The sequence below is a fragment of the Gouania willdenowi genome, chromosome 15 (genome assembly GCF_900634775.1).
Source record: "Gouania willdenowi chromosome 15, fGouWil2.1, whole genome shotgun sequence".
NCBI lineage: Eukaryota > Metazoa > Chordata > Actinopteri > Blenniiformes > Gobiesocidae > Gouania > Gouania willdenowi.
In genome coordinates this window covers 3,885,380-4,029,558 of record NC_041058.1, presented here as the reverse complement: position 1 = coordinate 4,029,558, position 144,179 = coordinate 3,885,380, and the positions used below count along the sequence as shown (strand labels likewise).

General features: G+C 37.2%; 7 protein-coding genes and 1 long non-coding RNA gene across 19 annotated transcripts in view; 4 read left to right on the top strand and 4 right to left on the bottom strand.

Moving 5' to 3' along the window:
• peli1b (pellino E3 ubiquitin protein ligase 1b) overlaps window positions 1-23,134 on the bottom strand; it is a 33,957-nt gene extending 10,823 nt beyond the window's left edge. Inside the window, exons 1-3 of one of the 8 annotated variants that reach the window (XM_028469122.1) lie at window positions 23,114-23,134; window positions 3,063-3,163; window positions 1,995-2,299 (exon numbers count right to left, since the gene is read on the bottom strand). In XM_028469122.1, coding sequence (XP_028324923.1) covers window positions 1,995-2,077 — 83 coding nt within the window. In that variant the 5' untranslated portion in view covers window positions 2,078-2,299; window positions 3,063-3,163; window positions 23,114-23,134. The other 7 variants (XM_028469118.1, XM_028469125.1, XM_028469120.1 and 4 more) reach the window with 7 other exon arrangements.
• Window positions 23,135-26,996: 3,862 nt separating this feature from the next.
• Window positions 26,997-63,813, bottom strand: abch1 (ATP-binding cassette, sub-family H, member 1). Of its 4 annotated transcripts, none has more exons than XM_028469375.1 (21): window positions 63,683-63,813; window positions 54,862-55,010; window positions 51,197-51,356; window positions 49,618-49,772; window positions 45,896-46,003; window positions 45,250-45,343; window positions 40,672-40,746; window positions 39,067-39,235; window positions 38,100-38,196; window positions 37,828-37,996; window positions 36,081-36,181; window positions 35,399-35,469; window positions 34,345-34,394; window positions 34,142-34,198; window positions 33,335-33,405; window positions 32,854-32,942; window positions 30,842-30,945; window positions 29,953-30,112; window positions 29,769-29,873; window positions 28,880-29,020; window positions 26,997-27,682 (listed from the first exon to the last, which is right to left on the bottom strand). In XM_028469375.1, exons 1-20 carry the CDS (start codon window positions 63,803-63,805, stop codon window positions 28,914-28,916), a joined length of 2,214 nt encoding a protein of 737 aa, XP_028325176.1. In that variant the 5' UTR covers window positions 63,806-63,813; the 3' UTR covers window positions 26,997-27,682; window positions 28,880-28,913. The 4 variants fall into 4 exon arrangements, with proteins under 4 accessions (XP_028325176.1, XP_028325179.1, XP_028325178.1 ...); XM_028469378.1 differs by having other exon boundaries at window positions 26,998-27,682; window positions 63,641-63,767; XM_028469377.1 differs by lacking the exon at window positions 63,683-63,813 and adding an exon at window positions 58,835-58,927 and having other exon boundaries at window positions 26,998-27,682.
• LOC114477196 (uncharacterized) lies at window positions 37,235-39,613 on the top strand. Its single transcript, XR_003675677.1, has 2 exons — window positions 37,235-37,450; window positions 39,075-39,613. It is a non-coding gene; the product is annotated as an uncharacterized LOC114477196 (long non-coding RNA).
• Window positions 63,814-78,779: 14,966 nt separating the features above from the next.
• Window positions 78,780-82,506, bottom strand: ciao2b (cytosolic iron-sulfur assembly component 2B). Its single transcript, XM_028468996.1, has 5 exons — window positions 82,280-82,506; window positions 80,962-81,041; window positions 80,750-80,875; window positions 80,043-80,088; window positions 78,780-79,081 (listed from the first exon to the last, which is right to left on the bottom strand). Exons 1-5 carry the CDS (start codon window positions 82,404-82,406, stop codon window positions 78,981-78,983), a joined length of 480 nt encoding a protein of 159 aa, XP_028324797.1. The 5' UTR covers window positions 82,407-82,506; the 3' UTR covers window positions 78,780-78,980.
• A 4,905-nt stretch (window positions 82,507-87,411) lies between these two features.
• lgalslb (lectin, galactoside-binding-like b) lies at window positions 87,412-99,956 on the bottom strand. The gene is made up of 5 exons (XM_028469583.1): window positions 99,896-99,956; window positions 99,137-99,220; window positions 98,969-99,057; window positions 95,252-95,444; window positions 87,412-89,932 (listed from the first exon to the last, which is right to left on the bottom strand). The coding sequence occupies exons 1-5, from the start codon at window positions 99,926-99,928 to the stop codon at window positions 89,789-89,791; spliced, it is 543 nt and encodes a 180-aa protein (XP_028325384.1). The 5' UTR covers window positions 99,929-99,956; the 3' UTR covers window positions 87,412-89,788.
• Window positions 99,957-108,265: 8,309 nt separating this feature from the next.
• LOC114477189 (calcium-binding and coiled-coil domain-containing protein 2-like) lies at window positions 108,266-109,913 on the top strand. Its single transcript, XM_028469359.1, has 2 exons — window positions 108,266-108,765; window positions 108,943-109,913. Exons 1-2 carry the CDS (start codon window positions 108,343-108,345, stop codon window positions 109,498-109,500), a joined length of 981 nt encoding a protein of 326 aa, XP_028325160.1. The 5' UTR covers window positions 108,266-108,342; the 3' UTR covers window positions 109,501-109,913.
• Window positions 109,914-115,256: 5,343 nt separating this feature from the next.
• Window positions 115,257-124,296, top strand: LOC114476836 (girdin-like). Of its 2 annotated transcripts, XM_028468803.1 has the most exons (3): window positions 115,257-116,077; window positions 123,489-124,055; window positions 124,173-124,296. In XM_028468803.1, the coding sequence occupies exons 1-2, from the start codon at window positions 115,334-115,336 to the stop codon at window positions 124,020-124,022; spliced, it is 1,278 nt and encodes a 425-aa protein (XP_028324604.1). In that variant the 5' UTR covers window positions 115,257-115,333; the 3' UTR covers window positions 124,023-124,055; window positions 124,173-124,296. The 2 variants fall into 2 exon arrangements, with proteins under 2 accessions (XP_028324604.1, XP_028324603.1); XM_028468802.1 differs by lacking the exon at window positions 115,257-116,077 and having other exon boundaries at window positions 122,117-124,055.
• Window positions 124,297-137,425: 13,129 nt separating this feature from the next.
• wipf1b (WAS/WASL interacting protein family, member 1b) overlaps window positions 137,426-144,179 on the top strand; it is a 24,517-nt gene continuing 17,763 nt past the window's right edge. Inside the window, exon 1 of the mRNA XM_028469541.1 lies at window positions 137,426-137,591. The gene's annotated coding sequence lies outside the window, so the exon portion shown is untranslated. The remainder of the gene's footprint in view (window positions 137,592-144,179) is intronic.

Below are 144,179 nucleotides of genomic sequence, written 5' to 3'. Positions count from 1 at the left end.
GACTTAAGGAATGAGACAGACTTGTAGTAAAAATATGTTAATGTTTCATTTATTCAGACGACTTTTTTCAAGGAATTTACTTTGAAATTGACTTTGATCTCCTCACATGTTTCGACTGCCAACTGTCAGTCTTCTTCAGAGGCATCTACTGATTGCTTTGATGTATCCTTACGAGGATACATTATAAGGATGGGAAAGAACTCAGCTAAAAAAATGGCTTTTTGACCACAAATTATGTTCACACTGACAGCCTTTTTTTTGAGGCTTCCGTTGATTTTTGCTGTCGTTTTGTCTCTTTTTGGAGGCTTTTCAAGGATTTTTGCTGTTTTGTCAGTTTTTGTGTGTTTTTGCTGATGCTTTTTGTGTTTTTAGAGGCTGTATTTGGTTGTCGTTTCTGCGTGTTTGTCTTTTGCATATTTTTGTTGTTCATTTGTGTGTTTTTGAAATCCTTTTTGTGTAATTTATTGTTTTTTTTTTTGCGTGTTTTTTGTTGACTAACCGATGCCTTTGTGTGTGTTTTGAAAGGGATTTTGTGTATTTGGTTGTCGTTTTGCCTATTTCTGGAGTCAGTATGTGTACTTTTGTTGTGTTTGTGTGTCATGTTGTGTATCTTTTAACCATTCGGTGGTTGTGGTTCCCAAAGCCAGACCAGTTTAAGTAAATGAAAGTCCCTCCCCTCCCTGTGAGAGGTCAAAGGTCAGAGTGTAACATCACTGTCAGGGTTAGAAGCTCTGGCAAAGCCCAGTGGAAAGAAGTGGATCAGTGTGTTCTCCTTTAGAGGCATGGAGCTGCATTTACTGCTTTCTGCTTTTTTCCCACAGGGAAAGATTTCCACGGACTAAACACGACCCAGAACAACAAACTGAGTCAGCTGTGCAACAAGTGTGTGTGTGTGTGTGTGTACATCTGCATTCCTCTGTGGAGCAGGCGGGAATGGGAGTGGAGGGAAACAAGCCTTCAGGGAATAAACAGAGGAAGTCCTTTTTTTCATATGGATTTCAACGTTCTCTCCGTCTTTGTCGTCTATTCTGTCTTTTTCTGCAATACTTTCTTCTATTTCTGAGCATCAGCTCATTGTTTACTGATATATTTACTGTTGAAGTGTCAATGAAAGCAGATGACTGGTTGCGAATATAGGATTTATCTTATCTTATACACCAATATTTGTGTTTTTTAGGTTATTTTGTGTATTTGTGTTGTCATTTTGTATGTTTTTGGAGTTGTTTTATGCATATTTCACTTTTAATATATTTTTGGTCGTTTTGTTATTGGCATTTTTTTCTTTTTTGTTGTTGATTTTTGTATTTTTATGTGTGTATATTTGTTGTTGTTTTGTATTTTTGGAGTAATTGTTTGTACATTATTTGTTTTTATGTATTTTGATGTTTTGTGTATTTTTGTAGTTGTGTTTATTTGTTGTTGTTGTTTTGTGTATATATTTTTTTGACTGTTTCTGTATTAATGTCATAATTTTGTCTTTTTGAAAAGAAAATAAGATGGGTAATATGTTTATTATGTGTAAGTTTTGTGTTTCTTTTTATGTCCACCATTGTATTCCCAACCAAACCAACATTAATAAAATAATTTTGTGCTTTTGTAGTAATTTTTTTGTATATTCCTTGTCGTTTTGGGTGTTGGATGTTGTTGTTTTGTGCATGTTTTTTTTGTCGATCTGTGTATTTATGTGATAATTCTGTATATTTATGTGATGATTCGTGTTTTTAGACTTGTTTTTTTGTACATTCTTGGTTGTTTTGTGTACTCCTATTGTTGTTTTGTGTGTTACCTTAATATTTAATGTGCTCTATACCAGACTAGTCTCACGTGTTTTGGTTATCTTAGCATGAGCAGGGTCAAAGGGTGAAGGGGCGGGGCTATGTTACCAGGTGGACTTTGTGGTTATAGGTCCAATAATTAAAGCTCCTGATTGATTGTTTTTATAAATATGATGAATTGTTGCCAGGTTAAACACAGTGAGCTCTGCTGTTTCTTACCCCAGCACGATGAGCTCTCCGTACTTCACTGGCACTTTGGTGGAGGCGGTGGTGGAGATGTTTTCCTGCTCCGGGGAGTACATCGGATACGTTGGACAGACGGAGGAGGAACAAAGGGTGTGGTGTGACAGGGGGATTGAAGGAAGGAAGGAAAGAAAGGAAGGAAGAGAGGAGGAGGAGGTGATGATGATGGAAGGATCACGGCGGGGGGAAAGGAGGAGAAGGAAAGGGGAAAGGTCAGCCGAGCCTCAGCTCCAGCCTCTCATGCTTTGGTGTCTGTCCGAGGCAGCGACGATTGTTCTGCCCTGAGGAGACAAACAGGGATTAAAACAGATTAGCCTGTTTACTCCTCTGGCAGCACATCGGATTATTAAACGTTTGACATTATTTCACTATGGAGCTCTCATCAGGGCTTTTATGACCTGTCATCTTTTACTGACCACGTGATCAATGAACACTCATGTTTGGTCTGAGAAGGAAGATAACGCCAGATGTTCTGCTTCGTTAGCTTTAGCGGCATGAAACTGCTTTCTATGTACGTCCAAAAGTCATCTGATTCTCACCAACCATGCTGTTACCAGAGCCGTATAAAGAGAAAGTTGCTTCAACTCCGTTCACTCCAATGGTTTGTTTTTTTTTTTTTTTTACAGCAATGGCGGCTCATGGAGCCTCACAATTGTTCCCGGAAGTGACATTTTGGACTTCAGTTGTCGCAACTCTCTCTCTCTACGGCTCTGGCTGATCCCTATATACTATACTAGTATGATTAGGATAATCAGCGTTCCTACTGAAGTATTCTTCCAACTATCCCTAAACCTACAACGACAAAAACCTGAATCACACTGAGGCTAAATATCTCTGTTGATTCTCCACCTTTACTTTGAAAGTTCTGAAATCATTTTAAGTGAGAAAGTGACCAAGTAGAATATCAACATGTGCTCATTTCATCCATAAAACTCACGTAGACACATTTCATGCCGACATTTAAAAGATTTTTGAGACCCTCCATTGTGCTACTCACTAAACTATTCAGTCACATCTTTTCAGGAAATATACTTTGAAATTTACTTTGATCTGCTGACAACTGTCAGTCTTCCTCCTCACCCGGTGGTAGACCATTGGGTGACAGGGGGCGTGGTCACACACATCAGAGCGATCAGCAGACACCTCTGAGGAAGACAGACAGTTGGCAGTCGAAAAATGTCAGAAGATCAAAGTAAATTTCCTGTAAAAATAAACTTTTCTGAATAAATGAAAGCTTAACTGTATTTTTGTCGCCTTTTTGTGTGAATTTGGAGTCGTGGCCCGAGTGGAGTCAACGAAGCTTTAAGCTCGAGTACAAAGACGTTTTCCACTTTGTTCCGTGAACTAAAGACGTGTATTTCAGTCAATGCAAAGCCAGATGTTCTTGACTATTCCCTTTTAATATAAAAGCATCAGTAATTTGTGGTTAGGTAACAGCATGAGGGGGAAACACTAACGAGAACGACAGTATTATGGATTATCCCACACACGGTGAAAAGCTGACGTCTCTCACACACGTGTGAGATGTACGTGTGTGTCTAAGCTTTCCTCCCAGCCTGGCGTGGCCTCTTGCCAGCAGCTGCTTAGCTACGACACACACACACACACACAGTCCTACAACAATGGACACTCGGGGTCAGACTGTGTAAAAGCAGGGATGACAACTTCACACCTTCACAGGGACTTTGTTAAAGTTTACTGTAGCAACACACGGACGACATCTGCCAGCAGTTCATCAGCAAACACACACGTTAGCACGGACAGAAGGAAACAGCTGGGATTCATGCAGCAGGGACAGCTGAGTGAAAGCAGCGCTCCCATAACCATCATTATTAGCTACAAAGGACCATAAATTACAACCAAAATGTTCACTTTTAACCAAAATATAAAGTATTTTTACATGATGAATGAGAAAGTGCATCATTTATAATCTTTAAATGTACAAAATGCAGTTTATACTTGATTTATTGGTCAAATACTTGAATTTCCGACAGGGCTTTAGAAGAGAAACGCTCAGTGAACCTTTCACATAAAACTTTCAAAACAAAGTTTAGTGTCTCTCTTCCAACATTTAGACACGATAAGTCATAATTATTTTATTTTATTAAAAAAAATTGTTTCCAACACCAAAATAAAAAACAAATAAATAATAAGTATTTCCTCTTCATCTGTGTCAGGAAAGCTTTTCTTTGTAAATTATGCGTAATTTATTTTTTTGGTAAGAAAAACTAATTGTTTTTAAACTTATAAAAGATCCTTAAAATTCTTTCCCACTACTTTAAATTAAAAAAAAAAAAAAAACATATAAAATATATATATATATATATATATATATATATATATATATATATATATATATATATATTTAAAAAGAAAAAAAAAAAGATTTCTGCAAAGAAGAAAATGACAATTTAAAAAAGTTACTTTTGTGCGGGAAGTAATTTTGTTTCTTTTTTTTATGTTTTATTGAGAAATTAAATATATTTTTGACACAGATTTATGTATTTATTTTTCAAATGTATAAATGTGTTACTAGCCATGAAGGGACAAAAACTGATTAAAAACAAAATTTTTAAAAAGTTTTAAAAAGAAATGACAATTTCCCAAAATAAAAGTTTCTTAAAAAAAAAGTTCCTGTAAAAAAAACAAGTTTATTCTCAAAATGACCTTCAAAAACAGATAAAAAAGTAATAAAAAATATATTAACATTTATTATTATTATATATTTTTATTTTAAAAATGTAATCCTTAAACAGAAAATACAAAGAAGTATTTATTAAAAAGAAACCAATACATTTTTTTCTTTGTTTTGTTTCTTTTTAACTCAAAGTAACAGTATTTTTGCCAACACAAAAGATACATATTTGACACTTATTTGAAAAAAATACATAAAAACAGTTTACCAAATATAAAAAAAATAGCTTCATTTTTGGCTTCCTTTCTTTCAGGAACTAATTTAATATCTCTTTGTTTATTAAACAAAAATGTATTTTCCTGACACAGGAAAGAAAAGGCAAATATTTGAAGTAATATTATAATAACAATATCCTCGACAAAATGTTTGTGCACGTTGGTCACAAAATGTGTGAGAGCAGGACAAACAAGGACGTGATGAGACACAGAATCCAGCAGGAAACCAAGCCGACCCCGTGAGCAGCGAGGCCTCCTCATTACTGTAAAGTGGTAATAAAAGCCTCCTCCTGCTGAAGTGGGTCAGCCCATCAATAAATGATCCAGCTCAGGAGGAGGCTTTGATTGTGAGGAAACACCGCTCAGCAAAATGATATTCAAGAATCCAGCTTTTGTTTCAGACAAGCGTCAAAAATATCTGTTGCATAAAGGCCAGTGTTTAACGTCAAGACTCAAGTTAGATGATTTAAATGGCTGTAAAACATCCTGAAATCATACCAAACATGCCAATTATGGTTATAAATATGAGTGTAAGTAGGCATAATAAAGCTGTGGAAATGAGACTTTTGAACAATATAAAAAGGTGTGACATTACCTAAAAGCTTAAATGCTAAAAACTGTTTGTCCACATGCAGCTCTCGGTTCTAATTTAGTGGAACCCACAAAACAAACTCCTAAAATCACACCAAAGTGGATCAGAAACTTCCACTTCCCTGATTACTACAGGGAAAGCTGAAGAAGCGGCACGTCCAAACAAACCCAGGAAAGACCGAGTTGGAGCAGATGGATGTAATAACTGACGCCACGTTTTAAAGTCAGCATTTAAATAGGTTTCATTGGCTATAAACAACCTTTTCCACCACTAAATGGTTTGCAGCACTGGGTCAAAGCACTGAAGCTAAACCGGATTAGAAACCAAATGTGAAACATGCTGTCAGCTGATCCCACCATCACTCAGATGCTTCCTAATGTTTTTAACGGCTCGGTTTAACAAAAAGAAATTATACGCAATACAATGTCAACTCTCGTACGTGGCCGTAAGATATGCATGTACATGACATGCTTTGGAACATTACACGCTTTAAAGCAGATATGGGCAACTTGTGGCTCGGGGGCCACATGTGGCCCTCTGTCTATGTGGGTGCGGCCTCCAAAGTAAATGTTCAAAATGACAGGAAAAAAAACACATAATGACATAAAAAAGACAAAAAAAAACAACTAAAATAAAGAAAATCAGAAAAAAATTATATATAAATCACTCCAAAAACACAAAATGATACACAAATTTATTCAAAAATAACAACTATAATACACAAAATGAGAGAAAAATATACAAAAAATACTTTAAATAACAGATGACAGAAAAAAAAATACTCAAAAACACACAAAACAACAACTTAAAGGCACACATCGGACTTTTCCATTAAAAAAAGTTGACCTATATGAGTTATTTTAAATGATTCCTCAGGCCAATATACAGAGGTTGACAGTATCAATACTCTGAGCGGGGCTTTCCTCTTGAAATACCGACTATGTAAGTTTGGAGAAGCTGGACCAGCCCAGCCCGACCGACCCAGCCCTGAGAGCCAATCCTTATCAGGTTAACTACTGTCTGCATACACAATCAAAAGACAAGGGAGGCTGGCTCGACTGACTGTTTGTTGATTTTTGCGACAGTGCTGCGGCGCTTGTGGCAACTAGGGGCGCTAGACTTCACGTCTAGCGCCTAATGGCCAAAAGTTATAGTTTGCCTTTAAATACAAAAAAATAAATAAAAAATCAGAGAAAAAATATACATAAATGACTCCAAAAATCACAAAACGGTAAAAAGAAATATGCAAAAATGACTCCATAAAACACGCAAAGCAACAAAATACACAAGCTGGTTTAAAAGGCACAAAAAACCACAACTCAACAAATGAAAAAAAAATTTTCAAAAATGACTCCAAAAGCACACAAGAACAAAATATTCAAGAATGACCATAAAATATATAAATACATGAATTGACGACATAAACACAACCTTTGTTTTTTCCTGAGTTGACACTCTGATTTGTAATTATTCTAATGCTGACATGAAAGTTTATAATGTGGCCCTCAAATTAGATACAATCACAGTTTTATGGCCCCGCTGTGATCAAAGTTGCCCCATGTCTGCTTTAAAGCAAAAGTGTTAAACTAATCCTAAACGTGTGCTGTTTGCTGGATTAAAAGTGCCAAGAAAATGTGAGCAACTTGCTGGAAGTCCCTCGTATTCTCTCACCACTAGATCCTGAATCCTATTCCTAGATGTGACTTATAAGAAGCTCCAAGTGATTGTGCCCAAGAGAAGACGCTCAAAGTCTCAAAGTTAGTGTGGGTGGGTGTTTTTGTGGGACGTTCAGGTGATCTGAGTGTGTCGTCTGCTGTGTAGATATTGTGTTTGGGCTTCATGCCGAACTACTAGAGCATTTTCCCAAGAGTGTAAGATGTTCAGAATAGCACAAATAAAGCCTTTCTGTGGTTAAAATAGAGTTGTGAAAACAAAAGGGCACATTCTTTATTGTGAGAGTTGTGACTTAAACGCTTTAGTTTAAGTGTTAAAAACCCAAAAATATGTAACTGTAGCTGTAGGTTGTTTTTCCATCAGATTAATTTAGCTTCTTCACAGCTATTTAATCATTTATCATTAATCTATTGCTTTATTTTTCATTTTCAGTTATCATTGACTTAGCAGGTGAAATAAAGTTTAAAATCCTCTGTCTGAACTAAACTCATCTCCACATTCTTGGAATTTGTTTGTAGGTTGGGAACGATTTGTCGTTTTTTCCAAATATATGACTGTATCCACATGAACGTCTTTGAGCCAAGGTTTAACCAAACATTAGATTGTACAGAAACACTGAGACACGCCTGTCTGACCATCTCAGGCCGCTCTGAAGTGATTTACGACGACTCAGCGCCTCAATACACACAGGAAGTCCCAATTCCCCCCGCACTCACACGTCTCATGTTCAACCTTCCCTGGAGCGGCTCTCCAGTCTGCACCTCCCTTAATGTATACACACATACAATATGTTTGTGTATGTGTGTGTGTGGTCTAGCATGGCCACAGACTGTCTGCACTGAGGTCCCATGACGGTCTACATGCTGAAGGGGGTGGGGGGGGGGGGGGGAGGGGGCTGTAACTGAGCAGACGGCATGTACAGATCGCAGATCAGGAAAGATCATATATTCCAACAAAGAATTCTAATTCATACTTTGTGATAGCTTAGTACTTAGTATTTTAAAGGAAAAACACCCCCCAAAAATAGAGCAAATATAAAATATGAGAAATTTGTTTATAATTAACATTAAGTTTTCAAAAATAAATGCAATGGTTTGTAAATGTTCTTTGGTTACTAGTGAAAAACTAAAACAACAAATGATTATAAGACACAGAGGCAAGCTACAATGGCCTCATGTAAAGGAGTTTCAATATTCATGCGTAAAGTAGAGAAATAACCCAAAGTTGGGATCCAAAATAAAAATGAAAAAGTTGCATAAAAGCAAAAATAATAATAATATCCCAAGAAAGAGTAACATTGACAATATAAATCAAAACAGAGATGACATTTTTTCTTACATTCCAGCAATTAAAATAGTTAAAAAAAAAGGTTTTTTCATTTTTATCATTAGTGATGTGAACAGTCTATAGACATAGCTCACAGTTGATCAGATTACAGAAGCTGAGACATATGCTAAGTTGTTTACTGAAGGCCCAAACATGTTCCTACATAACATTTTTCCTATAAACGGGCCGTTGAATGCGTAGCAAAAAGACGGAAATGTCAAATTTTGTTCAAAATCTTGCAAAACTAAATTTTGCAGAATGATATCTTCATCTTGTAAAATGGAAATAGCTATATGACACGACCTTAACACTTACCTACATGGTTTCGGACATTATCACGTGATTACACAATATCTTCCTGCAAAAAATGAGAAACTGAATATCTCGCAAGTGTAGCAAAAGACGAGACATGTCAAAATTTTCGCAAAGCTTCCCGAAATCAAGCCAAATGTGCCTAATAGGAGAAATTGAGTTAAAGCTTGATATACATTTTATACTTACTAGTGCAGTGCCCGTAGGAAGTATGTCTTGCTCTAGAAAAGTGGGAGGTTAGGTAGCTTTTTCATGGATTGTTTACATGGGAGCTTTATTCCTCTTTCATTCAGAATAAAAGTTAAATATTCTTTAAACTTAACTTGTAACTCAATTCCTAATGCAAATGTAATTCTGAATTACATTCTTGAATAACATGATGACTACTCGATCCTTAACATATAGCGAGTTCATCAATGATTCCAGCAAGTGCTTTGTCTTCTTTTTGAATACTATGTTAAGGTTTCATTTAACATGAAGTAGTCTGAATAAACAATAATTATTAAGTGGAAGCCAAGACATTAAGAACTTGCTGGAATTATTACGTGGAAGTCAAGGACACATCAAAGCAACCAGCAGACGCCTCTGAAAAAGACTGGCAGTCAACAGTCGAAACATGTCAGGAGATCGAAGTAAATTTCCTGATAAAAAGTTGTCTGAATAAATGAAACCATAACATATTATGATATAATCAGAAGAATTGAACAGATTTGTGCTTTTATTAAACTTTTTAGACATTATTGTCCCAAAACATGTGTGCAAGGCATTTCCATGAGTAAAAAACCCATCTTAGATTGCTTTGTCTGCGCCAGATTGATTGTTACGTCTCAGAACCTGAATTCCGTTTTTCCAATCCGTTTTCCGTAATATTAGAAAACCAGAGAGCCAAGTTTACCATGCTGCATACGGTGAGTAGATGCTCATGGGAGACGAACGCCAATGGAATCTCATCCTTCAATCAGTAGCTTCCTGTTAGCTTTCACCATTGCTTACTATGAAAGCCCCAGAGTCACGGGACAAGATGAGATAGTTTCCTTCGTTACAGGGTTTGTTTTACAGAACGGGGTCGTTAGCCCCGTGTCCAACCTCCAACCTGGAGGACCAGGGAGCACTCTTAGTCTGTCCTCTACCCTTCGACCTGTCTGGCATGGGTGACCCTACCAGGAGTGGAAGCTCCCGCCAGCATAGCTCTCAGGGTCATGGAGGCACACAAGCCTCAAGACCAACGACAAGGTGGTGCTCCAGCAAGAGGGATACAAAAAACAAAAACAAGAAAGGCAGTTTACGTCTGAGACTACTTATTCCAACTTCTAACAATGCTTTAACAAACAAAAGGTCACATAAAACACAAGGATTAAAGTCAAATTAAACAAAGAGCATTAGTTAATAAAGTGTCTCTCATCATTTGCTAACGTATAAATCACAAGGGTTCAAACTCGAGGCCCAGGGGCCAAATTGGCCCTTTATAGCATCCAATTTGACCCACAGCAGAAAGTAAAAAATGCCAGAGAAACCATGAATCATTGTGTAAATTACCAACTAATTCAGTTGTAAATAGTTCAAATAGATATCTCCAAGCAGGGCTCACATTTTCCTCATGCTTATATCACATGATGGCAGTCTTTTTCTTTATTTTTTTAATTTCTTGTCAAATTGTTAAAAGGTTTCCGAAACCCTGCCATTTTCATCAAATTAAAAATCATAGTGAAAATCCTTATTCATACACGGAAGTGTAAACTAGGGGACTGTAAAAAGAGGGGTTACCCAATTTTCCTTAGAAAATGATTTAAAACAACTATAGTGCATAATGATGGAATAAACGAGTGATAACACATTTTAAAGAATCTCTTTTTGTAAATAGATGGAAAGAAACAGTATTTAGTGCAGTGGTACCCAACATTTTTTGGATCGTGACCCCATTCAAGAAATTTTGGCAACCCCAAAAGACATTTTCTCTTTTTAGAATTAGTTTTTGATCATGTCTGACCAGATAAAAACATTTTTTAAATGTATTTTAGTTGAACTAGATTCATATTTAAAAAAGTGAAAGTATAGAAATACAGTTGTTTCATATTTAATTTTAAAAAATTATTATAATTTAAACATTTTTGAAAATCTATTTAAATTTTTCTGAAACTCAAGGTGACCCCCACATTGGGTCCCGACCCCAAAATACTGATTTAGTGGCTCCTGAATAGATTTATTTCTATAGTTCTTATCATTTCTTTGTTCATTTTCCACTTTCTCTTTCTCTCAAGTAACCTCTGTCGTGCCATCGCATACCCCTAGGGGTACACGTACCCCCATTTGAGAAACACTGTGGTAAAGTAATCTAAACAGGTAAAGATGTCTAAAGTAGCTATGTTTCCATTACCCTTGGAAATGCGGAAAATCTAATAATGGCAATAAATACTGGTAATGGAAACACCAAAATTTCGAAAAAACACTCAAATATCGCTAAAAGGTTTTTAGGCTTTTGATATTGAAATATGTCACAAAAGTGCAATTAAAACACTTTTTTCCGCAAATACGAGTCACAAAACGTGACATACATGGTTACATGACCACTTACCTCCATGAAAACATGACACGGTACGTGTAGACAGAAGAGGAGACTTAACTATTATACTTATAAATGATTAGTGCCACTTTGGACAACAAAGGAAAACAGAGTGTTCTAAGGAGGTTTGGAGCGTCCGTCTTTCTGCAGAGAAGTCTTCACTGGAGTTACGAGGCTCCAAAACAACATTAAATGGAAACACGTTAAAAACGCAATTATACTTTGTCGACATTTAGAAATATCGCCTGGAAACCCAGCTAGAATGTGTAAACTCTGAAATTAAAATTGGAGGCTGTAAATAATGCAGTTGAACATGAGTAAAAGTGGTGACAAGAGGCTGGAGGGATGAAGGTTGTGACCCATGACAGACACTGTAGCTGCCCGTGTGATGCCTCTCGGAGCTGAAACCAGGACGGAAAAAGGAGCCGCTGCTAACGAGGCCGATTAGAATAACCCACTTCAGCTGGGTGCCAAACACTGGTCCACGGGAAGGCGTTGCCACAACACTGTGTGTGTGCAGTGCACTCATCAGCTATGAACAGCCCTGCACCAGATATGTGGGACGGGTCATGAAAAGGACTTGGACATTTGAAACAAGGTGAGGAATGTGAGCCTGAGCTGCGTAGTAGACAGCAGACGTGAACATGTTGAGCAGGAGTGAGAGGGTGGTGGACACAGCCTCCAGCAGAGGTGAAAGTAATGGGTTACAAATACTCACGTTACTGTAATTGAGTTGCTTTTATGGGTACTTGTACTGTTTTGAGTATATTTCTAAATCAGTCATTTTACTTGTACTCAAGTACGTTTTAAAAGAAGTAAAGTAATTCCTTACATTTCTACACCAAACCGTTACTGAGTTAATTATTATTTTTTGTTTCAAAATGATCAACGGACATTATGCAACAAGAAAAAAAATAAATGTCCAGACAACAATCAAATGCATCACATCATAGCCGACTAATCAGATTAAACGTAATGCACCACACCAAAACAGCTTTGAACGGAGGTTATTTCAGCTTGAGAATTTTTTTTAATTGAATTCATTTTTTTTTTTTTTTTTTTATTTAAAAAATAATTGAAAATTTTGACAAACCTTTTATTTTATACAGATGCCTTTGTGGATAATAAATTAAATTCCAATTGTGTAAGATTTGATCATTTGCTTCTGAAGTTTATAAATGAGATGTTTACTGTATGCAAGGGAACCGTGGCAAGATTTATTACCAACAATAAACGTGTTGGGGTGAAAGTAACTAGTAACTTCTACTTTGAGTACTATTTAATTGAGCTACTTCTTACTGTGATCATGTGTATTATTATGTAATTGTGCAAAATAAATAAATAAAATAAAATTAACTATTATGTATTTTATGTATGACTTGTACTTGACTACACTTTCAATCGAGTAACAGTACTTCTACTAGAGTAGGATACATCAGTATTTTACATCATAAAACGTGCATTTTTTTATATTATTAAAAGGTGTTTTATTATATATTGATTTATACATCTTATTCTAAAACAATGAATAAATTAATACTTTACTGCATTTATAGATCATTCAATTACTTTGGAAATATAGAATATAATATACTTGTAAAACAAAAAAAAAATGTAGTTGTATAGTATATATTTGATTTGTATCCTATTTAACGGTTTAGTTTTTACATGTAAATGTTCCCTTTGTTTTCACAGGAGGAAGTTGACTGATGACAGAAGGCAGGGGGAGGAAAAGGAGGACTGGGGTTCACATTACAGCCTCATAAATTATTCAGCATGAGGACCCCGTTCGCTGTGTCCACACAGACAAAAACACAGAAAAAAGCTTCTTGTGGGAGAGATGTGAACACGGATGTCGTACAAGCAACCACGAGCCTTTGGGTGCAGACGACAGATTCTGGGGCGGATTCACTAAATGTTTAGGGGTATTAAAACATGCACAAACATCACTCCATGTGCTAATAAGGAGTACAAACTCCAGGGAATCAGGACTGCGCATCTTCAGCGTGTCACAATCCGCTCGGCCTCAATGCATTTAGCGTGTTTCCCTCTGATGAAATGTAAAGTAGGCGGATCTCATAAGGGGCGCAAAAAAATGGGAGTCGGGCATGCAAATACCTTAATGCAGTGGGCATAATGCAATTCATCAAATCTGGAACAGTTTGTGATGATTGTTTTAGTACCAGAAAATAGTATGACTGACAAGCAGGTGCAAACACACACGCAGAGATCCGCTGCAGTAAATTTTGACACAAAACACAGCGGAGGCTCCAGTGAACCTTTCTAGTATAAGAAAATAATTTAAATAAAACAATAGTCAATATTAACATCCATAGAATGAGAAAATAAAGTGTGAGTAAAGTGTGTGTGAGGGAGAGAAAAAGCTGCACACCCGGTGTGTGTGGAGTCTGGGTGTGTGTGACACGATGTGGTGCAGAGAGGATGCTGTGCACGGAGCTGCATGGATGTCACTATTCAAATTTCTGGATTTTCCAATTATTTTTTTTCTCAATTCATTTTTTATTTATTCTATTCAATTGTAGAATACTGTAGATCTTATGTTGAAGGTTAAAATGTATGCAACCAATTGGTTAATAACAAAAAAGTACGTATGATTCATGCTGATATCGAATCAATATCGGCGATACGCAAGGCTGCAATATCCGTATCATATCAAAAATGAAAAAGTTGTATCGGGACAGCTCTAACAGATGCACCGCTCCAGTGATGTCAAACTCTCGTGTCGCGTTGATGGAAGCAGCATCAGACCAGAATCAGCTGATCAGATGCGTAATTTATGCAGTGATGGACCAATGTTCACATATGAGAGTGTGGTGACACAGCGCTGCTCAGACCTGCTGGATGATGGTCAGTAGATCATCTTCAAATGGTGCAGACTGATTGACAAATTGTGTTGCTGTATTAACTCAGATCAACGGCAGATCAATAGGACGGTTTCTGTCCAAATCTGCCTGTTTTTCATGGACTGATCAAATCAAAGTTACAGGACCTGATGTTGCAGCCACATAAAATTAGGGGAAAAAATATCATTTGGTTTTAAATTTTTATTTTTTTTTAAAACATTTTTCTTCTTTATTTAGTTTTCTACATTATTAGCGGTAAATGTTTGTGCAGCAGACAGAGAAGTCCACCTGCCTCTGCCTTAACTTCCTCAAATGTCATTGTGTGCTTCTGTCCACATTGAACAAGCAAAACGCTCATTTAAATAGGGGTGGTCTCCACCACTTTTGCACGTGCACTAATCATTGGTGCAATGTTAGTGAATTCCTTGCAGCAGGTGAGGAAACTGCATCACCAAAGGATTTAGGGACACAACTGGTTTACCACCCCTTTCGTTCAGATCTTAGTGAATCTGCCCCATGTCGTTACATATAAATACATGAAACCATATCACACCAAATTCGGTGTTGCATGTTCAAGGAGAAAACTATGTGTACTTTGTTTTGATGAGGTTCCTTTCATTGGCCATTGTTTCATCAAGGTATGATCTTTCTCATTGAAAAAATTACGGAATCCATTCTGACAATGGCAATATTGTTATTATCATAAATTTTCTTAAAACAAGCATAAATTGCAAAGTGGCACTAAACATATCCTCACCTTCATGTTTTGGGCTTTCCCCACAATAATTTTGGCTGTATTCCAACATAGATATATTAATTAATAGCAACAGCTAACTCAGTTATTATATTCAGTTATATTACACAGTTATTATATTAAAGCTTGTTTGCCATGGTGTCAGGGAAGTTTAATAGCCAGTAAGCTGATTAAACGAAAACGAAATGGAAATGAGCAAACGGACGAGAGAATGAGAGGGAAATGAGTATATTAGAAAAGACAATTTAGGAATTTTTTAAATGTAAGCCCCGAGATCCTTTGTGGCTTATTTGAGACAGGAAAGTTAGAAACTAAAGCAGGAAATGGAGATCAAGTATGATCAAACTGGAGGGTTGATAATTATAGGCCTCAGTATGGTTATGAAAGTGTGTGTACGCGCTTGTGTGTGTATGTGTGTGTGGTGCCATATTACATCAGGAGTTTGAGCTGCAGTCGCCTGTCAGACACAGAAAGAGGAATGAAACCACAAGAGGCGTCTCCACGATCTCGTAGACTTTGTTTTTGTTACATAATCTCGGCGGCACTTTTGGTTTCTGCTGCGAGAGCTGAAAAAATACGTAGGCCTCAAAAAGAAAGTCAAGACCTTCAAGGCTCCATGGATTCAAGGTGCTTTATTCGTCCTTTCAATTTCAAAGCGCAACATAAAAAAACAAATGTGGAACTTGAGGCTCAGAAACAAGACAAACACAAGAGATAAATAAATAGTGTCAGGGGTGAATGCAGGCAGTGATGGTGGAAATGCTGAGATTGCTATAGTTCATTGTCGTGGACGGATGAAACGTCGACTTCTTAGATCACTTCTGTCAAACTCAAGATTCAGGGGCCAAATCTGGCCCTTTAGAGCATCCAACTCGGCCAAAGGGAGACAGTAAAAATGAGAAATTACCAAATAAGTAGGAATGTGCGATATTCTATTGTTTATGATTTATCGTCAAAAATATTCTCACAGGTAAGAATATGTCATTCCACGATATAAACAATAAATTCCCATGTCTGAAATTAGCGAGGGTCACCTGCCATTTGTCCCTCAATTTAGCCAAGAATGCCCATAAAATCGTTGTTCCACAGGCCAAAACTGCCCGTTTGTTGTCAATGTATTATTTTCTGGAGCAGAACGCTGTTTACGGGAGCTCCACAGCGAAGCCTCCATGGCCGTGGTGTGCACCAAACCCCCCGCCCCCAGCACTCTCACACCCACAGATGGCGGTGCTCGTCACAGCCACATGAAGCTGGCGAGCTGCGATAAATCATAGACCGCAACTTGGTTACGACCAGATAACCATCCAACAAAGTGAACCAATCCCGTCAGGTCCACCCAAAGTTCCACAAACACGGGGACAGAGATGAACCCGTTGCAACGATTATGAACTGGAAACTCAACTAAAGCTAACTATGCTAAGCTAACACACGGACACACTAGCTAACGCTAACCACTCCATATAAGGATAAATACCAGAAATTATTGGGATAATTTTTTTAGTCCATATCGCCCATCCCTACAAATAAGTCAGTTGTAGATATCTCAAACAATACTTTTAGGAGCTCCCAGTTTCCCCATGCTTATATCATTATAAGCATTTTCCCTAAATCTTGCAACAATTTCACCAAATTACACAAAAATTTGTTACAAAATCAAGACGTTTTAAACAGAAGATCCTGCAGGGACTGGTATTGAAAACTACGGCACAACAATGTTAAAATTGCTTTTTCCCCCAATCTAAAATCTGCGGCCAACTTGAGATCAAATTGGTCCATATTTGGCCCCTAAACTAAAATGAGTTTGACACCTCTGTCTTAGATGATTATGTGGGAAAACTGATTGTTCTGACAGCAGGAATTGTCTCTGTTTCCCTGGCAGCTTGTTCAAGGCGCTTTTCAGTCCCCAAATATTAACAATTTGATAGTAATTAATGCGACTGATTCTTCGTTTCTCTCCTGGTGGAGTAAATATTAGGGAGTGGAGAGGAGGAACTCGTTTCTGCAGTGTATTCCTCAGAGAATTGAGGAACAGACTTGCTACAGCCATGGAAAACCGACATTGGTGGTTTCATGCTTGACCTCCTCTTTAAATTCCTACCTTTGCAGAAACAAGTCCATAAATTGTTCCCAATGTTTGACACACTTTTAAGAGGAAGAACAAGCCAAACTGGGCTCCGACAAACATCAGGAGAGGAAATCTTGTCCTTGCTGATCTACTATCACACTATAGGCAAATGTAAAGAAAGATAGTATCAATCTTACCTCGAGGATCAAGTGCGTATTGGTCTGATCTGTTAGAAAGCTTGAGCTCCAAGTGCTGCCTCTGTAATCAGCTTGGAGCTCAATGTGAAAGAATTAGGCTTGTACAAAGGTCACATGAAGTCAACTATCACACTTCTGCTCATCATCTTGATGGCAAAACCAAAGAAATGTTGGTTGAACAAGGAAAAAAAAACCAAGAAGTTCAAGGGTTAGTTTATATGGGAGAGACTAAGGTTGCTTTCACAGCGGGATAGTCCCAGACTCCAGCCAGACGAAGCAGACTTTCAGGGTAAATTAAACGGTTAAAACGCTGCGTTGAACGCGATGTAACAAATGGAAACCCAAGTTTAAGATTCAGGTTTATTGTCATCCCAGTTAGGAAAACACATTCACAATAAACACATACACATTTCAAATTTTACGAAATTCTGTTTTAGAGTATACTCATTTCCTTTTTCCCACGTTTCATCATAAATTTACTCTGTTAAGGTTTAATTTAGGGATGTTCCGATTCAAGTTTTTCATTTCCGATATGATACCGATATCGGCATCATTTTTTTTCTTTCTTTTTTAATGAAAAAATAACAATTACTTATTTTGTAGTGTGGAATGTTAAAAAAGGTTTGATCAAGTGATGTTAGTCAAACAGAGAACATTAGTCAGCAACAGTAGGTATGATAAAAACTGACCCATTCAATATTAACCAATTGGTTACATACATTTTAACCTTCAAAATAATATCTACAGTACTCTACAATTGAGGAAAAATAAAACTGGGGAAAAAAAACAGAAACAAAAAGGAAAATCCGGAATTTTTAATCAGATATCCGATATTCGTTTTGAGGCTAATATCAGACCGATATCCAATATCGATATCAGATCGAGACACTCCCAGTTTCATTTGTTCAGACAACTGTTCTTCAGGAAATTTACTTTGATCTCCTGACACGTTTCGATTGTCCACTGCGGAAGTGAAGGAAACATCAAAGAGATCAGCAAACGCCTCTGAAGAAGACTGGCAGTGGACACTTGAAACATGTCAACTGAAACATGTCTTCTGTTTTTCCTGCATTGCTACTTTCAATTTAATTAGTAAAAAGAACAAACTTGTCGACAAATCCAGACACAGGTTGTCATTTTTGCCAATTTTTTAAATTTTCAATTGCCAAATATGTATTTGCTTTACAAATACAGGTCTTGCCTAGGTATTATATTTTTTTCCACTTCAGACTAAAGTAAGCCTGGAAGGTTTCCCCATTAAGACATCAGAGCTTTTTCAGCTCTACTGTCCGACACCACCAGCTCTGGTTTCCTCCATGAAACCGAGAAGTGGGGCCGATCTGGTCCTCGCACACACACACACACACAAACACACACCCTCTGCAAATGTACAAATGAGTCAAGGCAACACTTGTGCTCTCCTGCCTGTTATGTAACAAACACAGCTGAGCATTCGTAGAGCAGTGAGGAAGCAAATTTTAATACTCAGCAGAATCACAGGCCTACGGTAGGCTAGCCTTAAACACTTCTTTTCCTCATCAAACCCCCAGTGATGCACGTTTATGTCACGTAGAAATAAAAGTCAAGCCTGAGGTAGATGCACTGCTTCATTGTTATTTCTTTCCGTGCACTGCATGTTTGTGCACGTTAAAACCAAAGTGCTGTTGGTTGTTAACAAGCCTATAACAAACTTGTTAAACCCAAATCCTCTTGTACTCAATATTTGTCCCCCGTAAAATGATTATTCAGCTCAGTCGGCGTTGCCTTTACCTGGACTTCACTTTGTGTTGCTAAAGTTCTTCACGCTCTCACAAAAACAAGCATAGACTGCTTTGAAAGGTTTACAGAGGCATGTAAAACTCATTGGGGACTTCCACTGAAGAACAGTCATGTGGAGACAGGACCATCTATAAGGGGGAATAAAGGGGAGAGCTTTTTGGGGTCCATCCATAAAGTCAGCAAAATGATGGTCCATTGTTCTATGAATCTGTGATAACCATAATTATTTATTCATCTGAATAATATCCACTGTTATCCTGGAAGTTCATTATTATTTACAGCATAGTATATAGTCATCTTATAGATGTAGTGAACAAAAATGGTGTTAAAGGTGGTGAAATGGGATTTTAAAAACCACAGAAATTGATTAAAAGTTGCAAACTAGAGTGGCCAAAAACGAACAGCAAAAATTGTTAAAAGTTTTCAAAGTGTCAGTGTTGGAAGAATGAGTAGGAAAAATTAGTTTCAACTGGTAAATATGGGCATGACAAATTATGAATGTGGTTAAATTTGCCCAAATAAGCATGAAATATGGTGAAAAGAGGTTAAAAGTGACAATAAAGGGTTAATATATGCGACATTAGGTGGAAAAAGTTGTGAAAAGGGTTTTTAAGTGTTGAAAATGTCTTGAAAGTGGGAAAAATGTGCAGACAATGCATTGCAATTTGATGACAATGGGAGTAATGTAGCAAAAATGCATTAAAAGGAGCAAAAATATGGCAACAAAAGGTGATGAAAATAGGTTCAAATATGACAAATTTGTAGTTGCAGAAAAAGGGTAAAAATAAGCAAAAATGGGCTCAAAGTCTTTCTTAATGGCATCTGGTGACCCCCTCCCAGTGTCTCGCAATTCCAAATGGTTTGAGAACCAGTGATCTCGCCTTTTGATCCGTTTCACATCGTTTTCTATCTTTCTAGAAAGAAAAAATACTTTTTTCCCTATAACTTGGCCACAAATTGAGATACAGTGCTCGGACTGGTACCATTGAGCAACATCTCGTTTCAATGTGTGACCTTGACCCTCACTCAAGGTGATATTTAACGTCAAAATCAATCTTCTGTTTTCCCTGCATTATTACTTATAATTTAATTTGTAAAAAGAACAAACTTGTCAACAAATCCAGATATAGGTTGTCATTTTTGCCAATTTTTTCCAATGTTCAACAGCCAAATACATATTTGCCTTGTAAATACAGGTCTTGCCTCGTTAACTGTGTAATTTTCTTTAAAAACACTCATCATCAATATTCTCTCCACTTTGGGTGTGGACAGATTATTTATTCTTGTGACTGTTTTAAGGCTGATTTGGACTTTTTTTTCAATAATTTTTTTATTGCACTGAGTATTTGGTTTTTAGTGACTTTAATCTGATATGTCTCCCTCTTGTGGTTCGTTTCTGTTTCCTTTGTCTGTTTTTTGTTGGTGCCTAGATGGTCTGATAGCTGCTTGTTTGTGAGATAAGATCATTTGAAAAGTCACCAAAGAACTTTTAAAGACCAAAACAGGATACTGTGTATTTAACACAGCAAAAAGGCTCAGAAAGACAAAGATATCACCATAAAACAACAACAAAAACCATGAAATGAAGCAGTTGTGAAGGAAAATATAGGCCAGCGAGTGTGTATGTTACTTACATATTAATTGCCATGTCAAATAAATGATAAAGATGTAAACATTGACTTATTACATCCTGTCATACTGTTGATTCCTGGCCCTTTTTTTCTGTCTGCTTTCGCTATTGTGTCTGTCACGCTGCCTCCTTTATCCTCTCATATGATTTATAAAATAAACATTTTCAAACCATTTAAATCCTCCTAAACAATCATAGCAGCAAAAACCAAACCAGGGACGGCGATGGCATACGTTTGCATTTTAAATAGAATATTATTTCAGACATTTCTCTCTGTTTTATGTGTTTATGTCATAGAGACAAAAGGATTTTATATCAGATATAAAACATACATCGTGTGTGTGTGAGAGAGATTTTCTATTAAAGGCTAATTTGCAACCAATGTAAAAACAACTAAAAGGTATGAAATGTTGAGATTACAAAGCATGTTAAAAAGTTTACATTAGAAATAATGATCTAATAATTACATATTTATGTTATTTTTCTGCTTTTATATATCATAAACAAACGTTGAATGAATATATTAGTTTATTAATCCCACACAGTATCTAAAAGTGGTAGTTTAAAGGTTTTTGTTTGAGTTACATTTGCCAAAGTTTTGCGTGTGAGTTGAAAACATTAAATTACTTTAATATTCTCTTGTTAGACATTTTTTTAAAACATTTTTTTTTTTTTTTTTTAAATATTGGCTTTAATTCAAAAAATAATGAGTGTGTGTGTTTTTGCATTTTGCTCTAGTGCAGTGAATGAAATGTACACTGAGAATGTGACTTAGGAACGAAGTGAGATGGAAATGAATAGAAAAGATAGTCATTAGCTTTAAGATTTGAACAGATACAGGACAGACAGGTGTGTGTGTGTGTGTGTGTGTGTGTTTCTCGCTCGGTCCATTACCAAATGAGGTAAAGCAGTGTGAAACTGAGTCAGGTGTCTGTGTGTACTCACTGTGCAAAGGCTGACCAAGTCCTGGCTTTATTGTCCACAAAGTATCCACTCAGTCCGAACCGAAGCTAAATTGCTAAAGCTAACAAATCCTCCACTGAAACGCCAAAAAAAAAAAAAAAAAAAAAATGATGATGATTTTTCCCACCTAATTTCTCCGCGTTTGGAGCCAAAAATTAAGCAAAAAGGCCATTTTGAGATGAAACCACGAGTAAACGCGGAGGTTGTGGAGCTTTGTTGTGAGTCTTTGAGGCAGGAGTTGTGGGTCAGTCGTATCCACTGTGTTTAAATGACAGGCTCCGTCCTTTGTTGTGAGCATCTCAACGTAAACACACGGACGAGCCCCGACCTACAACTCTGCGCATGCTCAGTGAAAGCAGAACGTTAGGACGCCGACGCAACGAGAGGCGGGATTTGTAGTTTTTTTATTCAATTTCACTTCCGCCTTTATTAAACGTGTAGTAATAACAACACTCGGGACAAGATCAACGGTATATATAAATATACTAATAGTAAAAAGCAGAAGCAACATGTATAATAAATTTGTGAAATAAAATTCGTAAAATTAAATAAACATTATTATTATTATTTTTATAATCATACATTTATAGATATTTTTTATTAAAAAATGAAATAAAATAAACCTTAAAAACGTCAGAATATATACATCAGGATAATTCACATTATCTTTTTCAATTTTATTCTATTGTATTTATTTTATATAAATATACATGTTTATGTATTTTTTTTAAATAGCTATAAGTGAAAAATAAGTGAAACAGCAGCTGCACAGACCATGTTTGCTGTCCATGCAATTGTGCAGCGTATTAGGATTTTCACATCAGTTTAACCCAGTGTTTTTCAACCTTGGGTCCGTGACCCTATGTGGGGTCGCATGAAATGTCTAGTAACTGATGAAAATAATTACTGATTAAAAATATATTTTAAAATGTAATTATTTCTAAAGAATCACTACACACAATTTTAAAAGGCACACAGACAGGGGGTCAGATCTGTTGTGTGTTCATCCACATGACATCTCTCCAAATACTTGTTTTTATTTGTTTTTCTATTATTTCATGGTATTTATTTCTACTATATTTTTTACGGGTGCTACCTCTTTATGTTGTTTTAAGTTCACATAAGCATACTTATCTCTGCGACACTGTGATTGTAGTACAGTGACTAACTTTTATTTTTTATTATTTCAAAAAAAGAAGCATATATGCCTTGTGGAGCCTGTATTAATGTTGTTCCATGCTTTCAATAAAAAATACTCAAAACAAAAAGGCACGCAGAGAAGTAGCGTTAAATCAAAGTGAAATAATTCAAAATAAAGCTTATTTCCTGTTCTTATCTGAATAAAATCAGTGATCTCATCAGTGGTTTGACATTTCACAACTCCTCTGCAGTGCATTTCGACTTTGATGAGCATGAAAATCATCTTGCATGACAGAAAAATCACAATTCTGGTGTTTCCTGCTACTTACTTGTGTTTTCTGCTCTCAATTTCCTTGAAAGTATTTTTCATTCTCTGACTTGATGAAGCGTGTTGGATTGAATCCCATTGATTGTGTTACGCCTTTGTTTTCCGTGAGCTGCAAACCCTGTTTCTCTTCTTCCTGATGATGTGTGTGCACAAGTCACTGTCAAGATGGTATGTGGGAACTTTATGGTGCATGGTGATTATGACATAATGCCATGCTTTCCATTACACTAGAATGAGTCAAATATTCAGTTTGATTAGTTAAAGAAATGACAGCATGCTAATTATAAAATGTTACACCTCAGCCTTTTGTGCAGCATTTACACACCTCTATAATCTGCCTGTATTAAAAACAGCCTTTAAACACAAGCCTTATATTGCTCATGGTGATTAGTCAACAGACTAATGCTTAGCTTTGGCTCACAGTCAGTGCCAACGTGGACAGAAAATATTCACAGCTTGAGTAACGAATGCAGAAATGTCTGTTTGTTGAGCAAAATAATGACTCTGAGGAATTTAGTTGGAGGCATTAAAGGATTATTCTTAATTTTGAAACAGTTTAAAAGAAAAACTAAATGTAAAAACAGAATACAAAGTATAAAGATAAATACATAGTGTAGGCCTCAAAGATCAATAGATTAAAAAAATAAATAAAATTTCCACGGTAAACACACACATTTTTACGTGCTACGTGCTACGTGCTATGTGAGCGCAATTTATTTGTTTTTAGAATAAAAAACAGATAAAAAAAATGATTTGGAAATGTTTTGGGTTGATACGATAATGAGGCGATGAAATATCGCCATATATCACCGAATACACCCTCAGTTACTTTGCAGTTCCTCTTTGTTACTTTGCAGAGAGATTGAGCAGTTCCTCCTGCTTCCACTCAGGTGTTCCTCATGCCATTATGACCTTCCCTGCCTTTTCTAAGGGGTGCTCGATCACTCAATGTTTTGCCCCCTTTTTGTGTTTTTTTTTTTTGTTTATTTGGATTTTCAGTTTAATTATGTGTGTCATCTGTTAAATGTTTACATTTATAAATGTGAGCTTTTCTTACACCAATGTGGACAGTCTGTCTGACTCCTGGGCTGAACTGTATTGGTTTAACCTAAAGCGTGTCTCTTGCACTTCACCCCAGTAAAGTGCCTGGATTTTACAGCCGTTCTGGTCGATGTGACCTCGGCCTCTCTACCCTGGGTTACTGCTTTTGTTTTGCACATGTTTAAACAGCAATAAAAAAAACCTGTATATTTGGCTCGAGACGACTCTGTCAGCATGAGAGCAAGTGGAAAAACCAGGTGAAGCCAAGAGCAGATTAAAGCCTTTTCCTCTCAACACATGGAAACAGGCTTATTTTTATGCTGCGGAGACGCTGTAAAACACACACTTCTTCATAGACGTTGGAGTGGTGGGGCTTTTCAAACACACCCTCCCTCCACTTGGCCTTTAAGCTTTTACCTCCAGAAACATAAGAAACCATCTGTGCGTGCCTTAAACCTTGCATAATCTTCGCTCACACTTTAATCAGTGTTTGAAGGCTCCTGTTTACGTTGCCACGGTTACAGCAGTGGGACACGCCTCCCTTTGATTCACTTCCCTCCTCCTGGATGTTTGTTCTCTGCTGTGCAACAGAGGAACAGAGGTACAACGTAGACACAGTTCTTCTTCTTCCTGAGATGTATAAAGTACCTGGAAAAAACAAAAAAAACCAAACAACGACGTAAAAGTACGAATACCAAAACTAAAAAATGTCCTCCATTAGAAAAATCACTTGAGTAAAAGTCTTAAAAAAAGCTCATATAAAATGTACTTAAGTGTCAAAAGTATCTTGTGAAAAAAAATACTCAAGTATCAAAAGTAAAAATATAGTCAAAAGTATTTTTTTCAAAGTAAGTATATGCATAAAAAGACGCAAAACTCTTGCTCTTTTAGTGCTCTTGAACGTTCCCATTCCAGATTAAATATATTCATATTATAAGTTGTAATGAGTAATGAGGTGGGAAAAATGAAGGTAATGAGTAAAAGTATATTTTTTTTAACTTTTAAATGTAGTAGTGTAAAAGTAAAATTAAAGTAGCAAAGTAAAAATAATATTGTTTTAACTTTTTAATGTAGTAGAAGGAAAAGTGGAAGTGCTGATAAAAAAATAAAATAAAATAATGAAAAAAAATAAAACAAACTACAGAAAAATACAGAAGAGGACAACAATAAGAAATAGAATGACTTAATTAACACACAAAACAACAACAATATACAGTTTAACAAGAACAAAAAAAACACAAAATAAGAAAAGTGTACACAAAAGGACAGAAAAATATACAAAAAGTCTCCAAAAGCAAAAAAAAATGAAAGAAAAATAGTCAAAATGACCAAAAATTCACCTTTTATCCCCAAAAAACACCAAGAAAGTAGACAAAAACAGTCATTTTTTCTTGTATTAGAGCTTTGACAGGTCATTATTACATTACACGAGGCATTACAAGTGTAATTACTGTATATTGTTGCATGCTTTGAATAAAAGTTGACATTCTACACTAATTTTAAACATTGTTCTGCTGTCAGCTGTTGAATCATTACCAAGCATTAATATAAATCATGTTCGGTTTTCCCACAGGTTGACACTCCATCCGTTACAGGCCATCCATCCATCATCCTGATGTCAACAGCTTTTCTGCACAAACATCAGCTCTGCACTCATGTGATCGTGTGAGCTTCTGTTTGTAGTTGTTTACGTTGTGCTGAGATAAGATCCAACCTTAGCAACAAGTGCACATGATGTGATAGACAGCGGGCTGCGGACCAATATTGAATAACACGGCCTCTGTTTGAGCGGCTGGCTGGGCTGTTGTCACGCTGCCATGGCAACGGTAACCATGGGAGGGATAATGTTTACAGAATGTTGAGTGTATCACACGGTGAAGTGTGTGTGTGTGTGAGAGAGAGAGAGCATTTACCCTTTTAAACTCAAGCATTTCTTTTTTTACTGACATTTAAAGTGACCTATTTCCACAATTATCTATCTATCTTTGACAACAAAAACACACAGAATTAGAAAAGTGTACTCTTAAGGACAGAAAAACACACGAAGCGTCTTCAAGACATTAAAAAACAAGAACAGAAATACACAAAGTGTGTCCAAAAGTACAATAAATGATGGAAAATTAAACAGAACAACAGAACTATGAAAAAACAAAAATGTACAAAATGTCTCCAAAAACACAAAAAAGGACAGAAAAATACACAAAAGGACAACAATAATAGAGTATGACTCAACAAACACAAAAACCAACAACAAAATAAAAAAGTGTACACAAAAGGATAGAAAAATATAGAAAATGTTGCAAAGACACAAAAAATGTCTCCAAAAACACAAAAATGACCGAAATACACAAGAGCGCAACAATAATAAATGGGAGGAATAATGTCAACAGAATGTTGAGCATTTACCATTTTAAACTCAAGCTTTTTTAAATTATTTTTTTTACTGATATTCAATGTGACCTACTTTCACATTTATCTATCTATCTTTTTCATTTGTTTAATGTATTTCCTGTTCCTTTATTATTTGTATAAAACAAAGAAAAAAAGCCACTTTAAAGCACAAAACCAACCCAGATCTTTGTCTTTTCTATATTTTCTTTATTGTGACAGCATTTGATCAACATAGAGAATAGAGGTAGATTTCCATCTTTATTATTCAAAAGAAATCTTTCCAATAAAAAAAAAAAAATATTTTTAATAGAAAAAAAAGTTTACTTCAATCAAAAATACAGTAAATATTTCCAAGTTAGTGTTTAAATGAAAAAAAATAAATTATTTGAGACCCAAATAATAGCATTTGAACACTTTTTTTTCCCTTTTGATTGAAAACATTTTTTTTTTGATTGGAGTAAACTTTTAAAATTGTAAAGTGTGTGTGTTTTTTTTTTTTAATTGAAAATCTTTTTTTTATTGAATAATAAAGACACAAATCGATCTCCATAATAGAGAACCATTTATAATAAAATGTGCAAAAAAAAAAAACATGTTTATGTCCATAATATTCATACATCTCTATATTTTAAACCCTAAAACAGCAACTTTTACATTTCCTTCAGTGTAAACATTCAAAATAAAAGGTGATTAAAATGTAAATAAAGCTAAAAAATAATAACACTATCCCTACTCTGTCCAGCAAAGTAGAGCCTGATTAAACCATCCGTCACCAAAGGCACCAAACAACGAGATAAGGAGTGAAACCAACAACCCATGAGTGAATAAAAGTGATGTTCAGCACCTGATAAATGATGTGCATCTAAAGCTCTTCCCACGTCAGGCTCTCGTGTGTTTTCCTGCTCACGGAGGAGAAGTTTTGTCGTGTTTATCGGAGGTGGAACAGCTCAGGCTCCGTCGTTTTCTGCTTTCTTGACGGTTTTCTCAGGCTATACTTGGACCTAAAAATCCATCTTCTACGAGCAGAGACGTTGGTTTGAAACAAGATACGGTATAACTTTATCAGGCCGAAGGGTTGAGGGTCACGTCTCCTTCTGCTGTGCACACGACACGGTGTCCAGGTGAGTTTCTGTTTCACCTGTGCATGAAAATAACAAAGAAAACAAAACACACAAATGTCTCAATTCAAGGGTTTTAATGAATGATCACATGATACATTAAAAGAATTAGGTATTTTAATAGGTTACAAAGCGATTTCAGACAACTACCAACAAGGATTAAGGCACACGTGTCAAACTCAAGGCCCGGAGGCCAAATCTCCCCCTTTAAAGGAGTTCTCAACCTTGGGGTCGGGACCCCATTTGGGGTCGGGAGACACCAAGAGGGGATCACCAGTTGCCTTCAAGAAACTAAGAATATTTTCTGAACAATTTGAGCCGGTTTTTGCTTATTTTTATCCTTCTTCTGCAACTACACCAAACTTACCACAAACTTTGCCATATTTTTGCTCCTTTTAATGCATTTTTGCTCATTATTCCCATTTCTGCCACTTCTCCATCAAATTTCAATGCCTTTTCCGCACATGTTCGGCACTTATAAACCCTTTACACCACTTTTACCATCTAATGTCACATATGTTGACCCATTATTGTCACTTTTAACATCTTTTCACCATATTTCATGCTTACTTTTGCCATTTTAACCACATTCATGATTTGTTATGCCCATTATTTGCCAGTTTAAAGTTAAACTATCGGTAATTGTTCCTACTTTTTTCTGCTGATTTTAGGCCAATATTCACACTTTGAACCACTTTTTCACCATTTTTGGTCACTTTAAACCCATTTTATTTCTGATTAAAAAGAAGGATTTACATCTTTAAGATGATTATATACTATGACACAAATAATAATAAACTGTAAATATTAATGTAAATAATAATGAACTTCCAGGATAACAGCAAATATTATTCAGATGAATAAATAAATGTGGTTATCACAGATTCATAGAACAATAGACCATCATTTTACTGACTTTATGAATGGACCCCAAAAATCTCTCCCCTTTATTTCCCCTTATAGATGGTCCTGTCTCCACATGACTGTTCTTCAATGGTCATGTCCACCTTCAGCTACAGTGGGGATCCCTGGTCTATGGAACCTTTATTTTGGGGGTTGATTATTTTCACAAAATTTGAGTGGGATAAAAAGGCAGCAAGGAATTAAAATGAAATGACATCCCTGGAAATAACTTATGCATGAGTCGTCTTACGTATTATTTTCATTATTAATATTGATATTATTTAACATGTAATTAACATGAGTCTCTCTCTCACCTGTGGGGATGATAAAGGATGAAAGGTGAGTCCTTCACGTCCTCAGCTTCAGGATGACCGTGGCCAGGATGAGGAAGAAGGTGTTCCAGCCCAGAGTGACGGCGAAGCCTCTCCACACCATCATCCGAGACAAACCCCAGCCTGACCAGAGCTAAAGACAGTTAGTTATCACTGATACCACCACCAGGCTCCACAAATGCTGACTATTACATATAACAGTACCTTTTTCTTATATCAACATTCATTATATCAATAATTCAATATTTAGCGTTCCCACTGTTCCAGTTAACGATTTGATATGAATCTTATTAATTTATTATCAGACATTGATAGTGATAGTGATGGTCAGAGATGCTAAAATGGTGTGTGTTCTAGACTGGAACATGAGCAATGTGGTCCTAAAAAACAAAATGACTCCAAAGATATAAACAAATGACAACAAAAGGACACAAAGGGACAACAAAAACAGAAAAACACACATATTAACTCCAAAAACCCACACAATGACAACAAAAACACGCAAAATGACAAGAAAACAGAAAAACGCAGGTATTAACTCCAAAAACACACTAAATTGATTTAAAAAAATACACAAAAGTGCACGAAACATACACAAAATGACTCCAAAAACAACAAGAAAAATACACAAAATTACAAAAAAAAAACAGAGAAGCACACATACTAACTCCAAAAACACACCAAATTATTCCAAAAACCAACAAAAGGGCAGCAAAAATACACAAAATGACAATTGTCAACTCATTGGCCATTTCAACTTTATTCTTGATTTGCCCAAAATTATTTCCTCCATCAAAACTGTCCCTAATCTGCTTCCGTACATCTCTCTACATACACAATAATCATAAGGTGCAGTGACTGTGAACCTGACCTCTGTACATGATGCAGCGCAGAGACTCTGAGGCGTACGTCTGAGGCAGAGCCAGACTGAGGTAACGCAGAGGATACGGGATGCACTCCACGGGCCAGATGATACCTAGATATAACAACCATTAACAATGTTAATTATATTAATGAGGAGGTGGGATTAGACTGGTGCCGGTGCTGCTGCTCACCGCTGAGGATGAGGTTTGGGTAGAAGATGCCGAGCGCGGCCTGGTTGGCGTTCTGCTCGTCGTCGATGGCGGAGGAGATGACGAGGCCAAAGGAGATGCCGGTGACGCCCTGGAGCACGATGAGGACCACCACCAGAGCCAGGGAGCCTTCGTTAGGCATCTGTAACCACAACAACAGCTACTTATACACTCAATGACAGAGGTGTAAAGAGTGCACATACATAAAATACTTAATAAATAGTTCATTTATTTGATCTTATTTATTTATTTTGCACAATTACAGAATAACACACATGATCACATAATAGATGGATAAAAGGAGCTTGAAGATCTTATTTGAAGCATTTACCTAAATAGTCATCAGTAATGAACAGACAAAAGCAACATAACATAACAATAAATAAATAAATATGTACTGTTTTAGCAAAAAAAAAAATATATATATATAACCTAAGATAAATCAGAATCAGAAACCAGTCATGAGATAAAATGATCACCAGTCGAACCACAACACCAAGTTGCGAGAGTGTTTAATGGTTTCAGACACGACTCACAAAAAAAAAAAACACGATCTACAGTTTAATCGCAATACAAACTGTTATGAGCCCTCAGTGTGTCAGAAACCAGTCACAAGATACCATGATCACCAGTCGTACTGTAACACTAACTTGTCTGAGCGTTTAATGGTTTCAGACATGACTCACACAAAAACCCACTATCACCAGTTGAACCGTAACAGCAACTGTTATGAGCTCTCAAACGCACATATTAACTCCAAAAAACATACCAAATTTTTCCAAAAATAGTCAAAATGACACAAAAATACATTTTTGATGTATTTTAAAATATTATTCACATAAAAGGTGTTTAAAATGTGTGTGTGTCCCACCTTGAAGACGAGCAGGATGAAGAGCAGCAATAAGATGATCTGAACGCTGATAACAAACAGCTGAGAGAAAAGATGAGCCAGCAACGTCTCCAGAGAGCTCACACCTGTCACACACACACACACACACACACACACACACACACACACACACACACACACACACACACACACACACACACACACACACACAGGATATAAAAAAAAAAAAACATCCATTTATTCATATTCAGATGTTTTATTATTAAACTACTTATTTTTATTCCTGGACAAACAAACTATAAACTATTCTCTCATTGCCATTACGTGTAGAATTAATTCATATATAAATATCTATTAATATTTCATATTAGATGGAATAATATCAAAATATAAATACAATATAATATCACATGAAATAATAACACAAAAAAATGTATAATGATAAATAAACCTTAAATAGCAAGTTAGTAATTATTTTCCATGGCTAGAAAAAGAAGAAAAAAATAATCAAATTACTGTAAAGACGAGAAAAAAAAAGAAAAATCAATAATAAAAATATTTAATTTGTATTTTTAAAGGTTGTTTATTTATTTTAAAAATGAACAAATGTATGATAAACTAAAAATTCAAGAACCAGTGCGTCAAATGTTTTTATTGTGCATGTTTGTATATATACACACTATGTATATACAGTATATATATATTTGTTGCCCTCTGTTTCTAAAGTGATCACACTGCGCTCCCTGCTGGCCAAGAACTGAATCACACTTTAACTTTGTTACCTGTGAGGACACATTTTCTGAAATTTAAAAGCCAAGATAAGATCCCGGAAATAAAAGTTTTTTCCCGTAGCTCTTCACAATAAAAGCGTGCTTTTTGATTGAAAACCATGGGGGTATTTCATCAAAGTAGAGCCAGGCTTATGGTTTAAACCTGGTTTAGCTAAACCGTCTGTGACCATGCTGGATTTTACCATTTCATCTAACTCTTCTCAACTTGAAGCTCCTCAACTGAGCCAATCAGCTGACAGTGTTTAGCTTAAGTACACGCCCTCATAAGACCCACGAGATCGATCACAGATTTAATGATTAGAGAGACAGCCAATAGGAACCAATGCTGAGACCAACAGGATGTGACATCATCTGTTACTGAGCAGTGAAAATAAATGACGGACACATAAAAAAAAATTAAATTAAAAAAAGGACCGACTGTGGTTTGAACATTTTAAAAGTAGTAAAGGGTTAAAGAAGGTGTTATTTAGTCAATTTACCATAGAAAATAACTGAAACATGTGATCACACACTGATCGTGTGCGTTTTAACACTTGTCAGCGTTTAATAAAAGAGATGATGTAACTCACAATTAAATAATATGTAATTTATGAGACTAGTGAGTGTTTGATGAACAGTTTGTATTCACAGCTTTCTCATTATTAATCTCTGATCAATGAATGGACACATTTATATCGTGCGGTAAACGGAGGCGATGGATACGTACGTATCCTTATATATTATTACTGATGGTTTAAACACATGGTACACATTAAACATGTAATAAGACAATGATTCTATCGTCATTTGTATGGATTTCAAAGCAAATTAAAACATTTACTATGATATTCTGTTTAATTTCCTTTTAAAATATCGCATGAAAGCTGTATTTAAAAAAATTAAAATAAATAAAAAATAAATATATATATATATATATATAACAGAAGTCTTTTTTTATTGTAGATCTTTATTGAGTGTTTTAAAGCGTCACTAAATGACTTCTTTGATAATGATGACGTGGTTTCATGAGAGTGCGTTTGCAGCTTAAGCCACGCCTGCTGCTTAAACCTGGTCGAGAGCAAGTTTGACCCACGGACTGTGTTACTATGGCAGCCAAGGTGTTTCCTCTTTATTGAAACCGCCGTTCCAGTTAGAACCCGGCTTAACGGAGCCAGACTCTCAGGTTAAACCTGGACTTAACCCTGAGCTGGGTTTGATGAAATACCCCCCATGTCTAACCATGCTCATGTGTGAACCTCTAACCTGCCACCCAGCAACGGTCCAAAAGTCCCTCCTTCCTCTCCAGGACGAAGGACAGCGCCGTCAACCCAACCGCCAGATAGAAGGTGATACTGGAACACACACACAGACATTTAACATAAACAACAACAACAGCAACAACAGAGGCAGGCTATCAGCTGATGGAGAAAAACAACATGTTGGAAGCAGTCAAAGTGCTGGGTGTATCAGTTCAACTGGTGATCATTATAAATGCTGACTCATCGGATTCATCTGTATAATCAATTTAGTCACAAAATGACGTCTTCACAAGTCGAACCACAACACCCACTTGTCTGAGCTTTCGATGTGTCAGAAACCAGTCACAAAATAAAATGATCACCAGTCAAACTCTAGCACTAACGGGTAGAGCTCAATGTGTCAGAACGGAGTCACACAATAACACCATCACCAGTTGAACCACAACCTCTGTGATTGATAACGATCGTGTGTCCTTCGTACTGACCTGAGAACGGCTCCAGGCGTCACAAACGTTGTGAAGTCGGTGTTCATGTGTCCATAAATGGGCTCCTCAAACTGGAAGGAAGATTATAAATCAATTAAGACAAACAATTTTTGTTTAACAACAAGTTTTTTTTAATGATATTCATTTCAAAGATTTTCTGTATTAAATCTATTTTATAGATTCCATGTAGTTATTATCAGATTTTCTGTATTCTTTAAAAATGGATTCTATGTAGTTTTCATTAAATTTTCTGTTTGTTTTGTTAGTTTTTCTATATTTTATACTATATTTTCTGTAGTTTTTGTCACTTTCTGTAGTTTGTATTAGATTCTATGTAGTTTTTATTAGAAATACTGTAGTTTTTATTAGAATTCCTGCAGATTGTATTAAAAGTTCTGTAGTTTTTACGATATTCAAAGTTGCTTTTCCAAGATTTTCTTTTCTGTATTTATTTTTTTATAGATTCTATGCAGATTTTCTAAGATTTTCTGTTTTTATGGATGCTATATAGTTTTTATCAGGCTTTCTGCAGTTTTTATTAGATTTTCAGTAGTTTTGATCATTTTCTGTAGTTTGTATTAGGTTTCTTGTAGTTTGTTTTTTTTAAATGAGTATTTATGTAGTTTTTATGAGATTCTATGTAGTTTTCTAAGGTTTTCTGTTTTTTATGGATTCTATGTAGTTCTTATCATATTTTCTCTCTCTCTAGCTTTGTTGCTCGCCATATAAAACTTACTAATATGGCAACATTGTTGCGATTATCAGAGATAAGAATCAGCCTTAGCTGAGCTTTACTTGTTTTCTTACCTTTATCGGCAAGGCCACCATGTACGCCATACTGCTCAACTTATTGTCCACGAAGGCCTGCAGACATATAATAAATCAACAAATAATACGATGAAAGCTAGAATGGGAATGATATACTGTATGTAAAGGGCAGGAGTGTCAAACTCATTTTAGTTCAGGGGCCAAATACAGAGCCGTAAATACTTATTGCAACACATTCCCACCTGGAAAGCCTGGTGAAGCTTCTTCTGCAGCATTAAGGCGATTTGTCGATCTGCAGCAGAGGAAGAAAAGGTGATAAGAACAAGTTTAGATTTTTTTCTGATTCTATCCAGCCTATAGAAATATACAGGAGAATGGCCATGACCCACGCCATATTAATATAGACTAACTGGACATGGTAAATGGATAGTGTTTGTTCACATGGACACACTATAGAATATAATCATCTTAAAGATGTTAATCCTTGTTTTAATCAGAAATAAAATGAGTTAAAAGTGACCAAAAATAGTGGAAAAGGAGGTGAAATGGGATTTTAAAAACCACAGAAATTGGTTAAAAGTTGCAAATTAGAGTGGGCAAAAACGGACAGAAAAAGTGATAAAAAAGGGTTCAAAGTGTCCGTATTGGAACAATTAGTTAAAACTGGCAAATAATGGGCATGACAAATCGTGAATATGGGTAAATTGGCAAAAATAAGCATGAAATATGGTGAAAAGAGGTTAAAAGTGACAATAATGGGTCAACATATGCAGAGAAGTAGTAGAAATGGGTTTATAAGTGGTGAAAATGTCTGTAAAGTGGAAAAAATGTGAAGTAAAGGGCGTTGAAATTTGATGGAGAAGTGGAAGAAATGGAGGTAATTTAGCAAAAATGCATTAAAACGAGCAAAAATATGGCAAGAAAAAGTGACAAAAATAGGTTAAAAAATGGCAAGTTTAAAACAAGCAAACATGGGCTCAAATTGTTAAAGAAATATTCTTAGTTTCTTGAAGGCATCTGGCGACCCCCCACCAGTGTCTCGTAAACACAAATCGGGTCCTAATCACAAGGTTGAGAACCCCTGCTCTATGTTACAGACCTATAACGACTAGCTCTGTTCCTAAATAAACAAACATGAAGCAAATCCTCCATGAAGCCGCATTAACATGCAGCTGTTTAACATCTGTTTAACATCTTTTTAACATCTGTTTAATGTCTGTTTAACATCTGTTTAACGTCTGTGCAGAGGCCGTTTCGTATTCCTTCCAAACACGTTGATGCTTGCGTGTAACTCACTGGTCAGGTCGAGCCACACGTGCACTGATCCTCCATCGACCACTTCTCTGGAAACTTGTCTCTGTATCATCCTACGCACGCACGCACACACACACACACACACGCACACGCACACGCACACGCACACGCACACACACACACACACACAGGCACATTTTTTGTTTGTGTTAGGTTCTATGTAGTTTTTTATGAGTATTTATGAGATTCTATGTAGTTTTATTTTATTTTCTGAATCTTTCATAAGAATTATTTTAGTTTTTATTACATTTTCTGTATTTATTAATTAGATTTTCTGTAGTTTTTTTTAATCATTTTTTGTCATTTGTATTAGGTCCTATGTAGTTTTTATGAGATTCTATGTATTTTTTTTTTTTTTTGAGATTTTCAGTTTTTTTATGGATTGAATGTAGTTTTATCAGTTTTCTGCAGTTTTTATTAGATTTTCAGTATCATTTTCTGTAGCTTGTATTACGTTTGATGTAGTTTGTATTAGTATTTACATAGTTTTTTGAGATTCTATATAGTTTTTTGAAGATGTTTTTTTTTTTTTATGGATTCCATGTAGTTCTTATCAGATTTCTTACAGTTTTTATTAGATTTTCCATATTTTTTTATTACATTTTCTGCAGTTTTTCTTAAGATTTTCTGTACTTTTTACCGTTAGTAACTTCCAAACCCTCACCGTTTGGTCAGGTAGCTGGTGAAGTTCTTTCCGAAGCCGACCACTCCCCAGTACTCGCCGTTATAAATCCCCTCAAAGGCTTCAGAGTGAGACAGCGCCACCTAGAGGAAGCAAAGTCCAGGATAAGCCTTCATTACGGTATAAACCTGTGAGAGTAAATGTCAGAGAGGAACATGATTCAGAGATCTGGTTGGATCAGTGTGTTGTAGTGTTAATGTCTTATTTGTGTACTTTCACTTTCTCCTCAAACAGAAACTCCCACAGTGTTTTCACCCCGAGCAGAAGTGAAACTAAAGTGTTTTGTGTTGTTTAAGATCAAGACGATGCCCTGAGACCACGATCACAACTTCACCAACTCACCCACAGTTATTATTGTTAGTGGTACGTTTATTTCTTTTTATTTATTTATTTATCTAAAAAAAAAAAAATAGAAATAGATATAGAAAAAAAATGTCAAATGTAGTTTGACAAAATAAATCCATTAAAATATCAGCGTTATTATAAAATATGATTAATAAAATGTATATATTAAACCCATTTTACATATACACACAATTCAGCTCCCCAACAACAACAATGACAAAAGTTAAGCTTTCCTACCCCCAGCCTCTTCTCCTGAAAATCACATACCCATACCAATGTTTTTCAAGGCTTCTACGTGACCTACATGGTCAATTTTTTTTCAGAGGACCCTTGGTGATTACAGTTGATGTGAAATTTTGGAAATATATGATACTGAGTGACAATAAATCATGTTTTAAATACAGAAATCTGTAGTCCGCCTTAAAAAAAACCCAGGGATTTACAAAAATATAAAGCCAATTCTCAATAAGGAAGGCTACAAAGGCAGAAATAATTGAACTAATGTATGGACATCAACTGCAGCAAGTTTTGTGACAATAATAAACAATAGGCCAAAGTTACACATGTTTTTGAAAATAAAAAAAAGTTGAGGTGGAAGCCCACTTTGCCACAACTGTGCCAAATCCTTCCACACGTTTGGAAACAAGTGTGTAACTGTAATGTGTCAGTCAAATGTTTGACCACTAGATGGTGCAATGTGGCTTGAAAATAAACACATATCTATTTTTATTCAGGTTTCTTCTGTGCAATGTGCATTGCTATTTTTGGTTCCACTCTTCGGTGCAGTTACACATGGGTCTTGTTCAGCAATGCTTTGGCCAACCAGAATGCTTGACACAGTGTTGCAAAGCTGAGCAATTGGTGATATCAAACACTATGGGGGTGGGCTCATAGGATGGATTAGTCGATTGAAAACCGCCTGGATGTCAGTAATGGTAATGACATGATTTCATCAAAATATGAAGATTAATGAACATTACAGCAACTTTTGATAAGAAACAACAAAGGTAAGACACAATTTGTCATCATTGTTGACTTTTGCAGCTGTGTATTGTCTGATTTTCTGGCGTTGTTTTGGTACGTAACATACCTGACCTGTATAACAGTCAGTTCAGCTCGGCCTGTAGTTTCACATAGGCTCTTGTTATAGAGCTCTGTGCATATTTTATGACTCACAACAGCGAGAAAACCCGAGTTTACTGAGTTGTCGACTTTTCCCTCTTTGAACATAATGGCCTGGTGTGTGCGCTGTGGTCTTGTGTTCTGAATGTGGGTTGGCTACACTTTTAGCTGAGTTTCTGAGGATTACGACATACACAATAAAAATCAAAAGAAAAAAGTCAACTGAGTGAAATCACAATAATAATAAAAATAAAATAATAACCTGCGTCACACTGGAGTTGTCTAGGAAGGATAGCAGTGCGTTGCTGTAGGAGGAGGCGGAGCTCTCGTTGTTGACCACAGCGATGTGGATCCCTTCAGGATCTCCTCCCACACACAAACAGATCAAAGAGATCTGGATGACGGGCAGTAGGAACTGGAAACACAACGAGCTGCAACACACAAATACACACTCTCACACACACAATAAAAACCAGCAATAAACCACCGTGTGTGTGTGTGTGTGTGTGTGTGTGTCTGTGTGTGCGTGCGAACCCCGGCATCCTCTTCATCCGCACCAGAGTCTTAATCATCAGAGCCGCGATGTTTCTCCACTTTGGAAGAACGTGTCTCGCTCTCACCTTCCAGTCAGCTACGACACAAACACATTATATATATATATATACATATTTACTGTATATATCATTACATGCTTATATCTATCACATAATAACTAATATTACTCATTGGAGTCAGGCAGCCATTACTTTCTCAGCATTTACCAAAAACAGTGACAGTTTATCTGTACTTATGTAATAATAAAATAATAGTAACAAGAAAAACTAAAATCATCACATATATAACTAGAGCATTTGGATAACGCAGACCTCCGCCAAGTACAGCACGAGTACCGGGTGGGACATAAACACAATGCACTTCCCTACCACTACTACATTACCCATAAGCCCCCATTCTTAAAGGAACAGGCTCAGGCACAGCTCCTATTTTCATGGCTCAGGTGGTAGAGGGTCGTCTTCTGATTGAGAGGTTGGGGGTTTGATCCCAGTACCTGACTATGTGTCGAAGTGTCCTTGGGCAAGACACTGAACCCTAAGTTGCTCCCAGTGGTCGACTAGCGCCTTGCATGGCAGTCCTGTCCCACTGGTGTGTGAATGTGAGAGTGAATGGGTGAATGAGCTGATATGTAAAGCGCTTTGAGACTGTTTCAGTGGTGATAAAGCGCTGTATAAGTCCATTTACCATTTACTACTACGACTACGACTACTACGTCTATGACTACGACTATTACTATTACTACTACTGCTACTACTACTAATAATAGGCTATTGCTGTTGTAAACAGTGCAAAAATGTTCACAAGATGCTCTTATTCTATTGCTATTTTATTTATTTCATGTCAAGGATTATTAAATAATAATAATAATAATAATAATAATAATAATAATAATAATACCAGCTGTGCACCTTGTAAACAGAGTTTGAAATAAAAGCTGTCTAATTACCTGAATAGATGGGGATGTCGTCTGAAGCTGCAGGTCCCACAGAGAGGATGGGCTGACTCTCGTCTTTCCCGCTGAGGAAGGAAGGACTGATTTCCAGAGAGCTGGACTCTCGTTTGGATTCCACCTGATCCGACGTCTCACAGAGCTGCAGGAAGGCTCGCTCCAGAGTCTGCACGACAAGAACACACTCCATCATCAGGGATGTCCACCAGCAGCAGCTTTTACGCACACCACGCAGCCTTTGGTGCAGCTCCAAAAGTGAACGCACACAAAAAACTCACAAAATTACAGAGAAACACACAAAACCCCATTTTTCTTCTTCTTACCAATCTTTTTCCCACAAAACGTGACTCATAGTCAGCACATGTGTTTACGGCTGTTTTAGATTAGCCACATTATTTCCATTATTATTATTTTTATTAAGAATCCCCCTCTGAAAAAGCAAATAAATTACATGAAAATGAAAATCTAGCAATATTATCAAATACATTTTTACAACATATCAATATAATAACCATAATGTTATCAATAAAACACAAAAACCCTTGTTCTGTTTTTTTCTTACCAACCTTTTCCCCTCAAAAACATGACTGTTTTAGGTTAGTAACATTATTATTATTATAACTATTATTATTATTCGAAATTCCCTCTAAAATAGCAAATATATTACATTAAAATGAACATTTTACACTGTAGGAAAGCTTATTAAAATGTATAATCTTTATTAAATAATTTTTACATTGTATCAATATAACAACATTAATGTTATTCATAGTCCAAATATTAATAGGTTTAATCTCTTCAGACAACTTTTTTCAGGAAATTTACTTTGACCTCCTGATGTGTTTGGATTGCCAACTGTCAGTCTTCCTCAGAGGCATCTACTGATCGCATTCATGTTTCTTTCTGGGCGTGGCCAACTTGAAAGTTCTCTCCGGCTGGCCACACCCCCCTGTCGCCCAATGGTCTCTGGAGAAGAGACGTATTAAGGACACAGGCCTCTGATGCCTCTGAGGAAGACTGACAGTTGGCAGTCCAAACATGTCAGGAGATAAAAGTAAATTTCCTGAAAAAAGTGAAACCTTAATATATTACTTCCAAAAAGAAGACAAAAAGAACTTGTATCCATATGTGTGCATGTGTGTTTTAAGATGTTTTTAATCAATAAATAATTGTATTTAATTCATATTTCATAATAATTTTCTATTTATTATTATAAAAACCATTTAGCCCTACAAAGGACTGGTGCCCCTGTCCAGGGTGTACCCCCGCCTAGCGCCCGTAGAAAGCTGGAGATAGACACCAGCAGACCCCCTGCGTTCCTGAAAAAAAAGCAAGCGGGTCAGAAACATGTGGTTTTAGGGATGTTTCTGATTCAGGTCGCAGTACCATGTTTATTTATTTATTTACAAAACGTGACAATTTTTATCATTCAGTTTTGTTTATAAAGAAGTCCATTTTGTAAAAAAGGGGAGACCCAAGAAGCTCAAGCGCTTATGTACAGGGACCCACAGTTAAAATACAAATGCATCCAAAATACAGAATTACAATAGAAAAACGCACACACACACACACGCACATGCACACACACACACACAGACTCACAGTGGCACTGTGCTGCTTCATGACGGCGTCTGGAGGACCTTCAGCCAACAAACGTCCGTTTCTCATGAGACCGACCTGCAAAACACACACGTGGAGTAACAACAACACTTTCAGCACGGGGTTTGCATGTTCTCCCAGACCACTACTGTTATAGCAGAGGTTAGGACCCCCATTTGAGGTTGCAAAGACACTCGGGGTGGGTCGCAAAATGCCTTCAAGAAACTAAGAATATACTTTATTAACAATTTCAGCCCATTTTTTGCTTATTTATTTACCCTTTTTCTGCAACTACACCAAACTTGCCATATTTTAAACTATTTTTATCACTTTTTCTTGCCGCATTTTTGCTCCTTTTAATGCATTTTTGTTAAATTTTTTTCCACACGTACTTATAAACCACTTCCACCACTTTTCCCACGTGATGTTGCATATGTTGACCCATTCCATTATTGTCACTTTTAACATCTTTTCACCATATTTCATGCTGTTTTTTTTTTTGCCAATTTAACCACATTCACGATTTGTCATGCCTATTATCTAATTATTCCAATACTGACACTTTGACACCTTTTTTTACCACTTTTTCTGTCCGTTTTTGCCCACTCTAATTTGCAACTTTTAACCAATTTCTGAGGTTTTTAAAATCCCATTTCACCACCGTTTTCCACCATTTTTGGTCACTTTCAACCCATTTTATTTGTGGTTCAAACAACAATGTACATCTTTAAGATTACTCTCTATGGCTCTTTACGTCTATGCAGACCGCCGATTCAGCTTAATAAGGCAATTCCTAAGTTTCGTCTCCTTTGAGACTTCTTTTTGCAGCTTCTTTCGTGGCTGATGCTTTCAATATTGGAAGCACAGATCTGTTTGCAGTATGTGCATAGCAATAAGATGCCAGGCTTTTCCATTTTTGAGTTGTTCGTCACTATATACTATTGACTATATACTATGGTGTAAATCAGGGATAAACAATACATTGATAGCGATCGACCGGTTGATCGCGGAGGCATTTTGTGTGGATCGCACGCAAGACCTCATAAATAAATGAGAACGTTACAGCTAAAAATACCAGAAATAAAACCAAACAATTCAGCTTTTGACCTCAGTTTGAGGGGGCGCTAGTGCACCAATGTGTTCATTTACAACCTCTTATAATAAGTAGAAGAAGAACCTCCACAGCGCAACAAAGCTGCTCATCACCATTTCCACCATGTTTGGTCACTTTTAACCCATTTTATTCCTGATTAAAACAAGGATTTACATTTTTAAGATGACTATATACTATGACGCAAATAATAATAAACGTTCCTGGATAACAGTGGATATTATTCAGATAAATAAATAAATGTGGTTATAACAGATTCATAGAACAATGGACCATCATTTTGCTGACTTTAGGGATGGACCCCAAAAAGTTCTACCCTTTATTCCCCCTTATAGATGGTCCTGTTACTTCATACAAAACTACTACTAAGTTAGTGTAGAGCCCTGGTAAGTTTTATTTTATTCAGAAAACAGGTTTTTTTTTTTATTTTTTTAGGAAATTGACTTTGATCTCCTGACATATTTCGACTGTCAACTGCTAGTCTTCTTCAGAGGCATCTGCTGATCACTTTGATGTGTCCTTGGCTTCTGTACAATAATTACGGCAAGTTTATTTTGTTAAATGTTTGTACATAAATCTTAACACATTATTCAAAAAGAAGACAAAAAGAAGTCGCTGAAATTAAATATAGACTGTACTTGGCATGTTTTGGATAAACAGTAACCCTGGATTTCAGTGGGCGGAGTCTCCGCTGACAGGTACTCATTGTTTTTTTTTTTGTTTGCTGGGTCACCTGATTCAATGATACAAATGCGAAAACAACCCTGGCCTGATTTCGTGCGTCACACACTTCGCTCATTGAGCCAAACGCACATAGTTGCTTTGTGCTTCAGGTCGGAAGCCGCGGCGGCGTGTTGACACAACCTCATTCCTGAAGTCAAGTATTGCAGCAGACACACGTCATCAAGTCAGTCTCATTATAGTGGAGACTTTAAAACTGTGCTGTGCAGTTTCTCCTGCTCCAGGTTTGACACCAGCAGCACAAAAATAAACACGCATCAAACCAGTTGGTGCGACTTTGTTACGTGTCCATGGACGTTTGTAAATAAGCAACTAATCAAAATAATGTAAATAAAATATATGTATATAATACAATAATATTAATTAAAGTTATAACTAGAATAAAAAATAAATAAAAATCTGTCCATAGACACAATTAATCGTTTGATATCAGAACTAATATTCTGAATGGTAAATAATACATTTTTCAAAATAAAAAGAAAGAAGGGAATTCAGAAATTAGTGAACCAAACCACAAACAAACAAATAAATATGTAAAGAAATAAATGTATCAATAAATAAGAAAGAATAGAAATGTAAAAATAAACGGGTAAATAAATAAAACACAAAAAATATACAACTAAATAAATGAATGAATAAACAATGAATAAATGTAGAAAAAATAGCAAATAAAAAACTATAAAAAGAAAAAATAAGAGATTAAACATGATAATCATAAAAGATAATGAATAAAAAATAAAATCCTCAATGACAGCAAAGTTTTTTTTAATAAATACAAAATGTAATTGTAACTGCAATTAGTTTATTTTGTTCTTTTCATAATTAATTGTGTGATATTATAACTAATATTGTAAATGGTAAATAATATATTTTTCTACATAAAAAAACAAGTGAATTCACAAATTAGTGAAATCAAACAACAACATAAAACAAGTAAACAAACAAATTAATATATGAACAAACAAAAAAATAAAAAATAAAAGATATAAAAAGGAAAAAATAAGAAAACAAACAGAAATAATAAAATTAATGAATCAATAATCAAAATAAGTAAAAAAAAAAAAATAGAAAATGTAATTGTAATTTGTTTTTTAAAAATAGATGTATTGTGTAAAATACATGTTAATAATAACTCGTCATTTCAAACCCAGACTTCTGTGTCCCACACAGGAGAGTTTCTCTGCAATTATAAACATCCCGAGGCAACGTTTAACTCATCATGTGAGGAGGAATTCTGCAGTAAAGAGTGAAAAAGAGCTTTAAATACCAGGCCTGAAGCTTCACTTCTGTCTGCACACAAAGCAGGCAGGCTTCACTTCTGCACTGAATACAGTAATATCATATAAAGTAAGACAACAGGGAACAATAAAAGAGAAGTGAAACCACATGTAGCACACCTCAGACATCTGATCATAAAAATACAGCAAGTACTTCTCATTCTAAACATAGAAAATTGACCAGATGTGAACATGAGTGGTGTTGCTTCCTAATTTCCCCTAAAGTTGGTATCTGCGTATCTTAACCTGGTTTTGGTAACACTTATTTGCAGTTTTATGCATAAGGCTGATTAGCATGAATAAGGTGTCATGAACGCTGTCATTAAGTTGTCATTAAGCGTCGTTCGCTAGATTATGACACCTTTGGAGCTATGTTGGCATTTTTAGGGTTAGGTGGAGGGATCTAGTGGTGCTAGGTAGGGTTAGGGTTAGGTAGAGATAAACAAAAGAAATGCGGCCCGCAAGCTACATTGGTGAAGCTCTAAAAGTAAACCCAAATGTCTCAAAATAACAGACAAAATCACAGAAAAATACACAAAAGGACAATAAAAATACACAAAAGAGCATTATTCATGCTAATGACAAAAGAGTTAGCAGTTAGCGTAACGAAGGGTTAGGGTTAGGGTAACAAACGGTTTGGGTTATTAGCATTATTCATGCTAACGACAAAAGAGTTAGTGGTTAGTGTAATAATTAAGGATGTCCCGTTCTGATCACATGATCAGAAATCGGGCCCAATCACGTGGTTTCAGACTTGATCGGAATCGGACATTACCTCTCGATCAGGACTTGGATATATATGTATATTTATTATCATTATAGGGGTGGGCGGTATACCGGTTCCACCACATAACACGGCCACCACTTACACCACAACATTAGAGTGGGACCAGTGTGAAAAACTTGATAAACCAGCAGCAGCTAACGCTAGCAGTTTCATACTCACCTCCAAAGAAGAAGAAAAAGAAGAAGAAAGTCGACCACCACATAACATGGTCACCACTTAAATCAGAACATTAGAGTGGGACCAGTGTGAAAAACTTGATAAACCAGCAGCAGCTAACGCTAGCAGTTTCATACTCACCTCCAAAGAAGAAGAAAAAGAAGAAGAAGAAGAAAGTCGACCACCACATAACATGGTCACCACTTAAATCAGAACATTAGAGTGGGACCAGTGTGAAAAACTTGATAAACCAGCAGCAGCTAATGCTAGCAGTTTCATACTCACCTCCAAAGAAGAAGAAGAAGAAGAAGAAAGTCGACCACCACATAACATGGTCACCACTTAAATCAGAACATTAGAGTGGGACCAGTGTGAAAAACTTGATAAACCAGCAGCAGCTAACGCTAGTAGCTACATTTTCACAGAAGAAGAAGCTTGACTCCTTCCAAAGTATCTCTTGTTTCTGTTTCTTTAACCCTTTGTTTGAACAGAGAAAAGTAAGAACTCACCATGTTGGCCTGCCGAGCCTCCTCGATGTAATGTGTGGTGATGATGACCGACACCTTCCCCGTTTTTACGATTTCAACCAGATGCTGCCAGATCCTGCACAAAGACAAAGAAGTCGCACAACCATCTTTTAAGTCATTTAGAGCATAACTCAGCATTGCTGGGTGCTGTTAAGCAGCCTGGGGGTTGGAAAAGGAAACACTGAAGCGGGATTGGCAACTGGAGGTTAGCGGGCCACATGCGGCCCTCAAAGCAAACACACAAAATATCAACAAAACCACAGAACACGACATAATACACATAATGATTCAAAAAACACACAAAAATGACGACAAAACACAAAATATCAAAAATGACAATATGAAAAACATAAAACACAAACAAAAATACACAACGTTATTATGAAAACCCACAATATGACGACAACAAAATCACACAAAAAGACAGAAAAACATAAAAGACAAAAATACACAAACTGATTCTAAAAACACACAAAATGACAACAAAACTATTAAAAAAAAACAACAACAAAAACGTTTGTGATTTCTGTTGCATCAGTGATAGGAGCCTCAGCAGGGGAGCTAAACAGCCGCATGAGGCTCGAGAGCCGCTGGTTTGAAGACCTTTTTCAAACACAGTTGTACGTACTTGGCCCTCAGCACAGGGTCCACCCCGACCGTCGGCTCGTCCAGGATCAGCAGCTCTGGATTCTGCAGCAGAGCCGCACCGAGAGACACACGCCGCCTTTGGCCGCCGCTGTGAACACACACACACACGTGGGAGAGCAGCTGTCAGGAGATCAGCAGATGCCTCTGTAGAAGACTGGCAGTCAACAGTTGAGACACGTTATGAAATCAAAGTAAATTTCCATTGTCATTGTTGCTGTTTTTATCATTTCCATTGTCAGTGTTGTTACTGTTGTTATTGTTCTCCTCATTATTGATTATCTGTTATGTATTGGGTGTCACAGTGCTTTGGGTTTGATGGGTAAAGGAGAAGCAGCTGAGTAACCTGACAGCCTGTTTGCACACAGCATACATTAATATGGGATGAGGCCTTCCCGGCACCTTTCCAGGGAACACAGAGGCCTTTGTAGAGAGTCAGGGATGCGAATCCAGAGCAACCCACATAATCAGGACCACAGGAAATTAACTAACCAACACCCTAGATCTGTTCCTCTCCTTTGTTACAGACGTATAGAGAATAGATTTGTACCTGTGAATGGACTAAATGTACAAAGAAGAACAAAAATTGTTCATTAATTCACACTCGAAAAATTAAGAATGACCTCGTCTGTGCAGCGGCCATTTTTGTACTTTTTGTTTTGTGTATTTTTGTTCTTGTTTGGTTCTTTTTGTTCTTGTTTTGTGTATTTGTGTTCTTGTTTTGAGTATTTTTGTTCTTGTTTTGTGTATTTTTATTCTTGTTTTGTGTATTTGTGTTCTTGTTTTGAGTATTTTTGTTCTGTTTTGAGTATTTTTGTTCTTGTTTTGTGTATTTTTATTCTTGTTTTGTGTATTTTTGTTCTTGTTTTGTGTATTTTTATTCTTGTTTTGTGTATTTGTGTTCTTGTTTTGAGTATTTTTGTTCTGTTTTGAGTATTTTTGTTCTTGTTTTGTGTATTTTTATTCTTGTTTTGAGTATGTTTGTTCTGTTTTGAGTATTTTTGTTCTTGTTTTGTGTATTTTTGTTCTTGTTTTGAGTATTTTTGTTCTTGTTTTGTGTATTTTTGTTCTTGTTTTGAGTATTTTTGTTCTGTTTTGAGTATTTTTGTTCTTGTTTTGTGTGTTTTTGTTCTTGTTTTGAGTTTTTTTGTTCTGTTTTGTGTATTTTTGTTCTTGTTTTGTGTATTTTTGTTCTTGTTTTGAGTATTTTTGTTCTTGTTTTGTGTATTTTTGTTCTTGTTTTGAGAATTTTTGTTCTTGTTTTGTGTATTTTTGTTCTTGTTTTGAGTATTTTTGTTCTGTTTTGAGTATTTTTGTTCTTGTTTTGTGTGTTTTTGTTCTTGTTTTGAGTTTTTTTGTTCTGTTTTGTGTATTTTTATTCTTGTTTTGTGTATTTTTGTTCTTGTTTTGTGTATTTTTATTCTTGTTTTGTGTATTTTTGTTCTTGTTTTGAGTGTTTTTCTTCTTGTTTTGAGTTTTTTTGTTCTGTTTTGTGTATTTTTATTCTTGTTTTGTGTATTTTTGTTCTTGTTTTGAGTATTTTTGTTCTTGTTTTGTGTATTTTTATTCTTGTTTTGTGTATTTTTGTTCTTGTTTTGTGCATTTTTGTTCTTGTTTTGTGTGTTTTTCTTCTTGTTCTGCATGTTTTTGTTCTTGTTTTGTGTGTTTTTGTTCTTGTTTTGTGTGTTTTTCAGTCTTTTTTTGTATTGTGTTGTGTGTCATGGTGTGCTGTATCATGTGAGGGTAAAGAAAACTTGAGGATGTTTTCCCTCATCTGGAAATATTTATTGGTGTGACTTAGCATGTTTTTGTGTCTCTGCCTTTTCGTGACTTTTCGGTGTGTTTTTGTTTTTCATTTTCTGTTCTTTTTAATCATGTTTCACGTGATGTGAAAACTTGAAGATTACTCTTTGTGTTCCACATATTGCAGACGGTAAATAGCAAGTTATCGGGTCGACTCATAGGTTCAAACAGTTTTATCTACTCTAAATATTAAGGTATAGCAGAGTAAGAATGGTGCATGTTTGATTAAGACATAATGTAATCTGCAGGAAAGCCATTCTTCCTGTTTGCACTCCTTTATCTCATATTTGTCTTGACAGATGGAGAAAAGGAGGTTTCTCTACAATGGGTAACCACATGTGTGGTGTAAAACAATAAAGTGATGTTACACAACATTCCCTTCCAGTGATATGTTAAAGGACTGAACCTGAGTGCCTGAACAAAAGGCTTCAAACCAGTGCTGCCACATTAGCAGGAATTTAAGAGAAGAGAGTCTCACATGGTCTTAATTGTTGTTCAAACTCTTGACCTTTATAGGCCAGGCTACCAGACTCAAAACGCCCTCACTTTGACCTTCTTCTTCTTCTTCTTGTTGTGTACACTAGTTAAAATCACTACTCCTCTGTTATTCATGAACGGATCGGGCTGAAATTTGGTAGCTATAATCTATGGATGTGTACGCATCGATGCTCGGAGCCAGCGAGATATTCTATGAGCAGATGTCAAGAGCCTCTCGGAGACCTTTTTTTACTCGGTAGAATCGAGTCATGTGACTGAACTCTCGGGAACGTGGTACGTGCTTTTTGGCGCGGAGAAGTTCCGCGGGCCCGGCCGTAGTTCATCAGAACTTGTTCTATAAGAGGAGTTTTATTTGATCAAAATATCTAATTTAGCTTTTGTAATTTTTTGCAAAGAAGATTCAGTAAAATGAGAGGAATCCTTAACTTTTGCAGGACTGGATGTTGACTCCAAAAACACACAAAATGACTCCAAAAATACACAAAATGACTCCAAAAACAGACAAAATGACTCCAAAAACACACAAAATGACTCGAAAAATACACAAAATGACTCGAAAAATACACAAAAATACATTGAAATACATAGAATGATTCCAGACATACAAAACGTCAACAACAATTACACACATTGATTTAAAAAAAAAAACAGAAAACGACTCCAAAAACACCCAAAAGGACAAACAATACACAAAATAACACAGAAAACACACCAAACGACAAAGAAAATATTTGTTAGATTCAAATTGTTGAAAAATTATCAAATTAGCTTTTTTTAATTTACATATATATTTATTAATTTAGGTAGAATAAGAGTATTTATTTTAAACTGTATTTTGTTCTATATGAAGAGGTTTGTAACTAATACAATTAATATCTCAAGATGACACAGTTAAAACACAATCCTTCCTGTTTATGGATGAGCAAAAGAAAATAAAAAGTTCACAATGTATCCCTGACTAATGGGTATTTTCCTTCCTTGTGCAGGTGCATTATCACTTTAAATCACTTTAAATTATATGGTCACATATTCACTCTTTCAACAGGTTTTTTCCTCTTGTAACTCTAAACCAAAAACAGTCACTCGTTGCATTTCTCAGTTTAATCCTCATAGTTTCTCAGTAAAACTAATTATGACTCAAGGCTTAATTTAAACCTTCATTTAAACTTTTATTTGAACAGATAAAGACAAAGTCTCCGAAAGTAAAGCCGTTAAACAGAGAGACAACTGATAACTAATCAAGTGTCACCGATTATAATAATCACCAGAATGACTGAAACACCACATGCTTAAGACAGATAATTTCCTTTTCAAGTATTCACCCGTTGTGCTTCAGGGCGTGGCCATGTCTGGAGACCAGAGGCCTGCGTGAAGCTAAAAGTGACCCAACCGGGGACGGCTCACCTGAGATTTCGGACCAAACTGTTCTTCTGAGGTAGATGTAAGAATTCGACGAGGAAGTCCATGCGTGCCTGAGTCTCCTTTGACGTCAGCCCGTGAATCCGCCCGAAGAAGGACAGGGTGTCGCTGATGGTGAACTCGTTGTACAAAGCCAAGTCCTGTACAGACAAAAACAGCTTTAATTCATAACATAAATCATATTTATTATTATTATTATTATTTATTGTCCTTGGACTAAACATGAAGACTTTGGATTTCAGATCAGAGCCTTAGAAAAGTCCTTATCAAGAGTGTTTTAATGGTGGGAAAAACCATAGAGAGAGACAAGACAAAATAAAACACAACAAGACAAGACACAACATGACCAAGAAAAGACTAGACAAGACCAAGACACATCAGACAAATCCAAAAGCCATAGAAAAGACCAAGACATGATAAGAAAATGGATTTTCAGTCATTACTGAAGCTCAAAGATGTCCTTTTTTAATACATTGGTGTCGAACAAAGGCTTTACAAGCTGCAAACACTGGGTAAAAACCAGTAAATCATCATTTAATACCACATGCAGCCAGTACATGGTTTGTAATCTGGTTTCAGAGGTTTGTTAATGAGCTGAACTGTCTCCCTGCAGCTGCTGATGTCGGTGTCCTGTTGCTTCGCCTGCAGCTCATAGATCACTTCCTTTTTTTCTTTTCACATAGATCACTTCCTGAAGGAAGGAGGGAAGTTGACGCGCCATGGAACGTCACCGGCCTCATCACACATCCAACCCCACATCCATCACTGGACGCTCCAGGCTGGATCACAGTCCACGCTGCAGCTCTGTGTCAATCCTATAAACACCTGCTGCTTTATAGAACTACTTTTATCACATGTTCACAACTTACAGTTTAGGGTTTAAACACATTTAATATTATGATATGAACATGTATACATTCACCTTCCTTATTATTTAATGCTTCAAAGGTGGAAAAAAAAAAAAGACATTTTCAGTCACTTTAACAAGTTTTGGAGGCGTTCAAAGTCAAAATTTAACAGTGGGAGTTTTGACAACAGGGGAAAAAAAGGTGTTGGGATTTTGTCCATTGGGATTTTGAGAGTTGGGATTTTGAGCGTTGGGATATTATTTTGTTGGTATTGTGTCTGTTGGAATTTTGAGAGTTTGGATTTTGTGGGTTGGGATTTTGTGTCCATTGGGATTTGTATGTGAGGATTTTGTGGGTTGGGATTTTATTTCATTGGGATTTTGTGTCTGTTATGATTTTGTCTGTTAAGATTTTGTCTGTTGGGATTTTGTCTGTTGGGATTTTGTGCATCTGAATTTTGTCCGTTAGGATTTTGTGGGTTGGGATTTTGTGGGTTGGGATGTTGTGCGCTGAGATTTTATTTTGTGTCCGTTGGGATTTTGTCTGTTAGGATTTTGTGGGTTAGGATTTAATTTCATTGGGATGTTTTGTCTTTTGGATTTTTGTCAGTTGGGATTTTGTTCGTTAAGATTTTGTCTGTCTGGATTTTGTTCATTGGGATTTTGTCTGTTGGGATTTTGTGCATTGGGATTTTGTCATGGCTTTGTGAGTTTTACCTGTGGCATGTATCCAACCTTCCTCCCAGGAACGTTGTGTCCGGGAAACGCAGGTGGTTTTCCCAACACTGTGATGTGACCCTTGGATATTTTCAGGGTTCCCACGATGCATTTCAGCAGTGTAGTCTTCCCACAGCCGCTGGGGCCCAAAAGGCCGTAACTGCAATGAAACATCATGAATTTCATTTAAATATGCAATGTTGGATTCATATTTGTAATCCAAATATGAATCCATATTTCTGGACATGAAAACAGCTGGATGGGGTGAATGTTCACGTTAGGAGAAACAGTCGAACCTTATCAGAGTAGCATCAGTCCTGTTGAGGACTTTTACCAGTACTTAAGATAAACAGATGAGATAAAACCTAAAGAAAGACGACAGGCTTTGTAAAAAAAGTCACATCACTAACGTTCCACAGCCCGACTGAGTAAATTACTGTCAACCAGAACAAAACAATGTGAGGAAACATCAAAGCACGGAGCAGAAGGAGCAGATGAGCTCTGCACTGACTCCACATGAGGATCTTCAGTTCAATCAAGGGAAGCCCCCGAAACAAATACACAAAATGACTCCAAAAACGCACAAAATGACATCAAAATACATCAAATGATTCCAAACATAAACAACGTCAACATAAATACACAAAATGACTCAAAAACTAAAAATTACTCCTAAAAAACACAAAGCCACTCCAAAACATGCAAAATGAAAAAAGATAACATAAAACTACTCCAAAGACACACAAAAGAACAAAAAAACCCACAAAATGACTCCAACAATACACAAAACGATTCCAAAAACCCCCAAAATAACTCCAAAAACTAAAAGATGACTGAAAAACACCAACTCCTAAAAACACACAAAAAAACACACAAAATGAGTCCAAAAAACACACAATACATAGAATGACTCCGGACATGCAAAACCTCAACAGAAATACACAATATTATTCCAAAAATACACAAAACGACTCCAAAAACTCATAACAAAAAACACAAAGCCACTCCAAACACATGCAAAGTGAAAACAAAATGACACAAAACTACTCCAAAAACACACAAAAAGAACAAAAAAAAAAAACACACACACACAAAATGACTTCAAAAGTGCACAAAACTAATAATATCTCAAGATGACACACTTTAGATGAAAAAGGTTTATGGATGAGGAAAATAAAATAAATCAAAGTTCTTAATGTATCCCTGACTAATGGGTATTTTTCTGCCGCGTGCAGCTGCATTACACCTTTAAATCCTTTTAAATCCCTTTAAATGATATGGTCACATATTCACTCTTTCAACAGGTGCTTTCCTCTTGTAACTCTAAACCAAAAACAGTCACTTGTTGCATTTCTCGCTCCGTTTTATCCTCAGTAAAACTAGTTATGAGTCGAGGCTTTGTGTCTGGCTACAAAGCTTCATCTAAACAGATAAAGATAAAGTCTCCTAAAGTAAAGCTGTCACGCAGAGAGAAGAGCGATACGTACGCACAGGAAAGTGTAAATTATAGAAACAAACCAGCTCGTCCCTTTTTAAAGTTTCATGGATAATTGACATTCTTGCACATAATCAGTCTGAGGATAAATGACGAAAAGACAACGTGCGTAAACTGGCTCCACCTTAACAATGATTGTTAGCCTCAATTCCTGAAGCTCAAATCCACAGATTGTGTCATTCAGTGTAGGACTCTAGCACATAGATATAGAGACATAGACAGTGTTTATTTATAACTGAAGAAAAACAGCATTAAAAGCATTTTAACTGTAGCAGTAGCCAGATTGTTTTATTAATAAATATATAAACATACTATTTTAGGGTAAAATCATAATGTGCTAAGTAGAATGATAACATATATAATACAATAACATTAATTATCATTATTATGTTAATGTGAAGTTTTAAAAAGAGGCTTCACACCTCTTCTTACAGAGAGAATGGGGTTATGTTTTAAGTGGTCACCCTTTTAACTGGTGACTGGGGTCCACTGTGGTAACAGACCTGCCATTGTTGATACTACGTTGGTTTGACTTTAGTAAAGTGATAAAATGACAATGTTTAGCATCTTTTCTTACATAGAACCCAAAATGGACTAAAACTGCAGAAACCGAATGATTGTAACATAAACGAGCTGATCAGCAAATATTTTTCCAGTGATCTTATCATTTTATTGTTGTTTTTATTGTTAATGGTGTTGTTATTATTATTGTTACTCTTGGTTATTATTTTCATCACAGGGTTTATTGGCAAGGCTAATGCTAGGTTAACTCATTGAGTGCCATTCACGTCTATAGACGTGAATTGTGTTTTTTCGGTTGGGGTTGCTAAGAGACAGTGCGACGAAGCTCTCCGGTGAATATCTAACTTGTATCATGATGTAGTGACCAACTGGTGACATGTAGGTGGCAGCAGAGCACCTTTGGATGAGAGATCACCCGTGATGGGCAGAGCAGAGAAGAAAGGAGTTTACAAGAAAATGGCGCTACGATGCTGAAGTTCCCACCAGTTCACAGCAGCGCACACTCGACCAGAGCATGTGTAGAACTAAGTGGACTATTGATAGTGTGGCGATGGTGAGAGAAAACGATTAAAAAAAATGGGGCAAGCGGTGATACTGAGGAGGAAGTTGCGTGAGTGGGAACTAACAGGGGGAGAGACTTTAAAAATGACTAAAAATGCTCTAAAATGGCTGGCATTGAAGGAGTTAATGACAATGCTAAACTAATGCTAATCCTTAGCTAATGCTAAGCTTACGCTAGGATAATGCTAGGTCAATGCTAATACTATACTAATGTTAAATAATGTTAAGCTAATGCTAAGCTAATGCTAGTGTTAGGTTAATGCTAGTTAATGCTAATGGTAAGCTAGTGCTAAACTAAGCTAAAGCTTTGCTACTGCTTTGCTAATCTTATATTAATGCTATGCTAATGCTAGGCTAATGCTAAAAATATGCTAATTTTAGATAATGCTAAGCTAATGCTAGTGCTAACATTAAAATAATGTTAGTTATTGCTAGCTAATGATATGCTAATGTTAAGCTAATCTAATGCTTTGCTACTTCTTTGCTAATGCTATACTAATACTAAGTCAATGCTCATGCTAGCTAATGTTAATGGTGGGCTAATGGTTAGCCACTGCTTTGCTAATTCTATACTATTGATAATGCTAACATTAGGTTAATGCTCCTGCTTGGTTAATGCTAATCATAGGTTAATGTTAATGCCACTGCCAATGCTAATGTTAATGTTAATGGTAACGATAATGCTAATGCTTGGCTAAAGCTAATGCCAAGCTAATTCTAAGATAATGTTTGAGCAAACCGGTCAAAAAATGGATGGATGGATCTTCTGAATTTGCTCATGCAGCGTAGAGCGACTTCATCCTCACTTGCATTTTCTTCAGGAAATGCAAATATTCTTCTTACTAGTTATTTTTTGTTTCTTTACATTACATTTTTTTCTGTTTCTTTGGTAGATTTTTATTGCTGTAGCTCGGTTTGTTGTACTCATGATATTTTAGTTTACTATTTTACAATTTTTTTGAAAAATGTTTTCGGTTAAACGAGATCTCTAACTAAAAGAATATGTATTTAAGTGATGTCTAAAGAAAAACAGTGCAGAATAAAGTGCTAAATCTATAAAATGAAATAACATTCAACACACACTCACATGTGTCCCTGTTGCACAGCCATGTTCAGACTGGTGAGGACCTTCAGTTTCCCGTATGACCGGCACACATCTCTGCATCGGATGGCGTAATCCTCTGGCCCAGACGGCAGAGACGCCTCCAAATCGGCCGTCATGGTGTCCTCCTTCAGCTGGGAAAGAGAAAAGTCGTGAGAAAAACCAAGCGGATCGAGACAATATTAACAAACACAGTGTGGAAAGACCGTGAGTACGTAGATGAGAGTCTTTGAGGACATTTTTAGCTTAGAAGGAGCAGTGGCATCAAGTAAATTCCCAAAGAAATGCTGGAAGGAGAAAAACGCTGGTAGTTTGAGCTTTTTTCTGTTCGGCAGGTCCCTTAGCTTTATGGTTAACATTTTCAAGTTCTTAAACTCAAAGCAGCCCTGCTTCACACCCCAGCCCGACCGACCCAGCCCTTTGAGCCAATCCTTAAAGTTACAGGTCAACTACTGTCTGCAAACACAATCAAAAGACAAGGGAGGACGGCTCGACTGAATGTTTGTTGATTTTTGCAACAGTGCTGCAGCGCTTGTGGCCACTCGGGGCGCTAGATGTGAAAGTTACAAATCTAGCGCCCCTAGTGGCCAAAAGTTACACAGTGTGTCTTTAAGTACATTTAGTAGCATGTACTTATTTTTATTTACTTTTACTAAAGTAAGGGAGCAACTTCAATACATTTTCAATTCAAGTACAGTATTTATACTTTCACTTGAGTACTGAAGACGAGTACTTTTGCCACCTCTGGTTCTTTTAATTAGAAATCACAGGAAAGTACGATAGTAAAATATGCACAACTATAACAACATCACATTACGCTCTCACCTTAAAACAGTCGACTCTTCCCCACCCCTTCCATTTTCCCACCCTGACTCCTTCTTCCCTGTTCCCTTCCCCCGGATCAAGTTTTTCTTACCCTTCCTCCGGGAGGTCTAGTGATGGTCACAATTAAAAAAAGAACAGAAAAAAACACATATCTCATAAACACCTGGAATTCCTCGAAGTTTCCCTCCCGTCGCTGCCAAGTACAAGAGCCTTGGAACAATCCATGAAACGCCTGCAAACGTTCTTCAATCACATCTTTTTTCTAATTCCAACCGACTCCCGCCTTCAACTCTCATTTTTCCAGAGCGGAGATTAGAAAGATTGTGTAATCTGGTGAAACAACGCTGTGTCACCTTTGACCCTGTAGCCTACATTTGTAATCGTTTCACATTCTTTCCTCTAAATGAGGCCTGGGAGCCCCATCCGGCTCTTCAGGCTTCCCTGTACAACAAAACGTATTTTATAATAAACTTTATATATTTCCTTTATTCTCATTTGAATTCTATTCTGTTTCCTAATTTTTCATTCATTTATATTTGATCAAATTGACTATTTTACAGTTTCTAATTTTTGCTTAGCATGTTAGCATGTGCAGTTTTACACGAGCATGTAAAACATGGGAATCATCAAAATCTGTGACCGCAGGGTGCAACATTATGAGTGCATTTAAATCTTATATATATATATATATATATATATATGTATGTGTGTGTGTCTATTATCTTTTATTATTGCATTTAAAATTTCAAATAAAATTAGAAATACATTTACATTTGACAAAATGAAAATATAGGATACAGCTTGTGTTTTAATTTGAAAAAGAATGGTATTTTTTGCAGTTGTTGGTTATTGTTAGCATATGCTTAACATGCAAAACATGGAATCATCAAAATCTTTGACCACAGGGCGCGACGTTACGAGTGCATTTAAATCTCATTTATTAAAAATATACAGAATATTCATGCCACTTTAGCGCAGTGGTTACCAACCATTATTGGATCGCGAACCCATTTTAATCATCATGTTTATGAAAGTGTGTTACAAATACACAATAGCCAGGATTAGTGCACAAAGTACGGAAGCGGATTATGAACGATTTTGATGGAGAAAATAATTTTGGGCAAATCAAGAAAAAATGTCAAAATTAAAAAAATAAAAAAAAAACAGGATAAAGTTTTGTTTTCACCACAGCTGGCCTGCCATGGACCTAAAAAACAATCTGTTTACATATGTACTGTATATTTACTTTTATTTATTTGTATTCATTATTTTTAATAATTTTGCACCTTATCTTTCATTTGCACATTTTCTTTGTGTAGTCTTGCTCATTTTTTCTGCATGTGTGTAAAATTATTATTATTAGTGTTGTCTTTGCCGTTCTAATTACCCCTCGGGGTTTAATAAAGTATTCTCTGACTCTGATTAGAAATTTCGAAAATGGTGATAAAAGTCAAAATGTCTGCTAATGAAGTCAAATCTACGGAAACTGACGAGGGCCAATTCTGTGCCAGCTCTGATTTGCATTTTAAATAAAAGTAGAACGACATTTATATTTGACAAAATCAAAGTATAGGATACAAATTGTGTTTTAATTTGAAAAAGAATAATAATGTATTTTTTCTGAAATTAAATGAAATGACAGGAATATTTATTCTGTTACAGTGTTTTTTGTTTTTTTTTGAAGGGAACAACATTGTAGGCGCTAAGGTTGATCCCATTCCCAGAGTGCTAAACGTTGCTATTCTGGAGTCCCTAGAGGAAGAGTCAACAGGTCATCCTATGGGAGTTCAGGAAGAGGAGAAACAACAACATGTGGACTATTAAATGTATTTCTTTGTTTCTGCTCCATCTTTTGTTCACACCTTAAAAGGCCTGAAACTTCTTCTTCTTCTTCTTCTTTCTCAAAAGGTGCAGAAACGTAGACGTTAACAACTTTTCCCTATAAATAAACACCTGGTCTCATTTTAAACCCTCTGTTTTTTTAATTATTCCAGGGTTATGCTTTTACCTTGATAATGTTTATTAAAGTGAGTTACAAATACACAGTAGCCAGGATTAGTGCACAAACTACGAAAGTGGATTAGGGACGATTTTGAGGGAGAACATGATTTTGGGCAAATCGAGATTAAAGCTGAAATGTCAAGATTAAAGTTGAAATTTTGAAAATTAACTCAAAATACACAATAAAAGTCAAAGGTTTGCTAATGAAGTCAAATCTACGGAAACCGACGAGGACCAGTTCACGACATAGGCAACTGGTGGTCCGGGGGCCACATGCAGCCCTTGGTCTAATTTGTAATGCCCCCAAAACAATTGTAATTCATGAAGTTGGAAGTTATATGAAGCCCAACAAAACACACAAAGCTCCAGAAACACAGACAACAACTATAAATTGCACAAAATGTCCACAAAAGTACACAAAATTATAACAAAGACACACTAAACAACCACATAAACACAAGATCACAACAAAAACAACAACATATACAAAAGGTGTTCAAAGATACACAAAATAATAATTACCCATGTTTTTTTTGTTTGCTTTTTTTGTACTACCAATTACTAGACATTTCAGGTGACCCCATTTTAATTCCAGGTGACCCCACATAGAATCCCGACCCCAAGGTTGAAAAACACTGCAGTACAGCTTTGTTGGTTTTATTTTGAAAAGCACTAAACATGCATGATGTTTCTGTACGAGTTGTTATCAAACAGCTACAAATGAAAGTTGTCTGTACTTCCCCACATAAAAAAACAAAAAACTGCACGATTAAACGATATAAAATCAAAATTGAATTATTTATTGAGGGATTTTTAAAAAGTCAAAACTGGATAATCAGGATTTTGTTTTGAGCTAAAATCGTGCAGCCTTAGAGAAAGCTTTGCATAAAATACAGTGTTTGCTGTGTTGAAAATTTAGAATTTGAAGTATTTTGTGGCGAAAAAAAGAATGAAAAAAACATGCAATGATTTTAAATATTACTTTTTTTTTTTACATCCACCAAAATTTCACATTTTATTTTTTTTATCATTCTGATTAGCAGTAGCAGTTAATGATGAAATTAAGTGTATTTTTTGATGTAATATTCAGCAGAATTAAGTTCAGTCGTATGACACCAAAAGGGTTTCTCACTTCTTCAACGTCTGCAGCTGAAACTCACCGGCTAGAGACGAAGAGATGAGGAAGAAGAGGAGCGAGGGACGACTGACTCCACAAACAACACACAGGAGGACAACAACAACGAACAAGCATGTGAGCGTCAGGTGACAGACGACAATTGCTGTGGACGGGAAGTGGAAGAACTGGTTGGGTCCACCTATCACACACATGCACGCCTTTTCCTTCGCAAACAAATACCCAAAGGTCTAACTAAAGCTTCATTAAAAACAACAGGTTCAACAATTGCCCAAACTGGACAAAAAGGTCGCCCTGGCATTTCCTGTCCAGACCAGTCCACTACATTATCAGTGACACCATGTTATTAGGTCAGTGATGCTCAACATGTGGCACTTTATGTCCTACTTTGAATTATTATAACCCCAGAAAACCTTAGAAAGGGGAAACTTTTACTCTTTTCACCTATTTCCTTTGGCCTTTTACTTTGTCCCATTTTCCCCCTTTTCAAAAAGACACTTTTTTCAGATTTTAGCTTCTTTTTGCCAATAAATACACCTTTGCCTTTGTCATTTTTGCAAGTTGTTTTTGAAACTTTTATCCAATTTTTTGTCCTTTTTTTAAAAAAAAAAAATAAATAAATAATTGGCCACTTTTCATCCAAATAGGATAACTTTTGACCAATAAATACCACTTGTTTCCTTTTTTCCTACATTTTGTTCCACATTTTGCCGTTTTTCACTCTTGTTTGCAAAATTTTGCTCATTTAATCTACCCTTTGCCATTATATACCACCTGGTTCCTTTATGCTTGTCCATTTTTTGGCCACTCTTGAATGCTTTTGGCTCATTTTAGTCACTTTTTACTATTTTCTTGCCACAGTTTTTGCCACTTTTGCTCCCTATTTTTGGTCAATTTTTGCAAGTTGTTTAAGACACTTTTAACCATTTTTTGTCCTTTCTTTAATTCTTTTTGGCCACTTTTCATCCAAATAAGCAAAATGTTGCCCAATAAATAAAAAATTCCCTACATTTTGCCTCTTTTTGTTGCACATTTTGCGCATTTTTCACTATTGTTTGCAACATTTTGCCCATTAAATCTACCCTTTTCCATTACATACCACCTGGTTCCGCCTTATTTGGCCACCTAGTCACTTTTCACGCTTTTCTTGCCACGTTTTGCCACTTTTGGCCACCTGTTAATATGTCTGCCTCCACTCGCTAGTCAAAAAAAAAAAAAAAAAAAACAGATAGCGGACCGGAACGTCCCATTTTTGTTAGATTTAACATTTAGGTTTAGATTTAACATTTAGATTTAACATTTAGATTTAGATTTAACATTTTGATTTAGATTTAACATTTTGATTTAGATTTAACATTTTGATTTAGATTTAACATTTTGATTTAGATTTAACATTTTGATTTACATTTAAAGCTAGGGTAGGTGATTTTCTCTAGATACACTTTTTTGTTTCAAATTGATACTAGATACAAGTTTTTGGTTGAAATTATCTTAACGTCCTGACATAAATTAAGATGTTTTGTGTTCTGAAAAAGGAACGAAGAAAATCTGTCAACCGTAGCAGCTGTAAATCTGTAATAACTTCGACCAATGGAAAAAAAACGAACCGTGCTTTTTAACCAATCACGTCTCCCTGTCTCCAGGGCTCGTTCTCGATCCCTCGCATGCACGAGCTCACACTGAAAGCATGTCACCGCTGACAGAATTAAAACAGAGTTTTTGGTCATGTTTTTTAACATAAATAATGATAAAGTTTATTGTTTACTTACTGCTGAATGAGACATGAGACAACAAAGTTTCTACACAGTACTAGCGATGAGCTGAGCTCCTCTTCTGCAGCAGCTGTGCACATGCATGTGAGTGAGACGGAGCACAGAGGGGAGGGGCGAGAGAGCCATCGGGGAGGCTACATTCAAAATCGTACTAGCTTTTGAAAATCATCTACCCTACCTTGAACATTTACATTTACTGTACATTTGACATTTAGATTTTGATTTAACATTTACATTTAGATGTGGCAATTATAATTAACTTTTACATTTAGATTTGACATTTATAAGTACCTTTTACATTTAGATTTGACATTTATAATTACCTTTTACATTTAGATTTGACATTTATAATTAACTTTTGCATTTATATTTGGCATTTATAATGCTAGGTCGTACTCATAGTTCATTATTATCAATGTTAAATACAACACTGTCATTTCGTCATCATTCAAACAGGCCTTATCCTGTTGCTAATGCCTATTGAAGCTAACATCATAAGATCCTTGTTAGCATTCCATCACGTAGCGCTAACGCACAAAGTCATTCACAAAGATGCTAAATAACCTAGCATACATGTTTTCTGAACTATTAGAAAGGAAATGTACACATGCAAATTTATTATCACCAGGCACAACAGATTCCATTAGCACGCTGATTGGAGAAAACCCAAGGAGGAGTTCGAAAAAGTAGGTTTTCCAGTTTTTACGATTTTGCTTCAACAAAAGTTTAGGTGGAAATGGGCGTGGCCTAGCCCAGGTGATTCAGTGCTATTCAAGGAATCTGTGGATATGAAGGTTTGAAATGTGCAACAAACGGTGTGGGAGTTACGGGCCAAAACATGTTGACCTTTGTTATAGCGCCACCTGCTGGTGGATATAGGTGAATTTTTGTGTCCAAGGTCCCTGCTGTGACTTCAGAAGGCTTCATCAGTGAACTGCTACTTCCAGGGTATGAATGTGAGTCTGCATGAGCCTCCATTGTTGTGACAAAACTGAACCATTGGAGTGAACGGAGTTCTGCATGGCTCTGGTTTTGAGAAGCTACACAGAGTTGACTTCTGATTGGCTCATTCATTATTATGTCCCGCCCCTTCACATTCATTACAAAAAAATTTAAAATAAAAACAAATTAAGAAATTAGTTATTTCTAAAATGGAATAAAATAACACATTAAAACATACATAGATAAAATAATCAAAATTAGCCACAGATTAGACCAAAAAACAACAATAATTTAGTTTACTCAGATAAAAGTATTAGCATTAGTATCATTGTTGTAATAAATCAGGATTGGGATTATCTGACCCTAACACTAATTTGTACAATTTATAAATGACATTGTTTTATTATTTTAAAAACTGTCAAGATCAAGAATAATTTGGAACAAGGAGTAAGAGCAACGAGAGTGAACAAGCCAGTGGCATCCACAAATTTACAAAGGAAAAGTGGGATTACAAAAAGGATTACTTATAGGATTACAGGAATAAGCAAACATAAGAAAAAGCACAATTCAAAATAATGTGCTTACGAAAAGCAGATTAACTTTAATTACAGGATTAATATCAGTGATTACACTATTATATAATGATAAATAACAATCCTGATTAGATCATTTTTATGAAGGGTCACTAATTGTGGATTTCTATCTTTTAAAAAAAAATAAAATAAAAAAAACATTCTTTCATATATAAATAAATAAGAAATAATTACACACGTATACACTTATTAGTAAGACGCTGCCGCCATACAATCTACAAAATGAAAAAAACAGAAAATAAAATAAACAAAAAAGTAAATACAACATAATAGACACAAAAAAATAAAAGTGAAAAATTACAAAACAAAATAAAAATATTTTTTTAGTTGTTCAAAAAATATTTTAATCAAAGGCATTTTGTGTAAGAAATGTAATCAGGTTGCAAGGATTTACAAATTTGCGTCTATAAATCTGTAGTAGAGCCAATATGGCAGTTTTTGGGCCGATGCTGATACCGATACTGTTTTTTTTTTTTTTTAAACTGATATCTGATATATTGACCAATAACAACATTGATACACAGAACATGATTCAAGACAAAGAACCAGTAATAGCAGAAGTAATTTGTAACTGTCAACATAAGGACTGTAAAGCCTGTAAATATTTAAAAACAAAGTTGCTCAAATGTCAAACAGTAACCATAGATACATAAATACAAAAAGGCAAAATATAACTGTAAACAATGAACTATAGCGGAATTAATTCAGTAACAGATTATAAAGCAGAAAGAACAACACAGAGTCAGTTAATACACAGTTTACATATTAGATACTGACAGACGTGTAAAGAATACTGATATATCATACACAATACTGTTACTTGATTTTTTTGTCATTTTACAATGTCTGTTGATCATTTTAAAACAGAAAAAAAAATAATCATTTACTCAGTAATGGTTGGGTGTAGAAATGTAACACATTATTTTACTTCCTTTAAAATGTACTTAAGTAAAACTACATTAAAATACAAGTACCCATAAAACTAACTCAATTACAGTAGTACTTGTAATCCATTACTTTCACCTCTGCCAATTAATCAATCGCGTTATTGACAAATATCAATTAATCAGCAACAGCTAAAATCGACCTGATTAATCGATTGCACGATTAATCGATCGGGTTCTAGTCCGTATCTATAAATTTTATCGATGTATTTGGGGGAATCATTACGGGAGGGTTTATAAAGGGTGGGGTAGGTTGTGAATAAGATTTCACTAAAGGAATTATAAGGGATTATATTAATATTACTTAAATACCTTTCCTGCCAAGTTTAATCCTAAATGCGTCACGACTGCACGTCAAAAATCTCCAAATCGAGGCCAGCAGGTTTTTCCCGAGCGCGTGTGCGCGAGTGTGCACGTGTGTGTGTGTGTGTGTGCTCAAATTTCTGTCATCGAGGAGGATGTGAAGCTTCTGCAGTCTCCTCATCCTCTCTCACACACACACACACACGCACGCGCGCCCTCGTGCACACACTCAGACACACGCACACTCACAGCAGGATGCGTGGATCCCTTTCACCTTCATCCACATCTTACCCGCGGTTCCATCTCCGTGCACTCTGCAGCACCGACTGTGTCATCGTCGCGGCGAGCGGCCATGGCAGCGGCGGGAGGGGCGTGGGCGCGCCCCCGACGTCCTCCGAACGCGGGAGCGCGCATAGTTTGGCTATAAATATGGAGCTGCGAACGAGAGGCAACATTTTTATTCATACATTTTCTGTGTTTTATTCAGTGTTTGTTTTGGTTATTTAATTTTCCGTTCAGAAAAAGAAATCGTAATACAGTGGTTATTTGGTTTTTGTTTTCAAATTGAAAAACTAAAATTGAGATTCAAGGCATGTTTCTCCATCAGGTCAAGAAGAGATAAACAAATATATATATATATATAGATATATTTATATATAAATGCTTGATTTTAAATTTTTGTTTCTAAAACAAACCTCACAAAATGAGAATAAAATAATTGGAATTAAATTGAAATTACATTGCAAAAACAATGTAAAACTTGGTTTTAATTCATGGGCCCCGACCCACCAGTTGAGAACCACTGCTTTAACAAACAAGTCATTTACCTCTGACTGCATGTATTACAACCTTTCTCATAAAATAGTATATTTGGTTTAATTTTGGGAGGAAATTACAAAATATGTTACTGTGTGCACTTGTGTATTAATTTGAATAATATAGTTTATTAGAAAGTATTAGTATTCTTAGCACGCATGAATGCTTATATTTAAATAATAATTTTAACTCCTTTTACAAATAAATATAGGCTAATGTCATAATAAAATATATTTAAAAAAATCAAAATACGTGCACCCTTGACTGGGGGCTACTGCACCACACCAGGTGTGTGCCATCAATGTGTCTCCCTCTAGTGGTGGCGCCGGGCAGAGAGGGTGGCCTGGGGCTCCTTGACTCCCGTTGTTGCTGCTGGCCTGGCTGCACCTTTGAGTCCAGGGCAGAGCCTGGGTTCGTAGAAGTGGTTCTGACATTCACATTGATCATGGATGCACTAGCATGCCTTGGGCTGTGGGATAAGCTCATACTGAGAATTAGAGAATTGGAACGCTCCTTATCACGGTCGCCACTTCAACACTTCCGGGGGTTAAGGAAAAGTGGATAGGAAAGGAGATAGGAGGGAATATTCAGATCTCTTTAGCAGCTGGAATCCTGGCAAAACTCTGACCAATCCCTGTCATTCGGTCCAAAACAGAAAGAACCAATCAGACGGCACCTTTAAGTCGACAACAATCTTGTCGACTTCCAAAAAAATAGTCATTTTGTTTATTTTTTAGTGAATGAAAACTAGCAGTCCCATGAATTTTAAATGAATATAAATGCAATATATGGGCAACATTTTCATTTGGGATGTTGAGAATCATAGAATTTAAAGGTTGCAGTAGCTCCTTTAATGTTCCATGTTAGCTGTGCTGTATGAGCAGCGTAGCAGCAGGGCTGGATTCTTCCTCATTTTTGTTTAACATGGGGTTAAATGATGAAAGTTTTTCCACTTTCTTGGACAACATGAAAGTTGGTCACACTGAGGTACAACTCAATGGTTCCTGTTGTAATACCTAATGTCCGTCATTGCCTTTTTAAAAATTGACATCAAAATGTTGTCTTTTATTTTATTTATTTACAATTATTTAGTTTTTTCATTATATAACTTTAATGTTTATTTTTTTTATTTTAAATATCAGTATGCTGTGTGCTTACATTTATTTTGTGTATTTTATTTATATTGTATATGTATATTTATGTGTATGTGTGTGTCTATATCTATAAAATATATGTGCGTACATTCTAATTTTTTCTTTTGTATTGGTTCTGATCATGTTTTTTTTTATGCACATAATTACTATACCAAATGTGGGAAAACTGTTTATTAAGTGTCAAAAATGTGTTTTAAAAAGAGATTCTTAAAAAAAAAAATTTGAATAAAAATAGTGAAACTAGAAAGCTTGGATTTTTCTGCTTTATTAAGCAATACACACTTGATATTTCCGTGGGTAATTTTTTTTTTTTCCTAAAAATAATCATTTAAAAAAGTATCGAGCCCAGATGTATTTTTTCCCCAAATGTGTCCCTAATAAATATTTTGCTCATATAATCTGTATGCGATATATGTAAAGCAACACACCCACAACAGGAACAGAAACAAACCAGGATGTTTCTTTTTATTAGGGTTATTTTATTTTGTATTCACACTTACTAAAATATGTTAATCTCAACAATTCTTTTTACTTCATAAAGTTAAACAAACTATATCATCAATAAATTAAAATAGCTGTTTATTTAGAATGAGACATTGCAATTTATATATGCATTTAAAGCTTTGATGCCTTTGTGCATTCCCGATAATTATTAAATAACTATTATTTTTTTTTTTTTCCTCATGAAGTCAATTTCAATTATGTTTTCACTTAATAAAGTTCAATGACAATTAATCACAATTTCTGAGCCTGAAATAAATGATACATTTTAACATTCAGTTAGCTTTCTGTTAGCATCTCTTATGCTAACGAGTCCTAAATCAGCTGTGAAATACACTAAAAACAAATATCTATCATCTAATTTATTTCCTATCTATTGGTTACTTTGTTAGGCTTCTTAATCAATGAAAATACAGGTATCAATATTTTTGGTTTGGACGTCTGAGCCTTTTTTGTGTCAGTTTACCCCTTGAAGTTTTTTTAAATAGAAAAATGTTGGAAAGCTGGATCTGAAACATATTTTTAATAATTGTTGATTACATATGTGGAGAACTGTTACATTGTTCTACAGTTTTGCATTAAATTGTAAATAATTAATCACAATTCAATTATAATTGTCATTTTTTATAGAATTTTCATGGCAATTACAACTACAAAGTCAACTATCTAAACTAAATTACAATGTAATTATGATTACGACAGCAACAGATTTTTAAAATTACAAATTTAATTATGCCATAATTGTAATTAATTAACCATTATGCAATTACAATTACAATTGACCCCAACCCTGATTTATAGCTGCTTTTACCTGAGCTGGATTAGTTTAAACTGTGAGTGATATTGATGAGAATAAGCAGATATTTATTATTAAAAAAAGCCCGTCTTTATGCAACAATCCCATCAATAAACGAAGCAATGACTGCATTTATTGGCAGTTGTTTATATTCTCTGAAAGTGAAAAATGTTATATACAAAAGAAAGTGTCTCGTCACTCCTGGAAGCGTCCTTAAAAATGCTCAGTGGACATCCTTCATATCATGTTCACAGAAGAAACTCCACGAGTGTCTGAATGCCTGCGTTTTTAAATCAGCGGCGCTCAGAGGCCCCTGGGGGACAAACACTGGTTGACCACCTCCAGCAGAGAGGAGTTCTCCAACGCCGCTGCCACTCTCTCTTTGTCCGCCAGCTGCTTGTTCACTGTACACAGAAACAGGCTAATTTATACACATATATATATATATATATATATATATACATATATATATTGAACATCTATCTATAAAGCACAAAAGGTCTGCGTGTGTGTGTGTGGAGCGAATATCTCCCCGACGTGGCATCTGTTCGACCTGAAACTTTGTCCACACACGCATTTCAACCACCTGTGACGGGGAATGTGCATGTGCGCAGCTGATGCACGTGTGTGTGTGTGTGTGTGTGTGTGAGAGAACCCACGGAGGAGATGGAAAGAGTCCCACACAGCAACAGGAGGACAGGAAGCAAGTCTTACACGCATGCACGCATGCACACACGCACTACTTAGAAATGAAAATATACTAAATGAGTAAAACAAAACAAAGAACTAAACAATATTTATACAAAAAGTACACAAAACGACAACAGAAAGGCACACAAATACACAAAATGACTCCAAAAAACATATATTACAGAAAAATACAACAAAAATATGAAAATGATTAAAAATACACAAAACCAAAATATTTATACAAAGAAATACACAAAATGACAACAGAAATGCACAAAACTACAACAAAAAGATACAAAAACACACAAAATGACTCTAGAATCACACTACAATGGCAACAAAAAACAATAATTATACAAAAAATGCACAAAAAGACAACAGAAAAATACAAAAATACACATAATCACTTCAAAAAACATACATTAAAGAAAAACACACCAAACAAAAAATTATAAAAGACTTAAAAAACAAACATTTATCATGCGCATGTCTCATAGAATTAAAAACCAGGGGAATCACACACACTATTTTACTTTGCACCCACAAATAAACCACTTTATAACATTACAAAGTACAGAGTGTGTACACCTCTTTGTACATCCAACCATTAAACACATTTGGCCACAATTAACAACTCTACTTAAGCTCCTCCCACTACATGAATACATACTTCCAACGGGCACTGCTCTAGTTAAATACTAACTCTCAATGAGAATAATAAACTCAACTTCTAACTTCAAAAACACAAGGGGGTACATTCAAGGGAAATAAAAATAAAAAAACATGTTCCAAATCAACAACTAAGTTGCATGAGAGCTCCCAAAAAATCAATAAATGAATATACAAATATAAACTGGAGCAGAGGCACATGAGGAGGAGATCAGGGTTAAATATAGCAACAAAAGGTCAGTCTGTAAACAAAAACTAAAAAGTCAGATAATAAGAACATAGATTAACATAAACATACATACAAAGGTGAACATAAACACACACCTCAAATTAAAACAACACATTATTAGCACTCATACATATGCATGAAGGCTCCAAAACCGTCTGTTTTTTGAAACCTCATGAAAGTCAATTTTTTCAGATGGCTAAAACTCTGGAAAACAGCCAAGTTTGGGAGAATAAACCTCAAATATTATGTTTTTAGTTTTCTTAGAACAGATGGAAAGAGTGAAAAATAGCAAAATACTGGACCTTTAAGTTTTCCTGATTATTTAGAGGAACCAAAAGCAGCACAAGTTGTCATTTTGACCGAAAAAGCTGCTAAAAGATCTAAAAATCAGGCTGAATGCTTCAGTCCAACAGAAAACAATAGGATGTTTACAGGCAGTGGGGCCGTGTGACATCATCGATCACGTGATTTCAAGATGGAGGAACAAAAATGCTGCATAATGCATTGAGTTAGGCATGGATCTACTGATAAGGACATTTAAAAGATTTTAAGCCATATTTGTCAAAAAAAAAGTGGAGGATTCCTTTAAACGCTGAGAAAAGTAAGGCTCGACAGTGTTTTACAGCCTTTTTCTGTTGCACTTGATAAAGCAAAGATGGCATTTCATCTTTTTTGTCTTAACATTGTCTAGAATAGTTCAACGACCAATCAATGAAAAGCCTAAATTTCATTAAACATGATGGGTGAATAAATCCTGAGTGCTGTTTGCTACCTGCTTCCTCTGAGGCGTCAGTCCCAGGAGTGATATGAACATCAATCTGTGTGAAAGACAAACACAACAACCACTAGATCGATTAATCCATTCATAATCACATGATTCAGCTACATAGATCTGTGCTCGGCAAGTTGGCCTTCCTCATGACATTAATTGATCTAAAATCGTTTATAAAAGGTAATCAATTGATGATATCGATACCAGAAAATGACTCATTGGATTAAAGCACAGCAGACTCCTCGTGGCTTCACCTACTTTGAATTGCTGTAGCAGTGAAAAATGAGCAAAAAGACAACAGAAATATACACAATGACAACTGCCACATGCAGCGGCCCTCAGTTTAATTTCATGTGGCCCCAAAAGTAAATGCAAAAAATGACAGAAAAATAAGCAAAACAAATGAACCCAAAAACACACAAAATTACAACAACAACAATAACAAAAAATCACAAAAAGAGAATAAAACTACGGAAACGTAGAGCTGACACAGGTGAAAATATATTTTGGAACACTATATTGTACAAACAATATACTTATATTGTACAAACGTGATATACTGCACAAACAATATAGTATATTGTAAAAACAATATAGTATATTGTACAAACATGATATATTGTACAAACAATATACTTATATTGTACAAACAATATAGTATATTGTACAAACAATATAGTATATTGTACAAACGTGATATGATATTGCACAAACAATATACTTATATTGTACAAACGTTATATAATAATGTCTAGATGGTGGAGGTAGTGGATCACGTTTGGACAATATACTATATCGTTCGTAGAATATACTATCATGTTTATCTATAAAGATTCTGTTGTGTCTTTCACTGTCATTTAGCATGTTTTTGTTGTAATTTTGTGTGTTTTTGTCGTAATTTAGTGTATATTTGTTGTAATTTAGTGTATATTTGTTGTAATTTTGTGAATTTATCTGTTATTTAGCATGTTTTTGCTTTCATTTTGTGTATTTCTCTGTTATGTTGTGTATTTTACTGTCATTTAGCATTTTTTCGTTTTCACTATGTGTGTTTTTGTTTTCATTTTGTGTGTCTTTCTGTTATGTTGTGTATTTTTGAAGTCATTTTGTTCCATGAGTAATTAAATTGATGTCATTTTGTGCGATTTTTTAAAAATTATTTTGTGCATTTTTCTGTTGTTTCGTGTGTCATTGTTTTTGGTTTTGTGTAGAGTTTGTCAGTATTTTGTATTTTTGTTGATGGTTTGTGTATTATTGTCATCCTTTTAGGTGCCTTTCTTGTCCTTTTGTGTCATTTTTCTACAACAATTGTCAATTAACCTCAAAATAAAAAAAATATAAATAATAGGCTCTCAGTATAGCTACATTTATGAACTCTAAAACTGAGAAAAATAACCGCCATTCAATGCTGTTTTGGTGCCGTACATTACGTTTAATCTGATCGGTCGGCTTTGATGTGATGCATTTGATTGTTTTATTATACAATGTCCATTGATCATTTTAAAACAAAAAATATCATTATTTCATTATTATTGTGATTAATTTATAATTATTATTTATTTTATTATTATATTTATTTTTATTTATTATTATTATTATTATTATTATTATTTATTTTTTTTATTTTTTTCATTGTCATTTTATGTCATTTCATTTTTTTTGTAGTTTCCCAATGTCCATTGATCATTTTAAAACAAAAAACACTAATTTACTCAGTAATGGTTGGGTGTAGAAATTAATCACTTTACTTCTTTTAAAATGTACTTAAAGGCAGATTGCCAGAATGCACCGCCACCGAGCAAAAAGAACCAATCAGAACCAGGATTTTGTTTGAATTGACTGTCTAACAGCTGCTACTCACAGTCCCCGCCCCTTTCTTGGAGCTGTAGCCCCATCTTTTTTACAGTGTATGGTCTGGAGGAGTAGAAGATGGAATTGGTGACTTTTCTGCTTGAAAGGTAAAATACTGCTGCTTGATTTACATTATGATTGATTTGTAATTGTTACACTAGAACTCTGTCGAGCATGTGTTGTTCATGTGCACGCAGCAACCTCCATGTGGGCTGCTGTAAGTGACACTGTGTTGTTGCTGCTGCTGCTAGGTTGGTGTACTGTCTGCACATAGAGAGAGAGAAGCGCTGCAGTAAAATGCTTTTAACAGAGCATGTTATATTACTGCGATGTTGCTGTCGGACTAACGTTAGCTTGTTAGCTCCTCTGAGGGAGGGAGTTTGGAAAGGGAGAGAGGAATCTGAAAGTCGCGGACTGCACCTTTAAGTACAAGTGAAATTTCTGATTAAGAAATATACACAAAATGTACAAGTATCCATAAAAGCAACTCAATTACAGTAATGTGAGTTCTTATAATCCGTTACTTTCACCTCTGGCTTTGGATATTTGTCTAATTGGACAATTGTAATATTTGTAAACATGCATACACACACACATACACACACACAGACACACACACAAACGATCATAGGATGAGGAGGCCAAATTTATCATCAACAATTAGAAAAAGCGCGTCTTGCTCACAATGAAGGCGGACGCTTTTTTCTCTCCATCCCCTTATCTGCTCTGCTTGCTGTGCCTTTGTTTTGTACTGTCTTTTGTTAGAATCTAACAGGAGCCTCTCTCTACATCTCTATCCAAAACCAAAATTATGGAATTGATCAGCTGGTCTCTCAATGCAATCGAACAAATTTCTTCAACAAAAAGAATGGGCGAAGGAGAGCCCGCCTGTCCTGACGTAACGTTTGTTGCCAGATACACGATGGACTCCTGGGATGAGTGGAGGATCGTGTGTCCATCTTTCATTTCCGTTGAGGACGTGGAAGACGTCTACATAACTGGAATTATGATAACAAGTATGCTGCTGATTGTAGCTGGCAGTTTTCTAATGCATCGCAAAGTTCGGATTGCGTTGGCAGCTGTTTTGGGAAGGCTGCCAGTCATTACTGAGGGATTGTGCAATAAACAAACTCAAAAGTAAGCAGGATGCTACTCTGGAACGTCTACGCGGGTTGGAAATTAACTTGCAGAAGTTGACAACTCGGCTTCAAAGTTAAAGGGCCAATATAGTGGATATACTGCATCGAGACAGGGTCTGCGTCCGACTAGTCCCTCCTATCGACTGTTCCTTTATCTTCGGAAGTGTTTAAGTAAAACCTCTGTTAGCCTAGGAAACACTGATGCATCCTTCACCAAAGGAGACGAGATAATGCTGACCCACAATTCCTTGTGGCAACAACATTTAAAGGGACACGCACACCCGCACGCTCACGGAAACTCAAGGGACGGAGTCAGAGATCATGTAATGCAATAATATGCTTAGAACAACTGTAAATAATCTAAACCCCATATTTTATTATGACATATTATCAGATTATAACTGACATAAAACAGACACTGTGGTTCAGAAATAAGAGATCAGTTTAGCCACATTATGTTTTATTCAACATAATTCATATTTGCGAGTGGAATTTGAGTGTGAGCAACCATTCTCAAAGTGACATTCTTTTAGTTTCTCTTTTGTTCCTCATAGCCTGGTAGCCTCTTTTCCTTTGATTTTAACATTAAAATCTTGTGATTTTTGAGATTATATCAGGGGAAAGTCAATTTTCTGAAATTTGTAGTTTTTTCACCACGGCAGACGTCACTAACTTTTGCGGCTATCAGATTATTACGTCACCTAGTGGAAGTGCGTGTGATTGTCAAAACAAACGTGATGGCGTTTCCTTAATCCTGTGGATAACGTCACGGGGGTTAAAGAAAGGTGTTAAGAGAGGTGTTAGGAAAAGGTGATCACGTCTGTTTTGACGATCAGATGCGCTTCCACTAAGTGAAAACTACAACGCCTCATGAAATGTTTGCGTGATCAGATTACATATAAAGTCAATGGGATAGACACGGTAAGGGGCAAATTATTCTCCTGATGGGGGCGCGGTGTGATCTGCGCGGCAAGAGCGTTGGCCGCGGCATGTACGCTCCCAATTTTCCGTGACATTTGTCATTCGCTTGAGTTGAAAAAATTGAACTCCAGCGAATGTTTTGTGTGACGCGAAGTTGCGAAAGCCAATCAGAGTCCTTGTTGACAATGACATCAGGCCGTCAACACGTCAGCATGGAGAAGAAAATAATCGCGGCGGTGTGCGACCACCCAGAACTCTACGCCAGGGGTTCCCAAACTGGGGTACGTGTGCCTCTCAGGCGGTACACACAAACATTTGTGAGTTTATTTTTTAACATGAGATTTTTTTTTTTTACTTGCACACAGACTTTTTTTCCTCATCCATCAATAATTTGTGGCACAACTCTTTAAAATTCTAAAATGAGAAAAACTTCAGGAAAAAAAGAATAAAAAGACCTAAATTCCAGGTTAATGTTGGACGAGACACAGGAAGAAGTTTAGAGACAAAAATAATGTAAAACTTGAGCAAAGGACAGTGTCGGTGTCGTGGGGGGCATTCGTGGGCAGTGCCCCCCCACCACACACACACGCACACACACACACACACACACACACACACACACACACACACACACACACACACACACAGCTGTCAGTACTGCTCCTCCTGCTAAAGTCTGTGACCGTGAGCCACTGATGTTCCGCAACGGAATCTCTGCGTCATCACTTCCGGTTTGTATCACACACACACACACACACACACACAATCCTCCTCAAGCGGACAAATAAAATGTTAAATTGACTCTTTTTACAGACTCACCTCCGGAGTTTGAGACGTAGAGCTCGGATGAACGACTCCCATCAACCGCCTGTGAACACCGCAGAAGAAGAAGAAGAAGAAGAAGAAGAAGAAGAAGAGGAGGAGGAGGAGGAGGCTTTAGGATCACATGCTGCTGCACGCACGCTGCTTCACTATGACTTCAATCCAACCCTGTGACGCCATAAAGCAGTTTTTCTCAAATACTCGTACCCCCATTTTAAGTATGACTTACTTGTACTTATACTTGAGTACAATTTCAATCAATTAATAGTACTTAAACTTGAATATGATGTATCAGTACTCTTTACATTTTTGTCCAAGCAACGTACAACACAAGCAATTACTAAAAATTTGATCAAGCAATAAATCAGCTGAATCCAAATCAAAAATCTTTTCTTTTTTTTTTTTTTGCTCGTGTATACACCCAGTCATATGCACACATACTAGGAGTGAACAATATATCGAGATTCAAGCTATATATAGAGATTTGCAGTGACGTGCCATCAGGGTAGGCAAGGTAGGCAGTGCCTACCCAAGGGTGAATTGATATTTTGATTATTTAATTATATATATATATTTTTTTTTAATTATAAATTATTTATTTTTCCATTTCCAATAGCCTACAGTACCTATAAGTTTGAAAGTGTCTGCATTTTGTGCGTTTCATAGCCCAAATTACTAAACAGCGCTGTTTCCTGGAACAGCTGCACAGTCTTTTTTTTTTTTTCGTTTCGCTGTAAGGCAGAGAGATAGATGATAGAGAAACTTTGTTTTGAGGAAAAACAACAGCTTATAAAAGATGGAGACCAACACCTGAGTTACCAGACCTTCAGCTAAGGTAAGGTCAGAGCATGTTTAATACTTTTCACAGTGAATGGAACAAAAGGAAGGATTGACTTTGTGGATGCTCCTCACTAAGTTGTCATTTTCTCTGTGTTTCCAACACAAACAACAGACGTGCTGTCATTTATTTTTGCTGGGGGCTCTCTTTGCAGGGTCTCTCCGGGTGGTGCCGGCCTGGTGGGGCGTGGGGGGCGGGTGGGGCTTGGTGCTTGTCTCGTCTCCTGGTTGCCTTGGGGGCACGCCTCGCGGCGTGTGGGTCTGGGGTGGCCTGCCGCACCGAGGTGGGGGGTGGGCGCGCTGGGGGGTGCTGGCCTCTGCGCCGGGGTTGGGGCGGGGTTGCTTGGCACTCCGGGATGGTGCTCTTTGCTGGGGGGCGGCTCTAGCTGTTCTGGTGGTTGAGGTCGGTATCGGCCGCTTGGTAGGTCTGTCCTGCTATCTGCGGGCTGGCAGGTGGGTGGGTTCTGCGCCTTTGGCGGGGGGCTGCTGCTCCGCATCGGTTGTGTGCCGTTGGAGTGCCTCGCTCGTTTTGTCTATTCTGTCTATTCAATCTCACAGAGTCTTTTTATGTCTTTCTGTAAACTGTTGTTTTGCTGTATCAGGTTGTGATTCTGCTCCTTGTAATCCGTAATTTTGTCATTTTGTTTCACCACCTGCCTTTGAACATCATCAATTTCCATATTTAACATTGCTTTTTCCTTTTCACGAGTCTCAGATAACTCTGATTCACTTAACTTCATTCTTTTTAAGTTTTTCTGTAAGCTGTTGTTTTGCTCTTTCAGTTGGTGAATCTGCATAATGTAATCCGTAATTTTGTCATTTTGATTCACCACCTTCCTTTGAACATCATCAATTTCCATATTTAACATTGCTTTTTCCTTTTCATGAGTCTCAGATAACTCTGATTCACTTAACTTCATTCTTTCTAAGTTTTCCTGTAAACTGTTGTTTTGCTCTCTCAGGTTGTGATTCTGCTCCTTGTAATCCGTAATTTGGTCATTTTGACTTTGACAGTGTTTCTGCAAAGTTTTTTGTTCTAATTCCATTTTCTCCAGCTCTGTTTTTGTGGAGAATAACTGGTCTTTCTCCCATTCCATTTTTCTCTGATGAACTTTGTTTAACTTCATAAATTTGTGCTTTTCCTCTGTGAGCGTTTGAATTTTCATGTTGGCTTCGTCGCAGACTTTCTGATTCATCTTGGAAAAGTTCAGCAAATCATCCACAAATACTTGGACTTTCTCTTGATAGAACGCCAGTGCAATACATTTCTGTGTTGCAATGTTTTCGTGTTGAGCTTTCATTTCTTCAATTTCAGCATCCTTTTCTTTGTGTCTTGCTTCGCTGCTTTGGAGCAAATCACGAAGCTTTTCAATCCCAAAATGCTCGATGTCAGTCCCCGTAATGACAGACTGATTAACAGCATTGTTTTCATTCTCCATGTCAGACATCTTAGACTTTATGTTCCTCAGTTAGTGACCAGACGAATCTATGCTTGTCTCTGGGCACAGACCAAAGTCACTTTTGCTGCTGATGTCATCGCTGTTCGACTGATGTTCTTCAAAAAACAATGACATCACGTTCTACACATATCATTACAGATTCCAAGACGGAGATTCTTAAACCTATTCATAAATGTCCTTTAAATACGTTTCAGCCTCTGAAAAAGATGAATTCAATTAAATAATTTCATGAAAAATAATTACAGCCTTTATACAAAAAAAAAATAAAAATCGGCCACTACAAGATTAAAGTCGTATTATTTTGTGCATGGCGGGGCAGTGGGCCTTTGGGGGACGTTGGTTGGGGGGGGGGGGGGGGGGGGGGGTGCTGGGTGCTTGCTTCGCGGGGTCTCTGCGGGCCGTGTCTCTCCTTTCTCCGCTATGTGTGGGCGCGATGGGGAGATGCTGGCGTCTGTGCCGGGGCTGGTGTGTGCCATCAATGTGTCTCCCTCTAGTGGTGGCGCCGGGCAGAGAGGGTGGCCTGGGGCTCCTTGACTCCCGTTGTTGCTGCTGGCCTGGCTGCACCTTTGAGTCCAGGGCAGCGCCTGGGTTCGTAGAAGTGGTTCTGACATTCACATTGATCATGGATGCACTAGCATGCCTTGGGCTGTGGGATAAGCTCATACTGAGAATTAGAGAATTGGAACGCTCCTTACCACGGTCGCCACTTCAACACTTCCGGGGGTTAAGGAAAAGTGGATAGGAAAGGAGATAGGAGGGAATATTCAGATCTCTTTAGCAGCTGGAATCCTGGCAAAACTCTGACCAATCCCTGTCATTCGGTCCAAAACAGAAAGAACCAATCAGACGGCACCTTTAAGTCGACAACAATCTTGTCGACTTCCAAAAAACAAGTCATTTTGTTTATTTTTTAGTCAATGAAAACTAATAGTCCCATGCATTTTAAATGAATATAAATGCAATATATGGGCAACATTTTCATTTGGGATGTTGAGAATCATAGAATTTAAAGGTTGCAGTAGCTCCTTTAATGTTCCATGTTAGCTGTGCTGTATGAGCAGCGTAGCAGCAGGGCTGGATTCTTCCTCATTTTTGTTTAACATGGGGTTAAATGATGAAAGTTTTTCCACTTTCTTGGACAACATGAAAGTTGGTCACACTGAGGTACAACTCAATGGTTCCTGTTGTAATACCTAATGTCCGTCATTGCCTTTTTAAAAATTGACATCAAAATGTTGTCTTTTATTTTATTTATTTATAATTATTTAGTTTTTTCATTATATAATTTTAACGTTTATTTATTTTTATTTTAAATATCAGTATGCTGTGTGCTTACATTTATTTTGTGTATTTTATTTATATTGTATATGTATATTTATGTGTATGTGTGTCTATATATATAAAATATATGTGCGTACATTCTAATTTTTTCTTTTGTATTGGTTCTGATCATGTTTTTTTTTTTATGCACATAATTACTATACCAAATGTGGGAAAACTGTTAATTGAGTGTCAAAAATGTGTTTTAAAAAGAGATTCGAAAAAAAAAAAAATTGAATAAAAATAGTGAAACTAGAAAGCTTGGATTTTTCTGCTTTATTAAGCAATACACACTTGATATTTCCGTGGGTAATTTTTTTTTTTTCCTAAAAATAATCATTTAAAAAAGTATCGAGCCCAGATGTATTTTTTCCCCAAATGTGTCCCTAATAAATATTTTGCTCATATAATCTGTATGCGATATATGTAAAGCAACACACCCACAACAGGAACAGAAACAAACCAGGATGTTTCTTTTTATTAGGGTTATTTTATTTTGTATTCACACTTACTAAAATATGTTAATCTCAACAATTCTTTTTACTTCATAAAGTTAAACAAACTATATCATCAATAAATTAAAATAGCTGTTTATTTAGAATGAGACATTGCAATTTATATATGCATTTAAAGCTTTGATGCATTTGTGCATTCCCGATAATTATTAAATTACTATTTTTTTTTTTTTTATCCTCATAAAGTCAATTTCAGTTATGTTCTCACTTACTAAAGTTCAATGACAATTAATCACAATTTCTGAGCCTGAAATAAATGATACATTTTAACATTCAGTTAGCTTTCTGTTAGCATCTCTTATGCTAACGAGTCCTAAATCAGCTGTGAAATACACTAAAAACAAATATCTATCATCTAATTTATTTCCTATCTATTGGTTACTTTGTTAGGCTTCTTAATCAATGAAAATACAGGTATCAATATTTTTGGTTTGGACGTCTGAGCCTTTTTTGTGTCAGTTTACCCCTTGAAGTTTTTTTAAATAGAAAAATGTTGGAAAGCTGGATCTGAAACATATGTTTAATAATTGTTGATTACATATGTGGAGAACTGTTACATTGTTCTACAGTTTTGCATTAAATTGTAAATAATTAATCACAATTCAATTATAATTGTCATTTTTTATAGAATTTTCATGGCAATTACAACTACAAAGTCAACTATCTAAACTAAATTACAATGTAATTATGATTACGACAGCAACAGATTTTTAAAATTACAAATTTAATTATGCCATAATTGTAATTAATTAACCATTATGCAATTACAATTACAATTGACCCCAACCCTGATTTATAGCTGCTTTTACCTGAGCTGGATTAGTTTAAACTGTGAGTGATATTGATGAGAATAAGCAGATATTTATTATTAAAAAAATCCCGTCTTTATGCAACAATCCCATCAATAAATGAAGCAATGACTGCATTTATTGGCACTTGTTTATATTCTCTGAAAGTGAAAAATGTTATACACAAAGGAAAGCGTCTCGTCACTCCTGGAAGCGTCCTTAAAAATGCTCAGTGGACATCCTTCATATCATGTTCACAGAAGAAACTCCACGAGTGTCTGAATGCCTACGTTTTTAAATCAGCGGCGCTCAGAGGCCCCTGGGGGACAAACACTGGTTGACCACCTCCAGCAGAGAGGAGTTCTCCAACGCCGCTGCCACTCTCTCTTTGTCCGCCAGCTGCTTGTTCACTGTACACAGAAACAGGCTAATTTATACATATATATATATATATATATACATATATATATTGAACATCTATCTATAAAGCACAAAAGGTCTGCGTGTGTGTGTGTGGAGCGAATATCTCCCCGACGTGGCATCTGTTCGACCTGAAACTTTGTCCACACACGCATTTCAACCACCTGTGACGGGGAATGTGCATGTGCGCAGCTGATGCACGTGTGTGTGTGTGTGTGTGTGTGTGTGTGTGTGTGTGTGTGTGTGTGTGTGTGTGTGTGTGTGAGAGAACCCACGGAGGAGATGGAAAGAGTCCCACACAGCAACAGGAGGACAGGAAGCAAGTCTTACACGCATGCACGCACACACACACGCACTACTTAGAAATGAAAATATACTAAATGAGTAAAACAAAACAAAGAACTAAACAATATTTATACAAAAAGTACACAAAACGACAACAGAAAGGCACACAAATACACAAAATGACTCCAAAAAACATATATTACAGAAAAATACAACAAGAGGAACCAAAAGCAGCACAAGTTGTCATTTTGACCGAAAAAGCTGCTAAAAGATCTAAAAATCAGGCTGAATGCTTCAGTCCAATAGAAAACAATAGGATGTTTACAGGCAGTGGGGCCGTGTGACATCATCGATCACGTGATTTCAAGATGGAGGAACAAAAATGCTGCATAATGCATTGAGTTAGGCATGGATCTACTGATAAGGACATTTAAAAGATTTTAAGCCATATTTGTCAAAAAAAAAAGTGGAGGATTCCTTTAAACGCTGAGAAAAGTAAGGCTCGACAGTGTTTTACAGCCTTTTTCTGTTGCACTTGATAAAGTAAAGATGGCATTTCATCTTTTTTGTCTTAACATTGTCTAGAATAGTTCAAGGACCAATCAATGAAAAGCCTAAATTTCATTAAACATGATGGGTGAATAAATCCTGAGTGCTGTTTGCTACCTGCTTCCTCTGAGGCGTGAGTCCCAGGAGTGATATGAACATCAATCTGTGTGAAAGACAAACACAACAACCACTAGATCGATTAATCCATTCATAATCACATGATTCAGCTACATAGATCTGTGCTCGGCAAGTTGGCCTTCCTCATGACATCAATTGATCTAAAATCGTTTATAAAAGGTAATCAATTGATGATATCGATACAAGAAAATGACTCATTGGATTAAAGCACAGCAGACTCCTCGTGGCTTCACCTACTTTGAATTGCTGTAGCAGTGAAAAATGAGCAAAAAGACAACAGAAATATACACAATGACTCCAAAAACACACAAAGACAGAAAAATAGGCAAAAGAACAACAAAAAAAAGACAAAACCACAACAAAAAAAACACTAAATTACAAAACAAATGGACAAAATGACTCCAAAAACACACAAAATTACAATAAAATCCATAAAATGGATTGAGAAATGTAAAAGATGAGAAAATAAAATACACAAAAGAACAAAACAATTACAAATGGACACAAAATGACATAAAAATAAGCAAAAGGACAACAAAAAATATACAAAACGGCACCAAAAACACACAAAAAATCAGAAAAATAGGCAAAAGGACAACAAAAAATGAACAAAACGACTTTAAAAACACAAAACAATGACAAAAGGACAGAGAAATATACAAAATTATTATTGTGACTCCACCTACTTTGAATCGCTGAGGCAGGGAACGCAGGAGCTTGACTTTGATGGACAGACCGATGAGTGTGGCCATGCTGCAGTGAGGGATTGTGGGAGTGAACTCCACCCCCACCGTGCTGCCCACGTCATCCACCTGAGCGGGGGCAGAACAGAGAGGGTTACACGGAGGGAGGGGGGGTAGTACGGAGAGTGTGGGGGCTTGTTTGTGCTACATCGCACCTGAACCCGGACCTGTTCCACCACATTGAGCTCCTCTAGAGACAGAGGATGCTCCGGGTCATTGATGGATCTGATCAGATGTGTCAGCAGTTAAAGAAGGTCACATTCAGCCCAACTTTACATCACTGAGATGTGATAAATGTCAAGATCTGGATCCTAGAACCTTTATCAGTGTTACACACACACTGAGACGCCTCCATGGACAGTGCGTACCTGCACGGCACGCTCACGTCATACTTCAGAACCTTCAGGGTCACATTCAGTTCATACCCCAAGCCAGACATTGGCTAACTGGCAGCAGCCCTCAGTCTAATTTGATGCGGCCCCCAATGTAAATGCACAAAATGACAGAAAATTAAGCAAAAGGACAATAGAAAATACATTAAACTGGTCCAAAAACACATAAAACACCAAAAAGATAAAAGAGAAAAATGTAAGAGACAACAGAAATACACAAAAGAACTCTAAACCAGACATGGACAACTGGCAACCTGCCACATGCAGCGGCCCTCAGTTTAATTTCATGTGGCCCCAAAAGTAAATGCAAAAAATGACAGAAAAATAAGCAAAACAAATGAACCCAAAAACACAAAATTACAACATCAACAACAAAAAAATCACAAAAAGAGAATAAAACTACGGAAACGTAGAGCTGACACAGGTGAAAATATATTTTGGAACACTATATTGTATGTACAATATACTTATATTGTACAAACAATATACTTATATTGTACAAACGTGATATACTGCACAAACAATATAGTATATTGTAAAAACAATATACTTATATTGTAAAAACAATATACTTATATTGTAAAAACAATATACTTATATTGTACAAACAATATAGTATATTGTACAAACATGATATATTGTACAAACAATATACTTATATTGTACAAACATGATATACTGTACAAACAATATAGTATATTGTACAAACAATATAGTATATTGTACAAACATGATATATTGTACAAACAATATAGTATATTGTACAAACGTGATATGATATTGCACAAACAATATACTTATATTGTACAAACGTGATATAATAATGTCTAGATGGTGGCGGTAGTGGATCACGTTTGTACAATATACTATATTGTTCGTAGAATATACTATCATGTTTATCTATAAATACATTTCAGTATCGTTTATTTCTTTTATTTTAGCATACAACTTTACAACCATAAAACAAAAGTTTTATTATTCCGTGTTCTTTTAGTTTAATTTTCTAAGTTTGACCAGTTTTAAGCGTGATTTTAACTCATGTTAAAGAGTAAAAATGGTAGGAACTGTTCTTAAAGGATATCAAAGATCTCTCTGTTGTCGATCGGATCGTGGATTTCTTCGTCTTCGTCGGACGCCGTCAGCAGTCGTTCCACGGACCGCTGAAAAATCACCGGATTAGCATTCTCCAGCTGAGAAACCGAAGACATGTCGGCCGTGTGAATGTCAGCAGTGCAAAAAAATACTTTAAAACGTCCAAAAACAAATCGACACGGGGAAGCGAGTTACAACGAAGGAACTTCCGGGAAGAACGGAAGTCGAAGGAGGACAAAAAGGATCAACGTCCCAATCAACTTTCCGCTCTAAACATAAATTCAAATCCAATTCATGATTAAACAAGATATAATACTTTCCAAAGTTATCACTGAATTAAGACAGCTTTAATATTAATGTTGCTGAAAATTTTAACCCTAAATGTAGCAATAAATTCAAAAGAAATACTTTTTTTTGAGTTCCTGTTCCACTAAAACTCTGCCAAAAAATATTACGTCCTCAAAGACTTTAAAACTGACAAAATGAATAAGATACGATGCAAATACTTAATTTATTCAGTTTTGCCCAAAGTCAAAGAAATACATTTTAAGATAATTAATGATGTTTACGGTAAACATAATAAATAATCTTAAACAGTTTACCCTACAAAAGTATTATTGAGACAGAGATTTACGTTGGATGTTGGTTACTGTGTATTTTGAGGATTTGAATCATCTTTTCTTTTTGTGCGACATAATGCAGAGTTTTTGGAGCAATGTCTAGAATTGGTTTCAATCTTAAGGGATTAATATGAAATTTCCCTTGTTTGTGAATGATAAGATGATTGATTTTTGTGTGAATAACATTGTTGTTTGATTTTAAGTACATTGTTTAGAACCTTGTTTGTTTGTTTTGGTTTTTTTTGTCTTTCAACTTTGTCAATAATCTGTATTAATGTGAAAGGTGCCTTTTTTGTTTGTATCTGTACTTGTTCAATAAAATTTCAAACAAAATAAAATGTAACTTTATTTATATAGTGCTTTTCATTTATAACCCTAAGCCAAACCCTATATGAAATATAATACAAAGTGAGTTCCATTATTAAATCTTTTTGTAATAAATCTTCCCATGGTTCCCTTGCATACAGTAAACATCTCATGTATAAACTTAAAAAGGAAGACTGCACAATTGGAACTTCATTTCTTTTCCACAAAGACATCTGTATAAAATAAAAAAGTTTATCAAAATGTACAATTCTTTTTTCTTTTTGAAATAAAATAAATACATTCTCAGGCTCTAAGTATGGATACATTTATGAACTTTAAATCTGAGAAAATAACCTCAGTCAGTGGGAGCCAATGCTGTTTTGGCTCCGTGTATCACGTTAAATCTGATTGGTCGGCTATGGTGTGATGCATTTAAATGTTGTCTGGGGGGTATTTCGTCAAAGTGTTCTCAGTAGTGCCAGGCTTATGGTTTAAACCTGGTTCAGCTAAGCCGTATGTGACCATGCTGGATTTTACTATTTCATCAAACTCTTCTCAGCTTGAAGCTCCCCAGCTGAGCCAAGCCAGCAGACAGTGTTTAGCTTAATCCTACCAAAAGCTTCAAAACGCGTCGCGCAGCAGGCGCGGGACGCACAGCGGGACCTCCGACGCTCCCTAGAAGCGCGTCCACCTTATATTGTGTCACAGACAGCTTAGCTGAACCAGGTTTAAACCATAAGCCTGGCTCTACTGAAAACACTTTGATGAAATACCCCACTTGTCATTTCATTTTTTTGTAGTTTCACAATGTGCATTGATTGTTTTAAAACAAAACAAACAGTAATTTACTCGTTAACGGTTGGGTGTAGAAATGTAACGAATGACTTCACTTCTTTTAAAATGTACTTACAGTAAGTACAAGTAAAATGACTGATTTAGAAAGTACAAGTACCCATAAAAGCAACTCAATTATAGTAACGTGAGTACTTGTAATCCATTACTTTCACCTCTGTGTACAAATGTACTTCATATATATTCTGTTTTTATTGTGTATTACACTGTTTATCTGCTGCTGCTCAGACAAAAAAGGTTATCTTATCTTATGTTGACACGTGTTTACCTTTTTTTAAGTGCCAAAAAGCAACAACCAGCAAGAAGTTTGAAGACCTTTTGTGTTGTTTATTAATATGTTCCACAGAAAAGAAAGAAACTATTTTAAAAACATAGGATTGGGAGTTTTATCATCAAATTACAATCAATGAGAGCAAAACATTCATTCTTAACATGAGCTTTACCACTTTTTTACAGTTGTTCCAAAGACACGGGATCATCACAATAATGCAGTAACATGATGAAGGTTTTTCCACTCAAAAAGTAGAGAAAAATGTCATTTTAGGTGCAGTAGTACACGTTGGGTAGACAGTAATTCACACATCCCTCCTCCAGGGCTCTAAAGACGACCCTTCATCACTGAGGCTCACTTTCATCACACATTCTTTGCTGTAACAGAGGACTTACTGTATGACTGTACCAGTCAGAAACTCAGGAAACCCCAGTTTAACCAGTCAGGCTGAGGAGTGAAGGGCAGATTTTACTGTGATAAAATAAACAATGAACTCGTCTTATCTTCTGTACCTACCGACGTGTTTAAAAGCCAGATTTAGTGACGTCTTTCTCGTATTGCAGAGGATATACATTTACAGATAACGGTTTGAATTCACTAAACATTTGAAATATATCAAAGGACACAATCAACCAATAAAAGAGTCCAATTTCTATCCTGGGCCAATGAGTGAGCAGCATTGTTGATACGAGAATGCATGAATTGCTGCAAAGATATTACATTTTAAATGCTTATCCAGAGCGGAGGTTCTCAATATGTGGGTCACGAACTTGTGACATGGCAAAAATGATGATTATTTTCATCAATATTGTAATCACATTTATCAATCATGAGGGAAAAATCTTTTTATTGCACTACTTTTAAACAAACAATATGTTTATAGTTCACCCTAACCCTAACCCTAACTGAACACACTATTGCAGAGTGCAGAGCCTGTTTTTAATGTAAATACTGCTGACGATAAGATTAATTTAAAGTTAAAACCAAAATCGTGATCACTATTAAAATTCGATCAATTGTGCAGCCCTAACATGCACGTTAATGGGTTAGTTTTATGCAAAGTGACACATTTTAAATGCTCTCGTAAACGTTTTATGTGAACATGCATCTGTACCTTTATTTTGAAGGAATTTTCACTGATAGTGTATCCATTTTCATGTGAAATGAAATTACCTTTCCTCTTGTTGTTCTGCACCATCTTCTTCCGTGGAAATCCTACTTCCCATTAGGGCTGGGCGATATGGACCAAAACTCATATCTCAATATTTTTTTCTCAAAATGGCAAAAACTGTTAAAAAAAAATTTGTGATAATTTTACCATAATATCTTACCAGAAAGACAATTCAGGGTTAGATTTACTAATGCAAAATGCATTAGGCTCCTTTATCAAAAAACAGCTGCACAAAATGTGACACTTGGCTTTTTCTTCTATAAGGGACAGCACGTGTGAGTGAGCTCTTTAGTGTGGCTTGTTTAGGGTTAGAACACGCGATACTGTAATTTTCTACATCGCTAAAATAGAAAACTCAATATATCATCAAAAGATGGCGCTACAGCAAGCTTTTAAAGTTCAACATTTTATAAAATTCCAAACAAATCAACCATATGTGATAGAGATTGGCAACTTTCACCAAACTGTAGCCCCAGTACGGAGGAAACTTTGGAGAAATTAAGCTTATTACAAATTATTATTAACCTTTATTAAACCTAAATATAGGTATACAACCTAAATTGAGCTATACAGTGTATTAATATGACTGAACAGTGACGTTAACACATACTTGCTAAAAAAAATTCTATTTTCATTTTTTAAAAATGACAATTTTGGAGTCATTGTAGACGATTTCTGGAAAATATTAGAATTTTATCTCAAAAAAAAAATTTAAAAAAAATTCTGCTTTCAATCTATCAATCTGAGTTAATGCAAGAATGTTAAAAACATCTCAATGTAATTTATATAAATATATATATATCAGATTGTTTTCTTTACGATTACATTTTTCAGAGCTGTTTAAAATTTGCCTTTAAACGTTAACAGCTGCGGTCTTGTTTTGCTTAAAATGACCCTGACCATTGCTGCGCAGAAGCTATAATTCTTTTTAATTTTGTATATTTTGAGTCATTTTGTGTTTCTTTGTTGTGAGTTTGTGGATTATTCTGTCATTTTGTGGTTATTTTGTGTGTTTTCTCAGTTCTTTTGTGGATTTTATTGGTTGTTATATTTCTTCCAACTTCTTCCAAATGACAATTTTTGGAAGATTTTTTAAACCAAGCTTCAAATGTTGCCCATCTCTGATGTTTCCACTATAATGATAGTCACTAAATCAGGCTTTTGTGTGAAGAAATGTCTGGAAAAGACTGTTTCACATTCCCACAGTCTGAACAACGGTCGTCCCAAACATTCACAAACGCGCCGTAGACGTGGTTGATGTCATCTTTTAATGAACACAACAATGACAAAAGGTCAGCTTCAAAGTAAAAGAAGAACACATTGGACTGGTTTGTGTGTTAATTAATACTGAGGTCGATTGGCTGCGTAATCCACTGCTAACGTCAACAGATCTAAACCCTGATGTGGAAAAACGTTAAAACCGTGAAAAAAGGTGAGATTACTGTAGATTAACCCTCTTATAGTGAGAGGAAACTGCTTGAGATTCCCTGATGTCAGTAAACCACTGGAGAAAAATGAAAGATGTTTAAGAGCCACTGGTGGTCGTGCAAAGGTAAAAAAAAGATACTAATACTGGACTTGGGTACCCCTGACTGTAGAGAATATTCCTGATTAACGTTATGGGGTGCCAAATATAAAAACCTCGTCACTTTTTCATAGCCAACATATTTTGAACATTTAGTAATTTATTTTTTTTTCCTTTTGCGACAGAAATTCATGTAAAACATCATGTTCTATATCATTGCTAAAAATATGTACACAAGGGAAAATAAATCTAAACGTTAAATCTAAATGTTGAATGTAAATCTAATTATTCAATCTAAATGCAAAATTTATTCCTAAATGTTATATCTAAATGTTGAAAAAAAATCAAAATGTTAAAATTAATATCTTAATGTTAAATCTAAATATAAACGTTAAATCTGAATCCAAATATTAAATCCAAATGTTAAATTTAAATATAAGCGTTGAATCTGAATCTAAATGTAAACATTAAATCTAAGTGTTAGATCAGTCAGCAAGTGTAAAGCTAAATGTTTAGAAATTAAGCAAAGTGGGCAGATCAGCACTGGTCAATCACAAGGCCCCGCCCACACCACCGACTACGGCTCAGTTGCGGGATCGCTCCTAACTGACAAACTTGAAAGAGCGGTAATGACTGGTGTACGGGCTGCACATCATTTACATTTAGATCTATATTTAACATTTAGATTAAACATTTACTTTTTTATGTTTATACATTTTTAACAATGAAATAGAATATGCCGTATTGTCTCAAATGAAAGAAAAATTAGTAAAATGTTCAAAATATGTCAGCCATGAAACAGTGTCCAAGTTTTTACGTTTGGCACATATAACATCGCATTAGATTAATACCGATTATTAACGCTTTATTCACAAATAAAATTATAACAACAAATAAAACAAAACCAAAACAGGGAAGCATAAATAACCTATAAAAGTTGCAGTCTGCAATGTTAGAAAGCTTGCGAGATTTGAGCTAGCGAGACCTCTTTTAAGCTCCACCCCCTCCCATCAGAACAAATGGCAGGGATTGGTCAAAGTTCTTACAGGATTTCAGATGCTGCAAAAGTCGGATTCTGTCCGTTCCTTTTTCTGAAAACATAAAAGTATTAAGACTTCATTATCATTATCAATCCGTTTCATCCAAAGCCTGATCCAAGCAGCATCACACAGACGGCACCTCAAAATCTAATACTGTCAAACGAGAGTAGCAGTGTTTTGTGATAAAATGCTCCTGATGCAGATTTATTATTTATTTTCTACTTGTGTAAAGAAAAGCCATGATTATAAACTCTGAGTGAAACAAAACGCTGATGTGGAATGATTCAGGAAAATAAAATGGATTAAATGCTATAACAGGCCAAGAGTTTGATACACGGAATTATATTCACCAAAATAAACCTGTTTCATCCCTAATTTATTTAGTTAATATTCGAAATGGCCCCTAAATGCTTGATTTTTTTAGTCCTTTTATTTGATAAAAACAACAAACAAAGACAAATGCTGCTAGGTGCAGACGTGGAATGATTCAGGACACTTTCAAACTAAAAGAAAATAGAGCGGAAAATAATGCCAGAGTCAGGCTGAATTTAACACGTGCTCATATTCACCAAAGTAAACTCATTAGATCCCACATTTAATAAAGGAAAAATTAGAAATAGCACCTAAATAAATACCAAAGAGTGTCAAACAACGAGAGAGAGGAGTGTAAAAACCCACCCCAGATTAAAAGTGAGAAGTCCTCAGACACACGGAATGTGGAATGACTCAGGAAACTTTCAAAATAAATCAAAACTTTACAACATCGTTTATAAATAATGACCAGCGGCCCATCAAAGTCAGAAAACGTGACTGTGCGTCGCTATGACAATCATCTATCCTACTGTGACATCACCACCGTACATTCTTCAGACCTCCACCAGAATCACATTCCTGCCGAACATCCGATTGGAACTTTTGGAAAAAGAAAAAATGAGTTCGAAATCTGACTTTTGCTACGCCCCGCCAAAATAAAAGCGCTAAATGCAGCCTTGTGTCAAAATCTGCACATTTGCTGCCCTGCTAGGATTACTGACGACAATACAGGACGCCGACGTCATCAGCGTGTTGTAATCTGCGCTTTTTAGGGTATGTAGGTTGGTGAGGGTGCAGCAGGGTGTTTCCATGGCAACAGAAATAGTTTTTTTTCCCCCAAATAAAAGCAACAAAACAGAGCTTTATGAAGCAGTAAAAACTGAATTATTTAGCTAAAATGAAGCGTCGGCCTCAGATTAAGAATCTAATCGCGTTCCTTTCCGTCTCTAATTTACCATCATTTTCAATGTTAATCCCCAGATAATAAGGTTTAGTCTAAATTTGGAGTCACAATTTAAAGGTTTCCACTCATATTTAACAGTTTTTCAGCTCCCAAAGGATTCTATGATAAAGTTTCATTTATTCAAACAACTTTTTTATTTTAAAGGAAATTTACTTTGATCTCCTGACATTAATTAAACCTTAACATATTATTAAAAAAAGACAAAATGAACTTGGTGGAATTTTTTCCCAAAGGATTCCCCAGGATTAAGCCCCGCCCCCTGCTTTTAATAAACTAACTGAATGAGAGAAATTAAGCTGTAAAAGTCAAACTTGTCACTGCTGCTCGATGCTTTTCCTTCTCCTGGATGTGCCGCTGCATTGATGATGATGATGATGATAATGATGATGATGATGGGAATGGCAGGTTCGTGTGTCCGTCTGTTTCCGTGCGAGACGTTAACCCAGCTTGGTGATCTGTAGATCCCCTTGTATCCGTACCGTGTCGATGGCAGACAAACATTTTACTTTGTGATAAAAGTCAAAGAGCTGGTGTCCGTCCACGAAAATGCGGAAACGCTGATGCTCGCAGTGGATCTCAATCTGCAGGGGAAAAAAAAATCTCATTATAACAACATTTGTTCATTTTAGTTTGGATTTTTAATTTTAAATCTTAGATCACACAAATGACCAAAAGACAGAGACATTCCATCGGCTGGAAGATACATCATTTACAACCTCTCATAGATTTAGTAAATGCAGAGAAAGGTGTGGTCTGACTGGCTTTAATGTATTTTATAGCTCAAACATGGTCACAACTGGTGACACAATAAAACAAACACACTACAAGACAACGTACAATACACTAATTGACGTCTAAAGACAACAAAAACACACAAATGAAACAAAAACATACAAAATGACAACAAAAGATACACAAGGACAACAACACAGAAAATGCACAAAAGCAGTTCATAAAACAACAATCACCAAGAGTCTATGTTATGAATCTAGATTGGATTAATCTACGTTAGCTGGCTTCAAATATCCAAACATTCCCTGTCAGACAGGAGTCGATCACAACACGCTAATTACAGCCTCGCTATGTGCGCATGAAAGGGGTGGAGACTGCAGCGTCTGACCAATCAGTGGAGAGAACTGGCAGACTGAGTGTCTTTACAATGAATGGAGGAACAAATATAATGAATATAAATTAATAATGACAGTGAAGAGTAACAGTGAATTAGTGCAGCACAGCAGGAGGCGGAGCTTTGATACTCGTTCAGATCTGATCCACTTCATAACTTGGTCCTGACCAGGTTACTGAAGTTTAAAATGATGAATAATTAAAATCCATACTTCAGACCAAAAACAACCTTGTTATGACAGAAATGGCAGGAATGAGAGAACTCAGGAAGGAAGTTGCTGACACTGTTGATGTGCAACAGCGTGAGATTATTTATGACATTAATCCATTGGATGATAAACAGACAGCGCTCTGCAGTTAAACTTTATTACAGCACACACGTGTTTCTATTCATGTAGACCTCTATCACACACACTGGGATGAGAGCACACTGTGCATGTTCCTGCTGATAATGTCAGCCCCAGTGTATGATTGAATGATTTCACCCATCCGTGCATATGATCCACACACAGGCTTCATCAGCTGACTGTAGATCAGTCCATTAGATATAAATCTATATCTTTCCTAAATTATGTCATCGGTAAATGAAAGGATTGCATTTATAATTAATAATCTTCTTCATAAACTCAGCTGCCAGATCTGCACCAACCAGGACAATCTAACAATGGGCAGGTCATTTTTCAAGAAATCTGATTGGCCAGGAGGCGGGGCTTTAGGACTCGCTAAGATCCAAGCCAGAGCAAAACCTCCAATGAGCTTTGTAAGACAGCACACACTGATTAAATCCCGGAAGTTAGCGTGATAAGAGGTCATCTAGTTTCGTAGCACACCCCCAAAAAATTAACCCAAGAACACACAAACGTTATTTCCTGTATCAAAGCTTTGATTGGTCATTATTCAATCATGTGACCCTCAGATTAGATATAATCACAAGTTTGTTATTAAAGTTCGCTGATATAATCTTTCATGTAATTTGTTAGAGCTTGGTTTGTTAAGTAGATTTTTTGCTGTCGTTTTGAGCTTTCTGACAGTTTGTGTGTTTTTGAAGTCATTTTAAGTTTTCATTCCCTGGTTGTGATTTACTTTTGTATTAATTTTGTCATATTTTTAGGACTGTTTGTATTTTAAGTGATATTTTGGGAATTTTGGGCAATATTTTGTGTAGTTTAAGTGATTGTGTACTTTAGGCAATATTTTGTGTATTTCAGATGATATTTTGTATTTTAGGTAATATTTTAGATGATATTTTGTGTATTTTGGTGATATTTTGTAATTTAGGCATTAGTTTGTGTATTTTAGATGATATTTTGTGTATTTCAAGTGATATATTGTGTATTTTGAGATATATTTTGTGTATTTATGTGATATTTTATGTATTTTGGAGATATTTTGTGTATTTTGGGAGATATTTTGTGTATTTTGGGAGATGTTTTGTGTATTTTTGTTGATATGTTGTGTATTTGCATTGTTTTGTGTGTTTTTGTGTTCCTAAAATGACATTTTTATTCTCTTTCGAGTAAAAATAATAAATAAAATACTTCCCTCTCTAACATGATTATATTATGCTTAAAAACGTCTATTATTTCAGCTTCAAACTGCATCATCATCATCGTTTTTCCGTGGTTCGGTTCACAGCTTGGAAACGAGGGCGGATTTTAGGTCCTGGAGCCGCACTAGTTGAGAACCACTGTTCTAGTGCAAATATTGAGTATTTTTCAGACTTTGAGAGAAGTAATGGTTATATGTTATATAACAGGAAATGCTCTCCAGGCTTACACATGGTATCTTTCCCACGCAGAGTGTGGTCTGCTTTGTGCACAAAGGGAAGCTTCAGAGCTGCTCAACATATGCAGAGATGACGTGGCGATGAGTCCTGAGGACGCTAATGTTCTGCTCCAGTTATTCTGGATGTGGAGCACACATGGTGTTTGACTAAAAATACACAGAGGTGCGTTTGAAAAAGTGAAAAAAAAAACAACACAAAGAGGTTTGTGTAACTGATTTAAAAACATAAAATATGATCCAAGGCCTATGGATTTTACAGTTTCTGAAAAAAAGTTTAAAAAAACGTCATTTTAAGTACTCCAGCTCTTCGTTACGGTGGTTAGTGTTACCGCTGAGCCACTATATTGGTTGATTTTTTTGTGGCACTTTAATATAGTGTCTATCAGGGTTGGGCTCAATTACATTTTTCAGTTACAATTATTTTTTCAATTATAATTCAATTATGGTTAGAGTAACCTGAATTTTCTCCAATTACAATTGTTTTTCATCCTCAGAAAGTCAATTACATTTGAGTTCTCATATACAATTACTGAGCCTGAAATAAATAACCTAATAACAGTAAACCTTCCTCTTGTGTTAGCTTTCTGTTAGCATCTCTAATGATAACTGGTCCTAAATCAGCTGTAAAATACACTAAAAACAAATATCTATCATCTAATTTATTTCCCATCTATTGATTACCTTGTTAGGTTTCCTAATCAATGAAAATATAGGTTTTAATATATTTGGTGTGGGCGTCTGAGCCCTTTTTGTGTCAGTATAACCCTCAAGTTATTTTATTTTTTCAGATGGTAAAATGAGGGAAAACTTGATACGAAACATATTTGAATAATTAACTACATATGTGTAGAACTGTACATAGAACTGTAACATGGTTCCCCAGTTTTGCCTTAAATTATAATCGACAATTTTCGTGGAATTTTCATGGCAATTACAAAGTAAAATATCTAAACTTAATTAGAATTTAATTACAGTTACGACAGCAACCGATCTTTAAAATTGTAATTACAATTATAATCATGCCATAATTAAAATGAATTATCAATCAATTGTAATTGACCCCAACCCTGGGTTCTATAAAGTATATATCTATAGAGCACTTTTCATATATTAAATGCAGCTCAAAGTGCTTTTACTCATTAACATTTTATTTTTAATTATTTTAAAAGTCTATTTTTTATTTAGTTCTATAATATAACATCATTTATTATGTAATTTAATTATTTCGTAAAAAACAAAAGCCACAAAATGACTCAAAACGACAGAAAAATACACAAATAACAACTAAAGTGCACTCGAGGTAAATAAAATACACAAACATGAAAAGAAGTCACAAAAAGAACATAAACAGGCAAAATGGCTGGAAGACGCATCATTTACAACCTCTCAGAGATTTGGTAAATGTTGAAAAAAGTAGGGGCTGACGGTCTATGAATGAAACAGAAGACACAAGGACAACAACAGGATAGAAAATGACAAAATATACACAAAATTACTTCAAAAATGCACAAAAGGACTTCATAAAACAGCATAATCACAAAACAAATAATCCAACAACACAAAACGACAACAGAAACACAATAAAATTACAACAACAACACAATAGTAGTACTCAGATTGGTCATTGCTCTAATGCTGACATGAACATGTCAACCACATGTGTAGTATACAGGTACATCAATAAACCTCCTTCAAAATAAAAGCGCCAGATTGTTTTTTTTTCCTCTGCGGTTGAAAACTTGGGAGGTTTGCAGACACATTTAATGAGCCAACAGTTGGCCGACGCCAACTACGACACGTGTAGTTACACATGTTGAATGATAAGTAAGCAATGTTAAAACAGCACCAACAGTCTGTCTCATGGACACACATTTATTTATTTATCTGAATAATATCCACTGTTATCTAGGAAGGTTATCACTATTTGCACCATAGTATATAGTCATCATAAAGATATAAATCCTTGTTTTATTCAGATATAAAATGGGTTCAAAGTGACCAAAAATGGTGGAAAAGGTGGTGAAATGGGATTTTAAATTGGTTGGGGGAAAAAAAACAGACATAAAAAGTGGAAAAAAGGGTTCAAAGTGTTAATATTGGAACAATTAGTTTAAACTGGCAAATAATGGGCATGACAAATTGTAAATGTGGTTAAATTGGCAAAAGTAAGCATGAAATCTGGTGAAAAGAGGTTAAAATTGACAATAATGGGTCAACATGTGGAAAAGTGGTAGAAAGGGTTTATAAGTGCTGAAAATATCTTGAAAGTGGGAAAACATTTGCAGAAAAGGCATTGAAATTTGATGGAGAAATGGCAAAAATGCATTAAAAGAGCAAAAATATGGCAAGAAAAAGTGATGAAAGTAGGTTCGAATATGGCAAGTTTGGTGTAGTTGCAGAAAAAGGGTAAAATAAGCAAAAATGGGCTTAAATTGTTCCAAATATTCTTAGTTTCTTGAAGTCATCTGGCGACCCCCTCCTTGTGTCTTCTGACCCCAAATGGGGTCCAGACCCCAAGGTTGAGAACCCCTGCACTAAACAACACAAACATGCAATACTACACTAGTTCCCAAAACAACAAAATTAAAAAATACACAAAAAATTAAAAATAAAATAAACATCTACAAAAAATACACAAAACTGCAAAAATATTGACCAAAACATTTTTCAAAAAAGTTTCTTTAAGACCAAAAGTAGGTTTGTGACTCACTGGAAAGTAGGCCAAGGCCCACTTTTGGGTACTGACCCACATGTTGAAAATCTCTGATTTAGGCTCAAATTTGAGAACAAAATGTAAAATAAAATTTAAAAAAACCCATAATACCCTGAAGGTGAGGCTAAGAAAGTGACTAATGTCAATGATATGTGAGTCTTGGTCAGAGAGTAAACGTGCGGTAAATTAACGCTACTGACTCAACGTTAAATGATCCGCCGACCGCCAACAATGACAGCACAAACAGAAGCAGGGATGCTAAAAACCTCAGTCTTACCCTGAAAGGCTGATCAGGGATGAAGGGAAAGTAGACGGTGGACGCTTCCTCCTCCGTCCATTTCCCAGAGACTCGAGCGCTGCGTACGAACTGGCGGTCGCTGAAGCGAGCGATGAGCTTTAGCGCCACGTCCGACACCTGCGCCTCCTTCTCCTTTTCTGAATCCCGACCGCACGTCAGGCTAACGTCAAATCTGAAACAATCAGCAAACAACATGTGATGAGGCCAACGACTGGCCAAAAATTGTCCTGTATCTTTAAATGATCCAAAAACTACAGCCTCAAAGACATATATAGAATAAATCATTTCTGATATATTGGAGATACTGTATATTGAAGATAACTTTACCTAGTTTAGGTCAAAAGTTTTCAGTGAGTCATGTAATCAAAAATAAAAATGGTGTATTGTGCTTTTGTTTTGAAGGTCACGTGAGGTTTGTGTTGTTTTTCCTGTGTTTTGGAGTCATTTTGTGTATTTTAATGTCATTTGTCATTTTGTTGACCTTTATTTTGTTTCCGATGTAATTTAGTGTATTTTTCTGTCATTTTAGTTGACATTTTGTATGTTTTAGGGTCATTTTTTTTTGTTGTTTTATGTGTTGTTTGTAATTTTGCGTACTTTCCTGTCACTCCGTTGACATTTTGTATGATTTGGGGTCATTTTGTGTATTTTGTTGTCTTTTTCTGTTTTCTCTCTGTCATTTTGTTGACATTTCAATAGTTTATGGTGTCGTTCTGTGTATTTTTTGCTGGCATTTTGTATCGTTTTGTGCTCATTTTGTGTATTTTTTTGTCATTTTGTTAACGTGTCGTATTTTGTTGGAGTAATTTTGTCATTTTGAGTGTTTTTGGTGTCATTTTGTGTGTTGGTGTTGTTTCTCTCTGTGTTTTGGAATCATTTTGTGTATTTTTCTGTCATTTTTTGTTCTTCAATCTTTCAGTGAGTCATGGAACCAAAAAAAGGAAAAAAAAAATAGAGTAATGTGCTTTTATTTTGAAGGGGCATTACTGACTCTGCGTGTGAGTGCGTACGGCACGTGTCAAACTCATGGCCCAGGGGCCATATCCGGCCCCTTGGAGCATCCAATTCGGCCCAAAAGGAGAAAGTAAAAATGAAGGAGAAAACAAATAATTGTGTAAATGAAACTCAACATTATTTGCAGTGACTCACAGTTTTCCCAGTGTTTATATCGAATGATTACAGTAATTTTTTATGTTAAACTGTTGAAAAAAACTCAATTCGTACAAAACCTTCAATTTTCCACAATTTATTACATAACATTTCCCTTTATTAAATAAAAATTGGTCATAAAATCTGGGAAATTTGAAGTGATGATCCTGTTGGGGCTGATATCTGTCACTTATTGCTTAGATATTGTCAGTTTCTAACATATTTTGTATTTTATGTATACGTAGAAATGCAAACTAGGGTTGAAATGTTGAATGTTGAAATGACTTGTTTTCCAGTATAAAATCTGTGGCCCACTTGAGATCAAACTGCTCCACATTTGGCCCCTAAACTAAAATGAGTTTGACACCGCTGGCGTAGGGTGTCCCAATATTATGGAGTGTGCTGAAGCTCCGCCCACTATGGCAATTTGGTTGATTTACACTTTTTTCTTCATGAAATAATTTAGATTATTTTAAAAATGTTAACTTAAAATGTTGCCTTTTTTTTATTACTGATGGTCACTTTAAATTTGGTTCAGCTGTTGTAATATTACATTTCATACAAAAGGAAGAAAAAAGAAACGTAGGCTAATTTATGTGATCAGTTTTAATTACGAATTAAAACATACGCAAATAGTTTCTTTTTGGAAAATCGGTCCCTGTTTTGAGTTTAAAAAAGAATCTGGTCACCCTACGTAGGCATGAAAACAACACACACACGCATGCACACACACCATGTGGGTGGAAAACACCCTGTCACGGCAAATTTGCGGTTGACCTCATTTGGAGACATGATTGATTGCTCTGGTTGAATGATGGAGTCCAACTAACACTTTTGCCCTGACAACCCAAACAGCCTCTTTAATTATTCATGATCCTCCTGCTGCTGAGGAAACGCCCTGTCTATGCATAGCTAAGGAACACGCACGCTAAGTCACTGTCTGTGTCCAAATAGTCCCTCCTATCTCCTTTCCTATCCAGTTTTCCTTAACCCTGTGGATGATGTCACAGGGTTAAGGAAAGGTGTTCAGGGACTTCCTAAAGGAGTTAGGGAAAGGCCATATGAACCTTCCCGACCCCTGAAGTCCTCCGGCGCTGGCCTTTTTACTAATCTCACTCACGGTGAGGCGTTGTTCCAGTGTGGATCACTTATAATCTGATAATATGTCTGCATATCATAATATATGGGTTTTAGATTATTTAAAGTTGTTCAAGACATATTAATGCATTAGTAAATGACATGATCTGCGTCACTTTTCAGTCTTCGTGAGTTTCCATGAACGCTCTGATGAGCGCGTCCCTTTAAATGTGGTCTCCGCAAGAAATTTTGGGTTAGCATTATGTGGTCTCCTTTGGTAAAGGATGCATCAGTGTTTCCTAGGCTAAAGGAGGTTATAAAGGAAGCAATGAACCTCCTTTCCTTAGCTTTTAGAGAATTGGAACGATCCTCATCATGGCCACCACTTAAAGAGTAACACTAAACCCCTACTTTCTGCTGAGCAGCCACTAGGAGGGAAATTTAAAAAATGCCTTGATTAAGGGTGTTACTTCAGTTGCAGTAAGACACGCCCACTCAGTCTGCCCATAGCGCTGTGCTTAGAGACAGATGGTAATGCACACAATAATAATGTGTCTGTACGCACACACACACAGCTGAGATGTGTCACTACAACCACAGGCACACACAATCACGACGTGAAGCTCACACACAGCCTTACAGACACCACTCAGGGGCAAACAGCCCTACTCTCCAACCACCTCACACACACACTGTCTGTAAATACACACATAGCATAGATGTGTCTGTAAATACACACATAGCATAAATGTGTCTGTAAATACACACATAGCATAAATGTGTCTGTAAATACACACATAGCATAGATGTGTCTGTAAATACACACATAGCATAGATGTGTCTGTAAATACACACATAGCATAAATGTGTCTGTAAATACACACAATATAAATGTGTCTGTAAATACACACAATATAAATGTGTCTGTAAATACACACAATATAAATGTGTCTGTAAATACACACACAGTGTCTGTAAATACACACATAGCATAGATGTGTCTGTAAATACACACAATTTGTTGAACGCTCTGATTAATGCATAATCTGCTCTTTATAGACGCACAGAGTAAAAAAACATCAGGAACTCACACAGCAGTGATTGGTTAGTGAGGCTGTCAATCAAACCCTCCTCCCCCCTCTCAGCTTTTATAGGAGGGGCGGGGCCAACAGTGAAAGTTGATGATGCAGGGGAATCCTAAAGAATCCATCTCAGCCAATAGCAAAATTAAAGTGTAATAGCCTTAGTGGCCAGTATATATGACATTTTACAAATAAATATACAAAATTAAAAATACTTTTATTAAAATGTGAAAAGTGGGACTCGGATTAATAAACAGCACTACTTAATACCCCAATACATATTTATTCAGCTGAGAGAAGTGGGTTAGGGAAAAGTGGATAGGAAAGGAGATAGGAGGGACTATATGGACACGCCCACTGTCCCGAGTGTGTGTAGATTTAAATCCACCTGTCGGGCTCCAGATCAATGATTCCCATCACTATGATCTTCTTCCCAGGCCGCATGCCACCCCGGATGCGTCCGCTGAAGGGCACAGTCTGCAACACAAAGCAGGTGATTGGTTGGTGGAGGCTCGTCTGCAGCCAAAACATCAAATCTACTGTTTCTTCTTCTTACCAACACATGGGACAGATCCTCTTTATCAGGTGAGATGAGACCAGGGTTTCCCAGGGAGCCGTTCAGGTGATCCTCCTCCATGTTCTTCAACAACACACACACACACACACACACACGTCATACCACCGCACACACGCACAGTGTCGCTTCTGGCGATGACATGGTGCTACTGCACGAGCTGTCAGGAGAGCCACACGCGCACGCACGCAGGCACTCATGTGTGCGTGTGTGATTTATGTCCCACGCCACCACCCACGAGTTGTGCAGGCGCACATAAGCCTTTTTAATAACGTCGTTAACGCGAAAATGAGCGCAGAAATTATACAGAATATGCGTAAATGCGCACGCGGGGAAAAAACCACGCACGCAGCGCATTCGTGCGTGTCATATTGTCCCACGCCACTACCACGAGTTGTACACGCGCACACACGCCTTTTAGCGTCAGAAACGTGAAATTAGGCGCAGAAATGTATCCAAAGTATGCGTAAATGCGCACGCAGGGAGAAAACCACGAGAGGTGGTGGTGTGGTGGGAAGAAACACACCCACGCGCACACCCGTCACTGTGCACGGGAACCCTCAACGTGAGTTAGCCACGCGCACACGCCTCTAACAATGCCCTGTGATCGCAGAGCTGCCGGAGACACCCACGGGCATCACATTAACGCGCGGACATCACGCACGGAAACACGTCGACCACATTCACAAGAAATAATCCCCCCCTCACGGACCGGACCGGTGTGTGTGCTCGCGCGCTCACCGTCCCGTCGTTCTCCACTGTCTGCACCGCCATCTTGAGCTGAATGCCACAGGACGCTGGTTGTGCGCGTGCGTGTGACGGGGTCCCGGTGCGTGTGCTGACGTGTGCGTTATGAAAATCAGACGAAAGGTTTTAATCTCCGTCTGCTGGAGGAGAGAAGGCTAATAAATCACAGGCGGTGCTTTATATATATATATATATATATATATATATATATATATGTATGTGAGGTTATTTTTGGGAGTTCCGGTTTTTACTGTCCCGTCACCATGGGGGCTCAGACACGCAAAATTAAATAAATAGATGTTCTTTTATTTTGAAGGGAATCCTTAAACAACGGCCAGTGCCTGTTGAAGTGCATGAGCTACAGAAGCCCATTTCCACCAGTAAAAAAACTAACTCGGAAAAGTAAAATAGTAATAATAATAATAAATTATTAAGTTATAATTATGAGACAGTATCTGATAATTGACTTGCTATCTCAAAAGTGAAATAGGAAAATTAAAACTACTAATAATACTATATTCTTAAGTCATAATGTCATAATTATGATATACTGTCTCATGGTTGTGAGATGATGTCTGATAATTATGACTTACTGTCTCATAATATTTAATATTTGATAATTATGACTTACTATCTCAAAAGTAAAATTGGAAAAGTAATATAGTAATAATACAAATATTACATTCTGAAGTCAGAATTATGAGATAGTATCTAATAATTGTGAGATAGTGTCTGATAAATATGACTTACTATCCCTTACTATCTTACAAGTATCTACAGTAAGTCATAATTATGACATACTATCTTCAGAGTGGACACAGACAGTGTCTCATAATTATGACTTAAGAATGTATGATTATTATTATTACTATTTTACTTTTCCTTGTTCATTTGTTACTGGCGGAAATGGGCTTCTGTAGCTCATTCACTTCAGATAGTATCTCATAATTATGAATTAGTATCTAGTTATTATGATGTAGTATCTCATAATTATCACTTACTATCTGTATCTGAAGATTATAAGTCATAATTATGACTTGCTGGAGATACTATCTCATAATATTAAGTAATAGTTATGAGATTCTATCTCGTAATTATTACTTACTATCTTCAGATACAGATAGTATCTCATAATTATAACTTACTATTTCATAATTATGAATTAGTATCACATTGTTACGAGATGATATTGTAAAATGTTTTGAATATAACAAACTGAGAAAAGGAAGCAAAAACAAACAGATATGAAAATAAAAAGAGGGACACTAGTGAGAGGGTTTAGGCCTCATTCATCAATAAATCTAAGATAATTCGCTTGGAAAAAAAACATGTAAAGGGTTTAAATTGCCACTCGAAGTTTGTTTTGATTTTACACACTGTCATTGGAATATTTCGCGCATTGCATTGTGGGATGTGGAGTCCCTGCAGAGATGGATGCTTAGAAGTGTTTTTACTTAAGTAAGAATGAAGTAACATCTACATTTACATGACATATATAGATATATCTGTGCTGATATGAGTCAGTCTCATGCTCCTCATCACTGCTGGCTTTGGCTCCCTCTAGCATCTCCTATTTGCAATAATCATCTTTATTCCAGCAAAGATCATCCCACTATTTACTACCTTAGAAAAAAAGGCTCAATGTAGTTTTGGAGACCTGTACATGGATGGTGTGTTTGCAAGTTTTATTCATTTAAAGGTGCAGTCCGCAACTCTCAGATCCCTCTCTCCCCTGGCCAGCACCCCCCAGCACCCCCCAGCGTGCCCACCCCCCACCTCGGCGCGGCAGGCCACCCCAGACCCACACGGCGCGAGGCGCGCCCCCAAGGCAACCAGGAGACGAGACAAGCACCAAGCCCCACCCGTTGGGAAGGGGCCCCCCCACGCCCCACCAGGCCGGCACCGCCCGGAGAGACCCTGCAAAGAGAGCCCCCAGCAAAAATAAATGACAGCACGTCTGTTGTTTGTGTTGGAAACACAGAGAAAATGACAACTTAGTGAGGAGCATCCACAAAGTCAATCCTTCCTTTTGTTCCATTCACTGTGAAAAGTATTAAACATGTTCTGACCTTACCTTAGCTGAAGGTCTGGTAACTCAGGTGTTGGTCTCCATCTTTTATAAGCTGTTGTTTTTCCTCAAAACAAAGTTTCTCTATCATCTATCCCTCTGCCTTACAGCGAAGCGAAAAAAAAAAAAAGACTGTGCAGCTGTTCCAGGAAACAGCGCTGTTTAGTAATTTGGGCTATGAAACGCACAAAATGCAGACACTTTCAAACTTATAGGTACTGTAGGCTATTGGAAATGGAAAAATAAATAATTTATAATTAAAAAAATATATATATATATAATTAAATAATCAAAATATCAATTCACCCTTGGGTAGGCACTGCCTACCTTGCCTACCCTGATGGCACGTCACTGCAAATCTCTATATATAGCTTGAATCTCGATATATTGTTCACTCCTAGTATGTGTGCATATGACTGGGTGTATACACGAGCAAAAAAAAAAAAAAAAAGAAATTTTTTTTTGATTTGGATTCAGCTGATTTATTGCTTGATCAAATTTTTAGTAATTGCTTGTGTTGTACGTTGCTTTGGACAAAAATGTAAAGAGTACTGATATATCATATTCAAGTTTAAGTACTATTAATTGATTGAAATTGTACTCAAGTATAAGTACAAGTAGGGCTGGGCGATATATCGAATATACTCGATATATCGCAGCTTGTAGTCTGTGCGGTGTTGAAAATGACCATACCGTTAAACTCGCGGACTTTTTTTTTTTTTTTTTTTTTAATTATTTTTTTTTCTTCTCTTGTCCTGTCCAGCATCGAAGATTACTTAGGTTATGAAGTTAAGCTTATTTTATTTTTTTATGCTTGTTTGTAGATTAACTTTTACATACTCGCGGACATAACTCTTCTCACACCCTTTCTCTCTCACAGAGAGACAAAACAAACGCACCTAGTTACCACAAACGTCAGTCTGTCGCGCATGCAACGTCATAACGTCTTCGCCCAGCAGAAAGGTAGCAGCAGCAGGTGCTAACGGTTACAATGGAGGAGGACGAATTAATGGAAAAAAAAAACAGCACAGGATCCATCGTCTGGCGGTGGTTTGGTTTCAAGAAGGAAGATGTTGAACAAACAACGGTGATATGCAAAATCTGTCGCAAAAGCGTCTCTTCAAAATGTAGCAGTACATCAAATTTATATCACCATTTAAGAAACCACCCGCTAGAGAATGAAGAGTGCTTGAAACTCCGCACGACAACATCTCAGAGCGGTGCAATATCAAAGAAAATTCCGAAGCAACCAGCACTCACGCAACTGAGTCTGGCCTCCTCTATTTCCAGGTCAACACCGTACGACAAAAACAGTCAAAAACAGAAGGAGATAACGTGCGCAGTAACCCACCACATCGCCAAAGACATGGTCCCGGTTAATGTGGTGGAGAAGCCCGGGTTCAGAAAGCTCATCAACACGCTTGACCCAAGATATAATCTGCCGGGTCGCAAATATTTTGCAGAGAAAGCGCTGCCTGAGTTGTACATTAAAGTGAGGGAAGAGCTGGCCAGTCAGCTTGTAAATGTGACCCACTTCTCAACAACTGCCGACATATGGAGCAGCCGAACATGTGAGCCATACCTCAGTTTGACGGTCCACTATATAGACAATTGGGAGTTGAAAAGCAAGTGCCTTCAGACGAGTTTTCTTCCTGAGGATCACACTGGCGGGATCATCGCACAAGGCCTGCAAGATCCTCTCATGTCATGGAACTTAAATGAAGTTCGTCAGGTGTGCATCACCACTGATAACGGCGCTAACATCGTCAAAGCTGTGAGCCTGAACCACTGGACACGTCTACAGTGTTTTGGCCATCGCCTGCATCTTGCAATTGGTGAGTGTTTACCACTGTGATAAAATATGAATTATCTTTATTAATATATGAGCAATGTTATAATAGCCTACTGCATGATCACAACACAGAACTTAATAATCTTATATCTATGCAATTAATGTGCGAGAGAGCATGCGCAGCACCAACTGAATGAAATTGAAGAGTACGTACAGCAATATGCAAAAAAAGACGCAAGATTCGTGAACTGCTGCGACCACATTTGGACAGACATAAACCATCCCCTCCTGATGGATATAATTTACTTTGTACATATTGAACAATTTAATATTATTATTTCATATTCCTGTATTTTATGTTAAGACATTTATCTGTGCTTCTTGTTGATGTCACGCTTTGGCAATGTTAACATATGTTTCCCATGCCAATAAAGCTGTATTGAATTAGAGAGAGAGAGAGAGAGAGAGAGAGAGAGAGAGAGAGAGAGAGAGAGAGAGAGAGAGAGAGAGAGAGAGAGAAATATTTTTTTTAAAAAGTGCATACTATACTAGCTTAGGCACCTTAGAGTTTTTATAGTCTTACATGTTCTTTCTTTTTCTGCATTAGTGTGTCAGTAGACTGCTCTTTATTGTGCATTTTTAAATATTTTGAAACTTATTTTTTGATAGCATCTTCACTTTTACACAGTACTATATGAATAAATAATTACCAAGAATTAGTTTGGTGTTAGGCTGAGTGGATTTCTTCACAATTACTATACCCTTTTAAATTATTATAACATTTTAAATGTTTGTTTTAATTCTCAGAGAGAAGCATGAAGGACCCCCGTATTGACCGTGCTGTTGCTGTGTGCAAGAAGGTAGTGAGCAGCTTCTCTTTCAGTTGGAAGAGGAGGAGAGACCTGGCCAGTTCTCCACATATGTAATCAACAATTATTAAAAATATGTTTCAGATCCAGCTTTCCTTTTTTTTTTTTTTTTTTTTTTTTTTTTTTTCTCTTGTCTGCACATTCTGTCGAAGGTTAACACTACAAGAAGTGCAATCTTTTAACAGCAATGCATATTTTGTTATTGCAATTAAATAAATTTATTTATTTCATTGCATAATTGTGACCATCACCAGCCCTCCCTAGGGAAGGGTAAGAAATACTTTATTAAAGGGAGGATGTAAAAAAAGAGAGGGCAGTGTTACACCAAGGTGAGGGGTTGGAGAGGGGTGGGGAAGTTAACAGGGAAGAGGAATACAAGATAGGAAATGGAATGGGTGGGGAGTAGTCGATAGATTTCAAGTGATGCGATGTGAAATTGTGGTTGTGTATATTGTGCTTATTGTTGAGTTATCAAGCCAGTTTGGTGACCAGTGTGCGGCTTAGGAATAATGGTGGTGGCTGTGAGCAGAGGAAGAAGTGAGTGGAAATTCCATAGAACAGGTATTTGGGAACAACGTGTCTGTGGTTGAGCCCAGTATGAGTGTTATCCCACAGCCCAAGGCCAGTGCATCCATGACAAATGTATTTCCAAGAACCGCCACTGCAAAACCCACGAGCCGCCCCCGGGCCCCGGAAGCAGCCAGGCCAGCAGCAAGAGCGGGAGACCCGGGGGCCCCCGGCGACCACCACACGGCCAAGCAGCCCCCCGAACGCCCCCAAGATCCCAAACCGAGAGGCAACCATCGCCCCCCCCATACACAACCGAGAAAGCCCCAAGGAGCCAAGGACCCAGCGCACCACGCCACCAATCCAACCCCCAACCCCCAGACCCCCCACCCCATCCCCCCCCACCCCCCCCACACCCCCGCGCCCAACCCCCCGAGGGGAGGGCCCAGAGAGCTCCCCGCCCGAGACCCCAGCGGAGGAGCCAAAGCCCACGCCCAGCAGACGACCAGAGCCACGCCGAACGGGCAGCCGGCGGGCACCCGCCGCCGGGCCCAGAGCCAGCAGGGACCCGACCCCAGGCCAGAGGGACCCGGAATGAACGCAGCACCAGGAGCAGCCCGCCCAGGGAGGACGACCACACCCCAAGCCGCATAAGGCACCAGGGGGCCGCCGGGAGTCTCCCCGTCGGCCCCCAGGCACCCCAACCTAGCCCCCCATGGCGCCCCAAATCACCTATTGTTGATGTCGCCCGCGCCACGGGCTTTAGTTTTTTTATTTATTTATTTATTTTTTTAGTGTATTTCACAGCTGATTTAGGACTCGTTAGCATAAGAGATGCTAACAGAAAGCTAACTGAATGTTAAAATGTATCATTTATTTCAGGCTCAGAAATTGTGATTAATTGTCATTGAACTTTAGTAAGTGAGAACATAACTGAAATTGACTTTATGAGGATAAAAAAAATAAATAATAGTAATTTAATAATTATCGGGAAAAAAACTGCTGGTCACTGTAGTCGTAATTGAACATGAGTAATTGTAACAGAAAAATGTAATTGACCCCAACCCTGGTTTAAATCCCACTGAGTACCTACCTGGAACATAAAAGTACTCCATCACTTCATATATCTATATTTATTCATTAAATTGTTGAAAACCTTACATATTTGGGGGCTAACCTGTCATGAGGCAAAATGTGTTCTTTACAATTAAAAACAGAGAAATCCTGCCATTACAAATGCATCAAAGCTTTAAATGCATATATAAATTGCAATGTCTCATTCTAAATAAACAGCTATTTTAATTTATTGATGATATAGTTTGTTTAACTTTATGAAGTAAAAAGAATTGTTGAGATTAACATATTTTAGTAAGTGTGAATACAAAGTAAAATAACCCTAATAAAAAGAAACATCCTGGTTTGCTTCTGTTCCTGTTGTGGGTGTGTTGCTTTACATATATCGCATACAGATTATATGAGCAAAATATTTATTAGGGACACATTTGGGGAAAAAATACATCTGGGCTCGATACTTTTTTAAAATATTATTTTTTGGAAAAAAAAAAAATTACCCACGGAAATATCAAGTGTGTATTGCTTAATAAAGCAGAAAAATCCAAGCTTTCTAGTTTCACTATTTTTATTCAATTTTTTTTTTTTTTTTCGAATCTCTTTTTAAAACACATTTTTGACACTCAATTAACAGTTTTCCCACATTTGGTATAGTAATTATGTGCATAAAAAAAAAAACATGATCAGAACCAATACAAATAAAATAAATTAGAATGTACGCACATATATTTTATAGATATAGACACACACATACACATAAATATACATATACAATATAAATAAAATACACAAAATAAATGTAAGCACACAGCATACTGATATTTAAAATAAAAATAAATAAACGTTAAAATTATATAATGAAAAAACTAAATAATTATAAATAAATAAAATAAAAGACAACATTTTGATGTCAATTTTTAAAAAGGCAATGACGGACATTAGGTATTACAACAGGAACCATTGAGTTGTACCTCAGTGTGACCAACTTTCATGTTGTCCAAGAAAGTGGAAAAACTTTCATCATTTAACCCCATGTTAAACAAAAATGAGGAAGAATCCAGCCCTGCTGCTACGCTGCTCATACAGCACAGCTAACATGGAACATTAAAGGAGCTACTGCAACCTTTAAATTCTATGATTCTCAACATCCCAAATGAAAATGTTGCCCATATATTGCATTTATATTCATTTAAAATGCATGGGACTATTAGTTTTCATTTACTAAAAAACAAACAAAATGACTTGTTTTTTGGAAGTCGACAAGAATGCTGTCGACTTAAAGGTGCCGTCTGATTGGTTCTTTCTGTTTTGGACCGAATGACAGGGATTGGTCAGAGTTTTGCCAGGATTCCAGCTGCTAAAGAGATCTGAATATTCCCTCCTATCTCCTTTCCTATCCACTTTTCCTTAACCCCCGGAAGTGTTGAAGTGGCGACCGTGATAAGGAGTGTTCCAATTCTCTAATTCTCAGTATGAGCTTATCCCACAGCCCAAGGCATGCTAGTGCATCCATGATCAATGTGAATGTCAGAACCACTTCTACGAACCCAGGCTCTGCCCTGGACTCAAAGGTGCAGCCAGGCCAGCAGCAACAACGGGAGTCAAGGAGCCCCAGGCCACCCTCTCTGCCCGGCGCCACCACTAGAGGGAGACACATTGATGGCACACACCAGCCCCGGCACAGACGCCAGCATCTCCCCATCGCGCCCACACATAGCGGAGAAAGGAGAGACACGGCCCGCAGAGACCCCGCGAAGCAAGCACCCAGCACCCCCCCCCCCAACCAACGTCCCCCAAAGGCCCACTGCCCCGCCATGCACAAAATAATACGACTTTAATCTTGTAGTGGCCGATTTTTATTTTTTTTTGTAAAAAGGCTGTAATTATTTTTCATGAAATTATTTAATTGAATTCATCTTTTTCAGAGGCTGAAACGTATTTAAAGGACATTTATGAATAGGTTTAAGAATCTCCGTCTTGGAATCTGTAATGGTATGTGTAGAACGTGATGTCATTGTTTTTTGAAGAACATCAGTCGAACAGCGATGACATCAGCAGCAAAAGTGACTTTGGTCTGTGCCCAGAGACAAGCATAGATTCGTCTGGTCACTAACTGAGGAACATAAAGTCTAAGATGTCTGACATGGAGAATGAAAACAATGCTGTTAATCAGTCTGTCATTACGGGGACTGACATCGAGCATTTTGGGAATGAAAAGCTTCGTGATTTGCTCCAAAGCAGCGAAGCAAGACACAAAGAAAAGGATGCTGAAATTGAAAAAATGAAAGCTCAACTGGCGTTCTATAAAGAGAAAGTCCAAGTATTTGTGGATGATTTGCTGACCTTGTCCAAGATGAATCGGAATCACTGCGACGAAGCCAACATGAAAATTCAAACGCTCACAGAGGAAAAGCACAAATTTATGAAGTTAAACCAAGTTCATCAGAGAGAAATGGAATGGGAGAAAGACCAGTTATTCTCCACAAAAACAGAGCTGGAGAAAATGGAATTAGAACAAAAAACTTTGCAGAAACACTGTCAAAGTCAAAATGACCAAATTACGGATTACAAGGAGCAGAATCACAACCTGAGAAAGCAAAACAACAGTTTACAGAAAGACATAAAAAGACTCTGTGAGATTGAAGAAATGTTCCAGAATACACAAACGGAAAAAGCAATATTAAAATTGAAAATTGATGATGTTCAAAGGCAGGTGGTGAATCAAAATGACAAAATTACGGATTACAAGGAGCAGAATCACAACCTGAGAAAGCAAAACAACAGTTTACAGAAAGACATAAAAAGACTCTGTGAGATTGAAGAAATGTTCCAGAATACACAAACGGAAAAAGCAATATTAAAATTGAAAATTGATGATGTTCAAAGGCAGGTGGTGAATCAAAATGACAAAATTACGGATTACAAGGAGCAGAATCACAACCTGAGAAAGCAAAACAACAGTTTACAGAAAGACATAAAAAGACTCTGTGAGATTGAAGAAATGTTCCAGAATACACAAACGGAAAAAGCAATATTAAAATTGGAAAATGATAAGGTTAGTATTAAGGTGAAATATTTATGTGTCAATCTTGATATGACTGAACAAGAAAACAACGACCTGAAAAGAAAACTCACTGAAGCTATACATATAAATTTGATCTTAAAAAACACAATTACCAAAATGAAACACGAGAATGACAAGTTGAAGAAAAATGTTGTAAAATGCAGCGAAAAACCGGTGTCTGTCACCACTTCGTTAACAGAAGCGCATGTAGTGAATCCACGCCCATAGCATCCTCTGAAGATTCTGATTCCAAAAGTTCAAAACAAGAGAATCACAAGACGTCAAAATTCAAGAAGATGAAAAACAGCAGCCCCACCCACCTGCCAGCCCGCAGATAGCAGGACAGACCTACCAAGCGGCCGATACCGACCTCAACCACCAGAACAGCTAGAGCCGCCCCCCAGCAAAGAGCACCATCCCGGAGTGCCAAGCAACCCCGCCCCAACCCCGGCGCAGAGGCCAGCACCCCCCAGCGCGCCCACCCCCCACCTCGGCGCGGCAGGCCATCCCAGACCCACACGCCGTGAGGCGCGCCCCCAAGGCAACTAGGAGACGAGACAAGCACCAAGCCCCACCCGTAGGGAAGGGGCCCCCCCACGCCCCACCAGGCCGGCACCGCCCGGAGAGACCCTGCAAAGAGAGCCCCCAGCAAAAATAAATGACAGCACGTCTGTTGTTTGTGTTGGAAACACAGAGAAAATGACAACTTAGTGAGGAGCATCCACAAAGTCAATCCTTCCTTTTGTTCCATTCACTGTGAAAAGTATTAAACATGCTCTGACCTTACCTTAGCTGAAGGTCTGGTAACTCAGGTGTTGGTCTCCATCTTTTATAAGCTGTTGTTTTTCCTCAAAACAAAGTTTCTCTATCATCTATCCCTCTGCCTTACAGCGAAACGAAAAAAAAAAAAAGACTGTGCAGCTGTTCCAGGAAACAGCGCTGTTTAGTAATTTGGGCTATGAAACGCACAAAATGCAGACACTTTCAAACTTATAGGTACTGTAGGCTATTGGAAATGGAAAAATAAATAATTTATAATTAAAAAAATATATATATATATAATTAAATAATCAAAATATCAATTCACCCTTGGGTAGGCACTGCCTACCTTGCCTACCCTGATGGCACGTCACTGCAAATCTCTATATATAGCTTGAATCTCGATATATTGTTCACTCCTAGTATGTGTGCATATGACTGGGTGTATACACGAGCAAAAAAAAAAAAAAAAGAAATTTTTTTTTGATTTGGATTCAGCTGATTTATTGCTTGATCAAATTTTTAGTAATTGCTTGTGTTGTACGTTGCTTTGGACAAAAATGTAAAGAGTACTGATATATCATATTCAAGTTTAAGTACTATTAATTGATTGAAATTGTACTCAAGTATAAGTACAAGTAGGGCTGGGCGATATATCGAATATACTCGATATATCGCAGCTTGTAGTCTGTGCGGTGTTGAAAATGACCATACCGTTAAACTCGCGGACTTTTTTTTTAATTTTTTTTTTTTCTTCTCTTGTCCTGTCCAGCATCAAAGATTACTTAGGTTATTAAGTTAAGCTTATTTTATTTTTTATGCTTGTTTGTAGATTAACTTTTACATACTCGCGGACATAACTCTTCTCACACCCTTTCTCTCTCACAGAGAGACAAAACAAACGCACCTAGTTACCACAAACGTCAGTCTGTCGCGCATGCAACGTCATAACGTCTTCGCCCAGCAGAAAGGTAGCAGCAGCAGGTGCTAACGGTTACAATGGAGGAGGACGAATTAATGAAAAAAAAAAACAGCACAGGATCCATCGTCTGGCGGTGGTTTGGTTTCAAGAAGGAAGATGTTGAACAAACAACGGTGATATGCAAAATCTGTCGCAAAAGCGTCTCTTCAAAATGTAGCAGTACATCAAATTTATATCACCATTTAAGAAACCACCCGCTAGAGAATGAAGAGTGCTTGAAACTCCGCACGACAACATCTCAGAGCGGTGCAATATCAAAGAAAATTCCGAAGCAACCAGCACTCACGCAACTGAGTCTGGCCTCCTCTATTTCCAGGTCAACACCGTACGACAAAAACAGTCAAAAACAGAAGGAGATAACGTGCGCAGTAACCCACCACATCGCCAAAGACATGGTCCCGGTTAATGTGGTGGAGAAGCCCGGGTTCAGAAAGCTCATCAACACGCTTGACCCAAGATATAATCTGCCGGGTCGCAAATATTTTGCAGAGAAAGCGCTGCCTGAGTTGTACATTAAAGTGAGGGAAGAGCTGGCCAGTCAGCTTGTAAATGTGACCCACTTTTCAACAACTGCCGACATATGGAGCAGCCGAACATGTGAGCCATACCTCAGTTTGACGGTCCACTATATAGACAATTGGGAGTTGAAAAGCAAGTGCCTTCAGACGAGTTTTCTTCCTGAGGATCACACTGGCGGGATCATCGCACAAGGCCTGCAAGATGCTCTCATGTCATGGAACTTAAATGAAGCTCGTCAGGTGTGCATCACCACTGATAACGGCGCTAACATCGTCAAAGCTGTGAGCCTGAACCACTGGACACGTCTACAGTGTTTTGGCCATCGCCTGCATCTTGCAATTGGTGAGTGTTTACCACTGTGATAAAATATGAATTATCTTTATTAATATATGAGCAATGTTATAATAGCCTACTGCATGATCACAACACAGAACTTAATAATCTTATATCTATGCAATTAATGTGCGAGAGAGCATGCGCAGCACCAACTGAATGAAATTGAAGAGTACGTACAGCAATATGCAAAAAAAGACGCAAGATTCGTGAACTGCTGCGACCACATTTGGACAGACATAAACCATCCCCTCCTGATGGATATAATTTACTTTGTACATATTGAACAATTTAATATTATTATTTCATATTCCTGTATTTTATGTTAAGACATTTATCTGTGCTTCTTGTTGATGTCACGCTTTGGCAATGTTAACATATGTTTCCCATGCCAATAAAGCTGTATTGAATTAGAGAGAGAGAGAGAGAGAGAGAGAGAGAGAGAGAGAGAGAAATATTTTTTTTAAAAAGTGCATACTATACTAGCTTAGGCACCTTAGAGTTTTTATAGTCTTACATGTTCTTTCTTTTTCTGCATTAGTGTGTCAGTAGACTGCTCTTTATTGTGCATTTTTAAATATTTTGAAACTTATTTTTTGATAGCATCTTCACTTTTACACAGTACTATATGAATAAATAATTACCAAGAATTAGTTTGGTGTTAGGCTGAGTGGATTTCTTCACAATTACTATACCCTTTTAAATTATTATAACATTTTAAATGTTTGTTTTAATTCTCAGAGAGAAGCATGAAGGACCCCCGTATTGACCGTGCTGTTGCTGTGTGCAAGAAGGTAGTGAGCAGCTTCTCTTTCAGTTGGAAGAGGAGGAGAAACCTGGCCAGTTCTCCACATATGTAATCAACAATTATTAAAAATATGTTTCAGATCCAGCTTTCCAACATTTTTCTATTTAAAAAAACTTCAAGGGGTAAACTGACACAAAAAAGGCTCAGATGTCCAAACCAAAAATATTGATACCTGTATTTTCATTGATTAAGAAGCCTAACAAAGTAACCAATAGATAGGAAATAAATTAGATGATAGATATTTGTTTTTAGTGTATTTCACAGCTGATTTAGGACTCGTTAGCATAAGAGATGCTAACAGAAAGCTAACTGAATGTTAAAATGTATCATTTATTTCAGGCTCAGAAATTGTGATTAATTGTCATTGAACTTTAGTAAGTGAGAACATAACTGAAATTGACTTTATGAGGATAAAAAAAAAAAATAATAGTAATTTAATAATTATCGGGGAAAAAACTGCTGGTCACTGTAGTCGTAATTGAACATGAGTAATTGTAACAGAAAAATGTAATTGACCCCAACCCTGGTTTAAATCCCACTGAGTACCTACCTGGAACATAAAAGTACTCCATCACTTCATATATCTATATTTATTCATTAAATTGTTGAAAACCTTACATATTTGGGGGCTAACCTGTCATGAGGCAAAATGTGTTCTTTACAATTAAAAACAGAGAAATCCTGCCATTACAAATGCATCAAAGCTTTAAATGCATATATAAATTGCAATGTCTCATTCTAAATAAACAGCTATTTTAATTTATTGATGATATAGTTTGTTTAACTTTATGAAGTAAAAAGAATTGTTGAGATTAACATATTTTAGTAAGTGTGAATACAAAATAAAATAACCCTAATAAAAAGAAACATCCTGGTTTGCTTCTGTTCCTGTTGTGGGTGTGTTGCTTTACATATATCGCATACAGATTTTATGAGCAAAATATTTATTAGGGACACATTTGGGGAAAAAATACATCTGGGCTCGATACTTTTTTAAAATATTATTTTTTGGAAAAAAAAAAAAATTACCCACGGAAATATCAAGTGTGTATTGCTTAACAAAGCAGAAAAATCCAAGCTTTCTAGTTTCGCTATTTTTATTCAATTTTTTTTTTTTTTTTCGAATCTCTTTTTAAAACACATTTTTGACACTCAATTAACAGTTTTCCCACATTTGGTATAGTAATTATGTGCATAAAAAAACAACATGATCAGAACCAATACAAAAGAAAAAATTAGAATGTACGCACATATTTTTTATATATATAGACACACACATACACATAAATATACATATACAATATAAATAAAATACACAAAATAAATGTAAGCACACAGCATACTGATATTTAAAAAAAAAAAAAACGTTAAAATTATATAATGAAAAAACTAAATAATTATAAATAAATAAAATAAAAGACAACATTTTGATGTCAATTTTTAAAAAGGCAATGACGGACATTAGGTATTACAACAGGAACCATTGAGTTGTACCTCAGTGTGACCAACTTTCATGTTGTCCAAGAAAGTGGAAAAACTTTCATCATTTAACCCCATGTTAAACAAAAATGAGGAAGAATCCAGCCCTGCTGCTACGCTGCTCATACAGCACAGCTAACATGGAACATTAAAGGAGCTACTGCAACCTTTAAATTCTATGATTCTCAACATCCCAAATGAAAATGTTGCCCATATATTGCATTTATATTCATTTAAAATGCATGGGACTGTTAGTTTTCATTCACTAAAAAATAAACAAAATAACTTGTTTTTTGGAAGTCGACAAGAATGCTGTCGACTTAAAGGTGCCGTCTGATTGGTTCTTTCTGTTTTGGACCGAATGACAGGGATTGGTCAGAGTTTTGCCAGGATTCCAGCTGCTAAAGAGATCTGAATATTCCCTCCTATCTCCTTTCCTATCCACTTTTCCTTAACCCCCGGAAGTGTTGAAGTGGCGACCGTGATAAGGAGCGTTCCAATTCTCTAATTCTCAGTATGAGCTTATCCCACAGCCCAAGGCATGCTAGTGCATCCATGATCAATGTGAATGTCAGAACCACTTCTACGAACCCAGGCTCTGCCCTGGACTCAAAGGTGCAGCCAGGCCAGCAGCAACAACGGGAGTCAAGGAGCCCCAGGCCACCCTCTCTGCCCGGCGCCACCACTAGAGGGAGACACATTGATGGCACACACCAGCCCCGGCACAGACGCCAGCATCTCCCCATCGCGCCCACACATAGCGGAGAAAGGAGAGACACGGCCCGCAGAGACCCCGCGAAGCAAGCACCCAGCACCCCCCCCCCTCTCAACCAACGTCCCCCAAAGGCCCACTGCCCCGCCATGCACAAAATAATACGACTTTAATCTTGTAGTGGCCGATTTTTATTTTTTTTTGTAAAAAGGCTGTAATTATTTTTCATGAAATTATTTAATTGAATTCATCTTTTTCAGAGGCTGAAACATATTTAAAGGACATTTATGAATAGGTTTAAGAATCTCCGTCTTGGAATCTGTAATGGTATGTGTAGAACGTGATGTCATTGTTTTTTGAAGAACATCAGTCGAACAGCGATGACATCAGCAGCAAAAGTGACTTTGGTCTGTGCCCAGAGACAAGCATAGATTCGTCTGGTCACTAACTGAGGAACATAAAGTCTAAGATGTCTGACATGGAGAATGAAAACAATGCTGTTAATCAGTCTGTCATTACGGGGACTGACATCGAGCATTTTGTGAATGAAAAGCTTCGTGATTTGCTCCAAAGCAGCGAAGCAAGACACAAAGAAAAGGATGCTGAAATTGAAAAAATGAAAGCTCAACTGGCGTTCTATAAAAAGAAAGTCCAAGTATTTGTGGATGATTTGCTGAACTTTTCCAAGATGAATCGGAATCACTGCGACGAAGCCAACATGAAAATTCAAACGCTCACAGAGGAAAAGCACAAATTTATGAAGTTAAACCAAGTTCATCAGAGAAAAATGGAATGGGAGAAAGACCAGTTATTCTCCACAAAAACAGAGCTGGAGAAAATGGAATTAGAACAAAAAACTTTGCAGAAACACTGTCAAAGTCAAAATGACCAAATTACGGATTACAAGGAGCAGAATCACAACCTGAGAAAGCAAAACAACAGTTTACAGGAAAACTTAAAAAGACTCTGTGAGATTGAAGAAATGTTCCAGAATACACAAACGGAAAAAGCAATATTAAAATTGGAAATTGATGATGTTCAAAGGCAGGTGGTGAATCAAAATGACCAAATTACGGATTACAAGGAGCAGAATCACAACCTGAGAAAGCAAAACAACAGTTTACAGAAACACATAAAAAGACTCTGTGAGATTGAAGAAATGTTCCAGAATACACAAACGGAAAAAGCAATATTAAAATTGGAAAATGATAAGGTTAGTATTAAGGTGAAATATTTATGTGTCAATCTTGATATGACTGAACAAAAAAACAACGACCTGAAAAGAAAACTCACTGAAGCTATACATATAAATTTGATCTTAAAAAACACAATAACCAAAATGAAACACGAGAATGACAAGTTGAAGAAAAATGTTGTAAAATGCAGCGAAAAACCGGTGTCTGTCACCACTTCGTTAACAGAAGCGCATGTAGTGAATCCACGCCCATAGCATCCTCTGAAGATTCTGATTCCAAAAGTTCAAAACAAGAGAATCACAAGACGTCAAAATTCAAGAAGATGAAAAACAGCAGCCCCACCCACCTGCCAGCCCGCAGATAGCAGGACAGACCTACCAAGCGGCCGATACCGACCTCAACCACCAGAACAGCTAGAGCCGCCCCCCAGCAAAGAGCACCATCCCGGAGTGCCAAGCAACCCCGCCCCAACCCCGGCGCAGAGGCCAGCACCCCCCAGCGCGCCCACCCCCCACCTCGGCGCGGCAGGCCATCCCAGACCCACATGCCGTGAGGCGCGCCCCCAAGGCAACTAGGAGACGAGACAAGCACCAAGCCCCACCCGTAGGGAAGGGGCCCCCCCACGCCCCACCAGGCCGGCACCGCCCGGAGAGACCCTGCAAAGAGAGCCCCCAGCAAAAATAAATGACAGCACGTCTGTTGTTTGTGTTGGAAACACAGAGAAAATGACAACTTAGTGAGGAGCATCCACAAAGTCAATCCTTCCTTTTGTTCCATTCACTGTGAAAAGTATTAAACATGCTCTGACCTTACCTTAGCTGAAGGTCTGGTAACTCAGGTGTTGGTCTCCATCTTTTATAAGCTGTTGTTTTTCCTCAAAACAAAGTTTCTCTATCATCTATCCCTCTGCCTTACAGCGAAGCGAAAAAAAAAAAAAGACTGTGCAGCTGTTCCAGGAAACAGCGCTGTTTAGTAATTTGGGCTATGAAACGCACAAAATGCAGACACTTTCAAACTTATAGGTACTGTAGGCTATTGGAAATGGAAAAATAAATAATTTATAATTAAAAAAATATATATATATATAATTAAATAATCAAAATATCAATTCACCCTTGGGTAGGCACTGCCTACCTTTCCTATCCTGATGGCACGTCACTGCAAATCTCTATATATAGCTTGAATCTCGATATATTGTTCACTCCTAGTATGTGTGCATATGACTGGGTGTATACACGAGCAAAAAAAAAAAAAAAAGAAATTTTTTTTTGATTTGGATTCAGCTGATTTATTGCTTGATCAAATTTTTAGTAATTGCTTGTGTTGTACGTTGCTTTGGACAAAAATGTAAAGAGTACTGATATATCATATTCAAGTTTAAGTACTATTAATTGATTGAAATTGTACTCAAGTATAAGTACAAGTAGGGCTGGGCGATATATCGAATATACTCGATATATCGCAGCTTGTAGTCTGTGCGGTGTTGAAAATGACCATACCGTTAAACTCGCTGACTTTTTTTCTTTTTTTTTTTTTTTTTTTTCTTCTCTTGTCCTGTCCAGCATCGAAGATTACTTAGGTTATGAAGTTAAGCTTATTTTATTTTTTATGCTTGTTTGTAGATTAACTTTTACATACTCGCGGACATAACTCTTCTCACACCCTTTCTCTCTCACAGAGAGACAAAACAAACGCACCTAGTTACCACAAACGTCAGTCTGTCGCGCATGCAACGTCATAACGTCTTCGCCCAGCAGAAAGGTAGCAGCAGCAGGTGCTAACGGTTACAATGGAGGAGGACGAATTAATGGAAAAAAAAAACAGCACAGGATCCATCGTCTGGCGGTGGTTTGGTTTCAAGAAGGAAGATGTTGAACAAACAACGGTGATATGCAAAATCTGTCGCAAAAGCGTCTCTTCAAAATGTAGCAGTACATCAAATTTATATCACCATTTAAGAAACCACCCGCTAGAGAATGAAGAGTGCTTGAAACTCCGCACGACAACATCTCAGAGCGGTGCAATATCAAAGAAAATTCCGAAGCAACCAGCACTCACGCAACTGAGTCTGGCCTCCTCTATTTCCAGGTCAACACCGTACGACAAAAACAGTCAAAAACAGAAGGAGATAACGTGCGCAGTAACCCACCACATCGCCAAAGACATGGTCCCGGTTAATGTGGTGGAGAAGCCCGGGTTCAGAAAGCTCATCAACACGCTTGACCCAAGATATAATCTGCCGGGTCGCAAATATTTTGCAGAGAAAGCGCTGCCTGAGTTGTACATTAAAGTGAGGGAAGAGCTGGCCAGTCAGCTTGTAAATGTGACCCACTTCTCAACAACTGCCGACATATGGAGCAGCCGAACATGTGAGCCATACCTCAGTTTGACGGTCCACTATATAGACAATTGGGAGTTGAAAAGCAAGTGCCTTCAGACGAGTTTTCTTCCTGAGGATCACACTGGCGGGATCATCGCACAAGGCCTGCAAGATGCTCTCATGTCATGGAACTTAAATGAAGCTCGTCAGGTGTGCATCACCACTGATAACGGCGCTAACATCGTCAAAGCTGTGAGCCTGAACCACTGGACACGTCTACAGTGTTTTGGCCATCGCCTGCATCTTGCAATTGGTGAGTGTTTACCACTGTGATAAAATATTAATTATCTTTATTAATATATGAGCAATGTTATAATAGCCTACTGCATGATCACAACACAGAACTTAATAATCTTATATCTATGCAATTAATGTGCGAGAGAGCATGCGCAGCACCAACTGAATGAAATTGAAGAGTACGTACAGCAATATGCAAAAAAAGACGCAAGATTCGTGAACTGCTGCGACCACATTTGGACAGACATAAACCATCCCCTCCTGATGGATATAATTTACTTTGTACATATTGAACAATTTAATATTATTATTTCATATTCCTGTATTTTATGTTAAGACATTTATCTGTGCTTCCTGTTGATGTCACGCTTTGGCAATGTTAACATATGTTTCCCATGCCAATAAAGCTGTATTGAATTAGAGAGAGAGAGAGAGAGAGAGAGAGAGAGAGAGAGAGAGAGAGAGAGAGAGAGAGAGAGAAATATTTTTTTTAAAAAGTGCATACTATACTAGCTTAGGCACCTTAGAGTTTTTATAGTCTTACATGTTCTTTCTTTTTCTGCATTAGTGTGTCAGTAGACTGCTCTTTATTGTGCATTTTTAAATATTTTGAAACTTATTTTTTGATAGCATCTTCACTTTTACACAGTACTATATGAATAAATAATTACCAAGAATTAGTTTGGTGTTAGGCTGAGTGGATTTCTTCACAATTACTATACCCTTTTAAATTATTATAACATTTTAAATGTTTGTTTTAATTCTCAGAGAGAAGCATGAAGGACCCCCGTATTGACCGTGCTGTTGCTGTGTGCAAGAAGGTAGTGAGCAGCTTCTCTTTCAGTTGGAAGAGGAGGAGAGACCTGGCCAGTTCTCCACATATGTAATCAACAATTATTAAAAATATGTTTCAGATCCAGCTTTCCAACATTTTTCTATTTAAAAAAACTTCAAGGGGTAAACTGACACAAAAAAGGCTCAGACGTCCAAACCAAAAATATTGATACCTGTATTTTCATTGATTAAGAAGCCTAACAAAGTAACCAATAGATAGGAAATAAATTAGATGATAGATATTTGTTTTTAGTGTATTTCACAGCTGATTTAGGACTCGTTAGCATAAGAGATGCTAACAGAAAGCTAACTGAATGTTTAAATGTATCATTTATTTCAGGCTCAGAAATTGTGATTAATTGTCATTGAACTTTAGTAAGTGAGAACATAATTGAAATTGACTTTATGAGGATAAAAAAAATAAATAATAGTAATTTAATAATTATCGGGAAAAAAACTGCTGGTCACTGTAGTCGTAATTGAACATGAGTAATTGTAACAGAAAAATGTAATTGACCCCAACCCTGGTTTAAATCCCACTGAGTAACTACCTGGAACATAAAAGTACTCCATCACTTCATATATCTATATTTATTCATTAAATTGTTGAAAACCTTACATATTTGGGGGCTAACCTGTCATGAGGCAAAATGTGTTCTTTACAATTAAAAACAGAGAAATCCTGCCATTACAAATGCATCAAAGCTTTAAATGCATATATAAATTGCAATGTCTCATTCTAAATAAACAGCTATTTTAATTTATTGATGATATAGTTTGTTTAACTTTATGAAGTAAAAAGAATTGTTGAGATTAACATATTTTAGTAAGTGTGAATACAAAATAAAATAACCCTAATAAAAAGAAACATCCTGGTTTGCTTCTGTTCCTGTTGTGGGTGTGTTGCTTTACATATATCGCATACAGATTATATGAGCAAAATATTTATTAGGGACACATTTGGGGAAAAAATACATCTGGGCTCGATACTTTTTTTAAATATTATTTTTAGGAAGAAAACAAATTACCCACGGAAATATCAAGTGTGTATTGCTTAATAAAGCAGAAAAATCCAAGCTTTCTAGTTTCACTATTTTTATTCAATTTTTTTTTTTTTAAGAATCTCTTTTTAAAACACATTTTTGACACTCAATTAACAGTTTTCCCACATTTGGTATAGTAATTATGTGCATAAAAAAAAAAACATGATCAGAACCAATACAAATAAAATAAATTAGAATGTACGCACATATATTTTATAGATATATAGACACACACATACACATAAATATACATATACAATATAAATAAAATACACAAAATAAATGTAAGCACACAGCATACTGATATTTAAAATAAAATAAATAAACGTTAAAATTATATAATGAAAAAACTAAATAATTATAAATAAATAAAATAAAAGACAACATTTTGATGTCAATTTTTAAAAAGGCAATGACGGACATTAGGTATTACAACAGGAACCATTGAGTTGTACCTCAGTGTGACCAACTTTCATGTTGTCCAAGAAAGTGGAAAAACTTTCATCATTTAACCCCATGTTAAACAAAAATGAGGAAGAATCCAGCCCTGCTGCTACGCTGCTCATACAGCACAGCTAACATGGAACATTAAAGGAGCTACTGCAACCTTTAAATTCTATGATTCTCAACATCCCAAATGAAAATGTTGCCCATATATTGCATTTATATTCATTTAAAATGCATGGGACTATTAGTTTTCATTCACTAAAAAATAAACAAAATAACTTGTTTTTTGGAAGTCGACAAGAATGCTGTCGACTTAAAGGTGCCGTCTGATTGGTTCTTTCTGTTTTGGACCGAATGACAGGGATTGGTCAGAGTTTTGCCAGGATTCCAGCTGCTAAAGAGATCTGAATATTCCCTCCTATCTCCTTTCCTATCCACTTTTCCTTAACCCCCGGAAGTGTTGAAGTGGCGACCGTGATAAGGAGCGTTCCAATTCTCTAATTCTCAGTATGAGCTTATCCCACAGCCCAAGGCATGCTAGTGCATCCATGATCAATGTGAATGTCAGAACCACTTCTACGAACCCAGGCTCTGCCCTGGACTCAAAGGTGCAGCCAGGCCAGCAGCAACAACGGGAGTCAAGGAGCCCCAGGCCACCCTCTCTGCCCGGCGCCACCACTAGAGGGAGACACATTGATGGCACACACCAGCCCCGGCACAGACGCCAGCATCTCCCCATCGCGCTCACACATAGCGGAGAAAGGAGAGACACGGCCCGCAGAGACCCCGCGAAGCAAGCACCCAGCACCCCCCCCCCCCCCAATCAACGTCCCCCAAAGGCCCACTGCCCCGCCATGCACAAAATAATACGACTTTAATCTTGTAGTGGCCGATTTTTATTTTTTTTTTGTAAAAAGGCTGTAATTATTTTTCATAAAATTATTTAATTGAATTCATCTTTTTCAGAGGCTGAAACGTATTTAAAGGACATTTATGAATAGGTTTAAGAATCTCCGTCTTGGAATCTGTAATGGTATGTGTAGAACGTGATGTCATTGTTTTTTTGAAGAACATCAGTCGAACAGCGATGACATCAGCAGCAAAAGTGACTTTGGTCTGTGCCCAGAGACAAGCATAGATTCGTCTGGTCACTAACTGAGGAACATAAAGTCTAAGATGTCTGACATGGAGAATGAAAACAATGCTGTTAATCAGTCTGTCATTACGGGGACTGACATCGAGCATTTTGGGAATGAAAAGCTTCGTGATTTGCTCCAAAGCAGCGAAGCAAGACACAAAGAAAAGGATGCTGAAATTGAAAAAATGAAAGCTCAACACGAAAACATTGCAACACAGAAATGTATTGCACTGGCGTTCTATCAAGAGAAAGTCCAAGTATTTGCGGATGATTTGCTGACCTTGTCCAAGATTAATCAGAAAGTCTGCGACGAAGCCAACATGAAAATTCAAACGCTCACAGAGGAAAAGCACAAATTTATAAAGTTAAACGAAGATTATCAGAGAAAAATGGAATGGGAGAAAGACCAGTTATTCTCCACAAAAACAGAGCTGGAGAAAATGGAATTAGAACAAAAAACTTTGCAGAAACACTGTCAAAGTCAAAATGACCAAATTACGGATTACAAGGAGCAGATCGACAACCTGAGAAAGCAAAACAACAGTTTACAGGAAAACTTAGAAAGAATGAAGTTAAGTGAATCAGAGTTATCTGAGACTCGTGAAAAGGAAAAAGCAATGTTAAATATGAAAATTGATGATGTTCAAAGGAAGGTGGTGAATCAAAATGACAAAATTACGGATTACATTATGCAGAATCACCAACTGAAAGAGCAAAACAACAGTTTACAGAAAAACTTAGAAATAATTAAGTTAAGTGAATCAGAGTTATCTGAGATTCATGAAAAGGAAAAAGCAATGTTAAATATGGAAATTGATGATGTTCAAAGGCAGGTGGTGAAACAAAATGACAAAATTACGGATTACAAGGAGCAGAATCACAACCTGATACAGCAAAACAACAGTTTACAGAAAGACAGAGAAAGACTCTGTGAGATTGAAGAAATGTTACGGAATACACAAACGGAAAAAGCAATATTAAATATGGAAATTGATGATGTTCAAAGGCAGGTGGTGAAACAAAATGACAAAATTACGGATTACAAGGAGCAGAATCACAACCTGATACAGCAAAACAACAGTTTACAGAAAGACAGAGAAAGACTCTGTGAGATTGAAGAAATGTTACGGAATACACAAACGGAAAAAGCAATATTAAATATGGAAATTGATGATGTTCAAAGGAAGGTGGTGAAACAAAATGACAAAATTACGGATTACAAGGAGCAGAATCACAACCTGATACAGCAAAACAGTTTACTGAAAGACATAAAAAGACTCTGTGAGATTGAAGAAATGTTCCAGAATAGACAAAACGAAAAAGCAATATTAAAATTGAAAATTGATGAGGTTCAAAGGAAGGTGGTGAATCAAAATGACAAAATTACGGATTACAAGGAGCAGAATCACAACCTGATACAGCAAAACAACAGTTTACAGAAAGACATAAAAAGACTCTGTGAGATTGAAGAAATGTTCCAGAATACACAAACGGAAAAAGCAATATTAAAATTGGAAAATGATAAGGTTAGTATTAAGGTGAAATATTTATGTGACAATCTTGTTATGACTGAACAAGAAAACAACGACCTGAAAAGAAAACTCACTGAAGCTATACATATAAATTTGATCTTAAAAAACACAATAACCAAAATGAAACACGAGAATGACAAGTTGAAGAGAAATGTTGTAAAATGCAGCGAAAAACCGGTGTCTGTCACCACTTCGTTAACAGAAGCGCATGTAGGAAGTGAATCCACGCCCATAGCATCCTCTGAAGATTCTGATTCCCAAAGTTCAAAACAAGAGAATCACAAGACGTCAAAATTCAAGAAGATGAAAAACTTTCTAAAAAAAAAATTGTTAAGGAAAAAGGACTCTTAAAATTCTACTAGGGATGGGCGATATGGACTAAAAGTATGTATCCCGATAATTTCTGGTATTTATCACAATAACGACAAACATCACAATAGATAAATCTTGTTTCATTCATCTTATGAGTTTCCTTTTTTTTAAACTTTTTTTTTCACCAAGGGGATGCTGCAAGTTGCCCCGCCGGCCCCCAGGCACACCGTCCAGGCACCCCAGATCGCCTTTCTTTGATGCCGCCCGCGTGATGAGCCCTAGAAAGCCCCCCCACCCCCCCACCAAAGGGCCCAGTCACACTGCAGAGCCCGGCTCACAGGGCGCCGCCCAAGCCGGGGCCACCCGGCGTCGCACCCACAGGCATGGTAGGGCACGGCCTGCACCACCCGCCCCAGAAGACCCCCGTCAAGACTGGCCTGGCCTGCTGGCCAGGCTCGCCGGACCCCAAGGGCACCACCGCAGGACAGGGAACCCCCAAGGGCGAGCCCCCGGGCCAAGCCCCCGGGCCAAACCCCCGTGGGGAGCGCTCTCCCACCCCAGCCCACGAACAGGCCACAACCCAGCAAGACCGCACAGCCCCAGGCGGTGCAAGAACAGCAGCCCAGGCCCCGCCCCCCACCGGACAGCGCAAGCCACAGGGCAATGCCCCCGCCTGGCGCAAGGGCGACCGGTGGCCGCCACCGCGGGAGCAAGGCACTCCAACGGCACACAACCGATGCGGAGCAGCAGCCCCACCCACCTGCCAGCCCGCAGATAGCAGGACAGACCTACCAAGCGGCCGATACCGACCTCAACCACCGGAACAGCTAGAGCCGCCCCCCAGCAAAGAGCACCATCCCGGAGTGCCAAGCAACCCCGCCCCAACCCCGGCGCAGAGGCCAGCACCCCCCAGCGCGCCCACCCCCCACCTCGGTGCGGCAGGCCACCCCAGACCCACACGCCGCGAGGCGCGCCCCCAAGGCAACCAGGAGACGAGACAAGCACCAAGCCCCACCAGGCCGGCACCGCCTGGAGAGACCCTGCAAAGAGAGCCCCCAGCAAAAATAAATGACAGCACGTCTGTTGTTTGTGTTGGAAACACAGAGAAAATGACAACTTAGTGAGGAGCATCCACAAAGTCAATCCTTCCTTTTGTTCCATTCACTGTGAAAAGTATTAAACATGCTCTGACCTTACCTTAGCTGAAGGTCTGGTAACTCAGGTGTTGGTCTCCATCTTTTATAAGCTGTTGTTTTTACTCAAAACAAAGTTTCTCTATCATCTATCCCTCTGCCTTACAGCGAAGCGAAAAAAAAAAAAAAAGACTCTGCAGCTGTTCCAGGAAACAGCGCTGTTTAGTAATTTGGGCTATGAAACGCACAAAATGCAGACACTTTCAAACTTATAGGTACTGTAGGCTATTGGAAATGAAAAAATAAATAATTTATAATAAATATATTTATATATATATATATATATATATATATATATATATATATATATATATATAATTAAATAATCAAAATATCAATTCACCCTTGGGTAGGCACTGCCTACCTTACCTACCCTGATGGCACGTCACTGCAAATCTCTATATATAGCTTGAATCTCGATATATTGTTCACTCCTAGTATGTGTGCATATGACTGGGTGTATACACGAGCAAAAAAAAAAAAAAAGAAAAGATTTTTGATTTGGATTCAGCTGATTTATTGCTTGATCAAATTTTTAGTAATTGCTTGTGTTGTACGTTGCTTTGGACAAAAATGTAAAGAGTACTGATATATCATATTCAAGTTTAAGTACTATTAATTGATTGAAATTGTACTCAAGTATAAGTACAAGTAAGTCATACTTAAAATGGGGGTACGAGTATTTGAGAAAAACTGCTTTATGGCGTCACAGGGTTGGATTGAAGTCATAGTGAAGCAGCGTGCGTGCGTGCAGCATGTGATCCTAAAGCCTCCTCCTCCTCTTCTTCTTCTTCTTCTTCTTCTTCTTCTGCGGTGTTCACAGGCGGTTGATGGGAGTCGTTCATCCGAGCTCTACGTCTCAAACTCCGGAGGTGAGTCTGTAAAAAGAGTCAATTTAACATTTTATTTGTCCGCTTGAGCAGGATTGTGTGTGTGTGTGTGATACAAACCGGAAGTGATGACGCAGAGATTCCGTTGCGGAACATCAGTGGCTCACGGTCACAGACTTTAGCAGGAGGAGCAGTACTGACAGCTGTGTGTGTGTGTGTGTGTGTGAGTGTGTGCGCGCGCGTGTGCGTGAGTGTGTGTGTGTGTGTGTGTGTGTGTGTGTGTGTGTGGTGGGGGGGCACTGCCCACGAATGCCCCCCACGACACAGACACTGTCCTTTGCTCAAGTTTTACATTATTTTTGTCTCTAAACTTCTTCCTGTGTCTCGTCCAACATTAACCTGGAATTTAGGTCTTTTTATTCTTTTTTTCCTGAAGTTTTTCTCATTTTAGAATTTTAAAGAGTTGTGCCACAAATTATTGATGGATGAGGAAAAAAAGTCTGTGTGCAAGTAAAAAAAAAAAAAATCTCTCATGTTAAAAAATAAACTCACAAATGTTTGTGTGTACCGCCTGAGAGGCACACGTACCCCAGTTTGGGAACCCCTGGCGTAGAGTTCTGGGTGGTCGCACACCTCCGCGATTATTTTCTTCTCCATGCTGACGTGTTGACGGCCTGATGTCATTGTCAACAAGGACTCTGATTGGCTTTCGCAACTTCGCGTCACACAAAACATTCGCTGGAGTTCAATTTTTTCAACTCAAGCGAATGACAAATGTCACGGAAAATTGGGAGCGTACATGCCGCGGCCAACGCTCTTGCCGCGCAGATCACACCGCGCCCCCATCAGGAGAATAATTTGCCCCTTACCGTGTCTATCCCATTGACTTTATATGTAATCTGATCACGCAAACATTTCATGAGGCGTTGTAGTTTTCACTTAGTGGAAGCGCATCTGATCGTCAAAACAGACGTGATCACCTTTTCCTAACACCTCTCTTAACACCTTTCTTTAACCCCCGTGACGTTATCCACAGGATTAAGGAAACGCCATCACGTTTGTTTTGACAATCACACGCACTTCCACTAGGTGACGTAATAATCTGATAGCCGCAAAAGTTAGTGACGTCTGCCGTGGTGAAAAAACTACAAATTTCAGAAAATTGACTTTCCCCTGATATAATCTCAAAAATCACAAGATTTTAATGTTAAAATCAAAGGAAAAGAGGCTACCAGGCTATGAGGAACAAAAGAGAAACTAAAAGAATGTCACTTTGAGAATGGTTGCTCACACTCAAATTCCACTCGCAAATATGAATTATGTTGAATAAAACATAATGTGGCTAAACTGATCTCTTATTTCTGAACCACAGTGTCTGTTTTATGTCAGTTATAATCTGATAATATGTCATAATAAGATATGGGGTTTAGATTATTTACAGTTGTTCTAAGCATATTATTGCATTACATGATCTCTGACTCCGTCCCTTGAGTTTCCGTGAGCGTGCGGGTGTGCGTGTCCCTTTAAATGTTGTTGCCACAAGGAATTGTGGGTCAGCATTATCTCGTCTCCTTTGGTGAAGGATGCATCAGTGTTTCCTAGGCTAACAGAGGTTTTACTTAAACACTTCCGAAGATAAAGGAACAGTCGATAGGAGGGACTAGTCGGATGCAGCCCCTGTCTCGATGCAGTATATCCACTATATTGGCCCTTTAACTTTGAAGCCGAGTTGTCAACTTCTCCAAGTTAATTTCCATCCCGCGTAGACGTTCCAAAGTAGCATCCTGCTTACTTTTGAGTTTGTTTATTGCACAATCCCTCAGTAATGACTGGCAGCCTTCCCAAAACAGCTGCCAACGCAATCCGAACTTTGCGATGCATTAGAAAACTGCCAGCTACAATCAGCAGCATACTTGTTATCATAATTCCAGTTATGTAGACGTCTTCCACGTCCTCAACGGAAATGAAAGATGGACACACGATCCTCCACTCATCCCAGGAGTCCATCGTGTATCTGGCAACAAACGTTACGTCAGGACAGGCGGGCTCTCCTTTGCCCATTCTTTTTGTTGAAGAAATTTGTTCGATTGCATTGAGAGACCAGCTGATCAATTCCATAATTTTGGTTTTGGATAGAGATGTAGAGAGAGGCTCCTGTTAGATTCTAACAAAAGACAGTACAAAACAAAGGCACAGCAAGCAGAGCAGATAAGGGGATGGAGAGAAAAAAGCGTCCGCCTTCGTTGAGAGCAAGATGCGCTTTTTCTAATTGTTGATGATAAATTTGGCCTCCTCATCCTATGATCGTTTGTGTGTGTGTGTGTGTGTGTGTATGTGTGTGTGTATGCATGTTTACAAATATTACAATTGTCCAATTAGACACATATCCAAAGCCAGAGGTGAAAGTAACGGATTATAAGAACTCACATTACTGTAATTGAGTTGCTTTTATGGATACTTGTACTTTTTGTGTATATTTCTAAATCAGAAATTTCACTTGTACTTAAAGGTGCAGTCCGCGACTTTCAGATTCCTCTCTCCCTTTCCAAACTCCCTCCCTCAGAGGAGCTAACAAGCTAACGTTAGTCCGACAGCAACATCGCAGTAATATAACATGCTCTGTTAAAAGCATTTTACTGCAGCGCTTCTCTCTCTCTATGTGCAGACAGTACACCAACCTAGCAGCAGCAGCAACAACACAGTGTCACTTACAGCAGCCCACACGGAGGTTGCTGCGTGCACATGAACAACACATGCTCGACAGAGTTCTAGTGTAACAATTACAAATCACTCATAATGTAAATCAAGCAGCAGTAATTTACCTTTCAAGCAGAAAAGTCACCAATTCCATCTTCTACTCCTCCAGACCATACACTGTAAAAAAGATGGGGCTACAGCTCCAAGAAAGGGGCGGGGACTGTGAGTAGCAGCTGTTAGACAGTCAAGTCAAACAAAATCCTGGTTCTGATTGGTTCTTTTTGCTCGGTGGCGGTGCATTCTGGCAATCTGCCTTTAAGTACATTTTAAAAGAAGTAAAGTGATTAATTTCTACACCCAACCATTACTGAGTAAATTAGTGTTTTTTGTTTTAAAATGATCAACGGACATTGGGAAACTACAAAAAAAATGAAATGACATAAAATGACAATGAAAAAAAAAAATAAATAAATAATAATAATAATAATAATAAATAAAAATAAATATAATAATAAAATAAATAATAATTATAAATTAATCTACAATAATAATGAAATAATGATATTTTTTGTTTTAAAATGATCAATGGACATTGTATAATAAAACAATCAAATGCATCACATCAAAGCCGACCGATCAGATTAAACGTAATGTACGGCACCAAAACAGCATTGAATGGCGGTTATTTTCTCAGTTTTAGAGTTCATAAATGTAGCTATACTGAGAGCCTATTATTTATATATTTTTTATTTTGAGGTTAATTGACAATTGTTATAGAAAAATGACACAAAAGGACAAGAAAGGCACCTAAAAGGATGACAATAATACACAAACCATCAACAAAAATACAAAATACTGACAAACTCTACACAAAACCAACAACAATGACACACGAAACAACAGAAAAATGCACAAAATAATTTTTAAAAAATCGCACAAAATGACATCAATTTAATTACTCATGGAACAAAATGACTTCAAAAATACACAACATAACAGAAAGACACACAAAATGAAAACAAAAACACACATAGTGAAAACAAAAAAATGCTAAATGACAGTAAAATACACAACATAACAGAGAAATACACAAAATGAAAGCAAAAACATGCTAAATAACAGATAAATTCACAAAATTACAACAAATATACACTAAATTACAACAAATATACACTAAATTACAACAAAAACACACAAAATTACAACAAAAACATGCTAAATGACAGTGAAAGACACAAATTAACAGAGAAATACACAAAATGACAGATTACAGTTCATAGCTCATATTGCCATAGTTTCCTCTTATTGTGCATTTGAAATGTCCACTCTGAGGACAGAATGTGCACTTTCCTCCCTGTCGTACTGAGCCACTCCAGTGTGAACGTGTGTGTTTCTGCTTTTTTGGACTGAACCAGCAGGAAGTGCAGAGCCGTTTCTCTCTGGGTATCTCTCGGGCCAATCGGTGTAGGGTTTCATGAAAATTCCCCCGCTGGTTGAGCAACAGAAGAAGAGGAAGCTGTGGGTCGTGCTATCATTCATTCACTCGTGCTTTTGTCACAGAACGAGTCGGAGCTGATCGTAGTTCTTCACATTCCTCCTCCCGATCACACCCAGCGGCAGAAAAACAAAAAATCCATCCCAGTTTACGACGCACGTGTTATTGCTGCATATCCAGATGTGCGTGTGTGCGTGTGCGCGTGTGTGTGTGTGTGTGTGTGTGTGTGTGTGTGTGTGGGGGGGGGGGGTACTTTGATCCATTTCCTCTGCAAAGCATGTGATCGTCCATCAGTGTTGGACTCATGACAGTTAACCTTGTGTGTGTGTGTGTGTGTGCGTGTGTGTGTGTGTGTGTGTGTGTGTGTGTGTGTGTGTGTGTGTGTGTGTGTGTGTGCGTGTGTGTGTGTGTGTGCGCGCGTGCGCAACAACAACAAGCTACACGGACAGGAAGTGGCTGGAGGGCTTAATGAGTTGCAGCTGTGGTTCATTGGTGGGCACTACTGTGTGTAGTTTGCATGTTCTCCTTGTGCTACTCACAGGAGAAAAAAATGCACAAAATCACTCAAATACACACAAAATGACTCCAAAAGCACAAAAAACAATAAGCAAAATACTCAAAATTACTTCAAATTTGCATGAATTGCAATAAAAACTCACAAATTGACTTCAAAAACAAACTAAATAGCAAGAAAACACACTAAATAACAAGAAAACACATCCTAACGGCAAAATACACCAAAATTACTTCAAATTTGCATGAATTACAATAAAAACTCACAAAATGACTCCAAAAACACAAAAAACAATAAGCAAAATACACAAAATAATTCCAAAAACAAAAAAATTACTCAAAAACACACAAAATACCACAAAAAAACAGTCAAAACAATAAATTAATTAAAAAAACATTTTTTTGAATTTATTTTAATAGCTAATGATTGCATGAACTCTTTTCTTTCATTTCTCTTCTTTTTTAGAAAGTTGTTTTAAACAATGTATTTATTTTATTTCAACATCTGAGGTTTATCTTTCTCTAATTTTAAAAAGAGGTTCCAGCAGAATCACACTGATTATAAATAAACTTGTGATGACTCATCGATTAGTCATTGCAAAAGTTGTTGACTGTTAACATAGCTGTTAGCTGCAGTGCATCATGGTCCTGGTCCTGGTGAGCAGTTAAAAAAACTTACACAAAAGGACAAGAAAAGCACACAACACGATGGAAATAAATTTAACACACAAACCATCAACAAAAATGCTAAAAATTACATAAAAACACACACAAAACCAAAATCGTGACGCACAAAACGACACAATTCCAAAATAACAATTCAATTACTCATGGAACTACAACAAAAACTCACATTAGGACAAGAAAATGACTCCAAAAGCACACAAAATAACAGAAATATACACAATGACAACAAAAACATGCTAAATGACAGAGAAATACACTAAGAGGGTATGTTACAAAGCCAGATTACCTCTTATCGCGCTAACTTCCAGGATTTAATTCGTGTGTGCTGGACTATGAAGCTGGCTAACGTCTTACGGAGCTAAATCACCATGGAAACCTTTGCTGAACGGCTGCCTGGTCGAGAGCAGGTTTTGCCATTGAATGGGATATCCCATCAATGGATTAATATGACGAATAGTCTTACGCTTTTACGTATTAACAGTGTCAGCAGCTTCCTGCCTTTTCTGGAACAACAGGGTTGTTTTTGGTCTGAATTATGGATTTTAATTATTCATCATTTTAAACTTAAGCAACACCTAACCAGTCGAAACTAAGATATGAAGTGGATCTGAGCGAGTAAAAATGCTCCGCCTCCTGGTGCGCAGCACTACTGTTGCTCGTCTCTGCCATCATGGATTTTAATTCATGATATTTATTTAAGATGATAAGCTGTTCCTCCATTCATTGTAAAGATGGTCGCTCTGCCAGTTTTTTCCATTGATTGGTCAGACGCTGCAATCTCCACCCCTTTTATGTGAACGCGCACGTGCACTTGGCTTAAGTTAGCGTGTTGTGATCGACCGTCGTAAGACAGCTTTTTTCTGACAGGGAATGTTTGGTTAGTTGAAGCCCGCTAACTGAGATTAATCCAGCATATAATTATCTAGATTCGTAGTATATGGCCAAAATGACTCCAAAAACACACAAAATGACGACAAAATCACACAAAATGACAACAAAAACATGCTAAACGACAGAGAAAGGCACAAAACAACAGAGAAATACATAACTATAACAAAAACACACAAACTAAAAACAGAAACATGCTAAAAGACAGATAAATACACATGATAACAACAAAAACATTCAAACTAACTACAATAATACACAAAATGAAATTTTTTTTTTTTTTTAAAGGGGACATATCATGCTAAATCCAGTTTTTAGCCCTTAAATGCATTTTGTTGTATATTTAGAGTGTTTAGAAGTACGGAAAAGTTGAAATTAGTCTCTTCAGGTGATATCTTTATTTTCTGTTTTGGTAATATTTTTCATTCTGTTTCTATTTTTCTATTCTCTATTACGTTTTTTGAACAATATCGTCACAGTATTTGCAGCTGAACATCGACTCCAGGCCCAACACTTCGAGCGATCCGCCATTTTTATTTCTCGCTTTTATTTTGTAGTCCAAAATGGAGTCGACGAACAGAGCACTTCGGCAAGCTGTAAATAACACTAAAAAGTGTGATGATAAGACGTCCCTGTCATTGTTTTGTTAGCATTAGCAGTTGCACCATCTTCATATGTTAGCGCTGTGTGCTCGTTTTAGATCCTTGATGATATGGCCTACGTGATTTAATTTAAGTCTAAAGTTTTCATTAGTCATTTCATTTTGCCGTTTTTGTCTCTGAAAAGACTGTATTAAAATGCATTTCGTGACGTTAGCTTGGCGCTAGCGTTAGCTCGGTGCTTGTGTTAGCTCACTTGTTAGGGTTCTGCAGGTTCATCATCATCTAGCTCCGCCGGGTCCGACATGCCCAACATGTAAGGCTGGATGGACAAGTCTTCTGTTGTTGACATTTTTTAAATAACGTGTGAATAAAAAGTTTCTGCGCCGCAACATAATAGCATCTCTTCTATCAAACTACAAAAATGGCCGAACAGGGTGGAGTTGAAACAAGTGTCACCTCTGCAACCTGAAGAGGGGGCGGGGTATGAAGTGTCTCATTTGCATTTAAAGAGACCGCACCAAAACGAGTTGCTCTCAGAAGCACATCAGAAAAGGGGTAGAAAAGGGGTGGAGCTATAATAATGAGGAATTCAGACCCAAGCATTGTAGTTCCGCTGTATATAGACCACAACTGTATGATTTATATGTAAAAAGGAAGGATTTAAAAGCATGATATGTCCCCTTGAAATGACAACAAAAGCACACAAAACGACTCCAAAAACACAGAAATTTACAACAAAAACTTACGAACAACATTGAAAATTCAACAGGGTCACAGCAGTATATGTATATATATATATATATATATATATATATTACTCTTCCTCAGCAGTATGTTGGTATCAAATGTGTGTATTCTAACTTTATTTAGTTACAGTTACACCTCTTCCATACATGGAATGGAGCAGCTTTCTCATTGAAATGACGAGACTGTGGATTATGTTTTTAGTTCCATTTAAGTAGCATTTTGTGTCTCATGATCAGCCGTGGAATGAAAGCGTGTCTAAGGTGAAGCCTGCAGGCCGTCAGCTCATGTGACGTCTCCAGTGTTTGTTTTATTAGTAACTCTGCAGTGTGCATGTGTGCTTCAGTTCCACTGCTTTTTCACTGCAGAAAGAACAAATGCCACAAAGTAAAGTTAAAGAGCAACGAATCACAAATGTCCAGAAAAAACTAATCGAAAAGACAAAAAAATACACAAAATGACAATAAATTTAACAATAATACGCATAACTCACAAAACGACAAAAAAAATACACAAAATTACTTCCAACTCCACACAAAACCAAAATAATGACACGTGAAACAACAGAAATGGACAGAATAAATTAAAAAAAAACACAAAACGACTATAATTACTCATGAAACTACAACAAAAACACGCATTACGACAACAAAATGACTCCATAAACACACAAAATGAAAATAAAAACATACTAAATGACAGACATACACAAAATGTGAGCAAGAAAAACACAAAATACCTCAAAACGACAACAAAAACACACAATTATTCAAAAACACACAAAATGAAAACAAAAACATGCTAAATGACAGAAAAATACACAAAATAACAGGGAAATTCACAAAATGAGTCAGTAAAATTACTCATAAACGCACAAAATGAAAGAACATTACACAAAATGACTTCAAATACACATAAACAACAGTAAAAACTCAAAATTACACACAAAAACAAATAAGATTATTCAAAAACACACAAAATGAAATGATGTTACACAAAATGACAACAGAAACATGCTAAATGACAACCAAATACACAAAACAACAGTGAAATACACAAAGCTACGAAACTAGATTACCTCTTATCACGCTAACTTCTGAGATTTAATCAGTGTGTGCTGGACTACAAAGCTCGCTGGAGCTTAACTCATTCAGTGCCAGCCATTTTCAGAATGTCTACCCCCTCAGTGCCAGCATTTTGACTGATTTTTAAAGACCTACAGAATGTTTTGTACTATGACTATCTGAAATCTGACACCAGATTCTGAAAGATTAAAGTCTCTACTTTTATCAGAAAATTGTTTGTAGTTTGGGAGTTCGTTCTCCCATAACCAGCAGTTGAATAGAGCAAGTTTTACACAAATCGCCAGTTTCACAGCAAAAAGAAGCTGAGAAAACAGGCTTTTTCTAAAAAAAAATCTGTCAGTGACAGTGTAACATCTGAAGATTGGTTTCCTTCTAAAAAAAACAACAACACTGAGACAAGGCTTTTGATGGCAAAAAGATTATTATTTTGTTATCTGGCTCACAGTTTAATATTTTACTTACTGTATTTTGTATCTCCTCCCCCCGTCAATCACGCAGACATAACTTCCTCTTCCTCTCAACACGCAGAGATGACCCCTTTTGCCTGGTTAGTTGATGGTTTTATTTCACGATCGCATCATAATCAGTAATCCACTATATCACTTCATAGCGCCATAATCTCCCTTGTTCCTGCTTCTTCCTCCTTAGCTAATGGTAGCATCAGTGGCTAATCTCACATCTAAAGGTGCGCTGCTGCCACCTTCAGGGCACAGTTGGTCACTACATCACCAGTAGAACTTCGTCACAGTGAGTTTTATCATCAATGGCACTGAACGTTCGGATTTGAAATGCTGAATGATCTGGGGCCCTTTGCTAAGGGCTGTTCGTTCCCTGTATGACCGCAGCAGGAGCCTGCTTCGCATTGCCGGCAGTAAGTCAGACCTTGGCTGCACCTTGTCACCGGTTCTGTTCATCATCTTTATGGATAGAATTTCTAGGTGCAGCCAGGGACCGGAGGGAGCCCGATTTGGGAACCTCAGGATTTCATCTGTGCTGTTTGCAGATGATGTTGTTCTGTTGGCTTCTTCAAATCGGGACCTTCAGCGTGCACTGGGGCGGTTTGCAGCCAAGTGTGAAGCGGCCGGGATGAGGATCAGCACCTCCAAATCTGAGGCCATGGTTCTCCACCGGAAAAAGGTGGCTTCCCCTCTCTGGGTCGGTGTAGAGTCCTTGCCTCAAGTGGAGGAGTTCAAGTATCTCGGGGTCTTGTTCACGAGAGAGGATCGGATGGAGCGTGAGATCGATAGACGGATCGGTGCGGCGTCAGCAGTGATGCGGTCGCTGTATCGGACTGTTGTGGTGAAGAGAGAGCTGAGTCGAGGGGCAAAGCTCTCAATTTACCGATCGATCTACGTTCCTACCCTCACCTATGGTCATGAGATTTGGGTAATGACCGAAAGGACAAGATCGCGGATACAGGCGGCCGAAATGAGTTTCCTTCGCAGGGTGGCTGGGCGCACCCTTCGTGATAGGGTGAGAAGCTCAGTCACTCGGGAGGAGCTCAGAGTAGAGTCGCTGCTCCTTCACATCGAAAGGAGCTAGCTGAGGTGGCTCGGGCATCTGTATCGGATGCCTCATGGTCGCCTCCCTCGGGAGGTGTTTCAGGCATGTCCTACTGGGAAGAGGCCTTGTGGAAAGCCCAGGATACGCTGGAGGGACTATGTCTCTGAGCTGGCCTGGTGTCACCTCGGGGTCCCCCCAGAACGGCTGGAGGAAGTGTGCGTGGATCGAGAGGTCTGGGCATCTCTGCTGAGACTGCTGCCTCCGCGACCCGGCCCCGGATAAAAGTGGAAGAAGATGGATGGATGGATGGATATTCATACACTGGGGCTGACATAATCAGCAGGAACATGCACAGTGTGCTCTCATCCCAGTGTGTGTGATAGAGGTCTACATGAATAGAAACACGTGTGTGCTGTAATAAAGTTTAACTGCAGAGCGCTGTCTGTTTATCATCCAATGGATTAATGTCATAAATAATCTCACGCTGTTGCACATCAACAGTGTCAACAACTTCCTTCCTGAGTTCTCTCATTCCTGCCATTTCTGTCATAACAAGGTTGTTTTTGGTCTGAAGTATGGATTTTAATTATTCATCATTCATCATTCAAGTGGATCCGATCTGAACAAGTATCAAAGCTCCGCCTCCTGCTGTGCTACACTAATTCACTGTTACTCTTCACTGTCATTATTAATTTATATTCATTATATTTGTTTAAGATCATAAGCTGTTCCTCCATTCATTGTAAAGACACTAAGTCTGCCAGTTCTCTCCACTGATTGGTCAGACGCTGCAATCTCCACCCCTTTCATGTGCACGCGCACATAGCGAGGCTGTAATTACTTGGTTTAAATTAGTGTGTTGTGATCATAGGTGATCGACGTTCATAGGACAGCTCCTGTCTGACAGGGAATGTTTGGTTAGTTGAAGCCAGCTAACGTAGATTAATCCAATCTAGATTTGTTGCATTGGTCCAAAATGACAACAACACACAATATGAAACAAAAACATGCTAAATGACTCCAAAAACAGACAAAAACGACAACAAAAACTTGTTAAATGATTAAGAAATTCACAAAATTAAAGAACATTACACAAAATGTCTTAAAATACACATAAATAAGATGAAGAACTAGAGAAGAGGAAGTGGTGTGTGCTGCTGTATATAAGATGTGTGTGTGTGTTTAGAGGAAGAGGAATGCAGAAGTTGTGTTAATGTGCAGTGTGTGTGTGTGTGTGTGTGTGCGTGTGCGCTGGTGTTTCAGCTGCATGTTGCTGCTGCTGGCCTTCTGCCTTTTCATGAGGAATGATCTCCGCTGCTTCTTCTACTGTCTTCTCAACCTGCTGCTGATCCTTCTATGGACACAGATTGAGTAAGTACCGTACGCTCGCTTTTACACTTTTTCACTTTTTCACTTTTACACCTCCGTGCACCAGGAAAAACAGGTTTGGGAGGAATTTGTCTGAAACTAAAGGAGTTAAAAGGCATTAGTGTTTGCAGAAATTCACCTTTGAGTTTAGAATTCAAAACATTGCACAAAATGACTAAAAAATGCACAAAATGAAAGAACATTACACAAAATGACTTAAAATACACAGGAATAACAATAAAAACTCCCAAAATGACTCCAAACATACACAAAAACAACAACAAAAACCTGTAAAATGATTCAAAAACACTTAAAATGAAAGATCATTACACAAAATGATTTAAAAAACAACAACGGAAATGAGTAAAATGATTAAAAAACACACAAAATGCCTCAAAAGCGCACAAAATAAAAGAACATTACACAAAATGACTTCAAATATGCATGAACAACAGTAAAAACTCACAGAATTTGCAGAAATTCACCTTTGAATTTAGAATTTTGTATAGATTCCTAATCCTAATGTGAAATAAGTAAGTAATAAGTAAAGATGATTAGATGCTGTCCTTTAAAAACATTAACAGTCATCTATTTCAGAGATTTCTCTCACAAATTCATTATACTCTATACTCTACTCAATGGTACGACTAGTTTTAGCATTACATTGATTTTTTTCAGATAGTTTACTACATATTTTCTATCGTTTTAGCTAAAGTTATGATTCAATATGAGCGTCAATCGGCTTTCCCTCATCAGATGTCATCACAGGCTGTTAAACTTCCTGAAATCATGTTAAACATGCTTCAAAAACTGCGAAGAAAATGTTTAAAACTGTGGATATGGTTAAAAAAAACATGTAGATCTGATTGTCAGATAGTTATTTCCATTTTAGGAGGTGAAGTCCAGAATATTGTGAGATTTTGTAGCGTGACGATTACCCACTCATTTCTGTGGAGAAAGTGTGTAAATGTGTGGTATTGTCCTAAAAACATGCATGTGAGGGTACTTTCCATGTCATATTGTAAATTGCACGAAAACATACATAATGGCTCAAGAAACCTGCAAAATATCAGCAAGAGAAGCACAAAATGACTGAAATGCACACAAAATGACAACAGAAATGCAAAACATCAACAAAAAACTCAAGAAGTGACTCCAAAAGTACACAAAACAAGAAGGAATCATTCTAAAACACACAAAATGAAGGAACATTACACAAAATGACTTCAATTATACATGAATAACAACAAAAACTCAGGTAAATTAGGGATTATAACCAAATCCAGGACACTTTTTTATTTTATTTTTTCTTTGTTGTGTTACGTATTTTTTGCAATTTTGTGTATTTTTCTATCATTTTGCCAACATTTTGTACATTTTGGGACAATCTTGTGTATTTTATGGTTTTTTTAATGTCATTTTCTGTTATATTTTTGTTGTTTTTGTGAATTTTTCTGTTTTGTTGACATTAATTTTTTTTTGAGGTTAGTTTGCTAATTTTAGTTGACATTTGGTATGTTTTGAAGTCATTTTCTGTATTTTGTTGTGATGTGAATCTTTTTTTTAAACGTTGTATGTTTTTGGGCCATATTGTGTGTTTTTCTGTCCTTTTGCCTACACTCTGTTGATATTTGCTATAAAGAATTATCTCATCAACTCCTATAAAAACAGAAAAACAGTGCCATTTTTAAAAAATTACTTATTTTGATCTCATCAATTCAGAAAAACCGCAACTTATTTTCTTCAGTGAATGCAATAAGCTTCCATAGTAATGTGTATTGTGCAGTAATTTACTGATTTATTGCCTGTTGCATCCTCAGTAATAAGCAGAAGGTACACGTTAGGTTCCCCCGAGGGTTAAATCACGTTTAAAGTGCTTAAACACATTATAGTACAGTGGTAGGATGGACAAAAGTGTCTTAATTGTGCTGTCAAAGTAAAGATAACAACATGGTTCGGTGCAGGAAGTGGTGAGTGTGTCGCTGAGAAGAATGTGTAGTGTGTAATGTGTACTTCTTTTATGATGAAAGTAACCTTGTTTCCTCATACATTAGTATGCAGGAAGCTAATGTTAGCTTTAGCCACTCGGCAAAAACCCACCTGAGAGTAAAACGACTCTTTTCCTGATTGTCTGTTCCAGTTTTGATTTTTTTTTTTTTTACCTTAAATTGCATCAACTCATCTAATTGTGGTGTTTTACATTTTACCACAAAGCCTTCCCAGATGGTGAATCTGTGCTGATAATTATCGGGAGGTTTTTCTTTCTAATGATACACCGCTTCCACCTCAGCCTGAGCGAACTATCCACATTCCTGTGTCATGCGTTATTACAAAAACTTTCAAGCACTTTTTGTAGTTAATGTTGAGAATGGTTTCATTGGTTAGATTTGTTCAGAAGGACGACTTTAAGACAAAGAAAGACAAATTAAATTTACTAAAAGCCTGTGAAGGTTGTGATGACCAAGCTGTCTGGACGCAATGTGTATTTTTGCATATGCATGAGTAGGCGTAAACGCAGCAGTAGCAGTAGCAGTAAATCATTAACAGACTTCCTTCTCCTCATCACCTCTTATGACCACAGAAATAGTCCATTTAAGGTGATAGTCCATTGTTTTTTTCCTACCCCTGCGTCGCATTGGATCACAAACGTCAAATCATCCAATAAAGGTGGTACAAGGTGGTATAACAGATACTATAAGTGAAACTGATTGTGAGCACTCATGCTGCGCTGCAGGGAAGTAAACGCTCAACTATCAGCTGAGTTAGGGCTGGGCGATACGGACCAAAACTCACATCTCAATTTTTTTTTCTCAAGATAGCGATATACCATATTAATCTTGATCATTTTATTTCAAATAAAGTCTGACCAGAAAGACTTTCTGGGTAAATTCAATGATCCAAATGGTCTTTTCCTCCTCTAAGGGACAGTACGTGTGAGTGAGTTCTGTAGTGTGGCCTATTTAGGGGAAGGTCTGGGTTAGGATGCACTCAGCAATCCATCAAAGTGTGCTTTTTATGCTGTTCTGAGAAGTAGTGAAAACAGAGACTGCTAAAACAAGTATTTTAAAACAAAATAAGCTATTAAAATATATATATCAATATAGGTGATATTGTCATTTTTTATATCCCCCAAATCGTCCATATAAAAAACTCATTATATTTCAAATCTTGATAAATCACCCAGCTCTAAGCCAAGTCAACTGTTTCAGACATTCACATAAGCTGCTATGCCACATCCTAATCATCCTAACCATACTAATAGTATATATAGTGCAGCAGATTAATTGCATATTTCAAGAGAATTGTTCACTTTAGTATAAAAGCATAAATTTGGCACAGATGCTCTCTACGGGCCACTATTTTGGAAAAACATTGGCCACTCAAAAATTCAACATGGCTGCCATTTTTCAAGAAGGCCGCCATTGCTCTTCAATGGTTATTATATAACAAAAAAATGCTTGTATCGGGCCAAACGAGGGGTAAGCAGAAAGGTGTGGTATGGTCCGCCCGAGTCTCAATATGTGCATCCCCCCAGGTAGAGTTAGGACTGCGCCCGCTAAAGGCGAAACATTCAATCACGGTGCAAAAACCTGCTTATTTTGTAAAAAATGTTGCACCGAAGGATGCGTTTTATTCCCCCTAGTCCGAATATGTAGTTTGTTTTTGGCTAGAGGCCAAATTATGCCCGCAGGAGGCCGCGGAAGTTTGGTGTCAGGGATAACCACGATCAATGGGGGAAAGCAGTATCAAAGTCGCTCCTTTTGCTCATACTCCTCTTAGGTTACCTTTAGTGCAGGAAAACAAACTTCCGCGGCCTCGGGGGGACCAGATCTTTCAGGTGACACCTCATTTAGCCCGATCTGAGCATTTTTTGATTTTTCCAAAGTTTTTTGAGGCGATTGAGTATTTTGCCTCTCACGGGCGCAGTTCTAACTCTACCCGGGGAGGATGCACATATTCGGACTCGGGTCATCTTAAAAAACGGCCGCCATATTGAATTTTTGAGTGGCCAACACCTTTTTCCAAAATAGTGGCCCTTAGAGAGTATCTGTGCCAAATTTCATGCTTTTATACCAAAGTGAACATTTTTTTTTACTAATCTACTACACTACACAGGATTAGTTCATTTAAGGTGATAATCCATTGTTTTGTCCAACCGCTGTGTCACGTCAGATCATCCAATAAAGGTGATACAAGGCGGTATAACGGCTACTAAGAGTGAAACTGATTGTGAGCGCTCACGCTGCGCTTCGGTTTTTCTAGATTTGGAGCGTAAAGTTATTAACTGTAATATCAACCTGCCTTCGCTATGTTTATTTTAGCTGTGAGGTAGTTTGAAAGGGAGCAGCTCACATTTTTATGTAGGGTAGGAGGAGCCAGGATTGTCAGGAGGAGGAGTTTCTCCCCTTATGATGTCATAAGGGGGGAAAAATCCAACTGGCCCGTTCGGAGCTGACTTTTTACAAAATGTGGAATAACAAGGGAGAGAGGAAACTTTGGCCGTCTGAATGAGGCTAAAGGAATGTATATCGTGGATTTATTTATTTTTTTTCTTAAGAATTTTATATTTTGATAGGACTTCAAGATGACTATTGTAATTTGCACTATATAAATAAAGTAGAATTGAATATCACTGTAGCAAAGCCATTATAAGTGATTTTTTTTTAGGCTGGGCTACCGGACTAAAAACGCCACTCACTTGTTCTTCTTCTTCTACTTCTTGCTGTGTACACTAGTTAATATCGCTACTCCTCTGTTGTTCATGAACGGATCAGGCTGAAGTTTGGTAGGCATAATCTATGGATTTGGGGCCCCACTGGACGCTCGGAGCCCAGTGGGGCCCCTAAAGAAAAAAACCCAAAAGTCGATTTATTTGCAAGTCAAATATTGTGACGGTTGGTGGTACCAAATCATTGGCACATACCAATATATAAATGGGGCAAATCACCCCATACGTGTCATGGGGCGCCAGGAGGACCCCGGGGGCCCCATTTGTCAAATGACTACTCCTCTGTTAGTTCTCCTTAGATTGGAATGCAGTTTGGTATGAATACTCTATGAATGACTATGATGAGACGCTCGGAGCCCTTTTTTTAAAAATGGGGCCACCCCCCATTTCCGGTAATTTCCAAAGTTATGGTAACATAGTCGTGTGATAAATTGTTTCAAAGGTAATTCAATGAAGATTACGATTATGCCTCGCACAATTTTACTAGCCCCCCCCCCCCCCCCCCCCCCCTTTTTTTTTGCCAATTTCCATTAAAGTCGTTTTCTGATTTATTTGTGAGTCAAATATTACGACAGTTGGTGGTACCCAATCATTGACACATATCGATATATGAATGGGGCCCATTAATCCGTATGTGCCACGGGGGCGCCTGAGGGCCACCAGGGGACTGAATTCTCGGGAACGTGGTACGTGCTATTCGGCGCGGAGACTTTCGACGGGCTCAGCTGTAGTTCATCCAAACTTCTTCATAATACTGCCCCTTTAATAACTGAATTATTTCCATATTCCGACACTCAACTTGTTGCGCAGAATTGCCTGATTTGGCCTAAAATTGCCCCATCCCCGACCATTGCAATAGATAAATTATAACAGAGTGTCTTAATTAAAAAAAAAAAAAAACAGATCTTTAAGATGTTTTAAAGAAAGGTGTGAAAGTGGTTGTGTTGACATTGTTTGAGCAGTGTTTTTATTTATACAGGAGCTTAGGGGGAAAAAGGCCTTTTTTACGTGTGTGTGTGTGTGTGTGTGTGTGTGTGTAAACTGATAAACTGAAACATGTGTTGGCCACATTCTGCCAGCGCTCCGTCTTTCTTCAAAGGACGCTCGACATTTAATCCCCCGTCACTAACTCTGAACTCCACACAGTTCGTCAAAGGAGCCATTGTGGCCGCTTCCCCAACTCTGTGTGTGTGTGTGTGTGTGTGTGTGTGTGTGTGTGCGTGCGCGTGCGTGTGTGTGTTATAAATTTTATTTGTAATGCACTTTACTTTTGATACCAAATCTCAAAGTGCTACAACATTAAAACAACATATATTAAAATACAGGACTAAAAACAAGCATTTGCTGTTAAAAAGAGACAGGACTAAAAAGAGGCATTAACTGTTAAAATAAGCTTGCGTAATAGGGTGAGTTTTAAGTTTTTCTTAAAAGCGTCCACTGTTTGGGGGCCCTGAGGTGGTCTGGGAGGGTGTTCCACAGGCGGGGGCAGCAGCTTCAAAGGCCCTGTCGCCCATTGTTTTGAGCCGTGTCCTGGGCGTGACCAGATGGTGCTGTTGGCCTGACCGGGTCCTCGTTGAGGTGTGTGGTGTGAGCAGTTCAGTGAGGTAAGTGGGGGCCACACCGTGCAGACAGTGATGGGTGTGCAGGAGGATCTTATATTCTATGCAGGACTGAATGGGGAGCCAGTGCAGTGTACGGAGGATGGGGGTGATGTGCTTGTGTTGTCGCACCCTCATCAGGACCCTGGCAGCACTGTTCTGAACATACATGTGTGTATTCAGCAGCTCTGATAGGTTTATGATGCTGGTTTCCTGTGCTGCTTTGTTTACGTGCCGTGGTGCAGAAATGCACGACTTTTATCA

Coding starts and splice junctions, on each gene's coding strand:
- abch1 (XM_028469375.1), bottom strand. CDS start 63,805: ATGCGCGCTCCCGCGTTCGGAGGACGTCGGGGGCGCGCCCACGCCCCT. Junction 55,011..63,682: donor GCACGGAGATGGAACCGCGG/GTAAGATGTGGA, acceptor TCTCTTTCCCAG/CTGAAGGAGGACACCATGAC. Junction 35,470..36,080: donor ACCAGCTACCTGACCAAACG/GTGAGGGTTTGG, acceptor GTGCGTGCGTAG/GATGATACAGAGACAAGTTT.
- ciao2b (XM_028468996.1), bottom strand. CDS start 82,406: ATGTCTTCGGTTTCTCAGCTGGAGAATGCTAATCCGGTGATTTTTCAG. Junction 81,042..82,279: donor CGACAACAGAGAGATCTTTG/ATATCCTTTAAG, acceptor AACTGCTGACAC/ATCTGATCAGATCCATCAAT. Junction 80,089..80,749: donor CCCTGCCTCAGCGATTCAAA/GTAGGTGGAGTC, acceptor TCTTTCACACAG/ATTGATGTTCATATCACTCC.
- lgalslb (XM_028469583.1), bottom strand. CDS start 99,928: ATGGCGGTGCAGACAGTGGAGAACGACGGGACG. Junction 99,221..99,895: donor CAGTGGAGAACGACGGGACG/GTGAGCGCGCGA, acceptor GTGTTGTTGAAG/AACATGGAGGAGGATCACCT. Junction 99,058..99,136: donor AGGATCTGTCCCATGTGTTG/GTAAGAAGAAGA, acceptor TTTGTGTTGCAG/ACTGTGCCCTTCAGCGGACG.
- LOC114477189 (XM_028469359.1), top strand. CDS start 108,343: ATGTCTGACATGGAGAATGAAAACAATGCTGTTAATCAGTCTGTCATT. Junction 108,766..108,942: donor GTCAAAGTCAAAATGACCAA/ATTACGGATTAC, acceptor CAAAATGACAAA/ATTACGGATTACAAGGAGCA.
- LOC114476836 (XM_028468802.1), top strand. CDS start 122,178: ATGTCTGACATGGAGAATGAAAACAATGCTGTTAATCAGTCTGTCATT.